This window comes from Natator depressus, chromosome 18 (genome assembly GCF_965152275.1).
Source record: "Natator depressus isolate rNatDep1 chromosome 18, rNatDep2.hap1, whole genome shotgun sequence".
Classification (NCBI taxonomy): Eukaryota; Metazoa; Chordata; order Testudines; family Cheloniidae; genus Natator; species Natator depressus.
Genome location: NC_134251.1, coordinates 11,550,408 through 11,691,703, shown reverse-complemented (window position 1 = coordinate 11,691,703; position 141,296 = coordinate 11,550,408). Strand labels below are relative to the sequence as shown.

Here is a 141,296-nt window from a genome sequence, read left to right as displayed (position 1 = left end):
GTCACCTGATACTAGCTGAGGACCTGCCTGAAAAACTCCAAGCAAGAGGTGCAGGGTAGTCTGCACCATAAGGGCTTATCAGATCCAGCTGGGAAGGGGCTATGCCATAATGGGCTGCGAGCACTTAGCTGGAAGGAGGTTGGTTCCTGTGACTGACCCTGGAGCTGAGTACAAGGCTGGTAGGTACCTGCAGCTGGTGTTGGGTAGGGGAATAGATTTGTTTTGTGTTACTCTGTGAGATTCTTTGTATGTGAGAATTAACAAATAGTGCCTCAAGGGAAGGGCCTGACATAGACTTGGGTGTGGTGTGTTAGTCCATCCTGGGCTTGGAGAAACTGGCCTACAGCCCCCAAACTATCTAAGGGCCCGGGGTGGGGATTTAGAGAAAAGTCCTGCAGGATTCAGTAGGGGTGAAACTGAAGGAGTTCTTGAGGCAAGGTAACAGTGTTTGAGAGCAATAACTATGAAACCCCACAGCATGGATCGGAGAACGACCTGCTTTCAAGTTTGGAACCACCTTATAGAATCCTTTAGCAGAGAGAGAATTGTCAGGTGTGCTCTACAGGTGGTCCAGAAGCATCCAGATAATCATTTTCTATGAAATTCTTAGGTTTTTTTCTGTGAGGTTCTGACTGGCTTGATCCTTTGGTCCCACTATCAGGGGTGGAGATGAGTTGGCTTCCCTTCCGGTCCTGCTGCTCCTGAGGGAGAAACTGGGCCCTGTTTGCTTTCTGTTTCTGTCCCAGTACAAAGTGGTTGGGATAGGGCTGGTGAAAGCTGGATTGTGCATTTCTGAGCCCTTGCAGAGTTCCTTATGGCACAGAGACCCAATAGTCTCATGGCTGGCTTGGGTTAAGGCTGACTGCGTGCCTATATTGTATTGTAGAGACCAGTCAGGCAATCTTTGCAAATAGAGTAGGAGTTACTACAAAAGAGGCCTGTCAGTTACACTGCATCCCCTGGGAATTCAGTTCAAACAGAAAAGGGCACTGAGGATCATCATAAATGTAGATGGTAAAGGCCTTTTTAGGTTACCAAGCCTATCTGCCGGCCAGGGCATGAGGTAGGGCTCTATCTTGGAACCCGTGTCCCGGTGAGTTGCTCCATTGACTGCAACTGGACTGTCTGTCTGAGTAAAGACTACTTGCCTGAGTCAGGTTTTGGAGAATTACATGTCTAGTGCTCCTGAGAGAACCTTCAGACTCTTCTCTCGTGCGCCCTAATGTGTGCGTGCCTGGTGTGTGGAAACATATATGTGCCTTGTGAATTGGTGTGTGCATACAGTTCTGTGAAATTGTGTGACTGAACGTGTGTGTGTGTGTGTGTGTGAAGGCATGGGTATGTGTGCATGGTGGCTTAAATAAATACAAGGCTGCTCCCACATATACATGTTAGTGTTATCAATTCCAGACACTAACTTGCTTGTTAAATGCTCACTGACAGCTATTTTGTATAGCTTTAACATTTTTATTCTTAATTCCCATTATTTCTCCTTTTATTTGAAGCTGAAAAACAACTCTTCTCCAATGTTGCCCTGCTGTCTTTTTGCCCCATATTATCCCCCCCATCCCGTGTTTCCTGTGAAGAGGAAATAAACAGGGCTCCTTTTCTTCACTTGTGCGGGTTCCAGCATAGCTGCTGCTGTCAGAAATGAACGCACAGATTTGTGGTGAGCTTGGTGCCGCCGAGCACCGAGCAGAGGGAGCTCCAACATTGGTTTCTGTGGGTCAGTGAAAAATGGTGGCCTCTATTTATTCCTTAGAAAGGATGGAATTAAAAAAATAAAAATAGAAACTGGAAAATATCTCAGCAGGGGCCAAATTCTGGTTTGAGTTAATCTTGCATAGGAACTCCACACTGGCGATCCAGACGTGGCCCTAGGCTTTCTTGCTCGTGAGAGCAGAAAATGTTTTTTGTGCCCCTCTACCAGAATGGGGTCTGGGAGGCTGGATAGGGAAGGAGGGGAATCAGCAGAGCAAAACTGGCCAGCCAATCAGCAAGCAAAAGGGAGGGGAGCTGAGCAGTCTGGTGCCCCTGGGAAGATGGTGACTGCCCTGCTCGCCCGCACTCAGAACTGGCCTGACTGGATCAGATCCCTAGGTCCAGCTAGCACGGGACCTTGTCCCCAACAGCAGCCTGCACCAGATGCTTCAGAAGAAGGTGTACGAGCCCCACTGTGATCAGATGTGGAATAGTCTGCCTTCCACATAGGTCTGATCCTGATCTTGAATAGAGATTGTGGTGGCAGGAGGTTTAATATCCCTTCTGGAATTGATGTCAATAACTAGGATAATGCTGGCTGTTCTTGTTGGCCTGATAAGTGTCCAATCCAGTTTTGAATCTCATGAATTTCTGGCCTTAATAACATCCTATGGCAAAAAGTTCCCCGTCTTATTCTGTAGGGTGTCAAAAGACATTTCCTTCGAGCCAGTTTGAATCTGCCCCTTTTAACTTCATTGAATGTCCCTTCGGTCTCGTGCCACCAGACAGGGAGACGAGAAGCTGAAGTAAAGCGTCAGCAGGGAGCCTTTTGAAGTGCACAGCTCCATGGCTTTCTGGAGCTGCAGACCCATGCATGGGGCTTCCAGCATCCTGCACGTCAGCCCTGCCCTGGCTCCTATTCAATTATTCCTCTTCAGTAAATATGTTGCTGCAGTAATCAATTGCCATGTAATTAGCACACAATAACTATCTTATTAAATCTAAATGAAATGCAAATACAATCCGTATTCATTTAGTTCCCCTGTCAGGAGCTCCTTCCCCTCCCCTCCAAGCAGGGCTATGGCTGTTGCTAAGCAGTAGCTGGCACCCTGCCCTCCGGGTCGGTGCTGCACTAGTGTCCCAGCTATGCGATGGGCTGAGGCAGATTGGCTCCCAGCAAGGGGCTACGGAGAGAGCTGGGTCAAGCCAGTGAGCATCCATTGGCCACGCAGCTTTGTGTGAGCCTTGCTTTTTTTTTAAAAAAAAAACCCTTTGGTCCTGATGCGTCCCTTTGGGGCGCTTCACACAGCCCAGAGAGCAGTGGCTTGCAACCTTTTCTTTTCTGCGCTGGCCCCTTGTAGCTCATTCTGCTGCTTCTCCCAACACCTGCCTCCTTTGCTCCCCTGTGTCTTGCTAACCAGCACTTGGTTGTCTCTGTGCACAGCCAGCATGCAGCTGCAGTTCCTCCCCTAGGCTGGAAGCCACAGCTATTAAATGTGTGCTAGCTCACCGGTGCTGTCCTGCCAGCCTCTTCAAGCTGGACTTTCCCCCAAGTGTGGGGGTTGGTTCATACAGCCCTGGCTGGGGCTGCTGTATTGCGGAGGTGTTAATCCAATTGTCCTGGCCAAACACAAATTCAAGTGCTTAGCAGACGTTCTGCTGACTTAAATTCCCATGTAGTGTGAACTGGAGAAAGCATCTTGGACAGGGAATTTACTTCCTGTCCTAAATTGTGACTTAGTGTTGCTGTGTGCTGTTAGCTACTTATTCTGTTCCACCCCAGAGGGGCTGTGTTTCATTGACAAGTGAGCCAATCCTTCTGTATAACGCAGTCTCTAGCTTGTATTGCACTTTAGGAGTCCTTCAAGATAAAAGGTGTTATCTAAAAAGATGATTAGATGCAAGTTAGATAGAAGCAAAGGACACAGCCTGTTACAAGTAAGTGACCCAGGAAAACAGTCCCTGAAGACTTTAAACATCATGGACAAATTTCTGTCTGCAAGTTAAGCCATAAATCTTCTCCTTAGCAAGCCTTTGTATTTCACCCACATTTATGTTGTGGGCGTTCAGAGGGCTAATGAAGAACTTTAATTTATTTAGGAATGTAGCTGAAGATGGGGCTGTGAGACTGGGTTGATAACTGAGCTCCAATTCTATAGAATAAGCAAGAAGACTTTGACAAGTGTAATTCCCTGTATCTTGTGTAGGGAGTTTGACTCTCTGTGTTCCCTTGGAAATAGACTAGTGATATGAGGGAAAGAGCAATGTTTCCCTTTGGGAAGGACCCAAGGGAATGCTCAAAGCCTTTACCACAAAATTAGTGTCAGGAATGGGGGATGGGTTGTACAACTTTTGGCTCTCGAGGAACATTCAAATAGCTTTGAATTCATTGCTGATTAAATTCCTGATGGGTCCCAGGTGCAAACTGAATGCAGTGGGGTTACAGGCAGAAGGGCCCAGATTGTCACAGGTATTTAGGCACCTAACTCCTTTTGCAGATCTGGGCCAAAGCTCCAGTCCAGCGCACACGTTAGAAGTTTACACTGATCCTCCCCCTAGAGGCATTTAATGGGGGCATTGCCAATTACTTCAATGGGAGCAGGATCAAACTCTTTGAAGAGCAAGAATCTAGTTACTGAGCAGACTTGGAGGAGGAGGAGGAGGAGGGATAGAACTGCACAGAGTAGCAGAGACTGGGGTAAGATTCAGTCAAAGAGCATCTGTTTGGAATAACAACGCTATTAGAGGGGATGGTGCTCAGGCTTATTATCTAATATTGGCATTGTGGTCGTGCCTTGAGCCCCCAGTCAGGAATTGTGCTCCATTGTGCTAGGTGCTGCATAGTGAAAAGACAACCCCTTCTCCAAGGAGTTTACAGTCTACCTTGTGCAATCTACACTATACCCTGCTGGCAGGCAGTGAATACCCTGAAACAAACAATTTCTACAGTCATAGACCCAACCACTGCACCTCACACAGAGGGCTATTACTGCTCTCAGCACTTCTCTACTATGGGCTAGATCCTCCTCACCTGCTGTAAGCTGGTATCACACCATTGCTCTTGATGGAGCTGTGCTGTGTATAACAGCGGAGAACTGGCCCTGTGCTGACAAGCACTATAAAAAATGTAGAGCAGATAGATACTGTGCTTTTATTTTTATAAGGCACTCCTTCATTGTGGAAAGGCTGGCGACAGCCAAATCTCAGCTGTGGCATCACCTACAGCTGAGAATATGTATGGAAAAAATGAGGGAGCGATTCTATACTCGGCCCCCCGTGGCTGTGATCTGGCCACGTTACTGAGCAAAATCAAAGGTCATGTTCACTAAGGATTTCATGTATACAAAGTATCTTGTATACTTTTTAATCCTGACACCTTAATACATGTAAGGCTGACATGGCAGATGAGACTGGGGGGAAAGCTGCAGGGTAAGTCAGTGGGAAAACAGCTGGTTCATTCATTTTGAAACACAAACATGCCAATTTTAAAATTAAAGGGCCGGATCCTGGGGTGTGGCTAAGCTTGTGAGCAGGGCTGTGGTTCAGAACACAAGGGTGGGCATTGTGGATGCCCTCTGCACTCCCCTGTTGAGGGGGCTGGTCTGTGCTGGGCTGTTAGGGTAAGTGAGGAAAAACCCTGGAGGCTTCTCTGACTTGTGCTGTTGCCAGTGAGGAGGTGCCCTGCCCATGCCCCTTTCCTCAGGCTATGCCAGTAGCAGGGATGAGGTTGGCACTGAGGTCTACACAGGCTCTGCCCCAGCAGAGGATTGCCCTTGCAGTAGGTGATCCTCCCTGGGGCCAGCAAGCCTGGTTTTAATTCCACTCTGCGCTGGTGTAAATGGTGACACAAGCTGCAGGGCAACCAAGAATCAGGCCCCCAGTATCTGCTGGGGAGAGTTTATCCCTGTGACCTTAAAGCCTCCTGCGCTTGTTGGTCCTGCCCCCCCGTCCTTCTGCAGCGAGGTGAATGTGTTAAACAGTGAAGCCACTGGCTGGGAATCGTCTGTTATAGAGCCATTAGATAGATGTCCCTGAAACAGCAGCAGATTAATCGATTCATAAGTAATTAAAGCATTCCCCTTCCCTAGGGCAGCTCAGGATCTATAGCTCAGGAAGGAGATAAAACGGCTCCTCTCTGCAACAAGGGGGGACTTCAGCACTCGCATTTCCCGAGGGGCTGAGGGAGGGTTGGGTGCCTGCATCGCTGGGGGTTACTCTCTTCTGTTACTTCTTTGGCTGGAGAGATCTTCTCCTCCCATGCCATGGGCCTTAGGCCCCGTCTCTGGCAGGGAGTGTGGTTGATCATCCCCTATCTTATTCGATGCTTTGTTTAATGGATCTTGCCCCCAGTGCCCTAGGCAGTCTGTGTTTATCCTGTTCAGCCCCACAGGCCAGGCCACACCTCTCCACTGAGCAGCGTGAAATGACCAGAGTTGCTCCTGATTCACACCAGCGTAACTGAGATCTGAATCGGGCCCTTAGCAATGATATGGTGCCTCTCACCCAAGGGCCCTGCTTTGACAAAGGGGGACAAGTTCTGTCATTCCCATTTAACAGAAGGGGAATCGGAGGTGCAGAGAGGCTGGGCCAAGTTCTCAGTTGGTGTAAATCAGCATAGCTGATCTGGTCCTACATTTACCCGGAGTCAGGAGCTGGAGCCAGGTCTGCAGATGCTCAGTCCCCTTCTATAACTACGAGGTGACGCTGTGTCTCTGTAAAGCATTGTGACCCAAGAAACCTGCCTCTCTTCCTCATGCCCCCAGCCAGGCTCTGTATGTCTGTCCCTGGACACAGCCTGTCCCTGAGTTGGCTGACTTCAGAGCAGAGAGGAATTGAGGCTTTTGCTGGACTCTTCCTCAAAAACAGTCACTTCCCAGGGGCGGGTCCCTTGGTGACACTCAGTGAGCTGGTGGAAAACGAGCAGAAACACAGCACGGGCTAGTTGAATGCCCCAGTTCCATGCAACTCCAGGGGAAGCTTGCTGTGCTTGAGAGGAAACCCCAGGGAGGGGTGAGTCGGATGAAGTGAGCTGTAGCTCACGAAAGCTTATGCTCAAATAAATGCGTTAGTCTCTAAGGTGCCACAAGTCCTCCTGTTCTTTTTGCGGATACAGACTAACACGGCTGCTACTCTGAAACCAGGCAACACCGCTTATTGAAAGGTGTAAGGTCAAGCTGGCCGCCTGCTTGTGGTACCTCAGGCCCTCTTAGCTGCTCTTCCTGCTGCAACTCGCCCTCCTGCCATCCACTGAATGCCCCTGAAGGCTCCATTCAACTTCACCACTCAACCCTGACCAGACCCACATACACCATGGGCTGCTGGCAGCGCTGAAGAGGGCCCAGAGGCACCCCGGCTTCTGCCAGGCTGCATGTGGCCCCTGGGGGGCGGTTCCTGGCAGAAGCCCCCAGCGGATCTCTCCCAGGGCTGGGATGCGCCAAGGTGTTTATTGGAATTGGTGTTTGATGTCAAGGCAAAGGTTGTTCAAAGCCTCCCAGGGGATCTAGACGCCCAGTTCCCATTAAAGTGGATGGGGAATGGGGCCTCCAATCCCTTCAATGGCTTTTGAAAATCTCTTCCTGAATTGCTCTGGGTTCCTGCCCTTCTCCACCACCCTGACGTGGGCCCTGCTAGAATACACAGATGGGAGGCGTGTCCTTGGGGGCAGGCTCCAGGTCGCTGTTCTGAAACTGACGGCTCCTTCTCGGCGCTTTGCAGTCACTGCTGGTGCCCAATTAGCATCCTCCCCAGGGAAGGCGCCGGCTGCGTGTATCGCTGGGCTAGAAATCTCTGGCATCAATTTTGTATTTAAGTTGATGTTTTAATTAAACTGGCCCCCAATTATCTTAACTAGCTTTTAAATAATAACTTTCTGCTGAACCATTCACATCAGCCACTAATTGGCTCCCTTCTGTTTACATAGATCCGACTGGCTCAGACAAACATGGTGACGGGAGAGGGGAGTGCGCACAAGCACCTCTGCTGTGTTTGCCTGTGTGGTAATGCATCAGATCCCCGGGCGAGGTGGAGACAGATGCCCCGGTGGGCGCTGCACCACTTAGGTCACCTGAGGTGGATATGCACACAAGTTATTTAGTCTTCGGGACATCAGGTTGCTGGCCCGAGGGCAAATTATTCCATAGCTGTGTTCTCTTAGCTCTGGGCTCTCATGCTGACTCTGGCCTATGCAGAGAAAGCATGTGCTATGGCCACTGAGAGTTCAGGGGTTCACTGCCTGGCTTGGTCTCCCACTGGGCTAGCAAGGCTGGAAGGAGAAGGAGCACAGGGCCTGACCTCTTGCTGCCCCTCGGGAACATGGAGTCCCGCCTTCAGTAAAGCCAGACCTGCTCTGGACAGATCCTCTCTCTGTCACTGCGGACAGTGTTTCTCATCCTGGGAGGAGATCGGTGGGGTGGGTGTGGGCAGTGGTCCTCCGCTCTCCAAGCTGTTTCTCAGTAGCTGGATAGTGGGCACAAGGAGAAGAACAATCCACCTGCTGAGTGCTCCTGTGTGGTGAGGGAGATCTGCTAGCCAGCCTCTGTCCGGGTCTGGAATGGTTCTAACCATCATAGAATCATAGAATATCAGGGTTGGAAGGGACCTCAGGAGGTCATCTAGTCCAACCCCCTGCTCAAAGCAGGACCAATCCCCAACTAAATCATCCCAGCCAGGGCTTTGTCAAGCCTGACCTTAAAAACCTCTAAGGAAGGAGATTCCACCACCTTCCTAGGTAACGCATTCCAGTGTTTCACCACCCTTCTAGTGAAAAAGTTTTTCCTAATATCCAACCTAAACCTCCCCCACTGCAACTTGAGACCATTACTCCTTGTTCTGTCATCAGCTACCACTGAGAACAGTCTAGATCCATCCTCTTTGGAACCCCCTTTCAGATAGTTGAAAGCAGCTATCAAATCCCATCTATCAAATCATCCCTGTATCATGTGCCTGGCTGATCCCTGCTCTTCCTGCTGGGCTGGGCAAGGATGGCCATAGGCTGGCCTGTCCCTCCTCTGTGTTTACCCTTTCCCTGCTCGGGAGACTGGGGCTGGCTGATCCATCAGGACAGAGGAGTTCATGGAGCCTGGGAACAGGGTTAGCGAGCCAGGCTGAGCTCTGGCAGAAGCTGCAAGGAGTTCTTGCAACCTGAGTAGTGTTTTGGGTTTTTTTTGTTTTTGTTAAATCCTTTCCTGAGATCAAAAATAACTTTTTCTAAGATGCAGGGGCACAGATAGAAGGAGGGATGATGGAAGCCTTCGTTGTATTCACCCCAGAGCCATTCCAGACTACTGAGACCCTAACATGAGATGAGGGCCTTGGGGAATGGGCTCTTTGCGTCGAACTTTCCAGCAGCTGTCCTTGTTGGTTTGGGAATCTTGGACGTTGTAGCTACCTCTGTGTTTGCAGCTGTAGCATGAACACTAAACTTTCGCCGAATCTTGATGAGCAGCAAGTGTTAGGGGGTGTGGTTTTGTGGTGCATATGTGTGCTTGTTTTTGTGTGTGAGCGCACATCTGGAAGCGGCTGTATATTTTTATGTGTAGAGGTCCATATTTGTGGCTGAGTATTGTGGTTTGTGGATGAGGGCATGTCTGTTACAGCATGCGTGTGACTGTGTACATGGGGTGTGTCCGCGTATTGCTGTGTTATTGCGGGTATATTTACGTGGGCATTTGTGCATATGTATGCATGCCTGTGTCACCAGTGTGTGTGTGCATAGCCGTGTGTATGCAGCAACGCTGGTCGGTGTGCGAGTGACTGCATGCTGTTTGTTAGCACGTGGGGGTCGGGTTCACTTTGCTACCTTGCCACTGTGCTTTATTTAAATGTTCTCTCCTGGATTGCGTTCCCGAGGGTCCAATCTACATATCATCTTGCATGCAGTTTGTCAGCCTGCTCTTTCGCTCCTTGTTTTTGTGCATTTGTTTAAAACCTCTACAATGTCAGACAAAACACTTGGTGAGAAAAGGGGTCCCAGAGGTAGCTGGAGGACGTGTGTAATCCTTCATTACTTGTGTCACAGACACAAACCCTTCCTCCATGCTATCTGCTCCCATTTAGAGTTCTGCGCTAATTAATAGACTTTTATTACAATGAGTATTTGAAAACAATTAGAATGATGGTGCCAGCATATGGCTAATTCAGGCGGGCGGTGCTGATGCAGCGAATCCAGGAGGTGGGGACTTAGTCTGATTGCTCTGTGTGTGAAGAAACTTAGGACAGGTGTCACTGCACCCCAAAGCTGTCAGAGAGAGACCTACACACAATAGATGGACACGTTGTCCTGTACTCTCCTATTTGAATCAGTTTACTATAAATACCCTGGGGCCAGCGGGAAGGGATATGCAGTGTGGGTGGCGTTCTCTGCAAGCCGGGGGCTGGATTCATGCTCTCAGAGGGGTGTAAATCCAGGTGTATCTCCACTGAAGCCAGCATAGTTCATTCTGTGCAAAGCCATTATGGGAGGAGAACCAGGCTCTGTGTTTGCAACCATGTGGCCACATTTCAGACAACTGTTCCGTTTGGCCCCGTGTGATCACAGACCAGGCTCAGCATGGGCAGGGGCAGTGCCAGCTTTTCCCCCGCACGCAGCCTCCTACCCAGCCTGCAGCAAGTGCCAGCCTCCAGAGCCCACTGAGCCTTTGATTTCTCTGCCAACACTTGCCAGCGGGGATGCAAGTTTTGTGATGGGGTCTGTAACAGGGTGGCTTTAAGGGCTAGAGGCCTGCAGCCAGCCAACCCGAGTTGCTAAGGAGGCACAGCTGAGCAGGAATCCGCTAACTTCATTATAAAAAGCAGTGGGAAGCTGCAGAGGAAGGATCCCCAGGGAGATTTAAGTGGGGATGGGGAGAACATGGAGGCTGCTAGGATCGAGTAGGCTCCAGCAGAGACACCTGGGATGTGGGGCGTGAGACTACAGGCAGGGAAGGCCTGGGAGTCACCTGATAAGGTGCTAAATGGATGGACTTGAGGAGTGACCTGAGAATGTTATTTTGACTGTTTCTTAATTTAATAAACCAGAACCTGTAAAGGAGGAAACTGAGGCAGGGGTCTCTTGCAGGGCTGTCCTGAGGCCATGAGGGGGCGTGGGAGGCAGCCTACCTCATGTCAGTGGAGCTTGGGAATAGAGGAACTAGACTGAGACTGCAAGCTCATGGCTCCTGAGATCAGTCAGCTGGCAATCACTTCTGGCCAGTGGTCACTACTACTCTGGTGTAAGAGTTGACTAGAAGAGAGAGGCTTTCCCCTGCTCCATCCAGTGAGCCTCCAGAGATCTTCGCTGCTTGAGGATGCTGAGTGTGGGGAGAATAGTCTTGGAGATCATCAGTGAATCTTCCCCCTTGAGGCACTGAGCATTCTTCCTGCCCCCTCCTGATTTCCCCTCGTTAACAGCCACGTCTCACAACAAAGCCACTGCGATCTGTGTTTCCAAACTGCGTAGCTTGGCAAACCTGCTAGCGGAACTCTCTCTTGCCCCCTCCTCCATTTGTTTTCACGCAGCCCATCAGGAAGCCAGGCTGGTTTTTTTCCTACTTTAACAACCAATATTTGCTTCTCAGCTGCTAATCCTGTTCTCTTTGTAAAAGCCAGCGCCGTTGCAGGTCACAATCCTGATAGGTTTAGCCTCTGCCCTAGCTCTTTCTTGCTCTAAATCCCTGTATTTGGTTCTCCTATCCCACGGCTGTGAGAAATTCCGGAGCTCTGGAAAGGGATGAAGGAAGTGAAAAGGGATATGGGTTTTTGCAGAAAAGGGCCAATGTTTTGTGCCTGGGTCCCCTCCTCTCCTTTGAATACATTGACAGGAGTCTCCTTTGGAAGCTTCTGTCTAGCTTCGCGGCTTCACATCTCTGCCTGTATTAATGCAGAGATAGGGTGGGTTTTAAGGACCTTGCATGCAAGCCAATGGCTGTAATTGTCAGTTAAAATTTGCTAATGGATTGAAATAAAGACCCCTGAAGGTATAAAAAGGTGAAGCTGGAGATAAGAAGCTGTTTTTTATTGACTTTCATTCCAGACATTAGAGGAGGAACATGGGTTTTTGTCATCTGAGCGAAAACCTGTATGCACAGACAGGGCTCGCAAGGCAGGAAGAGATAGAGATTGATGGATGAACAAGGAGGGTTCAGGGAGGAAGCGGAGAAAATAAAGCAGCAAAAGGAACAATTTCCTATGCTTTCATTTCCCCACTGACTGGCATTATGTTCCTGCTTCTCAAGGCACCTTCACAATTGCGGAGCAGCCAGGATTCGAGCGCTAGGGTGCTTGGGCTCCTCTCTGGCAGCCAAGGGGAACAGAGGAGACCTGTTTGACGACGTGCTCAGAGGAATGGCTCACTTGCCAAGGGAGAGTTACCTCTTTTTTGCAGGCAGGAAGAAAAATGAATGGGATGGGCCATGCCCAGAACTGCATCTGCCTCCAAGCTCCTTCACAGAGGCAGCTGCTTCCATGCTGGAGCCAAACGCAGCAGGGTCTTGCAAACCCTTACCCAGGTGGGCTCTCCTCCAGCACCTGAGTCGATCCATTGGCTGCTGCCAGAGTAAGGGCTGCGGGACTGAGTCACAGCCTTAGTTAAGTTTAAAAAAAATCAAAGGCTCCAAGTAAGAGACTCCATTTAAGTCAAGACCAGAGGGGAAATCCTGGTTCCACTGAAGTTAAAAGGAGTTTTGCCACTGACTTCATGGGAACCAGCATTTCACCCTGGACGCCTTTCTTGAAGGCACGGTCTATTCAAGCACAAGCAGTTGGGCTGAATGCAGCTGTTGCCAGATGCCGTGGCTTATGCTATCCAGGAAGTTAGACTAGATGATCACAGTGTTCCCCCTTAAAACCTATGACATCTGACCCTAACACCAAAGACCTCCAGTTCCTCCATTTACATCAGATCAGCCCCATTTGTTTCATGGCGTTTGCAGCAGTATAAGTGAAAGCAGAATCTGGCCTGCACTCTATTGCTGTTTACACAGAGGGGAAGAAATAGATGGATCTTGATCTCTCTCTGACTGTATCTATCTCTTTGTTTGTTTTGAATTTGGGTTTTTGATCCCCAACCCCACCCTCCCTCGGAACGCCAAGAAGTTCCAGAGAGGATCATTGTTTCTGGCTGAAAGGTGACATTCCTGCCACTGCCAGGCTTCTGCACCACTCAATGCCCACTTACGCCCTTGCTTAAAACAAGCTGTGCTCACTCCCGCTTTCGCCCAGGTCCCAGTCGTGCTGGCCAGCTTGAGTCACTAGTGCCACACAACATGACTACTGGCGGTTTGTGTGCAGATGGGGGTTGAGTTAACAGGAACAGTGGCCGTGATAGGCACTGCAGCCCTTGCAACCACAGGAGCCCCCAAGGCAGCAGGGGATCCCCTGAAAGCCAGATCCGGCCCGTGAGCTCCTTCCATTTGGCCCCCTGGATGTCAGCTGCTCCATCCTGCTCCTCACTAGAGGCTCTTTTGAGGACAGCCCCCTCCCCGACTCCAGCTCTGCCCTGCACTCCCAGTGGCAGCGTTCCCGTGCTTGCCCGCCTCTGGGCGCCTCCCCCACACTGGCTCACATTGAAAAAGGCATTAACTTTGCAGTGAAGACAAGCTCTTTGGGAGACCGTGCTGCTTCGCACAGGGATAATTCCGCCTGCCCCGAATGAAGCAGCTAGGGAGCGCTCGTGGGCTTGGCCGGAGAGAAGCTGATCTGTGGGTCAGTTGCCTCCTCCGTGGCTTTTAGTGTGTACCAGCACTTCAGCACTGTGTCCTCTCCATTTCGCTCTCCCCAAAATGTGGTTGCGATTCATCAGTACAAAGCAAGGGTGGAGGCAGGAGAAAAATTGGATGTCTGTGGTTTCCATCATTGGCTTTAAAAAACAACCCATTTTCCTGCTGACAGGATTTACATGGGTACTTAATCTGGAGCTACGCATAATCCCTAACGCACCACTTCCCATGGCCTGCCTGCTGGAATACTGACATTTACAGGGCTGGAGTGGGCGATCCAGGACCCACAGAGGCTTGTGCCAGCCCAGTGCCTCTAGCTGAGAGAGACAGCTAGCTTGCTTTTTTGTGAGCCTCCCCCAACCTTTCAGCATCCCTTGATTACTGTTTTCTTGAAATTAGCTCCTTAAAATTCTTACAGCCGAGCTCCCCGGCCTCCCAGCTGACACATCCATCTTGCGCGGCTGTTCTCCTCCTTCATAAGCATTCAAACAGAGCATGTGAAGCGCTTCACGTTTTGCTTGCTAATAAAGACCATGGAGGGATGTTAAACCAATGGAAACTATTCCACAAAGAGGGGGGTTGGGTGGGGAGGAAGAGACCTTTGCCCCTTTCTCAGCTTCACGAGCTCAACTCAGTCTGACTAGGGTTGTTCAGTCCAGTGTCATAGGACGTACAGGACTCGGAGGTGGAAAGAGGAGGCAGTGTTTCCTAGTAGCTAAGCACCAGCTTTACAGGCAGAAGACCTGGGTTCTATGGCCAGCTCTGCCATGGACTCTGCTGCATGACCCACAGTGAGTTGTGATGCCATTGTGTGGGTCCATTTCCCTGTCTGTAAAATGGGCGCAGCACAGAAAAGACCAGTCAGGTCACATCTGGTTCATCCTCCTCACCTGTTTCAGCATTAGCCTCTCCAGGAGCCTGCTAGTGCTTTGAGTCTGCTTTAAAATGCTAGCAGTGCTCAGATTTGTCTTTAAACTCAAACCACTGGTGCACTGTTGAAATGATTGGGAAATGGTCTGCCAGTTTGTTTACCTTTTCCTGAGGACCCCAGGGTGAAATGTCTCCAAACAACTCCCTCCCTTATACCCTTGTCTCCTTCCTTCCATTTTATTAATTAAAGGTTTATTTAAATAAATCTGTAGCCGCCTCTAACATCCGGAGGAATTGAGAGAAATGATTAATTCATCATTTTCCCTCAACCCCTGTCCTCCTTTTGTCTCTGAGCTGTTTCTTGGGGAATTCCTCTTTCTGGAAGTGCTGGGTTTTGTTGGCTGCTTTATTGTGTTGCGGCTCTAAAGAGTTTTATATTTACCCAATTAGCCAAAGGTGATTTGTTCAAACGGCACACCAAATAATCCATAAGCAGCCGGTGAGGTTTGTTTGTAGCAGGTTTTCTTTTAAAGTCAGTGATTTGCCAAAATCTGCTGCATGAGCATTTAGCAATTTTTTTTTGTCTGTGGCTGTTTAGAGGAGGAAAAGTTGACATTGATTGCAACTAAAACAGATGATGTATACAAATGCTCTGCATTCCTGTGCTGTGTTGCTCTCTGGGTTGACCCTGCATGCGATTTTCCTGCACATGATTAATGACTAAGTGGGCCAGATCCTCAACTGGGGTAGATCAGCATAGCTCAGCTGGTGCATTTTTACACTGCTAGTGATGATGGATTTCATCAAAGCTGCTGATGCTACTAGCAGGGCAGATTGTAATAAGACCAGGATGGGCCGAGGATCAATAGCATTTTGATTTCCTAGATCTGCAGTCCTGTAGTTAGCACATTGCCTATTTTTTTAATCCTTTCAGCACCATGGCCAGCAGCCAGACTGGTTCTAAGCGTTGCACTGAGCTCTCTCTAAGGCATTAAGTCATGTCCATTGGATGCTGATAATTGCATTCAGATCCCCAGTGTGACTGTGTAAATGTACTGCAGGCCTGAAAAATGGTGAAACAACTCCCCAAAGACATCTTCTCAATCCTGGAATGAAGGAGAGTAAGGAGCAACAAAACAAAACAGATGCTGCCTTGTTCTAACAAAGTTTCCCTTCCCCGTTTCCCCAGGGACCCGGTATTCTCATTATCCCTAAAGTGATGGCAGCAGTCACAGACATGAAGCGATTTAATGCATAGGCAGCCACTCATCTCATCTTACAGATGAGACAAATATGGGAAGAGCTGGTGGGGGCAGTTAGCAGAGAGGATGCAATATCGCCGTACTTGACTGCTGAGAGTTTAAGGCATATCCTTAGATGTCACCAAGGCAGAGAGAGGGTGGTAATGAAAGAAACAACATGGTGGCCAATTTATTGTAAGCACAGAGTTGAAGGAGTAGCATACCTGCATCAAGGGGTGGGTGGGTGTGAGGGAATTAATTGCCTCTTCTCATCAGCCCAATTGCACCATTGTAACTGTCTGTTGAATCCAGTCTCCTGCCCCACAAATGCTTAGCTAGAGCTAAACCTAGAGGGGGATGCTTGCACTGAGGAGCTGTTAAACTGATGGCCCTATGCAAGACAAAGATGATAAGGTAAAATTAGTTGCCATTTTTGTAACACGAGTGACCGCAGAATTCACAGGAAGCACAACCAACTGGGGAAGTGCATTGGAACAGCTGATTAGTGACAAGGGGAATGCAGGGCTGTTCATGTCTTCTGGGTTGCTTGGTCATCATGAGACCTGTACACTGTGAACTGTGTAGCAGTTATGGTTGTAATATCTTGACAACATCAAATATCCTCATTAGAGTGATCTAAGGGAACTTGTGAATGACCATGTAGTTACATGGTGTTTTGTAGAATAAATACCAATTAATGTTGTATCTATCTGTGCTCAGTAGATTATATTGGGTATCTCTGAGCCCCACACTATGTGAAGGAGCGTGGGGAAAAAGTAGTCAGAATAAAGTGCAACCGAGAATCGGCACTTCTGGGGTCTCTTCCCAGATTTGCCACTAACTTGCCCTATGACCTCGGGCATGTTTAGCCTCAGCTGCCCAGTGTGATGTGTTTCTTACCTGAATGTAGGCACCCTTCAGTCTCTCGAGACCATGGGTATGCAACCCTGAAGAGTGAATTGACTCCTTTGGTTTTATGGCAGCCGTGAACATGGCTGAAGAGACCCACTCAAGAGAGACAATCTCTGCTGCATCTGTCACATTTAAAGGGGATGTTTCGGCCCTTTTGGGCTCTGCCTTCCGCGAGCTCTTTTCTCCTCTGCTAAGCTGGACGGCTTCCTCTTGGAACTCCGGAGACCTTTGTTAAACTCTTGTTTCCAAAGGCTGCGTCTTGAGTGTGATCCTCCCATTTGTCCACATCCGCGTCCATTTCTTTGAGGTCTCACTTGCGCATATCCTTGAAACGCAATTTTGGGTGTCCTCTGGGTCTTTTTCCAGATGCCAATTTGCTGTAGAGGATGTCCTTTAGGATGCACCCGTCATTCATTCGGCACACATGCCCAGGCCGGTGGAGGCATCTCTGTTTGAGGAGTGTTTGCATGCTGGGTATGCTGGCCCGTTTGAGCACCTCAGTGTTGGTGACTCTGTCCCTCCAGGAGATTCCAAAGATTCAGCAAAGGCAATGCATATGAAACGTTTCTTACCTAATGCTGAGAGAATGATTTAATGTTTGCAAAGTGCTTTGGGTTCCCAGGACAGATCCTAGGCTGGTGTAAAGCGGGCTAGGTCCATTGACGCTGCAGCTGGGGATCTGGCCCACAAATGGAAAGTGCAATAATATGAGCTGAACAGCCAAGGAGGGCACTGTTTTTTCATCTGGTACACCAGGCAATAGGATGACACAAGCCTCCTATTCAGGAGAGCCCAAGTCAAAAGATCTATCTTTCAGCAAGATGTGTGTGAGACTCTCCAGTGTCTAGCTTACAGGCAGGTGAAAGGACCTTGGACCAGTACTACCTAGGGAAGTCTTGCTTTAGCTTAAGTGTCAGAGGACTGTGTTGTTGGAGCTACAAGACCAGTGTTCCAGGCCCTACTCCCACAATTCTATAGTAATTGTGTCTGTTTCAAGAGGACACTGGAAAGAGCTTCTATGCAAAGAGAGTTCAGGCCTCACTGAAGGGACTGAATTTCTGTCATGAGCTGCAGTGTTTTGAGTGCGCCTGGGATAATGTACCGCACTGCTGGTCTCTGAAGGGTTGATATCGCTTTCTAATGCACTGGCCAGGGAGTCGTTCCTTTCCTGTGTGACACAGGAAAAGGGAGTGAGCTCCGAGTTGACCAGGGCTTGTTTCACAAATGGGATCTGGAGAGTGAGTTTGTATTTCATTGTGGGCAGAAATTGCTGATGCTGGTTTTCTTCTTCTGTTGGCGGCAAATGAGGCCTGGGAGGGAGACAGACAGCAAGGTAAAAGAACAGCCCACAGCCTGTCAGTGCTCTGATCAATACATCTTTTCCCATTAGGAGCTAAGGAGACAGGATGTGTCTCGTGGTGGAGTGGTTGGGGCCAGATTCTGACATCACTCTGGCATGGAGTCAATTGAATGATTCCAGATTTACACTGGTGTCACAGAGCACAACCTGGCCCGTTTTGTCTAATATGTTCTCTGTGACAAATGCCTAAAATAACGCTGCGTTATGACCCAATGGCGAATGCTCTCCTCTTCCCCAGAGAAGAAAGCTGCCTTGCTTTTTGGGGTTACATTCAGGCCTGGTTTGTGGGGTGCAACGCCACTGGCTCTGTTGGTCCACAACTGTTTCTAACCTAAAGGCTTTTGTCTCTTGCCCGGAATCCCCAGCTACTGCTGGGAGTGAAGCAATTGCTTTTCGTAAGGAGAACTTGGAAGGGGCAGAGAATGGTAGAGCCACGCTGGGATGGTGAGGGGGTGGCAAGGCGGGTGGTGAGCAGAAGGGGAGGAGGGAATTGAAGAGACAGGACCAGGTCATCAGCTGATGTAGATCGGCATTGATTTCAATGGCGCTAGGCCGATTTATCATCCAATGAGGATGTGGCTTATTGTTACCTCCCCCTCCCCACTTTACTCTTACATTAAAAATTTGTCAGCCGAGCCCAGCCATCACACAGGTGAATACTGGCAGCACCAGGCATTGTCAGAGGTGACATGGAAAGGCCTAGATGAGGGAGTGACTTGAATATCAAATGCAGATCACAGCTGGCGAGAGACTTTAGATGTGGTGGCTGGGACATGAGCACAAGAAGGGACATGGAGAGAGCATCCCAGGAAACACTGTCTGCTGGAGAGGCAGCAGCTGTCAGTGCAGATGATTGTATGATGGATTGTCACTGCGTTGACAGAGATGAATTGCTCTTACTATGGAGTGGGGATTTTTTTTTTTTTTGGTAATGATGCATTACTTTTTTCTGCTCTCCTGAGTCAGCCAGATGTTGGGCCAGATTCTGATCTCAGTTGGAGATCAGAATCTAGGATAAGGCCAAGTCATGGTGTCATGGAAGTTTTGCCTTTCACATCAGTGGGACCCTGATTTGGCCCTAATGCCAGTGATGTCAGTGAAGTTGCTCTGGGTTTGCGACCGTGAAAGAGAAACAATGGCAAACTGTCCCCTTGATGATATCGGTGTAACCTCTGACATCAGTGGGCTTGCGTGATTAGGGAACTTGTCAGAGCTGGGTTGGAGTCCTTGCTTTGTTATAAACTCCCTAGGTGACCGTGGGCACCTCACTTAGCTTCTCTGTGCCTCCACTCCCCACCTGTGAAACAGAGATAACAGCACGGCCCTGCCTCACCGCGGTGTTGTGAGGATAAATACACTAAAGACTGTGAGGCTCTCAGATGTCGTGGTGATGGGGGTGAGTGGGCGGATAGCTTAGCTTGATAGTATACCTGAGGGCAGAATTACCCAGTGTCAGAATTGCCCGGGGATTTTTCGGAGTCTATGTATCTCTCCTCCTTCTCCTGCCTTGAGCCTGATCAAGGGTTGATTTCCAATTATAATCAGATTCATAAAGCATGCATATGTCACTGCTGCATCAAACCAGTCCTATTCTGTGCCACTATTAAAAAATATCCCTGCAACCCTTTGGCATGAGAGAGTCCCTTCTCCCCCTATGCCAACTGCAGAGTCTTCATTCCATGTGTTCAGCTGCCTAGCCACTTCCTTCCCCGCGCATGTGGGTTCCATGTGGTGTTCGGCCGTCAGGGAGTCTTTGGGAGTGGGTGGCTTTGCCAACGGATAGATCTCTAGCAGCCAGCTTGGGGAGTGAGGGCACGTTTACACTGCAATAAAGCACACATGGCTGGGCTGTGTCAGCTGGCTGGGGCTCGGGCTATGGGGCTGTTTAATTGCGGTGTCGCTATTTGGGCTTGGGCTGGAGCCTGGGCTCTGGGATCCTCCCACCTCACAGGGAACCTGTGCAGAACCTGGGCACCAGTGCCACTCCAAACATCTACCCTGCTGTTGTATAGCCTTTCAGCCTGAGCCCTGCGAGCCCTAGCCAGCTGACCCAGGCCAGCTGACAATGTTTTACTGCAGTGCAGACATACCCTGCTGCGTCTGGAGCAGGTCGCTGGGGCACCAGCATTTTGCTGCTGCTTTATTTGTCCCTGTCCCCATTGCCCCCTCTTGGAGCAGTGACATTGAGGAAGGATGTTTTAGTCTGTGGGGAAAGAGGCCATGTATTGTGCCTGGACAGCGTGTACCGTTGTGCAGCCAGACTGGGGGAGAGATTCAGGAGCACGGTGAGGAGAAGCTGTCTGGCAACGAGACCCGTCAATCGGGATAGTTTTCATGTCAGCTGGGAGAGTTGGAAACTTCAGAGACAGGGAAGTGCGGAGTGAGGGGAAAGGGAACTGTCAGAGGAGCCATGCAAAGGCAGAGAGGGACTGGCAGAGGAGAAAGCAAGAAAGAACTAGCATGAAAGCGAGAGAGAGAGACCGAAAGGCAAATGAGGGCCTCGTCCTGCCTGGTGCTGGGCCCCTCCTGGGAGGGGCTAGGTGATCTCTGTGGAAGGTGTCTTGTATGTATTATCAATCTATCTCTTAGCCCTTTGCCATAGTTACAAATGGGATGGGAGCTGAGCATGTCAGTGCCTGGCAGGATCAAACCCAAAATGACAGAGAAAAGCAAAAATCGGCTCAGGGAACAGGAAAGGGAGTTATTCTAGCGCGTGGAGTAGAGAAAACTATCCCTTTTAAGTTGGTAAGGGATTTCCTGGGCCTGATCCCAGGCTACGAGGCTCTGTAGGGAAGCCTGTGATCTGGGCCTCACAGCAGTCTGTCCAGAGAGCCAGCCTAGTGCACGGTGGGGTGAATTATGCCCCTCAGCTTCAGCAAGCAGCCTGCTTTGTGTCCCTCTGTTTTTGGGTCCTTGTATATGAGAATTTTGGCATCTAAAAACTATGTATATAGAGAGAGATAAGTGTGTGTGTTATGTTGCAACCTTCCAGCAAGAGTATTTTACGGTTTTTATCCAACTTCTGTGTGCTGCGAATGTGACAGCTCCTGTCCTCCCAAGGTCTCTGAGCTCATTCCAAACACAACTGAAGTCCTACAGCACCCTTCTTGGGCAGGCAAGTAGTATTAACCCCATTTTACAGCAGAGGAAACTGAGGGTCAAGAGAGGAAGGCTCCGATTTTCAGAAATGAGCTCTGATTTTGGGAGTCTTCATTTCAACCTTAGCAACCTAGCTGGTTTGACCAAGGTTGCGGATTTTGTTAGCAGCAGAGTCAGGGATGGAACCCAGGAGTCTAGGTTGCTAGTCCCTTGCTCGGATCATTTCCTCCAGGAGCATGATACAAAGATCCAAGAAACAGTCAAAAGGAAGAGCCCTACAACTACGTGAGGGAGGACTCGGTGATTGTGCAGCCAGTGGATAGTAACAGGGAAGAATATTCATCTACCCTTAATTATTTAGAACCAGAGTTAATTTTACAGTTCTGCTGGCAGATTTTCTCTTTGTTTTTGTAGTTAGAGAACTGGCTTTGACTCATTTCCAGCTCTCCAGCTATTGATCAAGTCTTGTGAAGGTTAATGTGTCACTGGAGCCAGCAATGTCTCAGGGCAGATCCTGAGCAAGGCAGAATTTATCTGCACGTTTACACTTCTCTCTCTTCCCTCACACCCCCTTTCCTAAAGAGAGGATAAAATAAATATACATAAACCCAGAAAGAAAGAAGAAAGGCTTTGCCCTGCTGAGGGTCTGTATTTTAGGGGTTTGGCTGGATTTCATTGTAAATGCTGCTGTCTTGAATAAATTCTTTTGATCATCTAAATCCTGGCTGGATTAATTCACCAAATCTCTTTAAACACCCTGGGATATAAAATGAGAGATCACTCCATGGCCCCAGCCGGGCCAGCCAGACCTTTCCCCAGAGCCCCCTGTCCCCAAGGCTGTGAGACAACGTTGGAGGAATCCTCCTTAATCACTCGGCTATTGTTCAAAGGGCTGAGGGGCTGTCTGATCCCACCCCAGAGACATGGAATAGAAGGATGACAAGCCAGGGATGCCCCAGGCTCTCTCAGAGGGGGAGCTCTCTGTGTGTGTCAAATGAACCCCAGGAGCCGTTGCGTGCAGCAGTCACGAAGGGTGGTGGAATGCAGGGAAGGGAGGGCAGATGACGCTAAGGCAGCATTGTGTGATATTTATTAGTCCTAGCATTGCAGATCTGTCACTTTAACTAGTCACCCCCTTCCCGCCCCCCCCCCCAGTTTTCAATCACCCCTATGTGTCTAGGACACTGGGAAGAGCTTATGTTATTCATAACAGTAACTAGTTCCCAGGCTAACCAAGCCAGAGCAAAGCCAAAGCTCCATTTCATGCCCTGTTTCCATTTCCCCTGGCTTGACTCTTCTGCTCTATTTGTCTGAAATGAACAGAGATGAAGTGAAATGAATTATTCTCTCTCTCAGGACCTAGAGCAGTGGGGAGGGAGAGCTAAGTGCCAGCGCAGCTGACTCACAGCCTGTGACTCCTTCACTGCCAGGTAGCTGCTTCCTAAGAAGTGTCTCCTCCTCTCCCATTTTAATCCTCTTGTCTGCACCCACTCCCCTCCTTCTCCCCTTCCTGTCCCTGCTTCCCCTCTCTCCTCTCCCCCCAGTCCCTTCTCCCCTCCTAAGGATGGTGTTTTAAGTCACACAGGACTTGATCCTGCCAGGTGCTGAGCAGGTTCTAGGAGTTCCCATTGAGGGCCTGATCCAGAGCTTGTTGAAGTCCAGGAAAAGAGGCCCATTGACATCGCTGGACTTCGGAGCAGGCCCTGAGGGTGCTCAGCACCTTGCATGGGTGAGCCCTAGGACTGTGTGATTCAGAGTCATCAGACCTCTGCTGGATGCGAGTATTTGCTCTTAGTCCCAGTGTCTGGCGCATGCTCATCCACCCTTAGTGTTTGGCTTGCGGGATGTGGCACTAGTCCCCTGAGCTGTCACAGCAGGCTCTTACTTCCTGCCCTTAGGTGGAGTGGGCTGTGGAGCGATGCCTCCATTTTAAGCCCAATTCAATAGACGGGCTAATCTATCCTGAGCCCTGGCTTCTAGCAAGGTCCCCTCCCTATCTCTCATCACAACTTTGGAACAACCAAAGGAAAGGTAACGCCCAAGAATCCTGCCCAGGTTTTACAGTGAGCCCAGTGGGGGCTGGGAGAGGACGTGTGTGTGTGTGTGTGGGGGGGGGGGGGAGTTAGGCCGTGCCTGCTGTGTGGATACCCAGGCAGCATAGACATGATCAGTAGAGCGGGTAGTTATGTCCCTCCACTGAATCCAAGGAGCAAACAGGAGTGACCTGGGGCACAACAGAATCTGCCCCCTCTCCCCGCTGCCAATTCCTACAGAAGAGCCAACAGGCTGTGAGTATAGGAATTGGACTAGACTCGGTCTTAAGCGTTTTCTTTGGGAATTAAGCACAAATAATGTTATGAGGGCAAGGTAGATAAACCACACCTAATATGACAATGCACGCTCAAAGGGACATTGATCGATATGACCCTACCCTAGGGGTTGAGCGTTCCGCCTTGAGTCAAACTGCAGCTGGAGGGCCCCTGAGTTTTCTGAGCAACACACAAGTTCGCACCAGGAACACCCACCCTATTTCCCCCTGAGCTCTATTCTGGTTGAGATGTTCCTCCAGTCCCCTGTTCTATACAGATGTCTCCAAGGGTGTGGGTTTGTTCCTCCTGCTTCGCTAAATGAGTTTTCAAACACCAGCCTGAAACTTAGCGGATGGTAATTATGCTTTGTCATTAATATTTAAACCACAAACAGAGTTAACACTCTAATATCATCCCTGAAGGCTATCGCTCATTTAAGTTTGATCCTTATGAGACTTAATTATTGTCAGCGATGACTCCTAAAAGGCAAGAAAGATTAAGAATGAAGATGGAACCTTCCCTTGATCATTGGAGCCGTGGGGTAAGGGCAGAACATATGAGGAGCTCCTGGGTGGGTGGTTACCATTCATGCTATCACTGACGCATGTATGAAGCCCCATTTTTAGGGCGTATTTAGAATACTTTGCTTAGCACTCTCCATACAAGGGTCTCAATGTTCTTTACAGACCTCAATTAATACAGCCTCACAAGAGCCCTGGGAAAAACTAAAATGGCATTGCTCCTATTTTACAGATGGGGAAACAGAGGCAGAAGGAATTTAAGTGTCTTACCCAAGCTTACCCAGTAAATCAGTAGGAGAGCTGGGAATAGACTCCAGGTCTCCTGGACCTCCCTCCTAACTATCCTTTAACCTATCCCTGCGGTACAGCCTCCTGGCAGGCTGTATATAAGAATTCAGCCCAAGATCATACATTTTATCAATCTGTACAACCACAGTTAAATTACAGGGACATCACAGAACCAGCATGTCATTTTACATGCTCTTTGGCATTCTGAACAACAGTGTTTTATTTGCAATTCAATGGTGTGTGCACGTGTATGTGTGTGTGTATAATAAACTGTCTGAATTATTGCTTTATTGTTTACAAATTGGCTTCTGCAAATGCCATATAAATTTACTTCTGATCTATTTTTGCTCCACACATCTCTATTAACGATATCATAGTCCCAGTGACTGATCAATAGAAAAAATATGAAGTGGTGCATCTCAGCCATTCTGGATGATTTACCTCTTTTTTTTTTTTTTTTTTTTAAATACCACTGTGTTCTACAATAATACCTGGTTCTTATGTAGCACACTTTATCCTTAGATCTCCAGGCCGTCTACAAAGAAGGTCACTCTACAGATAGGGAAAGTGAGACACAGTTTGGGGGCTGGTGGTGAAGTGTCTTGCCCAAGGTCACTTAGCAGACCAGCGGCAGAGACAGGAGCAAAACTCAGGTCTCCAGAGGTCCAGTCTAGCGCTGGATCTACTAGCCCACACTGCATCCCAATAGTGCCAAACATGGCAACTTACCGTAGCCTCTGGTGCTGCTACTGTGGGATGCTGCAGTAATTAACAGAGGACCCAATCTTCTGATCATTTTCTGGTGTTTAGAGTCACCAGTCCATGCCCACTGGAGTTTCACTTCACCATCAGGTGAAAATCCCAGGATCAGATCCTTTGGCCTAGTGAAGGTTTGATCAGCACAAGATGGGAGGAAGTGTGGGGCAAGATTGATTTGTAGATGCAACGGGGTGGGGTAGACCCCTGAGACTGGCACATGGGGGGAATCCTCAAAGGGCTGGTTAAGTTGGCTTTAGGACTGCTTTGCACAGATCAGGACTAAGGCTCTGGGCCCTAATGCTTGCTGATGGGGATTGTATTGACTCCTTGTCCTTCTCCAGATAGACATGCTGAGGGCATTCATGCAGGGCCAAAGGAATTGAGAGCCCAACCCTCCCTACTCTCACTTGTTGGGTGGGTTCTGGATTGGTGACTCTTAACGTTAGTACCTGGACTGCAAAAGTGAAATGTATCTTACTGAGAAATTCAACTGCTATTAAGACAGATCTCTATCTCCTTCTTCCCATGCAGCCTCTCTTCCCTTCAATAGCCAAACCAGACCCAGAGCCTCAGCAGGAAACCCTGGGAATCCTGCAAAACTTGTGTTACTCTGCAGTTTGACCAAATCTGCAAACACCATCAATTGTACTGAGAATTAATGCCAAAAATTCTATCCTGCCCCATTTAAACTGCTGAAATTTCATTAATAACCTCCTGGCCAAAATCCCGCTGAACTTGCCACATCCACTGCAAAAGTCAATGTGAATTTAAACCACCCTTTGAGTGGAAGAGTTTTATGGATAGTCTTTTGTGGGTGGAACTTCAGTCCTTTTGAATCTGAATGGACAGCTTCCTATAGAGGGTCCAGTTTAGAGGATAGCTCCTCTGTGCAGAGGAACCAATATAAGGAGTTTACACCACCTAAGTCCTAAAGATAAGTAGCTTTGCCAACCCTCCAGGATTGTCCTGGAATCTCCAGGAATTAAAAATTGTCATGTGATGAAACCTCCATGAATACGTCCAACCAAAATTGGCAGCCCTAATGATAAGTCTTAAGTGGGACTGAAGCGGTGGCTATATCTTGATTTGGCCTCTCAGAAGTGGATTTCTCCCAGAGTGAGTCATCTCCAACTTCACCAGGTAAAGAATATGAGCCAGTTTCAGTCCAGGTGTCACTCCATTGTCTTCAGTGAAGTTCACATCACAGATTAACTTGATCCAATCGATGGGGGCCCTGGCAGTGTAGAATCTGCCCCAATGCCTATTTTCCCAAGGCATTTACCTGGTCCTAGTTTCCATGTGGAAAATTTCCCATTGACCTGAAGATGATTCCTGAATGCAGATCTGGGCCCCCCATGAGCATGTCTGAGGTGAAGGAAGCCAGGTGGTGCTAGGGAGTCGGGGAAGGGGGGAGTCCCTTTAAGTTTGAAGTGAAGATACATTTAGTCATCAATAGCCTGCAATGCAAAAATTGCTGAAAAAGCCAGCATCCATTGTGGCCACTCTACTTAAGGGAAATACAGGCGAGTGAATTTTCCCAGCTGATCTGTTATAGAAACACCTGAAATAAATAAAGCCAAATTCTCTGCTGGCACCAATGGATTTATGTGGGTAGAGAATTTGGTCCAGTATCTTTGTGTTGATCCCTCAGTGCTCGGTTACTTTTCTGAACGTTTCATGCCCGTGAGCTCGTGGCTGCACCCTGGGTGGCAGCATCGCATTCTTTCCGGAGCAGCAAGGAAGACTTCCTAGCGTGCTCCTTCCTGTGCAGGCACCAGCTCCCAGATAATACGGTGACGGGAGGGTAGAAGGGCCTAATGTGATTACACAAGGCGCTGCTGGCTGGATTGGAATTGCGCACTGTTTTGGGCATAAGATGACTGGTCTCCAGCCCTATGGCATCAAAATCTGTCTTGACAGCCCTACTGGTGTAAAAAAGTTTCATGGGATGGAAATGCCTGATCCAATGCCCACTGGGGTTAATTCTTCTGGTCTTCAATGAACTTTGGTTCAGACATCAAATCAGAGCAGAATTGGGTCCACTTTATGATTTTACACTGGTATATTGGGGTCAGATTCTGGTCTCAATTTTGCTGGTATAAATCAGGATTCAGTGAAATTACACCAGTGTAAGACTGGAATGAGAGGAGAGTCTGGTTAAATTGTATATTGTCCAAGTGAATATGGATGGGTTAAAACCAGAGCTCTGCAGAGCTTGTTAGTTTCTATTCAGGGACCTCTTCTGTGGTTCTGGTTCGGGTGCAGTTAGGTTAGTGCCTCCTGAGTTTTGCTTTGTGTTCTGAGTGGAAATATTCCCAGTGAAGCCCACCTGAAAAGGGAAATTCCACCGTGTTTTGTACAGAGAAACCACCTGTTTCCTGTAGTTTGGAGGGGAACTCGTGAATTCTATGAAGTTTGATTAAAATTGGACTCAGTGTGAAGCTGGACTGAGGTTTGCATAGAAATGGGTCTCAGGTGATCTTGACGTTGGGCTCAGGCTTACTTGAAAGGTTCACAGGCTTTAGTAAACCTCTGTCTGAGCCTGGGCAGAGCTTCAGTCTTGTGGCCAAATTAGCAAGTGAGCTTTGCCTGGTTTGAGATTTCATCATCTCTGCTTTGCATGGGTCTAATTAAAATGAATGCGGGAAGCTGAGTTCTCTCTTCTTTCCCCCCCCCCCACCCCTTTGGAGCTGAAATGGTATCGTGTGTATGTGTGTGTGGTGTGAAATCTAAGCCCCATCGTAGGTGAGAAATCCTCAGACATGACTCTTCAGATCAACTACAGGCTTCTTGAATAGTTACAAAGCTCTTAATGGAGGGCAGCACCAACTCTACCACCTGCATCCAAGGGAAGGCAAGACTGATCCCATCTGCTCCATCAGCCTAGAACTAATGAGCGCATTAACTTCCAAAGACAGATTCATTAGCTTCTGTTACCGGAGGATTCTGAACTGGGGATGTTCAAAGAGTAGCCTGCAAAGATGACTTTGGCCAGCTGCACTCTATTATGTTTGGAGATACCCATCAGAAGGCTCCATGACTCACAGAAGAGCTCACGGTTTTCCCTGGGGTGAGAGCTGTGTGAGGGCAGATTAAGCAAATCGTTTCCATGGAGAGCACCTTCCAAGTGAGGAGCTCAAAGTGATTAGCTGGCATTTCTGAAGCCTTGTGTGAGTGTGGTAGAAGCATGGTCACCCACCTGGCAGAGGGCTTTTTTTTTAAAAATAGCACTAAGGGGCTTGGTTCTGTTATCCTTCACGTTGTGTGGCCACTTATACCAGTGACAAATGGGTGTAAAACATGACCACCTCAGAATGGTTAGTGGCTTACATTCCCCGTGCGCTGGTGTAAATGATTGGGCCTCATTCTTCATTGCCCTGCACCAAGAGTTTAAGTTACTCACCCAAGGGAATCAGTGACAGAGCCAGAAATAGAACCCAGGAGTCCAGTCCTTTCCCCCCGCCCCCACCACTTCAACCACTGTACAATGCTCCCTTCTATCATGCCCTAGCACTGCATGAATTTTCTCCATATCCCACTATTCAAAATAGATTTGTCCTCCCTTTGAGTGTCTAATTAGTTCCTATTTAACATGCGCTTGTGTTCTGTTTTCAACGAGAGAGCTTGATTTGTGGATTGAGGCTTGATCTGTATTTAAATTTATGGGCAAATAGCATGTGGGGAGAGACACAAAATGACAAAATTGGTGAGGTTCCCAGTGAGGTTGATGCCATGGGCTTGATTCACCAACATGTTTACTCCAGTAAATCAGTGGAATTACGCGGGCATAAAACTGGAGTGACACAGAAGTGAATCGGACTCTGTGACTTTAACCCATGCTGGTTTGCTGGGGAAGAGGTGGGGGGCATGGCAGTATGTTACATGCAAATGCCCTAGCTTCGTTGCATTGGGTCTGTGCTGAGCTTAGCAGAGGCGGTGGATGTGTGTTTCTCTGGAATTTGAACAGCAATCCTCTCCATTGGCCAAGTAGCTCATATGGGGCTTAGTCACGTGACTCCCATTCAAACAATGGCAGCCACATGGCTAACCTCGCTTGTAACTGTCTGTCAGAGCGTCATGGGATGTGACTAGTGGGAGCCATTCTGCATTCGCCAAGCTTGTGTGGGCGGTCACTGTCCATGCTGCGTTTCCTGACGAAACACGGTGCGGCAGAAAGCTGCTGGGGACCAGCTTCTTTGCAAGGGGAGAAAGGAAAGCTGCTGCTGCTGTCGACTTGGTTGAGTGGATGAGGGGAGATGCAGCTAAGTGGGTTGCCTGCAAAGTAGAGGCAAATCCAGAGAGGTGCTTGGTCTCTCAGGACTGGGGTTCTGCGCAGGCAGTTCCATGAAATTTTAAAAAATCCAAGGAACCGGTGGTGGGGTTTAGATGTAAACACTCCCCTGTCATGCTGTGCAAAGGAAGCCGTTTGCAGTGCACTGCAAGTTCTATTGTGAACGATATTGTCTCTTCCGGAGCGCCTTCTACGGGCACCTAATCTATCAATGTATATCCAGTGATTTCAATGGAATACAGCGGAGAGCCACTTATCTTGTACACCAAGGTGTTCGTTTGTTTGTTTCTTTCTGAAAACTGGTAACATTGCACGTGAGCTGAGAGATTCTGGGCCAAGTTGTGGCATGGAATTAAAATTTCTGTGCCAGGCCATGAGAAAGAGAAGCTGGGGGAGAAAAGGGTGTTAAGATGGAAGTGTTGAGATGACCTTAACGGTAGTATCATGCACTGCAATGCTTTAATTTATTCAATCAATTTCAGGGCCCCTAGGCTGGGAGAGGATAATGCTGGGATATTAAATCTGTCCCTCTCACCAATCTGTCACTGCTGTGTCAGAACACATTGATTCTTCTAGTCCTGCCTTTATTAACTGTCTCCTCAGTGTGGCCTCTCAGTCTATCAGACTCTAACCTGCAGCCACTTGCGGTGGCTTGAAAAGCCACTCGATTCCCTGTTCACCCCACCCCTTTGCACAGTTGGCACAGAGAGGAGTGCCATGCTGCTGAAGTGTTGACTGCACAGCCCCAGCGCCCCAGAGATTGTCACAAAAGAACAAACCTGTGGTCCATCTTGTCCTCTGTTTGTGAACAGTGACCACTGATGGGCACAGCAGAAGAAGGTGTAACGCACCCCATTGTGTAGTTCTATCCCAAGGGGAGACATTTCTTCCTGACCTCAGCTGGTGAGCAGATTATGCCCTGAAGCATGGGAACTGATAGCCCTTGGAATCTGCTTGCAGCTTCTCCAGTTTAATTGCACATGCTATTCTTATTCCCATACTAAGGCTGGTACTTGCAGCCTATGAAAGGGTTGGGCCCTGGGGCTGGCTCTGCCATGCAAGGGGTCGCCTAGGGCAGCAAAGGGTTTAATAGTTGCTTGCTATGCAAATGACTTGGAGCTGAAAGGCAGACATTTTCCAGTTGGATTAAACCACCAGAGCCCCTATAGCTGGCCTGACCAACTCCTGCAAGGTCCCTTCACTGACAGTATTAGAGAAATCAGAGATCGGTAAGAAGCGCTAATGGGCCAAACTAATCCCTGGTGTAACCTGATTGGCTTAAATTCAGGTCAGTTTGGCCATTGTTGGAAGACAGGATACGGGCGAGATGGACCATTGGTCTAACCCAGCATGGATGTTCTTGTGGTTCTTAAATGGCTTATTTGGCTAATTAAGTCGACCCGGGGCAGACTGTTTGGAAACACCGGTTGGCTAAAAGATTTGGAATAGACTAGTGATGTTTATGGATGCCAGTTAAAGCCCCAGTCCTGCAAACACTTATGCACAAGCTCAACTTTACGTAGGGTGACCAGACATCCCGATTTTTAGGTCTTTGTCCCATGTCCCAACTGATGCACAGTCGGGACGCCATTTTGTCCCAATATTGCGGCTTGCCGCTCTGGTGGGTTTTTTTTGTTTTTTTGCTTTGGCAACTTCTCCCATGTATCCCGATATTTTCTCCATTTCATCTGGTCACCTTAACTTTACTACCATGAGTGCTACTCACGAGGGCCTAGCTCAGCGCAGAGTGCTAAAGTCACACCCTTTTAAAGCCAGAAGAGACCACTGTGATAATCTAATCTTACCTCCTGCATAACATAGGCCAGATAACCTCACCCTGTAAACCCTGAATCCAGCCCATGACTCCAATGTGGGCTAGGACATGTCTTTTAGGAAGACATCCAGTCTAGACTTAAAGACTGCAGGGGATGGAGAACCCACCATGCCCCTAGGTAGGTGCATCACTGTTTGCAGGATCAGGGTTGAAGACACTTTGAAAAAGTGTGTTTGTTTTTTCAGAGGGTGACAATCTTTACCCCCAGCATTTCCTGAGAAAGGCCCCTTTAAGGTTTCTCAAGTGGGGCACCCCAAAAACAAAAGCATCCAGACACACTCCTGACTTTTGAAACCCTCAGCCTTTGTGCTGCAGGTTGTGGAATCAGGAAATGGCCAAAACACGAGGCCTCTGACTCCAGTGTTGTGAAGATTGCAGGTAGAACCTGCTAATGCTACATCGATGACTCTGGGGTTTAATACTTAAGGACTTGGAGACTAGCAGAGGAATCCTTTGAGTCCTATACTTTGGAAACTCTCTGTTTGAGACACCCCCCAGGGTATAACCTGGACTGTGGGACCGCTGCATCCCCTTTAACTCTCTGGATCAGGGTATCCTGTGCACCGCTCTGCTAATGACAAGCAGCCCCTTCAGGGTTTGTTCTCACTCAGCCATTAGCATGTGAAGGCCCACCCAAAGTTAAGTGCAGGCTTCCTCAGCCTCTCATGAACTATACACAGGGACACACCAGCAAATCCCCCCGACAGCCTAGCACCCCAGAAATGTACCATCTGACACTGCTCCAGACCTTCTCACGAACAAGGCAAGCTCATTAATTAGTTTGCCATTTCATCAAAGGAGAGTGGATGTTCACCAGCCTTTGTGATCTGAGCAGATTCCCCAAACACTTTAGACAAACTCACTGGTAAAGATAAAACATTAAAATAAGTTTAACAACTACAGAAAGAGATTTTAAATGATTATAAGTGTTATGCAAAGAGGTCAGAGTTGGTTGCATAAGAAATAAAAGGTAAAATAGCGGTCTAAATCCTAAACTTTATCAGACTAAGCAAGATTTGAATCAAGCAGTTTTTCTCACCCCACTAGGTGTTGTAAGCAGTTCAATTTTTAATACATAGGCTGAATTCCCAACTCAGCCTAGGACCAATATTCCCAATTCAAAGTCTTTTCTTCTAAATGCCTTCAAAGTAGGTAGGGGAGGAGAATAGGAGACTCATGATACCCCTGTCCCTTATTTTATTATCTCAGTTCACGTGCCTAGAAAAATACTGGCTCAAACATGGAGTCAAGCATCACATGTCCTGATACCTTGCTGAGTCACGGAGTTAGGCAACCCTCACTGTGTAGAGCTAGTGAATTGTAAATCTCTTGTTTACAGATCCCTTGCTGGTCAATGGCTGGTGACAGTCACTTACCACCCAGCTGAGTGTGGGTCACCCCCTTTGTTGCCAGAGGGGAGTTAGCTGTTGGCATCTCCCAGTCTCACCCTATTTCAATAACCATATAGCAGTATCTCATAACTCCACATACAAGGATGGCATATTTTGACAGAACAATGAGTTTCAGCAAATTATGACTTCATAGGACATTTTACAAGGCATTCTTGGTACAAAATATCATAGCCACATACAAGTGGTGAATGTGGGGGTTACAGGGTGCTACTTTGAGGGACAATATGTCACAGTGTTGCAAGGTGATTTTCCCTGGGTCTAAATAATTGTGGCGTCTTGCTTTCATGATTTATTTGCCCGTAAAATTCAAGGTATGTTTGGCTCCGTCGTCCATCCCCCACCCCGTAGCATAAGCGAATATTTATCAGCAAGTCCTGACCTTAATTTCATTAGAATGTCTGTTTAAACTGAAAACCTCTGAGCTAATGCCCAATTTATGTCTATAAAAATCTCAGATTTTTTTTAAAAAAATGAAGTTCTCATGTTGCTTTCAAAGGGCATTTCCTGTCTTGGTCCTGAACCACTGTTTTTCTTTTTCTTCTCCCCCACCCAAGGTCTTTCAAGATTTCCCCCTGTTTAAGGTTGAGAGCTATAGGTAATTGTGTTTCATCTCCATGCCCGATGCAGCCTGATCTGGTGACAGGTTCCCAGCCGTGCAAATAAATAATGAAATAAATGCCTCGATTGAGCTGAAAGCGGGTTTCTTTTTCTTCTTTGTGTGCATGCGTGCGCGCATAATTATTGACTGCTCGTCTCCAAAGATCACAGTATGACAGGGGAGGTACGAAAAGCCAAGATGCATTATCATGCAAATTCTGGAAGAATGTGTTTTCTGCTTGGGGCTGGATTCTTCGCTGGTGTAAATTTGGCCTAATCCCATTGGAGCCAACAATTCTCCCCAGCTGAGGTTCTGGCCATGGGCCTTTAGCAGGTGGGACCGAGGGAGGATTTGTTTCTAGGAAAACTCATGAGTGCCGCTTCTCAGGAAGGCAGATCGCCCTGCGGTGGCATTTGATCGACAGCCCTGATGTGCTTCCCCCCGGCCCCTTCCTCTGCTGCAGCTTTGGGACTAGGAGGAAATTAACAAAATAGAAGACTTCCTCCTTTAATTAAAAATTAAATATTAATGGTAATGGAGGATGGTGCTGACTGCCCAAATCCCCCCTATCTTATTGAAGGGGGGCACCCATCGCAGTCCTCATGCAGCGTGAGAATGGGCTGCCTGAACAATACCAGAGTAGCCTATTAGGCTGAGGGCCAGCTGGTGCAGGCTAAATTGGCTGACATTGCCCTGAGGGAAACAATCTCCGACTCCAGCTTTCCGGTGGAAAACTTCCACTCATTTGAGACTCATTATTCTGTAATTGGCAATTGAGGACTCTGGCTCGGTGAGGGGCACGTTTCCCCTTCCCTGCTCTGGGTGCAAGCTCGGTGCTCTGTGAGACTGACAAGACATGGATCCCAGAAGACGAGGTGGCTGCCTTGGTTGGGCTGGAGCCTGCAAACACTCGCTCCCCATTACTGGGTTTTTTGTGAGTGGCTCCATGGGTGTAAATGGGCTTCTCATTGGTGGTGAGCCCTATTGCTGCTCAGGGCCTGATCCAAAGCCCACTGCAATCAGTGGCAGTTTTACCATTGACTTGAACAAGCTTTGGATCAGGCTCTGTTAGCGTGGAGACTGCTCTCTGGGAAGGCTGGTCACAGCTGCTTTTAGACAAGGTTCCTGGGGTTAAATGTGAGCACTCTTATTTGCAGACATGCCACCTTGGGCTGTGATCGGGTTGGCTCCTATAAGCTAAGCAGGGCCAGGCCTTGGAAGGGAGCCCTCCAGGGTGCTGTAGGGAAATCACTGATCTATTTCAATAGATCACGCACTGATCTGCAGCTCCAGGCCTGCTAGGAAAAGGCACTGGTGGTTCAGCAGGACGGGCTTTCTCCCCAAAGTGAGCATGGGGCTCTGCTGAGCAATTCTACACAGAACACCAAGCGTCCTGCCTGCTAGCACACCTTGAAGAGCTCTTGGCATTGCTTTTGCTGGAGTCGGTTATTAAATACGGTGTACTGGCTTGATCCTGCTGGGAGTCAGTGCCTCCTGCCTGCCCGCCTCCCCCCTGCACTTTCAACAGGCTATGGCTTGACTCCCATCCCCTAAAGTCAGTGGAACAGAATCAGACCCTCACTCCCCTACCCCATTGTGTGTAGCATTGCCGTGCAAGGTTTAAACAGCTGTTGTGTCCATCCCAGATGTGGCTGCCTTGCAGGGGCAAGTGTAATGATTCCTATGTACAGCTAGGATGACCAGATGTCCCCATTTTATAGGGAGAGTCCCGATTTTTGGGTCTTTTTCTTATGTAGGCTCCTGTTACTCCCCCACCCCGTGTCTCGATTTTTCACATTTGCTGTCTGGTCACCCTATGTACAGCATATAGGGCAATCTTGTGCCTGTAGGGCCTGAGCCAAGGCCAATGGACGCTTCCACTCACTGCAGTGGGCTTTGTCTCAGGCCCCTAGCACACAGCCTGGTGTAGGGTGCATTGCCCCCGGGGGAGGGATTGCGTCAGCAGTTCCTGGAGCCCGAGGGAGCTCGCCTGCTGCACTGCCTTGAAAGGGCAGCAGTGTCAGCCGCAGTAGGACAGGGAGGCTACAATTACCTTGGCTCCACTCTGCCTCCTCGGAGAGGCTTGCAGCGCTCGCCTCCATGCAGTGATCTCCTCCATGCAGTCAAAGGCTGCTCTCAGGCTCCCCTTCCTCTGCCCAGGGGATGGAGACCATTCTCTTGCGCAGCCGACGAGGAGGCAGAGAGTTGCCTGTAGTCTGTCTGTCCCATGGCGTGGAATGGTGCTCTGTATTTGTGCAGAGTGCTCTCCCAGCCCCACAGCGTTGGGGGCAGTAGAGTGGCACTACAGGGTTAGCAGGGCAGGAAGTTAGTTGGTGGCTCTCCCAGCAAATCAATTTCTCACATGTAAAACACTGCCATAAACAAGGAGCAGGTTTCTCATCTAGCCACTTTTTTACTTCTGCAACCAAGAGGTGGCCCTGATGTCTCAGACAAATGAAATACACCACGTGCAGGGTGGCTCAATGTTCTCGCTGGTTGGGGGGAAGGATAGGGGAGAGCTGTATTCAAGATTAAAGGGGGAGACAGCTGCGACCAAATGCTTTCCAAATTGTGTTAGAAAATGGTGCACCGAGAGGTAGGGGCACAGGGGTGGGAGTTTGTGTGATGAGAGATCAGGGAGTTTGAGAAAGGAATGCATTTAGGTTTCACCTAGGAGGTTGTTTTCCTGTCACTAGTGATAAATGATGTGTGACTTGCAGTTCATATATGGCAGCCTTGTACAAGAGCGATAAGTATGGGTAGTAACATTTATTTTGTAATGTTATCATCACTGGTTAATTACATGATCGTTTACTTATAGAGAGGAAGGATGGGTCAGCAGCTAGGAGACCTGACTTTAAGTCCCTGCTCTGTGTGTGACCTCAGCCAAGTCACTTAGGCACCTAAGTCCTAGTTTTAGGCTTCATTGCGATTCACCGCTGAACCCTGTAGGCACCTAACTTCACTCGTTGCCTAAGGTTTTGCAATGAAAGTTTCCTAAGCATCTCTGTCTGTCTCGGAGCAAGTGCACGGCTGCCTCCCTCTCGTGCGTGGATGCCTGGCTCCTGCCTGAGCCCCAAGCGATTCGCAAACCAGGGGAAAACCTAAGTAGCGGGCCGGGCCCAATCTGGTAGGCGAGCTCAGAGGCCACCCATTGGATTGGGCCCCTCAGGCGATTTCATGCAAGACAGTTGGGCTGGACCTCCCTTGTGACTTTTAGCCCCGTGGGTTAGGGTACTCACCTGGCGTGCAGGAGATCCCCAGTTCAAGTCCCCCCTCCACCTGATGAGGAGAAGGGATTAAACAGGGATCTACCACCTCTCAGGGGAGTGCTCTAGCCATTGGGGATGCTGATGTGGGGCCCCCTCAATCTCTCCTGTTGAAGCTGTTTCACTCTGGTTAAATACTGAGTCATCTGAGCCAGAGAGAAGCAGAGCACCAGAAGGGAATGACTCTGTGGCCTGGTAGTTAGAGCACTCCCCTAGGCTGTGGAAGACCCACGATCCAGTCCCACTACTCCAGTGACTCTTTGATTATAGTGGAACAGCATTGACAGACGAGGCTGGAGGAGCCCTGTCATGGGGTGTCTGCCCTACACTGGCCCATAAGGGGTTAGTGCAACCCTTGGGAGGCTGCACAGGAGGCAGCCAATCAGGAGAAAGCTTATAGGAGTGCAGGAGGTAGCCAATCAGCACCAGGCTGTGCCATATAAGAAGGGCTGCTGGGTAGAGCAGCTGGAGTCGCTCCTGGGAGCTCAAGGAGGGAGGACTGGCGGCCTTGCAGAAGAAAGGAAGATAGATAGGACCTGGGACAGAGCAGTGCTGGGCAGGATCGGGGCGTGGGTGCTCGCTCCCGGCTACCTGCTGATAGACTGAGGCCCTGAGACAAGGGCGGAAAAGGTGCTAGGGCTGCGGGGAAGTGACCCAGGGAGGTAGACTGCGGGGTTGGAGGGGACACAGCACATGACTGCCAGCTATTGAATCCCCTCCACCTTTTGCCGCCACTGAGGAGGAAGTGGCTGGACAGTAGATTGCCGGTCCCCTGGAAGGGGGGAGAACCGAGTGGGGCACAGCCGGAGGGCTATGTCTGGAAGAGGACACTGCGGTCCTGGGAGCGACACGGGTCCTGGGACAGAAGTGACGGTAGCAAGACATTCCCAGATGAAGGCGCACTGGTGAACTAAGCTAATTCCCCGGACGGCCAGCAGGAGGTGCCACAGCAGTGAGGCCACACCGTCACATGCCCCCAACAGAATATTCTGTAGCCCTAGGCTAGGGGACTCACTGGAGCGGTCGCAGCTGCTCCCAGTGGGCCATTGTACTTGGGGTCTCCTGCATGCTAGGCAAGTACCCTAACCAGAGGGCTAAAAGTCATGGGGGGGCTCCCCCTCTATCTCCCCGCAGCTTGTTGCAAAAAAACAAAACAAAAAAAAAAACCCAAAAAACAAACACACCCTACATGCCTAACAGATGGCTCCTGTTCATGGATCGCCAGCAGAGCTAGGCCCCTCCCTGCAGCCTGGATTTAAGCACCGATGTCAGAGATGGACTGGGCTTAGCACACGTCCCTGACGTCGGCATCCCCTATTGGCTGGCTTGGGTGGCGCCCCGCCTAGTGTGCTGGCTTTCATGAGTCGCCGTCTCAGCCCCCTCATTCAGTGTAGAGGGAGCCTAGACGCCCAGCTCAGGCTTTGTGAATCACCATGTGTTCCTGTGATTTGCTGGGCGCCTAGGTGCCTTTGTGAAACGAGCCCTTAGCCGCTCTGCCTCAGTTTCCCATCTGTACGATGAGGATAATAGCCCTGCCCAACCTCACAGGGGCATTGTGATGATCAGTACAGCCACCGTTATGATGCCCTGGTGATGGGGGCCAGAGACAGATGTATGTGATGGTTCTGCCTCTCCTCGTGCCTTACAGGTTTCATCTGGCCTGAATTCCTGCGGGATTCAATGAGACCCAGGATTTAATGCATAGGGAGTACATTGGAAATCACTGTAGCCATCGGTTAATACCTTAAGCGGTATAAAGACGAGCAGGACATGCCTCTACCACTCAATTTCTAAGCAGCCTGACTGGATGGGGGTGACAGGGCACTTCATGGGGGAAAGCAGTATGCACAGCTGGTCAGAGTGCTTTAAACCAGTCTGGGATGGGGGGGCAGGAATGGGGGAGAGAAGTTATTTCACGGTTAATGACTGGTTTATATCCAGAGGGTAGACTATGTCCCTAATTGTCGCTCATCAGAACAGTTCCAGCCCCAAATTGAATTGCCGAGTTAGGTCATCCCTGGGTCTCCTAATCGTCTGTGACATCAAACGCTTATTCAATGAAACTCTCTTCCCCAGAGCTAATTATTACGCATGAAAAGCTGATATTGAGCGAGGCCATTGAGCCAAGACGATTCAATAACTGGTGGAACCGAGCAGAGATCATTTTAATAAAATAAGTCCTCCCGAGCCAAATGGAGTTCCCGGGGTGCGCTGGGAGAATGATACATGAGATTGTCCTCTGGCTTGCGTTGGCGACTCTAACCGCGCTATTAAAAAGCCATCCAAGAAACCAGCGTTAGGGCTTGTAAGAAGGGAGACCGTGAGAACCAGGGGGAAATTCAGGGGATTTCAGACAAAACGTAGGGCACATTTCCATGGCACTTTTTTACCTCTCGTTATTACCTGTATTAGCGTAGTGCCTAGAGACCTAGGCCAGAACCCCATTGCGCTAGGGCAACTGCCACCTTTCAGCTGTCACCAGCTTCCAGTGTCCCTGTTTTGTCTCAGCTGCTACTTCTGCAGGCGTGCTGGGGAAGAAGGATGGCCTTATGGAGAAGGCACTGGACTGCGACTTAGGACAGTTAGGGCCTGGTCTGAGGTACCATATTTTTCCAATGCCAGATTTGAGACAATTTAAGATTCAATTCCTAGATTGAGAACTAGAGTAACAAATGGCAGAGAAACCCCCTGACTCCAAGGGGCAGATGCAAACATCTCTGTATCTTCTGGTTTCTTCAGCCAGCCAGCCGAGCATTATTTCCACCTCCTATGGAGCAAATCTCAGCCGGCTTGCTCTAATCCCTGCCCCAGTGCTGAAAAGCAGTTCTCAGACTTCCCCCTGGAAGGCTGCTCAGCAAGAAAAGACCGCAGCTACCCCATCCACCCTGGCGTGGCTCACAGGTGAGTCAGCAACACCTCCTGCTCAACATCACATGTGCTGATATTTTTAGCACTGACTTTCATCCATCCCCAGGCAGGGGTCACTATGAGACAGCTTAGACTCTGGGGGCCAAGCTTTTCAAAAATGGCTGGTGATTTCAGTGGCCAACCTGAGACACCTTGAAAGGGTCTGATCCTCAGAAAGGCTGCACAAAATCAGCCTGCTCTGAGGTGTCTGAATTTGGGCACCTAAACGTTGAGCCAACCAAACCACCGGATTCTATTGGCCTCGCTTATGTTTCGACTCCGTGGCCCTGCTTCGATGCCATCTCTTAGGAGGGAGATGTGTGAACGGCTCCCTTCTATCCGCGTCTGTCTTTTCATTTACTTCCTCTTGCTTTTCATTCCACTGCTCACCATTGGCCACATTTTCCAAAAGTCCTCAGGCTGCTGCCCATGTGCACACCCACCTGTCAGACTGTACATGCGCCGACTGCGTTAGCCGGGGGTTTGCACGCACACAGAAGACTGGTGGGTCTATTTTGTGGCTCGCAAATGATAAATGTGCAAAAATTGCATGTGATGACATGCACAAAACGGTACGTGCACAAAACAGAAGCTGTGCTTTGAAAATGAGGCCCTCGCAGTCTCTCTTCAACCACTTTCTCCAGCTCCCTCTTTCTCTTGCCCTCTTTTCTGATCTCTTATGTTTGTCTCTCTTCCCTTTTCATTCTCTCTCTTTGCCTGCTTTGCCTCTATCTGATATTTCCTTTTCTCCCCATGTTTGCCTGATCCTTTGCATTCCCACCTCCTTTGAAAGTCAGTGGGCGTTGTGAGTGGTCAGGGCCTGTCTATCCACACCTCCTTTTCCCCATACTGTATGAAACCTTTGCCTTGCACCCTGGGACACTGCGAACAGCCTGGAGAGGGAAGGCAATGCCATCCTATCACAAGTCGGGTGGTATATGACATCCAATTATCCGAAGAGGATATAATGTAATTTCACCCATGGGCAGCGCTGAAAGGAATGAATTTCCTCTGCGTGTGATGTATGAAGCTGCTGCTGCTATCTCTGTTTGCCGAGCCTCCTGCTTCATTCTCGGCTCCTTGGCAAATCTCGAAAGCTCAGAAGATGCTGGCGCACACCATGTTTCACAGCTGAGGAACCAAGATAAACCCTCGACATAGCAGCTTGTTGTTAAAATCCCAGAGCAAACAGAGGGAAATTAATGGGTCTAGCTATACCCCTCCTTTTCGCTATTGTGTTTCTTTCCCTTTCTTGTTTCCTCCCCTCTTTCCTCCTTCCTTTGTTCTCTTCCTTCCTTTGTTTCTTGTTTATGATAAACATGATTCATGCCTCAGTGGCATTTAGCCCTGGGAGCTTTGCTTTACATCAGGGAAAGGGCTTGGACAAGACAGGACAGTCAGGGGATATTAGCAAAGAGAATGTAACTAAGGCTTTTCCAAGGGAAGAGGAGACTGGAGGAGCTGAGCTGTAGAGAGAGTGTGATGGGGTTAGGACTCACCACTGCTGGCGCCTCCCGCTGGTTGCTCTGGGAATTAGCTCTGTCCAGTCATGGAGCACCTTTGGCGTGTGGTGCCTTGCCCTTCATCTGCTCTGCTGCTTTGGGGACCCTCGTTGCTCCCCGCTCGGCAGCATCCTCTTCAGGACACAGCCCTCTGGCAGTGCCCACTGCTCCGCTCTCACCCCCTTCTGGGGGTTTAGTGTTATCAGCAGTCCACGATCTGCACCTGTTGTAGTGGCTGACTGCAGCCTCTAAGTCTAGCCCCTTATCACTGGGTCCAGCCACAGCCTGGATCAGGCCACACTCCTCTTCAGCCAGGTGTAGCACAAGGGGAAGGGGGGGACCCAGGCCCACCCGCTACTCTGGGTCCCGACCCAGGGACCCTCTAGCAGCAGCCTCTCTGCCCTCCTTCTCTCTTCTTGCCCTGCTATTGTCCCTGGGCCACTTCCCCTTCGGCCCTATGCACCTGCCTGGCCTAGGCCGGCAGCCTGGGGTTTTCCTTGGCCCGGGCTCCCCAGCTCCTTCTACCCTTCCCCAGCACTGCTCTGTCCAAGGTGCTACCTTCCAGCTCAGGAGTCAGTCCTCCTCCCTTGACCCCCAAGGAGAGGCCCCCTTCCTGGGCAGCCTTTATATATGGCTGAGTCTGGCTCTGATTGGCTGTCTCTAACTCAGCCTCTGATTGGCTCCCTAGCAGGTCTTCTCTGATTGGCCGCCCACATGCACCACTTCCCTGGCCTGCTGAAGCCCTGTCTAGTAAGGGAGTGGGGCAGCCACCCCACTACAGAGAGGCAGACGGTTGCTGGCTGGAGTGGCTGGCAGGAGGGGAGCTGGGTGCTTTCTAATATGTATTGTCCTGTCTATTTTGAAAATGCTGTGAAATAACAGACTGAGCAATAGCAAACAGGGAATCTACAGTCTTCCTGCATGGACAGTTTGGGCCAGCTTTTCAAAGGTGTGTGTAGGTGCCTACAGGTGCAGCTAGGTGACTAGTGGGAGCTACAAAGGCTGTGTCTACACTGCATTCGCTACAGCAGCACACCTCCGGCGGCGCAGCTGTGCTCCTGTAGCACCGTAGTGTGGACGCTTCCTACATCGACGGAAGAGGCGCTTCTGTCGGTGGAGTTAATTCGCTTCGAGAGACGGGAGCCAGGTTAACGGGAGAATTCTTCTGTTGACCTAGCAGTGTCCACACTGGAGGTTGGGCTGTCTTAAATAAGGCACGCAGGGTGCGAAATTGTTCACAGCCCTTGAATGACAAAGGTTGATTTAAATTTTAAGTGTACACCAGGCGAAGGGCCTAACTCCCCTGGGTGCCTGTCTGCATCTGTTGGTGCTTACATACCTCTGAGAATTTGGCCTTTTTGTTCTAGGCTCTGGTCCGTGAGTAGGACTCCTAGGTGCTATGATAATACAATGAATAAATAATACATGAGGCTGGTGGGACCTTCGCTAAGCGCCTTGCGCTCCCGCGGCCGAGTCTCAGACCCTGAGCTGGAATCTACTCGATATAGTGCCATCCCCTAAACCACAGTGCCTCAGACAGCTCTGAAAAGGCAGTAGAAAGACTTACAGGCTATTAACATGCTAGCCCAGTGTGCCTGACACTTGCCTTTTAGTGGAGAATTGTCCAGCAGCGAGAAGCAGATGACACAGTGATGAATGAAGCCCAGGTGTGGGGAGGAAGAAGGAGAATGACCCCCACCTACTGAGTGGGACAGTAAAGACCTGCCAGCACAGCCCTGGACCCAGCACTGCCCTCATGCCCCCTGAGGGCAGCTCCCAGTGACAGCAATGATCTCGGGGCAGAATTAGACCCAAGTGTGACTTAGCCTCAGCAATTGCTGAAGAAACGTCTTGTTGGAGTTGATTGACCCAGGGTCAGAACTTCGCCATGTTGCAGGCTGACCCTGAAGGGGGACCTGTTTTGATCATTTCTGGGGGGAGGGGGAGTTCTCCATGTGGGAATCTTAGGAGCGGACGGCGATGTCCAGTTCTCATTTACACCACTGTAAATTGGGAGTAACTCAATTGACGTCGGTGGAGTCGCTCTGAATTTACACAAGCGTAACTGAGATCAGGCTTGGGCCCCAAAATTCCCAACGGTCTGTCTAGTCCAGTATTCTAGCTCTGGCAGTCGCCAATTCTCAGTGCTTCAGAGGGCAGCATAAAACACGCTGCACGGTCTTCATCAGACAAATGCATTCTCCAGTAAGAATTCCTACAGTAATGATCTAAACGCCCACTTCAATAATGATTCTAGTCAGGTAGTGGGGCAAAGGCAGGCAGGGAGTAGCAGGAAGGCCAGGAGATGGTGGAGGGAGCTGAGCGGTGTGGAAGGACACGGGGTGAGGCAGTGGGGTAGGATCAGAGTCAGAAAGGGGTCTGGGAACTGGGGTGTTTTGCAGACATGGGGGAAGAGCTGGGCTGTCACTAGACAGGATGGTAGAGACTGAGGGTTGTTAAGCCAGGCCCTTGTCCTCTGTGGGGAGTGGGGGGGCACCTTGTCCTACAGCTGCTCGTTCCCACCCCCTCTCTGTCGAGGACACCTGTTTGGATAATGGGGCCGACAAAGTTGCTCTAATTGTGAGCTGAACTGTAAAAGTATGTGACAGTTCTGGTGTTACAATAATCTATAATAACAAACAGTAATAGGAAAAGGTACAAAAGGGAGACAGGCCGACTGAATTAGTCTAAACAAAATGGCCTATTGGTACGGTTCAAGGACTAGCCAAAATCATGCCTAGGGTAAACAGAAGACATGGAACCAGAGGTTAATGAACCAAAACTGGAGTGTCAGATGTTAGGCCTAATTGGTGGATGAAATAATAAGGGGATGGGCTACCATCCACCCCTTTGTGGGTCCTTAAAGAAAGACTTTGTGGGGGCAAGAAGAGATGGAGGCTACTGGGGAGAGCTGCTCTGTCATGGCTGCCACCCCCACTGTTTCCTGGAACCCGGGGCCTTTGTCAGTCTGATGCCCTGACCAGAGAGAGGGATCCAGGTGGCATCACCACCCTTGCTAGCTCCAGTTGAATCCCAACCATCACTTGAGGTAGAACGGGATCGGCTAATCCTCATCACGCCAGAGATGATGACATACCACAAAGGGGCCCGGGCCCACTGGTGACTGGTTTATGGGAAAATGACCAGACAAGCTTGGTGGTTTCCTGAGAGATCCTGGAGGTTGCATTCCAAATGTATCACCTACCTGAGCATCAGAGCTGGGGCCCTGCAGGGCCGCCGGGAGGAGCTGTCTGGAATATAATGAGGCAAAAGGACACAGGTGAAAAGAGTCAAAACCCACTGAGATACTAGGAGTTTGCTATCGGTCTCCAGCTGGCCCTGCAGTGTGCAGAGTGCATGGATCCTACACTGGCACATGTCCTGAACAGACAGTCGGCAGGGCGACTGACAGAAAGGGCCTACGTCCTTGTTACTTAGCAGTTGTGAAACAAGAAGACCCAGTACCTGGACTTGAACTTCAGGCTGATTGGGCAACAGATGCCTGGTGGAGCACAGGAAAATCAGAACCGGTCCACCTCCCACATCCTGTTCCCAGCAGCCTTGAAGGCAGACTGTTTCCACTCAGTATTTGGGGCTTGGCTGGGGGTGGACTGGAGCTCTCCAGTCAGTGGAAGAACACACAACATCACCCTTGCTGATACAGAGTCAGCTTGGAAACAAGTGGTCCAGGTCCCAAGGCCAAATTTCTTTGCTTCTGCAGCCCCGGAGTTGGGGGCTGAATGGTCCAACTGCCTTGTTGATGAGGGGTGTGGCAGAATGGAGATGCTCACTGGGGCCAAGCGTGGTGGTGAGGGGAAGACAAGTAGCCAAGAGAAGGTCTGGGAGGAGGCCAGCGACCAATTCGACCAGACAGGTGGACTCATTTGCATGTGGTGTGGGGAAGCCAGCTATGCTGAGTGGAGTTCTCAGGGCATAGGGCAGAGCTCTGAACAGAAAACAAGGTGGCCTAGCACCTGGCTGGGAATGGTCTGCGTTCATGGGGAAGTCCCCAAGCATCTCTGTCCTCTGCAACAGCGTGGGAATGGCTGCCCTGTGGGACACTGGCTTGCATGAGGCTAACATCCAGCAGGGAAGGTTCTTCACGCACTGCCAACAGGTCCAGTCAGTTCCTTCTTGAACCGCCTGAGGTCGTTTGCACTGGGCTGTCAGTGTATAATTGCTCTGGTTAGTTAACCATGTGTGTAACTGCTGTACCTTGCTCCTTTCATTGGCACTGGTTCTGAGACACGTGAGGGTGGCTGATAAAGTGTTGGAATACGTCCTTGTGTTATAATGATTCCTGGGTGAATTCCTGCCTCCCCAAGGGTTATAGGAGGGTTCTCCACTCCGCAGCCAGTGTGTGAGAATTTGGGACAGTGGAGCAAAGAGGACAGCTGCTGCTGCAGCACTGTACAGTCAGGAACCATGAAAGGGAAAGTTATATGAGGAGCTTTAACTCTTCCCCGCTGTGTGCGCGTGCTGTCACTCGGCCATGAGCGCGCACAGTCTCCTACATAATGCAATAGATTGGGTACTGTGCACTGTCAGTTCTAACTGTTCAGTTGCGGGCTAGGACTGCAGCGTTTTAGTGAAGAGAGCTGGCCCTGACGCCTGGTCAGCCTACCCATTGGTAAATGCCAGCAAATGTCCCCAGAGCCCATTGTGCAGACCCCCATTCTGTTGGGTGTTCCTCGTTCCTTGCCAAGGCCCCCATGCAGGGGAGCCATCTTCCCAGGCAGAGTAGCACTATTGCATTTGTCTTCCCTTCCTCCTCTGGACCTGTAGAGCAGGGTTCCCTCTTCCTCTTCCTCCTCCTCTGCCTCGCTGCCCCGTGTAAATGTGACCAGGGTGCTCCAGGCCTCTGAAGTGGCGGCACCCGGCAGATCTGCCCTTGGAAAGGGCCCAGGTACGGAGCCATTTGCAGCGTGTTCGCCTTTCATGTTTACTGGGCGTGGGTTTGTCAGGGGTAGAATTTAGGACTAATTAGTTCCCAGCTCTTGGAAAGAGCCTGAGCACCTGGCCCACTCTGTCTGAGGAAACTGACATTAGAAATGAGCCTGTTGGTCTTTCATCTCATTGTATAAATTAGAATAACTCAACCCAGGCCCTTTGGGATGCAGAGCTGGCTTAAAGCCGTTCTCTTCACTGGCTGGCGACACTGGCAGCCCCACCATAGAAGAGCTGATTGCGGAGAGTGTTTGAGGGCTTCTGCTCTCAGAGGCTTCCTGCATCGTCTCTGTGCCCCAGAGGGCTCCAGTCCTTTCCAAGGAGTCGGGCTGAGTCAGGCCTGAAAGTTAACATGACATGCCAGCTTGGGAATGAGGGGATGGAGTGCGGCCAGGGTGTGTGAGCATCACAGAGTCCGTGATGCTTCCCCTGGCCTTGCAGACAGGTGAATGATGCACAGCCACGCTTCACTGCTATGGTGGGGTCTGTGATCCCACCTGGCTGGCTCAGGCGAAGGGCTCACACTGGGGATCTGCAGGGATAATGGAGTCTTGTGACCACTCACTGTACCTGTGTACCGCTGAATGTATGACGCTTGAATCTATCAGGCCTGGGACTCTCTCGCCGGCTGTGTGTACAGGTGTAGGGCTCACGCTTCCAGGTTCTGTGACGGCTCTTCCGGTTGTAGAATGGCTTAGGGTCTGCGAGTACAATGTGCTGTGACTCCACTTCTCCAGTGGTTCTGCACTGTGAGTGACCTCTCTCTGGTCCCAACCAAGTGGTTGTGTGTGTGTCTGTGCTGGACCCATTTGTGTCCTGACAGCCCATGATCTCTGGGGATTAAATGCTAACATAGAGTTCTGCGTGAGAGTTTCTATGCCCCGCAACGATTTCAAAGTTACGTTGCCCTCCCAGGGCTGGTAACTCTGCCCCCTCATGCACAGTTGATTGCTGCCTTTTGCAATAAATTCCCAGGCTGTAATAATTGTGGCCAAGTTTCAGTTGCTGTGGGAACCAAAACTTTGAATTTCCTGATTTAAATGAAAAAAAAACGTATTTGTAGTGGGGTTTTTTTGCTTATGAATCAACATGTTAATACTGATGCAAGGGAAGAAGAAAGGGAAACAAACTTCTAAACAGAAAATGCAACATCAGATAATGGTCTGTTTATTTTCCCTTCTGTACAGTCCCCCTAATAGGCAGAAACCCAGTGATAAAAGGAAATATATTTATATATAAACCAGGAAGCGGAGGGAGAGGAGAAGACAGTTGGGGAAGTTAAATGAAATTGATGAGAGATCAAATGAGGCTGTTTACCGGCTGGGGATTGCAACATAATTGGAACTGCTGGAAAACCCCAACCTATAAGCTGATCACTGAGCTAAGCAGCCTCTGAGCCTGTATGGCAAGACGAGGCCGTTGACCACTCTGCTTGTGTTGGGCAGGAGAGTGCTGTGGTCAGGCACTGGTACCCAGGGCAGGCATTGAGGAGCACTAGGAGCCTGGTCCATTGGAGTGAATGGGAATCTTTCCACTGGCTTTGGATCAAATCACTATGGGAGTGAAGCCTAGAGCAGCCCCTGTTTCACTCTCTGACAGGATACAGCATGCACCAAAGGCCTTATACACCAGCCAGGGGAGCAGGGCAAGGCCAGGCCATGGCCTTACCCCCTTTGCAGAGCCTATCTGCACCGGAACAAATATAGCAAATGACTGTGTAACCACGTAGGACGGTGTGGAGCTAGCTTTCAGTGCAGGCATCCCCATCCTGGTATGCACTCCTGTTACCTTGCTGGCCAGGCACTGGCCAGGAGACTGTCTGGGGTTGTCTGCACTGAGCTTTTCCCTTAAAGTTTCCGAACTTTGCCCTGCCACCAGCACCGCTCCTCCACGGTAGCAGCGGTGGAATAATCAAGCTTCTGCTCCCCCAGGACCTAGAGAAAGCCGGGAGGTGTTTGTATAGGATTCTGGATAAAGGGCGGGACCTTCTGGGTAGAAAGTTATTCTCACTCTTGAAATGTGAAGCCTGATTCTGATCTCACTTCTACTGGTGTAAATCAGGACTGACTCCATTGAGGTTCACAGAGTCACATGGCGTAAATCAGGATTAACAGTGAATAATCCGGCCCCGGTTGTGTGCCTTTTTGTTCCTTGCTCCAACAACAGTGTAGCCCAGGTGCTGGCATTTTGGCCACCTTACTGGCTGAGCCTCAGCACACTGAAGACGGTAAAACACCTGTGCCCTGTTGATGCTAGACTTCTACCATCATCAATGGAGCCGCACTCATGGCAAATATTAAGGAAAAGCTCAGGGCAGAGGCTACGTATGGTGCTGGGGCCTGGAGAACTACCCGTATGTTAGTGCATTGGGGTGTTCACTCCTAGCCAAAGCTTTACAGCTCAATTATCTTCTTTTAATTGGTGTTTTATTTTTTTAAAACATTAAATACTTTCCCTTTCCCAGCCAAGAGTTGCTGTAATAGTATTTTATTATTACTGGATTATTTATTTGTACAGCGCCTGGCACAATGGGGCCCTGATCCTTAACTCACGCCGATAGGGGCTACCTCAGTACAAACACAGAGCAAAAGGACAGTGGGAAACATGCCAAGTGTGGACAAATTTGGAAGGACAAATACTTTGGCCATGATTCCCAAAAGTGATTTTGGGCGCCCGGTTTGAGATGCCTTAACGGAGCCTGGTTTCCAGAGGGAAGTACTCAGCCGTTCCTGAGAACCCACCTTTCTGGCATCCCCTGCCAAACCTGAGTCACCTACCCAATCACTAGCTGCCCTTGAACCACTGGGCCAGTGTGTTCCTGACCCAACTGATGGAATAGTTCAAACAATTTGAAAGACAAAATCAATCAGGCCCGTTCTGGAAGCTGTTGGGTGCAGAAGACAAAGGCAGACATTAGTGACGTGAAAAATTGATGGTTTCAAAAGCGTCGGCTGGGCCCTTGTATGACAAAAAGAGCTTTGTTTCCTAAACACAAACCGGGGATTTATTTACCCAGCAGCCAGCGCTGACTGAGCAGGAGTCACTCTGGTGTGCTCGATAAATAACGTGTTTGTAACATCATTGTGCACGCCACAGCCCAGAGAAATCCTAATGGTCAATGGGAGAATACATCTCTGGAGCAGATTATGGATTTAACATTGGACCTGAGAAAGGGAAAGAAGCAGGGAAGGAACAAGAGGAGTTCTAAGCAGGGAACCTACAGGATGTGATCATTGCATAGATCTGTGATCTCCTAAGTGTATCTTTGTTCTGATTTTTAACAAACGTATACAACGAGGAAACGCCTTTCCTTATTCTTGTCATATTGAAACAAACTGCCAGTCTCACCTCATCTCGGGATTCTTCATTGGTTCAGTTTCCTTTCAGGAGGGAAACAAAAGACAGCAGCTCAGCTCCTAGTTAAGAATGAAATGGAAAACCACACATTCTTGCAAATGTCAGAAAACATTAACAATGATCCTAATGGTAAAAATGACCCAATCCTACATTGAAAAGGATCAAAATATCCTGATAGGCATATTTTGTTCATCATGAAACATGATTCATGCACTATATTTTGGAACTGTCTCTCCACTTAGCTCAAATTAAGATTTTTTTTTTTTAAATAATTTGGACTGCAAGATCTTGGCATGGAATATGAAGAAAACCAGGCTTCTCAGACCTTTCAGAAGTGTGTATATAAACAATTAAGTGCGACAGGGAACTTTTCCATTTTCTTCTCATTATGCAGCAGATTTAGAACGAGTTGCCTCTGTTATTTAGCTTGTTTAGGAGTAGAATCCCATAACAATATCTTGCTTTTTTCATAGTTCCTTTCATTCTAAAATGCTTCACAGATTCCAGATGTGTTCAGGAAACACTTCACCCACCCTGGGATGCAGCTGCTTACTGGGTAGGACATAGCACCTTTGAAACCGCATACAGCAATGCTCCACAAGGGTTCAGAGCAAGACATAAAGCTGTCAGGCCTGATAGACTCCGTCGCCTTGCACCTCATGTCATTCACAGCTGTGCAAAGCGAGAGGGAAACTCTACCATTTTGCTTTGGGAGCATTTGATGGCCGCTGTGCATGGGTGTTTATGATGCCACAGGCCCAATTCATAGATACCTTCTGTCTGCTTACTGCCAGCTAGGTTGCCCCAAAGTAGCCACTTGGCAGGCTTCAGGTGGGGCTTAATCTTCCTGAAGGGTAACATGCTTTGGAATCAGGGCTCTAAATGGGAAACTCTTACAACTAAATCAACAGTAAACCACACCAAATCAAATGGACCCTGGCCGACCCTGTACTGGGTGGGCAGCCTGTTCAGAACGTCTTGATTTCTACCCCCTCACTTCACCTGTGTAAACACTAAACAGCAGCTGTGTGTCCCAGCTAACCAAGGCAGAGGTCAGATAGCCCTCGGGGTCTAGCGCCCGTTCTCTGACAAGGGCCGCAAACAATTGTATTTCCTAACCCCCTGGAATTAGGAGCAGCCCAGCTGAGCTGTGATAGGAGCTCGTTTGGGAGAGGAGGGCTGGATGGGGCCTCTGCAAAGGACAATATTAGGGAGCAGGCTGGCGGGAGGGGGGGTCATTGTGGCAAAGGGAGACATGCAAAGAGACTCCCCCCCCCCCCCCCCACACACACACAATGAAAGAGGAAGGCAAGCGTATTCCCATACAACTGTGCGTACAGCCTTTAGGGTAGAATCAGACATGTCTCAGCCAGGAATCTGAACCCCATGCAGGGGTGTGATGGGGTATACAAACCCCACACGGGGCAGCAAGGGGTTAACAAATTACTTTGCACCCAGACAGCCTCACCCTGCTACACCTGCAGCAAAAGCTCCATCTGGAGGAGGAATTAAAAGACAGGGAAACAGCTCCTTTGGGGGCAGACTCGGAAGAGAGAGGAAGGCTGAAATTGCTAAGATCGCTTCCCTAAAGGCCCCTCCCTGAGGGAAGGGAGGACCCACCCCAGAAACTGTCAGAGAGGGAAGCATTCCCCTCTCCCCCATGTATGGACCCTGGACATTGGGAATCCCTTTTAATTCTCTTGGTTTGGACTACCCCAGCAGAGGGAAGTCTTGGACTGAGCGGGACAGGGCAGAGTGAGCACCCCAGGGAGAGCAGAGTGAGCAGCATCAGTTGCTGATAGCCGCAAAGGGCCCTGGGCTGGGAGGGCTCGGGTTCCCCTACCAACAACCCCTGTGCTGGTCACGGGTCGTAGCTCTGACCACTAGGCTATGCCTCCCAACCAAGCCCCAAGTGAGGATCATTTCAGGGAGAGAGCAAGGGGGAGGATGAGACAGAGATCAATGGGAGGCTTGTGTTGCAAAGGCAGCAGTCAAAGCACAGAGTATTCTCCAGCTCTGGGATTAGCTGGCTCCAGGGTCCGATTTCTCCCATTGTTCTCACTAAAACTAGCTCTGCGTGCCTACTGCCTCCACCTTGCACGTCTGCCAGATGCGTCCATGGGCGCATCAGCAAGACAGCCCAAACAAACCGTGCCTGGCAGCCGCGTTTCATACAGAGCATTGTCCCAGAGATGGCTCTGAGGACTCTGGGAATGCCATGGGGCTGAGAAGATTCTCCTGGAGTTGGGTGCTCTGGCCTGCTGCTGGCCTCCTGCCACATGGCTCCCGGGAGTGCCTCGCGTTTGATTTCCTCAATAATTTATCAGTGTCTTCAGGGCTCATTAAAGTGAGGGACTAATAAAGCTAGCATCAGCATTGACTAATAGCAGCAAGCCCTGTGGGCCTGTGCTCGGGGAGCTTCCCATCCATCTCTAGAACAGAGATGGTTAATTACTGGCTAGGGTGTAGGGCTCAGAGGTGGCACCGTAACCCCCTTCCCTAGAGGGCCCTCTGCGCTAGGCAGCTCTGAGTGTGAGCCTTGGACTGAGCAGCATGCCCACGGCCTCTGGAGCAGTGTTCCACATGCAGCCTGGGGATTGCCCTCAGCTACTCTCTTCCCCATTGAGGGTTGTAACCACCTGCCCTAGGGATACAGCACTGTCACCACATACCTGCCAGCACCCGAGCCTCATCCCCTGCAGGGTGCTCTTCTGCACACTCAATCGCATATTTAGAGGCCATTTGGAGTTGGCTGGTTGCGCCTGATCAATCCTTAATGCCTCCCTCTTGGGAAGGTGCTAACACTACAGTAATTACGGGCCAGGGCTCTGCTGGTGGAAACTGGCGTCACTCCATGTGATTCATTGGAGCTGCGGTGACTTACACCCATGGAGGATCAAACCCTGGTGTTGCTAGTTAGGTGACTGGAAGGCCTGGTCCCCTTGTGGTTGAATCCATGGCATGCTGCAAGCCGCAGCAGGGTCTCCTGCTCCTTGAGATCTGTAGAGAGAGGCAAGGCTGCCTGAGAATCCACCACTTGGTTGCCTGCTGCTTCTCTGAGCTGGGCAGCTGAGCCTGGGGACTGCAGAGAGGAGTCCAGCAAAAGGCCTTGCAAAACTCACTCAGGCACCCAGTTTCGGGGATCCACAGAGCATTCCAATCCCGCTCTCTCAGATGTGCGCAGCCCTTTAATTATGGCCACATCAAATATTTGATTTCAGTCTAATGTGAAAGGAAAGGAAACTTCCCATCCTTCCCGGGACGGGGGGAGGGATGGGGGAGCAGTGCTCTTGGATTAAACAACATGAATATGTACGAGGCTCTAATTGGCTCCCACACGTAACCAAGGTGCCTGAAGGCCCAGGCATCCTGGCTAATTGTTGTAGACAATTAATAACTTGGATTTTGTTAATTCCATATCATGCTGTGTAGTTCATTCGAGGAGCAGGCGGCGGGAACCTCTGTGAGCTGCCTGGAGTCGAGGAGGTTTTGTTTCCAGGCTCGGTGGAATGGCAGGTCATAGCGAGGCAGGCCCTGTTCCCAGACTGCAGGGCATGCAGGGGTAGAAGCAAGTCATTGCTAAGGCAGCCCAGACTCCCCTGCCCTCTCGCCGTCCCTGCACCTGTCTCTTAGTCGCTGTCTGGGCTGTGCAGCTGCACCTCGCCCTGGCCCACGGGCCCCTGCAGGCAGGAGCCTGGGAATGGGTCCATGGGCTCAGAGCGGTGCCACCGTCAAAGCTGGGCAAGGAACGGATTCTGTGGTGCGGTGGCAATTTTGAAAAGTAAACCGAAAAAGCACTTCGCGTCGGACTGAAATCAACAAATGTTGAACTTTTTGGGGAGCTGAAGCAGCAACAGCAACGTTGTTTCGACGCTGATCGTTTCTCAGCTTTTTTTGAATTTGTAAATGAAATGACAGGAAGTGTTGGACCAAGCATTTTGTTTTGAAAAATGTCCAGATGAAACGTTTTGATTTTCCCCTGAATGTTTTCTGGGGGCTGGGGGCTCTCGGTGCAATTTGCGCTGACGCAGATTCACAGAACGTTTCATTGCTGCCGAATCTGTGGGGTTTTTTCAGTGGAAAAAAAGAGTTCTGGAATTTCACCCAGCTCGACCGCCCGCCCCCAGCCAAACTGAGCATGTGCACAGGGTGTCTGTATGGGGTCAGGCTGCCGACTCCTCTCCCACTCCAGCTGCAGAGGAAGGAAGCAGGGTCCAGTGATTAAGGGAAAGGACTTGGGTTTTAGTCCTGGCTCTGCCACTGGCTTAGTATCCCAGAATGTCTGTGTGCCTCAGTTTCCCTGCCTGCAAAATGGGGATAATGTGATTTCCCTACCTGACAGGAGATTGCGAGGCTGTATGGAGACAGTCCATCACCTCTCAGTAGCAGCAAGGCTCTGATCCTCTTTGCAGGCCGGTAGAATGTGCCGAAATCACAAAGAAGTGAGAGGGATCCAATTCTACCCGCACTCAGGCTAACCCGCACGTTCCAAGTCCATTTGGGACTGACCAGGAAAGGCAGAAGCCTCCCACCACAAAGCTGTCAGGGTGGCCCCATCTTGTGTTGCTTTGAGTCCCTCGTGCTAGAAAGGCTACAATTCTGTCATGCTCCATCCAGGCTGGGCAGGGCCCTCTGTGGTCAGATGGGCTCTGGCTGTTTCCTGGTGCTATTCTTTACTTCCCAATGGCTGGGGCCCTCCCTCCAAAGAGGCTGGTGTGGAAAACAGCCGGGCTGCAACCAGACAGTATATCTGGATGTTTTGTGACTCCATACTTCAGCCCTTCATGCTCCGCACCCTTTGTTCTCCCGTATCCACACCCTGCCCTCCACTCCCCATTGTAGGCCCAGAGCTAAGAGACCAGACAGAAGGAAGAAGGGTGAGGCATATTCTAAACTCTCCCTCTAGAACCAGCTGAAGCTCCCAATCCCCTGGCAGGCCTGGGAGTGGGTGCGAGTGCCTTGTCGTGGTGGTGGGGACTCCTGCCGGTGCTGGCAGTGCTTCTGTAGAAGCACGAGCCTGACGGTTTTATCTGTGAAGTGGTTTGAACAGCAACAGGCCCTGCTTTGCAGACTCTAATAAAGTCCCCTTTCCCCGGGCTTAATTCTGTGTCACAGCAGCGTTCCTCAAATGTAAACAGCACTGGGGAGAGCATGGCTCAGTCAGCCTGGAGAGCCTGGGACATGGATGGCGCTTGGAGGCTGAAGCACGAGGCCTGGCAGCTACTGATTTTTCATGGCATTTGAACAAGCAGCCATCGGTTCCCCCCCTCCTTCAACCCATCAGCAGCATCAGCCCTGGATTCTCATGGCAGCCTGAGCATCCAGCAGCCTGAGCATCCAGCAGCCTGAGCTTGCTGGGCTTTTAACAGCATGGCCCCAGCTAGTCTTTGTACCTTCTCATTCCCTTTATTTGCTTTTCCTTTTTCCCACAAAGGAAAGTTTCCCTAGGTATTCATTCTGAACATGAGCCAAGCACCCCTGTCTATATGTCTTCCCGTGTGTCTTTTGTATACCCTTCAGCATAGTATCTAGATACCGGATTCATACTGGGCTTTCCTTTATTGTCTTTCTCTGACCCTCCTCTTTTTCTCCCACACTGTTTCTTTCCCTCTGTTTCCCCTAGTCTCTCCTCTTCACTCCCCTCCTTTCCACGCCCCCCCCCACCCCGTCTCTGTTTGGAAAGCTGGTGGGTGATCTGTCAGCCAGCTGCTGGCATCTAGATCCCAGATGTTCAATCAGGAGATGACATCTTGCTCCTAACCTGCCTGTCAGCCTCCCAAAGCTCCACTATAGGAAACGTGACTGAATGGAAAAGTCCCTTTCCCCTTCCTTGCAGCAAGAGGCAGTCATGGGGCTGCAGTTCTTCTGTATGATCTTCTGGCTATAAAGCTGACCTTTCACCGTGGGATGGCAGAACCTCTGCAGTGGGGCTCTGCTGGCATTCTGTAACTTTTTTTTTTAAAGTTTTGGGGTTTGCCAAACTTTTCTGGAGTTTTCTGAAGCAGTTTCCCCTTTAATTTAAACCATTGCTCTTCCAAAGGGGGCACTGAATGTAGGAAATTGCCCCCCTGAATTGTCTCTGAAACAAGTCATTCTAGTGCCTGCTTCCAGGCTGGCCAGGGGAATAAAATTAACCAACAAATCCAAAGCCAGGCAGCAGCCCAGAGCTCCTGTACTCATAGAATATCAGGGTTGGAAGGGACCTCAGGAGATCATCTAGTCCAACCCCCTGCTCAAAGCAGGACCAATCTCCAATTTTTGCCCCAGATCCCTAAATGGCCCCCCTCAAGGATTGAATTTACAACCCTGGGTTTAGTTTAGCAGGCCAATGCTCAAACCACTGAGCTATCCCTGTGAGAAACTAACACACGTTTGAACCTCACAAGTGTCTAATTTAGTTCTAACTCTATGTGGCCATGTTTCATCGATCAGTGTATCTAATCTGTTTCTTATCTATAGATTCTCTCTCTCATCTCTGTCTAACTTGATGACTTGTCTTATCTATGTATCTACACATGATCTCTATTTATATCTTGTCTCTTTATCTAGTTAGCTAGCTACATTGAGTTGATCTCTTGTCTAATCCATCTCTTTCCTATATCTAACTTGTTTATCTGTCTCTTATCTATCAATCTAGTTCATCTCTCATCCATGGTATTTATATACTACCAATCTCCATAGTGTCTAGGGAACCAGTGAGCGCTCCTTGGTTTCCTCCCCTGTAGCACAGAGAGGTCCCTTCCCCAACACTGTGCTTCAAGCAAGGGCTGAAGCCTCCCTTTGAGCTGCAATGTTTGCATTAAATGAAACAAGGCTTTGGCTGTGCATAAGCAGAAGTATTTCCTGCTTGCGCTGGGTAAGAAAACAGTATGGGCGTTTATTCCATTTCACCTTCTAAGGCAGGCTGTTTTTCTTGGCTCGGTTGAAGGACCTGGAGATGAAAGGAGCACTTAGCTGCTTAGCGTCCCAATGTATAAATAGCTGTGGCTGAGATAACTCTGTCTCAGCTATTGCAGACTGGGGACAAAAGGTTTATTAGCCACACAGTTACCATGCAAAATGCCTCCCGTCCCATATTTCTGTAGGCGAGCCACAGCTTCAGCTTCAGCTTCAGCTGGTGTAAATTGGCCTAGCTTTGCTGAAGTCAATGGAGCCAGGTTGCTTTACACCAGCTGTGAACTTGGCCCATGGTCTTTTTCATTTGAAATTCTCCCACGAGAATGAAATAGACGCACAACACAAACGAGTGGCGTTTGAAGAGGGATGATGAGCAATGCAAAACCCTCTTCTCCTGGGGCATTAAGGCGGAGCTTGCACAGCCTCGCTGGGGGGACACCGCCATTCAGGAATACTGAGGGCACTACTAACTTATGGCTGGGTTAGTGAGCCTAGTTTGCATATGTTCTGCACACCCGCAGGTCCCACTGACTTCCACGGGGGATGTGGCGCTCAGCAGCTCTGAAAATCAGGATCATTGTTGTTATGATGTAGGAGTTATAGAGCTGTAGCATGCAGAATGGGATAGGTGCTGTAAAGACAGATAGGAAGACGTGGGGTCTGATTTTCCAAAGAGCTCAGGGCCAGGTTTTTGAGCACTTAGCCCCCAACGTGCACCCAGCATGCCAAGCTGGTTTGCAAACCTGGCCCAGACTGTGAGCACTGATCTCTTGATATTTCATTGCCCTGCATTGTGTGTAGTAGTTTATACCAGTGCAAAGTGTATGTGAAATGCAGCCATTGTGATTTGGTAGCTTTCTGCACCCGCTCACTCACTTTGCACTGGTATAAATGACTACACGACAGCAAGGCGAAGAGCAATGGAGACCTGGGCATAGAGTCCCTACTCTGAAGGGCGTAGGTGTATCATCACCTAATGAGCTAACTCCTACCCTGTTACATAAAGGCAACAGAGTTGCACAGGTGTAACTAACACAGGGGTGGGCAAACCATGGCCCGGGAGCCACATCCAGCCCTTCAGATGTTTTAATCCGGCCCTCAAGCTCCAGCTGGGGAGCGGGGTCTGGGGCTTGCCCCGCTCCATGCGTGCCATGGCTTCGCACAGCTCCCGGAAACAGCGGCATGTCCCCTCTCCAGCTCCTACATGTAGGGGCAGCCAGGGGGTTCTGCACTCTGCCCTTGAATCTGGCTGGCTTCTACTTGATTCATCTGCTCAACCTGCACCCACTTCTTCTTATCCTGTTTCCTGCTTCCTCTTCCATTTCACAGTGTGGCCTCCTGTTCTCCATTGCCTGCCTGTCTCTCCCCCATCTGCTCCTGCTTCCCTCTACCCACCCACTTCTGTCTTGCTGCACCTTCTCCCCCAGTACTTCCTCTGCCCACTACTCCTCCCTCTGTTCTCTGAGTCTGCCATTTGAGCCTCCTGCACCCAGTGCTCCCGTCCTCCTCCAAGGCACCCCCTCCAGCAACACCCTCTCAGGAGGAGTTAAAGATGCTTCAGTTAAGGAGATCCAAGTTAAGGATGGTTGGATTAAGGGAATCTCATTTAAGGATGTTTCCTTTAAAGATGCCTAAATCAGGTGTGATTGTATTAAAGTTTTCTTTTCTTTTCTTTCACAAAACCCCTAAGGAAATACAAAACCTATTGTTACAGGAGCATTAAGGTTTAGAAACACAGCAGTCAGAACGTTCCAAAAAGTTAGGTTTCTAGCCCTATCTGCTGACCCCCGCCAAAAAAAAAGTGTCTTCTTTTTGTGGAAAATTTTGATTAGTTTTTGTCCCCAAAAAATGTGAACACTCAAAATATTTCAGCCTCGAACTGACATATTTAGATTTTCAACCACAATTTTTGAGGAGTCAAATGGAAATAAAACACTTTCCAGCCAGTTCAAGCTCCCACTTTCGAATTTAGGTACCTACATATAAATGGCCTGATTTTCAGATGGGGGCTGAACCCCCACAAATAATGTTGAAATCAATGGGAGCTGCAGGCCACTTATATTTTGGTGTTTAAATATGGATTTGGGAACCTAACTTTAAACACCTTGGTCTGAAAATGTCCCCTAAATTCTGGACTGTCCTGACTTCTGAGGGTTTGATTTCTTTCTCTAACACTGGATTACTCTTACGGGATTTTTGCCTTTAATATATGTATCTAGGTCAGGCAGCTGCTCGGACGTTACTGTCAGCGAAAATGCAGTTGAGGAGCTCAGTTAACAGCTCACCCTCTGGCGTGACTGGGTGGCTTGAGGGATTGGTCATGGAATAAAGAGCTCTGGGTCTCAAGTTCACATCCATCTCTGGTGGGTAATGACTGAAAGCTATTATCAGCTGAGAGCTTGTTCAGCAGCCTCTGTGGAATGAACTTGGTGGTGAACTCTCAGCAGGGGTGCCAGAACGGGGGGGGGGGGGCCCTGGCTCCATCACCTTTAAAAGTAGGAGGGCGATGGGCAAGTAATGGGGGGAGGGGGCAGAGAGGAGCAAGCACAGGGGCAGAGCCACGGTTCAGATGCCGATGGCTCCTCCCGCCACTTTTAGGGAACTTCCGCTGCTCCTGACTCTCAGCCTAGTTCTTAAAGGCCAGAGCTCAGTGGGATTGAAATACCATGCCCAGGAAGGGTGGCAGAATACAGCCCTGAAGTGACAGCTGTGAAGGTCTGAACCCTTGTATTCACCCCTTGCACACGACTGTGGTAACCTTTCTGCAAAGTCTGCCTCGTGAGGTATAGTTTGAAAACTCATAATTTGCTGATCAATATTGTCCTGATAAAATACGTATGGCAACTTTGTATGGAAAGTTATAAGATTCCACTCTATGGTATTAATAACACCTGTTCCAAGCCACAGCCCTCCCCAGACAGGAGTTGGCAGACAGGTCTGTCTCAAACAAAAGTGTGCTCTGCTTAATTTGCATTTTAAGCAGTAAGCAGAGTCTCAAGGACAAAGGAAGTTCCAGCAGGAGATTTCCTCCCCTGGAGACTTTTTGTCTCCTCAACCCGAGGGCAGGTCTACATTTAAAACTCTGCATTGGCACAGCTGCATCAATGCAGCTGCGCCACTGTAATGCTTTAATGAAGATGCTCCACACAGCTGGGAGAGAGCGTCTCCTGCCGGCTGAGTTAATCCACCTCCAGGAGAGGTGGTAGCTATGGCAGCAGGAGAAGCTCTCCCACTGACATAGCGCTGTCACCTACATTCAGAGGTGCCGACTTTACACGACCCCTGGCTCTGCCCCAGGTCCCGCCCCCACTCACTCCTTCCCCCAAGGCGCCACCCCCACCTGCCTCTTCCTGCCCCGCCTCTTCCCACCCCCTTCCACCCTTCCCTCAAGCACCCTGCTTCCTTGCTCCTTCCCCACCCCTCGAGCCTCCTGCGCACCGCAAAACAGCTGTTCGCAGCGGGCGGGAGGTGCTGGGGGAGGGGGAGTCTCTGATAGAGGGGCTGCCGGTGAGTGCTCAGCCATGGAGTCAGTGCCTATGACTACACTGTCACTTAGATTGGTATAAATGTGTTGCTCAGGGGTGTGGATTATTCACACGCCTGGGTGATGTAGTTATACCAAAGTAATTTTGTAATGTAGACCAAGGCTCAGCTGGAAATGTTTTGTAAGAGGGGGACTGACACTATAAAAGTGAGGGACAAACACCCCACGGCACCTTCTCTTCTCCTCTCTCATGCTTTGTCCATTGATGGACTGCTCCAGAAGGAATGAAGGAAGCAGTCGTTATACGGAAGTAGGGATCCTGACCCAGAAGTTTTGCCAGTAAGACTATTGAGAGCACTTGGTGAGAGAAACTTGATTTGAATTTAACATAGGCGTTAGTTGCGGTTTTATCTTCATTTCTCATGAAATCATTTCCGACTTTTATGTCTCGCTACTTGTATCCACTTACAATCTATCTCTTTGTAGCTGATAAATTTGTTGTATTGTTTTATCCACACCAGCGTGTTTCCCAAACACTTCATTCAAACTCCATTTGGGTTAACAGGATTTGTGCATATCATTTCTATTAATAAAATGATGGACTTTAGATGAGCTTGTATTGTCCAGGAGAAGCCTGGACAGCACGTTTCTGGGGAAGAGTCTGGGAGTGGGAGTGTGCTGGTATCATTCAGGCTGGTAAAAGCCTGCGGGTGACTGGCAGGTTGCAAGTGCCCAAAGACGTAGCTGGGAATGATTTACTGTTTGTGAGCAGTCCAGGAGTGGAGGCTACAACAGCAAAGCAGTGTAAAGGACACCCCAGGTGAGAGGCGGGATGACATAGGTACTCACTAGTCTCGATTGGATCCTGGGTATGGCACACAGGTGTGGGGGTCACAAGTGAGCTCTTGTGGGCAGAGAGGCCGCTGAGTCTGTGCTCCCCTCCAAGCAGCTACAGGGGTGGGGTACAGAGAAAGCCTCAGATGAGGAAACAGAAGACAACTGTGCCACAATAAAAAGCACCCAGGCCTCTCTCACCAGCTCGGGATCTGCCCCACACTTGGGCAGCGTGCTGCATTGTTGTGCTGGGCGCTATACAGACACATAGTACGAGACAGACCTGCCCCAAAGAGCTCACTATCTAAATAGACAAGACAGGCAAAGGATGGGAGGGAGAGCAGAGGCACCGCGTGGGGAAGTAGCCCAAAGTCTCACAACAGCTGGGGGGATGATCTGGGAGGAGATCCCAGGTTTCCTGACTTCCCGTTCAATGCCCTGCCCACTGGATTGTGCCGCCTGCCTAAAATCTGTGATTATTATTGATTTTATTTTATAAGCAGAGGAATAATTAAAAAAAAATTTGACTTGAAAGCTGTATTTGGGACATCTACCTTCGTGCCCCTTCTGGGATCAATTCCCTTTGCCATTAGTATGATGGAGCTTCTCATGCCCAGCCCAGCAGCTGCATCAAAGAGATTATTTGTTATGAATTATGTGCTGAGCTCTGATTATTATCCTCATCTGACAGATGGGGAAACTGAGTCCCGGAGAGGGGCTGTGACTTGCCCAAGAGGATAAGCGAGTCAGTGGTAGAGGAGGCCCACGCTCCCATGCTCCTTCCAGCAGACCCCAGTGCCTCTCAATAGTTAGAGGTAGGTTTTTAACTAAAGGGCAAATAAGGTGGTTGGTACTTCCAAGTGGGGGCGTAGGAGAAGGGTTTGCCTGTTGGAGATGGTCCTTAGTGTAGGTTTCACTGCTCGGTGAAAATTTTCCCTGGTGGGCGAGTGTATATTATTAGCAGTCATGTTAATTACAGTCGTGACTTGGAAGCAACCAAGATCAGAGCCCCATTGTGAGAGGTGCTTTACAGACACAAAACAGCAGACAGGCCCCGCCTCAAAGGGCTTACCATCTAAATAGACAAGACAGCCCAGGGGAGGGGAAGGGTCCAACTCACAAGCAGAGGGATCAATGTGATGGTGACTTAATATCAAGATTTGATTTGCGGAGTGGGGTTTGGGGAGGGGATCAGCTAAACGGAAACACACAAGGGGAGGGAAAAGGGCAATGGGGACAGAACAGGTGAGGAGAAGAAGGAGGGCAGGAGACTATAAAGAGGAGGAGCATGTTGGGGCTGAGGTGAAGAGACTTGAAGGTGGACAAGAGGGGGGGTTGGAGCCAACAGCCCATCACCCCAGGGGTTGGCAGAGAAAGACCAGTCAAACCTGTAGAAAATATTATCATTGTCTGTCAGTCCTGGTTAAGCTCTTCCACTGGCTCCAATGTCATCATAACCTGTAACAGGTAACCTCAATAACATGCAGCATTACCCCCCCCCCACGCACACACACCCCCTTTTTGTACTGCTGGGGAAACTGAGGCACAGAGCGGGGCAGGGGCTCGCCCCCGGTTGCCAAGGAGCCAGTGGAAGTGGGATCTCCTGACTCCCCAGCGTGCGTTCTACGGACTGGAACGTGCCGAGCTTGGTGGTTGTTACGAGGTGATAAAGCTTTGCTGCATCTGCCTTTTTTTTTTACAGCGTCTTTCAAAACCCAGAGTCTGATTTGCATTTAAAAAAACACCAGGTCCCTCGCAGGAAAATGCTATTCAGCTGTTCCCAGAGCTCAGGAATAAAAATTCCCTCTCTTGCTCTCGGTTCTTCTGTCTCAAATATATTTGGGGCCAAATTGCACAATACTTATTGCTAATATCTGGGCCATGAATATTCATTGCAGCCCGGGGCCTCGAGACTCCGGTGGAAAAGCAAGTGCAGGCGGTGTGGCAGCTCTGCACGCCGCCGCTGTGCTCTGCTCTTCGGGGAGGGTAAACACATCGGGGAGGGGGAACTTGTTTGCATAGGATGGGAGCTGTGGGATACTAATGGCATCTTGGAGTCTTTGGGGAGTGCTGGTGAAACTCCATTAAGCAGCGCAGTGAAGGCCTTTTGAACAAACAACTCACAGAAAACCATTAAACTGACTTAATTGCAAGGAAAAAGCCCTGCACTCAGCTGGGGTTCTGAACATACTTTGTCTCGCTCTCTGTCTTGTTTTCTTTCTTTCTCTGATGCTCTCTTTGGGGGGTATCCCTGTCCCAGACTCCCCAGGCCACAGTCCCATTGACCAAACTTATAGGGTCAGACTAGTCCCCACTGGGAAGGCTTTACTGGATTGTCAAACAACCATCTGGGCCATCTACCCTACACAAGTCCTGCACAGTTAACCCTGTGACAGGCTGCACCTGGAGGAGTGTCAGGGCTGACTGGGCCTAATTAGGGTCACCAGCTCGTAAGTGTGAAAAATCAGGATGGGAGTGGGGGGTAATAGGTGCCTATATAAGCCAAAGCCCCAAATAGTAAGACTGTCCCTATAAAATCAGGACATCTGGTCACCCTAGGCCAAAGGGCTGATGAAGCCCAGCTGGTGGAAGAGCTGGGACAGGCATAAAAAGAGGATGTTGATAGTAAGAGAGAGGGCTGCAGGAAGGAGCTCTCTAGTCACTTCCCAGAGAGAGTTGGGTCTAGTCTAGTCTAGTCTAAGGGGCGTAAGCCCTGGGATCCTGCCTGCGAATATAGACTCTGGCAAGAACCTGAGAGAGGGTGGAGTATCCACAGGGAGCAGAGGTGCCTCCAGGGGTGGGCCAGAAGACAGAGAAAGGAAGGTAGGAGAGAGTCAGAGGAAACGACAACAGGGTCTGAGGCTGGGTAGACTGTAATTGCTGGGCACAGGGTCCCTAGAACCCTGAGTAGTGGATGGACCCAGGTTCCCTCCCCAGCCAGTGGGGTAGTGGCGCAGTCTGGACAGTGGAAGGGAAGACTGCCTGAGGCCGATCATCCAGTGGGACTTTGATACCCCAGAGGGAGAGAACAACAGTGTCCTGGCTGGAGCCACAAAGAAGGAGCCCCCTGAGCCCTGAAGATGCAGTAATAGAGTTCAGAGAGAGATGGAGGGAGCAGCTGAAGGTGGGATTGTCAGACTGGTTGAGAGCTAATCCCTAGATGTGGCCCCAAGGAGTGGTGAGTAGTAAATCCCACTCCCTAGCTGCAGATGTTACTCAAATAAGGGCAACCCTCTCTGCTGCCTGGGGCTTTTTTCAGACCTGCTCAGTGGTCACTGTCCCACCTTAGAGGGCAAGCTAAGGTCTATATTCCACCTGTGAGCTGAAACTGGTGCTGTGTGCACATGCAGGTCTGGATCACGTGTTGTGGAGAGGATGCAGGCTTGCTGCCCTTCAGGTGGTGCCATCTGGCTCTTATGAAATAGAGGAAGCATATTATTCTATTAAGGATGGGAACTAGCCAGCTCAAGGCTTTCACCTTTGTGCTCTCTGGGGAAGGGGCCGTGTCTATGTTTTGGGAGCCCTCAGCACACACTGGGTGCTCCTGGTTTCTAAATAATAGGCTGGCAGTTTGAATCCCTATCTGAGTCTGTAGTAGGAGTGGTTCCCACTTGATGGTTGTTTGGTGAGAAATCGGTTCCTGGACTGAGTGCAGTTCCCAGTGCATGGATGTCCACAGCACAACCATCACCAGTGGCCATGTTGAGACACTCAGCAGGGTCCACAGATTGAGTAAGCCATGGAGACTGAGCGCCCTGGTCCTGCTGGATGTGGGTCCCAGCAGTCAGGGCGGAGGCTCACAGACAGCATGCAGGGAAGCCTGCACTGCAGCTCTGTGTTTTGTGCATAGAGAGAATTTCACCCTCCATATTAAGAAAAGGAGTACTTGTGGCACCTTAGAGACTAACAAATTTATTTGAGCATAAGCTTTCGTGATGCATCCGATGAAGTGACCTGTAGCTCTCGAAAGCTTATGCTCAAATAAATCTGTTAGTCTCTAAGGTGCCACAAGTACTCTTTTTGCAAATACAGACTAACACGGCTGCTACTCTGAAACCCTCCATATTGGTCCACCTAAAAGGAAATTTTCTCTTAGAAAGATGAGTGGCCAGGGGAGGAATGCTCTGGCAGGGGAGATGCTAGGAGGCAAAGAAAACCCCCATCATATCATGCCTGAGTTTGCACTGGGGACTGAAATGTGCACCAGAAGCAGGTTTCTGACCAGAGATTCTGCCCCTTCTCAAGGTGTCCCAGTTTCAACAGACTTTGTTGTCTGCTAAACATGTGCTTGGTTTGGGATTGTTTTGTGTGTGCCTTTTTGCAGCAGCCCCCAACCTCTGCTAGAGACACCTGCATAGGATCCATGGACCCTTTGCCAGCTGCTTGTGACCCTTTGTTTGTGGACAGGGCCCTTTCTCCTTGTCCTGTGAGTGGTGCACTGGATGTTTTGGTTTTTCTCCAGGACCTCATCCTTGGCTTAAGCTCACTGTTTTACTCAAACAAACAGCCTCATTCCCCCTCACTTCCCCTTGCTTTCAGCCCTAGCTGCAGTTATAAGGAACTTCAAGCATTACCTATTTGATTGGCAGATGGCTAAAGCTATTCAAATAGCGGCACTGTAGACTCCCAGGATCTGACTCTACCCTCAGTTCCTGTGGCGTAAACCCAGAGCGACTCTCCTGACTTCACTGGAGTGACTCCGGATTGGTGCTAACCTAGCTGAGCCCAGAATCTGGTCCGCAAACACGGCCTGCTCCTTTTCACGCTCCCACGCACACAATCTCGCACTCGGTCATGCGGACCATCACCTTCCTCTCTGGATGTCTCCTTGCAATCGGCAAGCACTGCACACATCACCATGCAAACCCTTGTAGGCCCATGTACACTTCAGCAGCACACAGGCGGGCTCCATGTGCACACGCACCCATCAATGTCTGGCTCCCATGCCACCGAGGCTGTTGAATAATGTTCGGTTCTTGGATGTTACCCAGCTTTCTGTATGGCTGGCTGGCTGGGTACAAGCCTTTCAGGCAATCAGGCAGTAATAGAGCTAGGGGAAGCAGAATGTCCCCAAGATAAAATTTACAAGGCCTGAGTGAGCCTGCCTGGCGGTGTCAAGTGCTTTGGTAATGAGCACCTGAGCAGACGAGATTGCTTGGGTAGTTTCATTCTGCATAGCTGAGCAGACAGAATTTCAAAAAGAAGTCATAAATATAAGCGTGCCCAATACCCAGCAGTGTTTCATTTCAGCATGGATGCTGGCCCTGATGGGGGTGGGGAGGGTCAGAAAACCTGGAGGAAGGAAAGGTTTCCAGCTGAGAAACGCTTCCAGTTAGAAGCCTTAAGCTCCCTCCTCCCTAACCCTAAAGACATTCTTTAGCAAAGTTTCAATGGGTTTTTAATCCATTGACAATTCTCTTTTCTTGTTTCTCTGTGTGCGTTGTGTGTTCTCAATAAAGATTGCAATACAGTGCTAATAGCTCTCCCAGTTTATATGTATTGTGAATGTCGATAGGATAGTGTGTGCGAATGTTGGTTGGGATACCGTTCTAACGTGTGGGTACAGTATGTCTAATGGCACTATGTTTAAAATACAGTTCTATTACCTAGGTGTGTGGGTGTGCAGTTCTAATATTACTAGGTTTACAATGCATTTCTAATAGCAGTGGGTAGCTAAATATGGAGCAGATTACATGTGACACCATTTGTGTATCTGTCGTGCAGTTTATGGCTCGAGTTTGAATGTCTGGACATGTATGTGTTAACATGTGCACTAAGGTGTAGCTGAGGTCACTGGGAACTGTGGTACAGTACCCGTGTCTGGTAGGGTAAGGTGTTTCTCCTGTGTGTACATCTCGTGTGTGATCAATTCTAATACCAGTGTGCTGGGAGGGAGGCGTTTGCATATATTGTACACATTTGCCTTGTGGAAACTAGAACACAAATCTAATGTCTGAGCGTACAAAATTTGTGTGTTGTGAAGTGCTTGAAGTGATGTGGAGGATGGTGATACAACTTGTGCATGTGAGTGTGAGCTGCCCTATGAGGATGGGTTTACATCTGTTGGCTGGTGTGTGTGTGCTCAGCTAGGTGGCAAAAGGAACGTCTGTGTGAGGATGGGTTTGCAGGTATGTGCCTACTTGTGCTGGCAGAGATGGTGCTGAGGAAGACTGTGCTTGGCTGAACGCCTGTGTGCAGCACTGAATGATAGCTCACGGCTGTTTCTTGGGCTCTGCTGTGTGACTGAATACTGTCCCTCGCATCAGCGTGGGCTCAGCTCGCATTACTGACAGTTAGAAAAAATGATTTTTCTTCTCATTTACTGCACACTCTTCACTTTCAACAGGAGCGCTACCCCTGACTGCCGCCCTCTCTGCAGAAACTTCCATCACTGGCAGACAGGCTCAAAGCTGGTGGGGTGTAAATTTTTTTTTCTTTATTCAGGAGCCTCATTAAATTCCCATTCACTGGAGCCTCCACAAGCCAAGGGTTGGTCTGGTTTTGCCTGCACAACTTCTTAATCCCTGTGGGTAACACACTGGAAAAAGGTCAATACCTCCCGTATGGACCACCTGCTTGGAGATGGTGACTCAGGTCTGTTCCCCGTTTTCTCTGCTGCTCTCTGGATTTTACTGATTGACTCCTCTGTGTGATCGGTTAGGGGTGGGGTGTCTTTGTGTGGAAAGCGTCTGAGGCCCTGGTAGGCTCAGGGAGTCTCTGACTGGACATAAGATGGAGCTTTACACTTCAGTCTGGCGTAGGCTGGAACTGATTAAACGTTGTTACCATCCAATGGCCGTGTGATAGCCTGTGTGAAGCAATCTCCGCTCTGCAGGTGTCCACATCACTATAACTGGGACCATTATTGGCAATCCCAGCAGACAGGCCAGGAACTGAATGGGGAGAGAAGGTTGAATGGCCATCTCCCATTGGTGTAGGTAATCCACCTCCCGAACAAGCGATAGCTAGGTTGATGGGAGAAAGCCCCGTTGCCCCAGCACTATCTACACCGGGGGTTAGGTCAGTTTAACTGCACTGCTCTGGGGAGTGGATTTTTCACACCCCTGAGCTACATAGTTATATGAATTTCGTAGTGTAGACCAGGTCTAAGTGATACTGGCACATGCCATTGCTCCTGGTTGTGCTGTAGATAAATGCATGACTCCAGTTTCTGGTGCTCTCCCTACAGCACCACCTGTCAACTACCTCCCCTCCAACATTGAAAAATGTCTGTATTATAAACGTGACTCATTAGATTCCAGAAACCCAAGGTGAGTGACTGTTGCTCGAGTTATAGGAGAAGCTCTGCAGGCTGGTTAGCTGTGCTAGTGAGGGACAAGAGCATAAGGAGGACTCTCCATCACTTGAGCTAATAACCACAGTCTCCCACCTCTCTTCGCTAAATGTTTTGTTTGGCCTTTGTCAATGGGCAATCCTCACATGACAGTCTTATAGAAAAAAGTGTTCTAGATAACTCCTATATGGAGCATTTTCAGAGGCAGGGGTCCTTGGCTTGTGGCTTAAAAAAACAATTCTAATAATTCTAGAGTGATGGCTCCCAATGCTATTGTACTGCAGTGCTAGGGCATGACTGCAGAATTCTGTCATAGGTTTGTTCTAAGGTTGTTTTATTAAATCCCAAGTTGGATAAGGATAGGTCAGCATGATGCTGGAGAGATTCACTTGCACCAACAATAACTAGATTTCCATGCCCACTAACTGCTCACTGCTCTAGAAATCTCTGTCCTTAAAGTTCTGTTCTCTCTGCCATCCTCTGAGATAGAGGGAATCTGACTGGCAGCAGTGAGGTACAGGGAAAGGGCACTCATCATACCAGAGCTGCAGAGTGCAACTGGGGCTCCTATTCCAGCAGCGGGTGCTCCCAATTGCTTCTCCTGCCATCCACACCCTTTGGGAGAGAAGAGGTTGCAACAGAATTAGAGGCTGTGTAAATAAGAACTGCCCTATAGGACAGGTGGGTGGTCCCTCCACTCTGTCAGTGGCTTGCCTGCCACCAGTGGCCAATAATAGAAACACTTAACCCTTTCTGTGCAACATTAACAAGCAAATCCTCACAATATTCAGCAGAAGGGTCTTGTGGCTAAAGCCCAGCAGATCTGGGTTCCAGCCTGTGTCAGAGCTAGGAATTTTGGTGTGAGCTTGGGCCAGTCACGTAGCCTCTCTGTGCCTCAGTCTCCACATCTATAAAATAGGGGTAATATTATTGCCTTCCCTGGGGATGTGGTGTGGAGGCTCTTGTGTTCCAATGATAGCTGTCAGGAGTTTTAACTCATCATAGGTCCTCTCAGGCTGAACAGGGCAAAGGGTGGGGACCAGATGAAAAGCAGTCCTTTGGCCCTCCAGGTTGGGGTTGAGCAATAAGCCAATAACCTACCCTCCTTTTAAAAAAAGAAAAAGAAAAAAAAAGTGAAGTTCTGGAAACCATGCTGGCCCTTCTTTGTGCCTCAAAGCCACGTCTGATGGGTCAGGAAAGATTCACAATATTATTGAGCTGCCTTGTGGGCAGGGACGGTGTCCCTAGCCTCTGATTGCCAGAGGCTGGGAATGGGTGACAGGGGATGGATCACTGGATGATGACCTGTTCTGTTCATTCCCTTTGGGGCACCTGGCATTGGCCACTGTTGGAAGACAGGACACTGGGCTAGATGGACCTTTGGTCTGACCCAGAATGGCCCTGTTTTTATGTGGTGTTTGTGAAGCTTCCTTCATCAGTGTGGAAATGGTGAGTCTCAAAGGAAAGGCAGAAGTAGAAAGCTCCCCCTCACTTACAGGGGAGGTAGCCGAGCCAGAGGCTAAGCAGTGCTTCGTTTGTAATGAAAGAGGTGCCAGGGCTCAAGCAATTTTTTTTTTTTTGCATTCATAACTGATGGAGCAAGCCCAGAGGGGCCAGGGCTATGAACGGCCATGGAGCAAGCGTAGAGGTACCAGGGCTCAGTCCTGGCACAAATTAAGCACTAAGTGACTGGTGCAAAGTGCAAGTGGGGGAGCCAGGAGCAGAACTGAGGGTCTGGTAACGTACAGCACCTCTTCAGGCGGCCACAGCCAGCTGCTTCATGAGGAAGGCCTGAAACGCTCTGCAGGGCAGCTACTGGTGCGATGCTGTGACTGCCAGTGCTGGAGCAGAGGAAGGCTTCCCCCCTCTCAGCCTGATGCATGCAGGCAGACAACTCGAGTAGTGTAGCCCAGCTGCCCTGCACAGGAGGGTGGGCCAGGCAGGCCGGGTAAGGAGCAGACCCAGGAAGCGCAGGCTAGGTTCGGGAACGCACCAGGCAAAGCACCCTCCCCTCGAAGCCTCAACTCGCGACTGCCCAGCGCCAGCCTCTGCCGGCGGAATATATAGCTCGGCCGAACCAACGCTGCCGTCCCTGCAGGGGGAGAGGAAAGCCAAGCCGGAGCACAGGACGCCGCGGGCGCGGCGCAGCGCTGGCTGAGCCCCGGCACGGCTGTCACCCCGCGGGCACAGCGGGGCTGCCAGCGGATGGGGCGCGGGGCGGCCTGACTGCAGCCTCCCCCCCCCCACCCCCCGACGGCGCGGCGAGCGATGGTAGGAGCCGAGACCAAAACAAAGCGGGGCGGCAATAAAAGGCAGCGGCGGCTGCTCGCTGGGCTGGGTGCGGGGGAGACGCTCCTCGCTGGTGGGGCTGCGGGGTCCGTGCGGCGGGCGGGCCGGTGCGCTCCGGGGGCTGCGGGGTCCGTGCGGCGGCCGGGGAGCCGGTGCGCTGCCGGTGCCTTGGGTCAGAGCCAGAGGAGCCGGTGCGCTCCGGGTGGCCCCAGTCCGTCCCGGGAGCGAAGGGGGCCGGGCTGTGCCAGGCGGGAGCGGTGCCCTGCGAGGCGGTGGGGAGCAAGCGCGCTCCGGTCCTGCGGCAGGAAGGGGCGCCCCGGTCCTTGGGCACCGTAGCGCTCCCCGGGGGGATCCAGCAGCCCGCTGGCCGGGCGCCCGCTGGGAAGAGCGCCTCGCCCCCTGCCCACCGCTGTGTTCCTGCCATCGGCCCCCCGCACGGCTGCTCCCACCGGCTGGGCTGAGGTAAGCGTTGTCTCCACGCCGCGCAGGGGGGGATGCCAGTCCGGGGGTGCCGGGGAGAAGGCTGCGGCTGCGGGGAGGGAGGGGGGAGAGGCTGCGGTAGCAGCAGGGGGTGTCCCGGCTGACGGGGCGAACCCAGGAGCTCGGCACCCAGCTGCTTACGATCGGGGACAGGATCCCTCCTGTCCCAGCTCCAAGCCCCAGCCGGCCCTTTAGACCCCTCTGGGACAGGTCACTTGCCTCCCAGCCCTTCGCTTCCTCCCAGCTGGTTCTGCCTGTGCCCCGTGGGGCAGGGCAGCGGGCAGGCAGGGGCTTGCGATGGCTACAGCGGATCAATCCCTGGGGGGTGCGTGCGGCGCGCTCTCCAGGCGGGCTTTGGAGAGGTCCCGAACGGGCACCAAGGAGAGTTCCCCCGGGCGCTGACTCTCTGTCATGCACCGATTGCGCTAGCGGCTGCGGCGGGATCCTTCTGTTCGCCCCAGGCGGAGCGTCAGGACAGAGCCGCGCTGTGCCCCAGGCTGTGCGGGAGGCTTGGCGCAGGTCCTGAGTCCCAGCGGGGTGGAGAGGGTCCGGGGAGCGCACAGAGTGTGTGCTGTGTGTGTGTGAAGACGGAGGTCTGATCCAGATTGGCAATTCCTAAGGTGCAGCTAGGACAGCGTCCTGTCTTGGACAGTGGCCCTCACCAATGTGTCGGAGGATGGCGTAAGAACCACACAGCAGCAGTTGTGGGTCAATCTGCTCCCCTCATTAGGTCTTACCCTAACAGAGATCAGGACATGGGTACGCTGCAATGTAAGTCCAGGGTTTGAACTCTGGCTAAATCCTCCCCCCACCATCTTCTCTCAACACACACATCCTGCTAACCTAGGCTTGAACCCAAGACCCCATGAAAGTGGAGGGTCGGAGCCTGAGGCAAGCTGGGACCCAGGGTTCAAGGCCTATTGCTTTGCAATGAAGAGGCAACCTCAGTGGACTCGTACTTTGGGCAGACTCCCAGCGTGGCCAGGGGCTGACTTCCTTTGTCCTCTGGACAGTCCGGTTTGGTGGACAGTGAAGTTTTCCCACAGGGCACCATGAATAAAGGGCTAGAGCGGCCACATTGTGGGAAGTCTGGGATATGGGTGGTTGGACTCCGGCCTGCATAACGCAGTGCAGATGCCGGAGCCGCAGGCTGGGGCCCAGGGTTCGACAGCTCCAAGCAGAGTTACAAATGAGGGTAGACCCCCAAACCCTAGGTTAACAAACCCAGGGTCTGTTACCTTGAGTTCTACTAACCCTGGGCTTACATTGCAGTGACTTCATCAGGATAGTAATGTGTGCCCCAAACTAGACCAATTTCTGAGGATCATTGTGTATTGTTGGCTGTTTTGTTTGTATTGCTGTAGCTCCTGGGAGCCTCAGTAGTGGACCAGAACCCCACATGCTAGTTGCTGCACAAACACAGAACAGAGAAAAAAGAAAAGGAGGACTTGTAGCACCTTAGAGACGAAAAAATGTATTTGAGCATAAGCTTTTGTGAGCTACAGCTCACTTCATCGGATGCATTCAGCAGAGAGAGCTCCTGCCCCCAAGGGTTTTACTGTTTGTGCTGGTTTATTATTAAAGTGCAAGGGGCTGGGCTGTAGGGATCAGACTTTCCAAAGTGCTGAGCATCCACCAAAAACAAAGGGAGCTACTCTGAGCTGGGCTCTTTTGAAAATCTGCCTCTAGGGTGGCTAGGAAAAAGGCTTTTGGTGAAGGGGGGCACATGGGAATAAGAGAAAATCAGCCCTCTGTTAGGACAGGTGCAGGATGCTACACATGTCCTGCATGGAGCCCAGGCTCGGTCCTGTTCCATTTGTTTCCCACACAAAGCGACCCTTGTACTCTCCGGGCAGTAGCATGCCAATTATGTTGCTTCTACGTCTGCAATTACTGGGGTAGCATTTTGACAGCTGAACGAAGTCCGTTAGGCTTTAATGTAATAGATCGGCAAATCAGAGCCTTTTAAAACCAGGCTGGTGCATGCCCGGTTTTGCCTCTGGAGGATGCAGGATCAATGCAATAGGGTGAGTAGGTGTGTGTTAGGGGGATGAGTCTGTCAATTTGCTGCTGTTGTGCTTGAATCCGAATACGCTGCAGATGACGGAATAAACACACAGACATGTAATTCACCACCCTACCAAACTCAATTAAAGAAAAAGAAAAAAAAAGTCTAGCCAAAATTGGGAATAGATCTTGGACCTGGATTCTGTTCTTTCTTATGAGACCAAACTTTATTCAGGGCCCCTCCATCCCACCCACCCCGTCAAGTAAAGATATCCACAGGAGCAGCGCCTCTCTCTCTCTCTGATTGCTCTTTTAGGCTGTGTCTGGATGGAAATCGAGCAACACAGTAGCTGTATTGTGGGGAAATGTTTCAATAGCTGGATTTCTTTTATCGTACTCAGAATATCTTCAGAGGTTAGAATCATCAAGCCAGCCTCTCTAGCACCTTGCAGAGGCTTGTAAGTTGATAGGCTCAGAGCCTGGAATAATAGAGACGTGGGCTGGTGAGAGAGACAACAGATGGAATAAGTCTCTTCAATATGGTAAAAGATCTGCTCCCCATCACTCTCCCTGCAAAGACTGCTGTTCCTATGTGGGGAACACTTCACTGGGGAGGGGCAATTCATAGGAAAATCGTTCAAGGGGAAACCAGCCATCAGTATTTTTGACTGTTTCCCCTAGATACACACTGGGAAAAGCTAAGGGACCAATGGTCCAAAGCAATGTATAAGGGCGCAATATGCGCGATCCTGACTGGGGCCTGGAAAATAGTATCCGTATTGTTCCAGTCATTCACTGCGATTGAAAAAAGTGTTCTGTTTCTGCAGTATATGGGGCCAAATTCACCCCCGGTGTAACAAACCTGAAGTCACTCATTACACGATGGCTAGATTTAGCTCTCTGGGCTGGATTCTGCCATTCTTACCTACAGTGAGAGATACCTTACCCTGCGAATAGTCCCTTTGATCTGAGTGCCCGAAGGCACTACTTACGGTGAGTAAGGGCAGGGGAACCTGGGCATCTATATTTAGTTTTTAGGAGTATTGCAGAATTAAATGACAGATTTAACGTGGACAAAGCCTCGACTTGGTTTGTCTAGAGCTGGTCACAGGTTTTGTTACCTGTTCTTAAAAATAATACTTCACCCTTCAGCATCCATGGTTGATTCCATTCAAAGTTTTCATGCTTTATGAACGTTAAGCCCCACAAACACCCCTGTGAGGCAGGTGAGAAGAGATGATCGGTTAGGGGAGAACTTTTGAACAGTTGGGTGTTTCTCATTCATCGGCTGCAGATCAGGAGGGTGAGCATTTCGTTTAATACTTTGTATGGTATGAGTATGTAGGGGTAGGCTGTGTGTGTGTGTGTCTGGTATTGTGAGAGATTATGTTGGGCTGTTAATTTGTTGGTGTGGTTTGGAGACTGTGGGTGTGTGTCAGTCAGTTCACCTCCTTCTCCCACCCCCTACTCCAAAATCCTCTTATGATGCCAATGATCCAAGATAAAAAGCCCACTGCTTATACAAAAACTTGCCTGTTATGTACAAGTGCTCAGCGAATAACCTTCCCTGAAAGCGAAGCGGGATGGGAGTTCTTGCCCTGGCTGCATAGGGAATATCTGGATAAGCCATGATTTTTATTTCTGAAGTTACAGCTGGTCATATCGTGAGTCCCCACATCTCGGAGTGATATTGCTGTGATCTCCGTGCGTGCCAACACACAATAAGCCCTGGAATGGCTCTCTTAACAGGGAGCATTTAGCATAAAGTTGGTTTAATCCTCTAATCTTATCAAGCGAGGACATAAATTAGAACTCAACAGTTTAATTCATTTAAAAAAAATCAAACCCTGTTATGTTTGCCTGTAGAGCATATGATTTCTCCTTTCATTTGCTTTATAGGCTTATTTTATTATCCATTGTTTGTTTAAAAGCCTCTAACTATAGATACAGGATTGGTGATGAAAGGTACCCAGTAATTAACTCCCCTCTTCTATAGGCTCATCTAGTATTCATGGAAGTTGTTTTCAGAGCTAAGGCCAGCAAAGTTCGAATGAGAGAGATCTGCCTGGCATCCCCCCATCTGTCGAGAATCTGGCACTGTTGCTGGTTTGGCAGATGAAGGAGACAGTGGGAGTTTAGGGTCTTGGGGTCAGGCCCCTCAGTGAGGAGAAGTCCCATTTACTTCTTGTCTCCTTTATTTCTATCAAGAGGAGCAGGCAGTGCCCTCATTTTTCCCGTGCTGAGAGAGACCGTAGTCATCACCAGGAGTACGCCTGTCTATATGTGTGGGCAGAGGGCAAGGAAATTGTGTGTCCAGACCCTGTAATGAGGCTGAGCAATGAAACTTTAGCTGCTGTGGTTCCCTTCCATCCCTGACACGATATCCTAATACTCTCTCTTTAAAGGTTTGATTTTGTGTATAGATGCACAAGTTCATTCATCTCTGTGGAGTTGCACACCAGGGTGAATTCTGGTCACAGTTCTCATGACCATCTTTTCCGAGGGCTGAATTCTGCCTCCCTTACTCACGTTGGGCAGCACCGTACTCCTGAATTCAGGGCGGGGGCTACTCCAGGAGTAAGGAACTACACTGTGGATGTGACTCAGCATTCATTGAAGTGCCATTGCTTTCAAAGGGCTGTGAATCAATCCCAGTGCAAGTCAGAGTGGCGGAATCTGGCCCTAAATTAATGACTGAAGAACATGATGATGACTGTAGGCACTAAAAGCCCAATCCGGCTCCCAGTGACTTCCGGGGGAGCTGGGCTGGGGTCTGCAGTGCTGATTCTGAATATACAGAAGCATGTGCTTAACTATAAGCATGGAGTCATTTTATTGAAGGCAATGTGTTAAAGATCTAGATGTGGCTAGATACCTTTCTGACCTGGGAGCTGGTGGTTACTGTAAGATCATTGGTGATGATGCGGTACATGGGGCTGTCATGAATACACCTCTGCAGCACCATGAGGTAAGGTGTTGTTTGTTTGTTTTTTTTTTTTTTTTTTTTTTTGAGCTCTCTGCTTCACACTGAGTCATGCAGAATAAGATATAAAGACCGATGAGTAACCAGAGTGCTATACCAGAAACGGGGAGGGGGAGAATCTGTCAAAACAAGCCACAAATATGTAATTTTGGCCGCTTAAGATCTGTGGGGCCTTTTCTATGGGGGGAAAATAAATAAATAAAAATGCTAAACCAGCGACAAAAATAGAAGCAGTCTAGTCCTTTGGAGCATCCCTTCAGAGGAGTTAAAAACTCGCATTGAGGGGGAAAAGCAGATCAGATTGTTGCTCCAGCCATTGGATAAAGGCTGAAAAAAGAATGCGTCTGAGTGGGTGAAATATTAGGTTGTCTCAAGAAAACATGATTGCTTTTTTGTAGCTGCATACTTTTTCAGTGCTGGATTATGCCTGTTTTTGTCGCTGGAAGTGAAGCCCCTGGTCCTCTGCACTCCATTCCAGTTCAGCAGAGCATGTAAGTGCATTCTTAACTTTAGGCACATGCTTGGGGCTTGAAGTTAAGCATGTGCATTAATGAATAAGAATGGATTCAAGCATGTGCTTAGAGGCTTTGTTGCATTGGGGCCTAAAATATGTACATTCTGCCCCTTTAAAGTAGTGCCAGGTAAGGGACCCTTCTGAAGGCAATTGGATTGTGAACTTGTTGGTCCAGGGACTGTCTCTTATTGTGTGTGAGTGTTTGTGTGTGCAGGGCCTGGCACACTGGGATCCTAACTTTGGTTGGGGTGTGTCAGTGCTGCAATAATACCAATCATAATCCAAGGCAGTGGAATGACTCTTAGGGAGCCCAACGGGGTTTGGAAAAGGATCCAAAAGAATAGACTGTTTTTAAACTACTGTTTTCCATTCTTTAAACCAGAGCCCCCTGGATGTAGAAACCTAGAATTCTTAGTTCCTACCTGACAATCTTATTTGATCTGGGAGAAGACATAGACCTGGTTTGGGCTGGATACGTTTTCTGTGTCTCCTCTTGAATAGAGCAGCCAACCCTTTCGAAAGGGCTCACCTGTGGACCTGGTTTGCTTCCCAATATTCCTTTACTTGTTTAACAAATCTCTACTGGATTGTCGCTCAGTATATTGTATAATCCAAGCTGTCCAGTCCCTTAGCTAGTTTTGTGCTTGCAGGCTCCAGGAGCTCCTGTGGGCTTGTTGGAGGAAATGTGCTCTCAGATGAGCAGTATAGAGACTTCCAGGGTCCTTAATCCCCCTGCATTTGGAATTGCTTCAGAAAGAGAGAAAATAGAGTAACAATGCAGCCATTCATCTGTGCATGGATCAAAACGAACAATTTGGGGCCTGAGTCTGCCATCCTTGCTCAGGCAAAATTTCCAGTGATTCCAATAGTTAGGCCTGAGTGAAGACAGCAGGATCTGGTCCCTGAGTGGGAGCGTTAGCTATTGAGAACTGTGACTCTCAGGTGGTTTGACAGTTTAGTCGCACTGCCTTGAACAGATGTTCCATCCAGCTGGAAGGCGGTGGGGTTGTCTGTGGAGGAAGTCCATTCACAATGCAAGGCTGGCTTCTCTTGGCCTTTTTGCTAAGATGCCTGATACGTCCTGTCTGTGAGCCTCTTCCTGCTCTCATTGAAGCTGGTTTGGCCATTGATCCCAGTGGGAGTGGGATTGGGTGGTCTGGGGATAGTGTCCGATGGGCTCTTCTATCTCTGAACGCTATGGTCTGACCTATTCAGGCTTCCGTCCTGGAGGTCCACGAGACACAGGCCTTGAACTCTGTGGCTTGTCCAGCAGGCTTGGAGTCCATAGTCCCAGTCCCTTCCTGGGCCCCATTTCTGGCCAGGTGCCAGCTCTCTGCAGATAGCTAATTGAGTTGGTGGTGGCAGGGGGTGGCTTTGTTCAAAAGCAATGCAACAGTTTCATTAATTGGAAACCTGTTGTGGCTGGAGTGGGATCTGCTAATGAAGGTAGCTAGATACCTGCTCGTCTGAGTACATCCAGGGTCTTGCTTCTCCTGTGAGTAATGGCCCGTTTTGCCCTATGGCTCATTGTCTCCGTGGCAGCAACGTTGGTGACACACACATTTCAGGCCCCATAGGGGAGCTATGATGATTTTGATTCACTGTCAGGCTGAACTGTGGGATTTTTTTCCCCTGCAGACTTTGATGGGGTCAGGGTTTGTCCCACTGTTTCAAGGTGATGAGGGTGGAATGGAAAGGGCTGGAGACTGAAACCCCAATGGGCAGCAAAACTGCCTGGATGTCTGCCTAGAAGGCTCGTGACAGAGATCCAGCATGTCCATTTCACTTGTGAGAACAGCATTCCAGAGCTGGGGGGAGGGAGGCGGGAGGAGGAATGAGGAAGTAGTTGCTTTTTAGCTCAGAAGTGGGGAGAAAAAGCACCTGGTGGTAGCACACAGGTTTATTTTTTTGGGAGGGATGGTAGGGTATAGATGTGGCTCTGGATAACACTGGTGCTGTCCCTTTCGGGGGTTCATGATGGCCCCATAGATCAGATGCAAGAGGCTGTCAAGTTTCCTTCTCCACTCTGAACTCTAGGGTACAAATGTGGGGACCTGCATGAAAGACCCCCTAAGCTTATTCTTACCAGCTTAGGTTAAAAACTTCCCCAATGTACAAAATTTGCCTTGTCCTTGAACAGTATGCTGCCACCACCAAGCGTTTTAACCAAAGAACAGGGAAAGAGACCACTTGGAGACATCTTCCCCCAAAATATCCCCCCAAGCCCTACACCCCCTTTCCTGGGGAAGGCTTGATAATAATCCTCACCAATTGGTTCAGGTGAACACAGACCCAAACCTTTGGATCTTAAGAACAATGAAAAATCAATCAGGTTCTTAAAAGAAGAATTTTAATTAAAGAAAAGGTAAAACAATCACCTCTGTAAAATCAGGATGGTCAATACCTTACAGGGTAATCAAATTCAAAACATAGAGAATCCCTCTAGGCAAAACCTTAAATTATGAAAAGACACAAAAACAGGAATATACATTCCCTCCAGCACAGCTTATTTCACCAGCCATTCAACAAAAGAAAATCTAACGCATTTTCTAGCTAGATTACTTACTAACTTAACAGGAGTTGGGAGGCTTGCATTTCTGATCTGTTCCTGGCAAAAGCATCACACAGACAGACAGAACCCTTTGTTCCCCCCGCCCTCCAGCTTTGAAAGTATCTTGTCCCCTCATTGGTCATTTTGGGTCAGGTGCCAGTGAGGTTACCTTAGCTTCTTAACCCTTTACAGGTGAAAGGGTTTTGCCTCTGGCCAGGAGAGATTTTATGGCACTGTATACAGAAAGGTAGTTACCCTTCCCTTTATATGTATGACAGAGGCTCATCGCTTGATGGGGCTGTCAATGGTTTTGGGGAAAAGGAGCATGGTGTGTAGGTGTGATTCTGGCTTTATGGCTTTGCAGCTGGCGTGTGATGGTGCTATTCTGGGAACTGGCAGAGCAAACAGGTACCACATCTCCTCCTGCCCATCCCTATTTGGGAAGAGACTCTGGCTTCCGTGCACCACAGACAGCTGTAGCTTTGTGATTTACTGTTCATCAGAGATGAAAGAGTCGAACCTTGCTTCATTTCTGGCCTGGTTATGTAGAAACATCCAGCTTTTCCATTGTGATATTAATTTGGTCCTTGGGTGAGTGAGAGAGGGGCCAGCTGAGTAGAATTACATGGGATGGGAAGATGACAATCAGCAGGCTACGGTTATTACTGAGTATGAGCTATTTATATTGCATTCACCAGCCTGCGCTTCTGTCTATTAAGGCGTGTGGATTAGCTTTATTTTCCGTAGGTCTCTGGAGTAAATGGTTCTACCCAGACACCAGCTGGGACAAGCAGCAGAGTTAGGATTTAAGAGCCGTTGATTGGAGTTTATACCTTCCTGACCTTGGAGCTCTGCGTCCTTAAGCTGTAACGGTAGGTGGCACTGCTCTGTGCATCTCTAATCTCGGAGGCAGCTTCACCCACGCCTCCCTAGCCACCTTCGGCTGTCAGCAGAGAATACCTCCCCTTGACAGTGCTGTACAGTCGGGAAGGGGGTCTGAGCTTGGATCCCACAGCGTGTGTCCTCGTCCTGCTGGGATTATCGGGAGCTGGACAAAGAAGAAGGCAGGAGCTTGGGTGCTGCCTGATTTGTCTTCCTTCCCCAAATGCAGGACTCGGTCCCCCTGGTCACTGGCATCACCCCACTGCCTTCGGTGGGAGCCTTGCATCCTTGCCGTCTGTCCTGAGAGGAGTAGGGCCTCGCCCTCCTGAGCTGAGGGTGAATAAGGCACCCAGCAAAGGCCTCTAAGCGGTCCCGTGCCCTTGCAATCAGCCCAAAGGCCTGGCAGGAGTCGAGAGAGGCCGGGTTTTATGGGCCCCGGGGCGCAGAGCAGAGGGTGCATGGCGCAGACCAGGGGCCCCCGCGTATGTTTGATGTTGGATACGGACATTAGGATTCCACAGAGGGCTGTAACCTTGGACACCTGCCCCCTTTATTCTTGCCTAGAGTTCTCTGTTTGCTGGGAGAGGAGGTGGGGGAAGCGGGGCTGGAATACTTTCCCCACCATCTGCCTTAAGGCATCAGACTCGTGAGTTGGCACTGTTCATTTCTGATCTCTGCCAAACCTTGTTAATAGAGAACATTCCTGCTGAACTGAAGGCAGTTCACGTTCCATAGACGCTGGGGAGGCGGCTGTTTGTGCAGGGGACGAAAAGAGAGGCTCCGACAGTTGTCTGTTTTTTTTAAGCTGCTGGTCACTTCGAATAGCCGCTTCTTCGTGCAGGGGAGTCAGAGGTGAGAATCGTTTATTTGCACACTCTGAACTCGAGGGCTTGGACGTTACTGCACCTGGGGCCAGATGCTGATCTCACTCGCTCCAGTGTAGATCTGGTGACATCAGTGGAGTCACTCTGGATTTACGTGGGATATGCGAGCTCAGGATCCAGCCGGTGGATCACTGTGTAGCAGAGTCCTGAGTTGTGGGTGTCAGTGACGTCTGCTTGCGGTTGCCCACTCTCTTCCTTCCCAGCATGCCTTTGCCTGGCACTTGTGTAGCTAGTAGAAGAGCCCTCTGTACTCTTAATTAGCCATAGGTCTAGAGTTCAAATCCCAGCTCTGCTGACTGACCTTGGGCAAGCCACCTACCAACCCTGACTGAGACGCCTGCCCTGCCTGCAAAGGTGGGTAATGATACTTTTTGCTGACGGGAGTTAATCAGAGAAATGGTTTGTACAGTGCTCAGTGCTGTTAAAGGAAGAGGGTGGTCATGATCCGCATCACACCACCTTTCATACATGGGAGTGAGGGGACAGCACATGGGCTGTCTGTCCTATCAAAATCAGGACCATCCTCTGCCTTTGCTTCCTCCTTGCTGCGTCAGCAGGGTGTTTCTAGTGGAGGAAGAGGAGACATATCAGGAGAGCACTGACTGGCCATACTGCTGCTGTGTTGAAGGATTAACATGAGGGACCAGGCCCTTGTGTCTCTCACAGCCTGCCACCTGTGGGCGAAGGAATTCTGGTTGGACTTATCCCAGGCTGCCCATGGAGGTTCTGTGCAGCTGCTGAGAGGTGGGATGCTGGGTGTTCCTTTTGAGCGACTGTCTCTCCCAGCCAGGATGCTCATCAGGATTACCGGCCCTAACGATACCTGTAGAATGATCTGATCAGCTGCTGACTGTCATGTGACTGCGTCGTGTCCTTTGCATGGGCTCTTCTCTTCCCATTCTGTTTTCTCCCTCCCTTTGAATGGAAGTCTCTATTGATGCTATGGCCCAGCTTGGATATAGGCACAAGTGGGCACAGTTCCATTGATTTTAATGGAGTTTCACCTGCTTATGCCAGCTGCGAATTTAATAAATAATAACACATTGCATTTTCATGGCACTTTCAATCTGAGGATCATTTGGCCCAATATGTTTTTTCTTTCACAGTCTAGCTACAGAAATACATAGCTGGAGTTGTGCCAGCTCCCCTCAAACTGTACCGAAAAGAGCCTTAAGTTTGCAGAATGACAGCAAAGAAGGAAATCTGGGTCTAGGCATCACAAGGTTTTGCTTAATTGCTGCTTTACTCTCTGTTGTGCTTGGGCTTTGGAGGGGAGTCAGGATCCCTGGCTGCTGTTTAGGGTCTGCCACCAACTTGTGTGACCTTGAGCCGATCACATAGGTCAATATATCAAAAATGGCTTCCGATTTTTGGTGGAGTACCCAATTTGTGCCTCCCTTCACTGGAGCGATGGATGCCATTGCTTTTGAAAATCAGGCCCGAGGTCCTGAATTGGGTACCCTAAAACTGAGGCAGGTGGGATCTGGGGCTACTTGATAATTTGAGCCATAGGCTGCTGGGCCTCATCTTGCTCTCACTAAAGTCAACGGAAGCTTTGGCTGAATTCAGGGAGAGCAGGAGCAAGTCCCTCGTGCGTTCATTTATTAATGTGTAAGGTCGGGTGTAATCCTCACAACCTCCCCAGGGGGCTGCGAAATGTAATAGGTGTTAGTGAAAGGTTTGCACAGCCTCTGGTAAAAGAGGATGTGATCTCGAAATGTGAAGTGTTGGCTGCTCTGAGAGAGAGCTGCAATGTGCTGGCTGGTCCTCGTCTGTCGTAACCTGGCGTTGTGAGTGACCTGCTTTGGAGTGCTGGGTTAGAATCTATGGAGAGAGTTGGACAAATCCTGATTCTCCCCCTTACTCAGGGGACAGCCACACGTGCAGCCCCCACCTCCCTGAGTCAAAGGAAGGGCTTTTTGTTCTCTTTATTTAAACAAGTCAAACAACCTCCCTGGGAAGAGGGAGCTGCAGACTTGCCATTGAACCCTAGCCTGTGGGAAGGGTTAAAAGGCGTGAAGTGAAGTGAAGCGCAAGCCTCCCTCCTGCTCGTAAATCAAAACCAACCCAAACAGTTTTTCTTGAGACTTTCTTCTTCTCCTCCTCCTCCTCCTCCCTCCCCCTCCCCCAGTCTTTCTCCCACTAACAACTCATGCCAGAGTTTAATCTCCAAGCCAATTTTTCTGGGTGAGTTGAAATGGAAAGGCGGAGACAGGCCCACAAGAGCATGAAAGGGGCTCACTAAAACAGTGGACTCCATTTCAACTGGAGTCTGAGAATCTGGACAACCCAGGCCGAAGCTTGTTTCGAAAGCCAAATCCATTTTTCTGTAGAGCTTGTGCAATTGCTTAAAACAGACAGAACGCTGCTCTTTCTGGTGCTTGCTGCCAACTGCTGCAGGCTCAGAACGCCCTGGTACTGGGCCTGTGGAAGAGAGAGATGCTTGGGTCTCCGGACCCACTGGGCTTTTTTGCAGTGGCTTGTACTCTAGCTAGTTTCAGACTTGTATGGGGATCCATGCATGCGTTTAAATAGATATTTCTGGGAGTTCTACTCCCTCCACTGAGGTGTCTTTGGCGTCTGCAATGCGGGTTGACATCCATCATTTTTACACAGTCGAATTCAAAGTTCTGAGATCAGCCACCCCCGACCCCTAATTACCAGTCCACATCTCAGCTCTAATGGGTCATGCGTGTTTCTTGGAGAGAGGCTGTGGTCTTTGGTGTTGCTCTTTCTTTTTGGTCACTAGTGTCTATACACCCGGGCACAGAGTGCGATAAAAATTCTGCAGCATCATACACAGCAATAAAACACTGTTCAGGAGCACGATACATCAGCAGGTAAACGTTTTATTCCCGATGGAACTGCTTAATCTGTAGATAAGAAGCTACCGTCTTGTAAATCTGATGCTACTACACAGAGTGAATTCCTCTGTGAAAGTCACTGTGTAGTTACTCTTGAGTTCACAGAGCAGTTCGCCATGTAACTGGCGCAGCGAAGAGTTGGACCTAGTTTAGATCCCGGTACCTGAGAACTAGGCTTGGAATAGCACTGATAGTAAACCCGGGATGACCTTTCCATTGGAAAAGCCTCTTTGTTTTGTCTCCTGTGGTTCATAACTTGCTGGGTTAAGACATCCCTACTGACCTAAAATCTTTGGCACAAATTCACCCCGACAACTCCAGTGAAGTCAATAGAGTTCCAGCAGGATGAGTTTGGCCCCATATATCCCATCAACTTCAATGTGCTCTGGGTCAGGCCCATGCCCACCAGTGCTGCCTCTGTCCATTCCACTCCTCTGTCCCAGCTGCGGGCTGGCTCCAGTGAGTCTGCTGAGGCAAACCGAGGGCCTGACTTCCCGAGGGACCTGACATCCATGGCTCACATTGGCTCCAGTAGGAATTGGAGGAGCTCAGGTTGTCCATGTCTGAACTTTGCACAGCCAGCTGGTTTCCTTGCTGCCTTGGGCCAACACCAGCTGGGAGCTGGCCCTGAACAGATAGAATTTAAAGAGCCACAAGTATGTCAGGCTTGACAGATGGCGGAAGTTGCAGCACATTCACTTAAATGACTTGTCCAAGGCCTTGTGAGAGAACCTGTGGCAGAGTCAGGAAGAGAACACAGATCTGCCTGGACTCTCACTCCTCTGCCTTAGCCACGAGGCCATCCCCTCTGGCCTTAAATAAGAAGGGGAAGCAGCATCTCAGCCTATGAAGGGCTCTGTGAGGGTGTGTGTGGGATGCATCCTATGGGCAGAGCCCCTCGGGGACCATGTGGTATATTCTGTTTATTTCCCTTGGGCTGGGTCATTGCACTGCATAGGGGCTAGGGGAAAACTCCATGAGGCTGGACTTAGGAGACTTCCCTCGAATCCAGTGTGTGTGTGTGGTAGGGGAGAAAGGGAGGCTGGGAGGTTATCTGTCCCCTGCAGAACTGGCCTGACAGGGAGATCCGGGCTGACCTCAGATCGGCCGAGGCCCATCCCATCCGGGTAGGGGCATTTTTCCACCACAGTCTGGCCTGTGGTCAACACAGTTCTTGCAGAATCTGGGCTCCCTGCGGGATGATTTCCCCTTCCACACAGCACCCCTAACAGGATGGAGGGGGGAAAGCATGTGACGCAATGCTAATGGGAATCGACACAAACTTATCAGCAACAGTTACTGGGTGTAAATCAGGGGCGGGGGGTATAGGAGGGGGAGCATAATCCTGTTTCTCCATCTGCCTGCCCAGCCCTCCTTGCCGGCAGCTCCCGCACCCTATGGAGCACCCTCCACAGTGCTGCAGCCCAGGACCCGCCCCACCCGGCCGCACGTCTCCCTCTCTCGGCTGCTAGCCAGGCCAAGGCTGGGGAATACCTCTCTGCAATGGCCCCTGTTTGCATTGGAAGGATCCTGGGCTCTAAATGAGATTAAGGCCCCACTAACGCGTGTTTGCTCATTCTACCGGTCTATCCCCTCCGTTGGCCCCGTGCGAACGGTCTGAAGGGATGTGGCCGTTGAGCTGTGGGAGCTCTTGATGTGAGTTTCTGCATGGCTGGCACAGTTGGCTGGAACTCTAAGCCCTTGTCCTGGCAGGGCAGCTGCAGCTGTGCTGTTTAAGCACCAAACCACCCTCTTCCCCCTGCACCCCGCCCCCTCCCTGGGGAAGTTTTCGGTGAGTCATGATGCTGCTTCCCTCCCGCGCTTGGCCAGAGTTGTGGTGGCGGAGACGCTCCAGTCTCTGGGCTTTACGCCTCTGCTTCCAGATTTCTCACTGATCCTGGGAAAATGAGAAATTAGTGCTAATTAATCTAATTCTGGAAGTGTCAGGTTTCCATGCGAGAGTAGCAGCTGGCTGAATACATTTCTAAGGGGGAGGGCAGCCCGGCAGGGGATACGTGTGCCTATTTAGATCCTGCCCTGCAGGCTGCCAGGACCTAAATGATGTGAACCCTCCTGGGCCCAAAGGGCTGCTGTGAACCCTCCTGGGTCCAAAGGGAGCATTCCCATTGATTTCAGTGAGAGCAGGCTTTGTCCCAGTGATCCCCAAACCAGCTGTAGTGATTTGTCATGATAAGGGGTCACTGGGGAATGAATCCAGGAATGCATTCAGCACTAAAAGCATGAGTCTTCTTCACTTGACTTCAAGGGATAACTCCACCACCTGTAGATGTAGGAAACTCTTATCCTCTGTGGACCAGCCAGTAGAAGGTGGTACCACAGACACGCACTGAATAGTGGGTTACACAGGGACACAAGAGAATTATTGGGGCAGTTGAGAGGAAGGATGGGCCAGGGATTAGGGCTCTAGTCTTGGACTTGGGAGAACTGCATTCAATTCCTGTTCTGCCACAGACTTCCTGTGTGACCTTGGGCAAGCAGCTCAGCCACTTGGTGCCTCAGTATCCCCTCTGTAAAAAGCGGGTAGTAGCATTTCTCTACTTCTCAGGAGTACAGTGAGGATAACTACATTGAAGACTGTGGGGTGCTCAGATGCTACAGTGGGGGGGGGGGCAGATAACTACCACAGACAGATTTGCCTTATGAGACTCAAAAAACTCACTGCCCCCTCTTTGTGCCTCCATTTTGTCATCCGTAAAATGGCTATGACAACATGTACACCCTTTTGCAAAGCACTTTGGGATCTAGGGGTGGAAAATACCATGGAAGAGCTGAGTGCTGTTAAAGTGCCATTGGGATCAATTTTCTAGCACAGGTAACGTTCCCTCTAATCTCAATGTCTGAGTCTGGCATTTCTGGTATCAGTAAATTATAGCGATAAAAGTGAGACCTTCTAGTCCATGTGGAATGGAGGTTAAATTGTGTCTGGAATGAGGGATGGCTGATGTGTGTGGCTCGTACGCACCTCCCTCCACAAGTTACTGTTTTCTCATGCCTTCCACGCCTGGGAAGCAAAGGGGGCACGTGGAACTGGTAGAGGCTAGCTGTCTCAAACGGAAAGAAGAAACCCTTGATGTGTGTGAGGCTGGGTTGCTGCTCCACTGAGGCAACGGCTGAAGTCGAAGGGCAGGCCTGTACTGGGGGTGGTTGTACCAGTGTAGCTACATGGGTGTGTAAATGTGTCGTGCCAGGCTAAGTGGTTCGATTGCAAGCCTTGAATTACACCTGTGCCGTGAGTCTACACCCCTGTGTGCCATAGTTAAACTGACCCCAGCCTTGGTGCAGATGTGGCTATGCTTACAAAAGAAGTCTTCCGTTGACCTAGCTGCTGCTGCTCTGGGATGTGGATTACCTACGGCAGCAGAAAACCCTCTCACATTGAGGTAGGAAGGGCCTGCACCATGCTGCTTTGCAGTACCGCTGCGGTCAGGCCCATAGCGTAGACAAGGCCTACGGTAGGGATTTGCACCGCGGTGTGGCTATGCCGGTACAAATAGCCCCCGTGTAGGCTGGCCCCCAGTGGCACGAGTTTACTGAAGACTTTGGTGAGCTAAATCCTGGGCTTCCTCCCACTGGTACAGAGAGCTGATCAGGAGGTGGGCTCAATGCTCAAAATGGGCTCAATGTTCTCCTTTGCATTCAAATAGCAGGAGTGGGGCCCCCCAAATCGTGTGATTTTAAAAATCATGATTTTTCAGCCAGTTACAAATTTTAGGGTCACTCTCTTCTTGCCCTTTGGTTTCTGAGCTTTTTAGCAGTCACGTTTTCCCAGCTTTTTGTCTGCATCCATGAAATGTAAAAGAAAGCTGAGAGTCGCACATGAATCCAGGAGCTGGCGCTTTAAGAAAAGCCCCGACTACAGCAAACCTCGCCATGAAACCAGGAGTGTCAGCGACACTGTCGCTGTTACTCCAGCACTGTGTTACAGCGTGAAAAGGAAAACAACAGGGTGAAAACACAGGTTTGGTGGAGCGGTATCGTGGCCATGCCCCCCCCCCTTCTCCAGGAACACCCATGTTCTCCTGCTATGCCTCCATTTGCCTGGAGTAGAGTGGTCGAGTGGTGAAAGGGCCCCTAGTTTGCATCTCAGTCCCTGACACTGGGGTGATTCTTCCTGGTGGGTTGAGCTAGGTGTAGGGGCTGATTATTCTGGTGATACAGTGGAAAGCAATGGTCTACGCCCAAGGATCAGGCCCATAGATTTTCCTCTTTACCCTCTGTGTTGGTAGGCAAGTGGTTGGTATATTGGTGGCGGGGGGGAAGGGAGGCTGCTCTCCCTACTGTCAGGTTATGGGGAGACTCTCAAAAGGGGAACTTGGGGGTTAATCAGTACACACTTGTCAGCATCACCATGCACTAAAGAGCATGTTATTGCAGGGGAGCTCCAGACATAGGCCAATGCCCAGCCACCTTCCCCCTTGTCAGTACTCCCTTGCCAGCCCTGTGCGAAGCAGGTGCCAGGGAGCTAGGTCAGAGCTTAGAAGCATGCCCGAGGAGGCAGCTGAGCAAAGAACGGCATTGCTGCCCACGGTGACGTAAACTGGGGAGCCGGCGAGCATGGATTGGAATAATAAATGGACCAGAGGGGCTGACAACAGCACACCGCCTTGTCAAGGGTGGGGTGGAGGGGGAGCTGTGGGGAACTGGGGATCAAATGAGGGTCTTGGTGTGTGAGATTCCTTCCTGGAGTGACACACCTCGCTATAATCATGCACAGCTTTCATGTAGCAGATGTTCCTTTAATGGTGTACCAAGGTGCAGCTCTAAACGCAGGAATATGAGGGGTAGAAACCGGAGCACTGAAATCCACCCACCCTTAACAAGCTTGTTCTTGCGGGTCCCCCGCACACATGGCTGAGCATTTTGCTCAGCCCCAGTGAGGGGTTCTGGCTCAGACACACATCCCAGCAACTTTTTAACCAAGCTTGTTACTTCTGAAGCACCTCGGCGGCTCCGTTTGCTTGGTGCTGCCGGGTGGAAGCCTGTAAGGCTGTCGATGCTATCGCCGGGAGCAAGCCTCTCAGCCTGGGTAGACAGCCTTGGGCTAGTGGGGCTTGTGTCAGCATGCTAAAAATAGCTCTGCCCCAGCATAACCCCCAGATCGGAACTTGTGCGGCTAGTCAGAGCCTCCGCCAATGCCACAGGGTCCACGCAGCTGTTGTCCATGCACTAGCCCAAGCCCCCCTAACGCACGGCTGTCTCCCCAAGCTGGGAGGCTCGCAGGGTAGACGTACGCCATGTGCCACAAGCCTGAGTCACAGTGGGGCTTTAGCATTAAACGATACATAAATAACTCCAGTGGCAAACACGGCAGAAGGGGTTTTGTATGATTAAAACCAAGGTGCTATGTTTCAGCACCCCCAATAATTAGGTGCAATAACCCAGAGAGACACATGATTAATTTTCTTCACCAACCTCCGTCTGATTTCCAAAGATCAAGTGTCATTTAAGGTGTAAAATGCTCTCTGGGGGTGGGATTCTAGTCTGCCCTTTATTTTATTCTTTGTGTTGTGGTAGTGCCCAGAGGCTCCAATGGAGATCAGGGCCCCCCAGTGCTAGGAGCTGTACAGACACAGAAATAGACAAGACAGGCAAGGAGAGGTGAAATGACTTGCCCAAGGGTCACGCAGCAGATCAGTGCCTGAGCTGGGAACAGAAGCCAAATCTCCTGACTCGTAGTCCAGTGAATGATCTGCTGGAGCAGGATATTCTAGGTGGGGCTGATAGCACTGCCTGTTAAGGTTGTCTGATGCTTCCCATGATAAGACCCTGTTTTCATTTTTTTATAACTGCGAGATTTTAATAATTTGGGCTGAAATTTTCCATGCCGAGTGTCTGCCTCAGGCGGATCATTATTTATTGTTTCGTTTTTAATTTCTATCCAAATGGTTCAGCTGTTCTTGAGAATGAGGGGGAAAAATGCATCTTTTTTAAAAAAACGCTGGTGACTCTTTCTCTGGAGAGCTCTCACACCGTCACGCTTTGGAGCAGCGACTCGACACTTGGTAGGCGGGTGCTTTGTGTCATGCATGTGTCTTTTGCTGTCCCTGTGAAAATCCACCCACATTTGGCTGTTATAAAATCTGTGGGGAGGGGAAAAATCCCAGTTCTCACATGCTCAGTACAGATTCCTTAGATTTGCCCTGAAGATTCCATCTGCACTGGGCATGTTCCAGCCCGGGGCGAGAGGACTTTCCCTGTAATCGCAGCTCTGGGCTGCCATAGGCCATGCTTGGTTGAGGTTCATTGGCACAGACATACCCCCAAAATGTCACGCTAAGTACTCTGAAAAAATCAGGTTCAAAGTGTCCCAATTTAGCCACCCCAAAATTAGTGGATACTTTTGACCTTAATCGGTGTGGGTCTTGGTTCCCCAGCAGTAAAATGAGGATAATACCACCCCTCACCTCAGAGGGGCGCTGTGAAAATGAATCCATTCATGTTTGCAAAGCATTCAGATGTTACAGTGATGAGCTCCAAGGAAAGTCTGGGAAGACACTAACAATTCTGTCTCCAGAGCAGCGTTTGAATAGCGTGCAGGAAATAAGGCCTGGGACCGCACAGTGGAAAAACAAAATATTGAATTGCTGCTCATTCCGTGAGCACCATCCATCCAATACCCTGACTGAGGGAGAGAACCCGTAGAAAAAATAGTACGTGATCATGGCATTAAAGACTGTATCAAAGCGTACACACAAGGGGGATGAATTAAGGTTACACAAGCAACCTTAATTCTGGCATTTCCTAACTTCTGAGGCTTTGACTTGGCAACCCTATTGTTCTTTCAGTGTAGGATTTTTGTGTGTAATTTCAAATAGGTCCAATCACCACTTGTAAGACAACTGGGATGGCAGTTGCATGTGTATCACAGGTGTTGCAAACTACAAATGCTCTAGCCGGCCTTTCTACCTGGTGGAGACAAGACCTTAGATCTAACTGGCCTCGTCTGTCTCTAACTGTGCTGATTTTAACCAGGATGAAAACTTTCCATGCAGCGTGCCAGGCATGCTGGAAATGAAAGTGAGGGCAAAGGTGAGACAGAGATGGTCATTGGTTTGAAAGAGAAGGCCTTAATTAGGAGTGTGAGTATGCTTCATTCTTTGCAGAAGGGCTGGGAGTTTAGTCAGCTTTCCCTCTTGCATATGGCCCATTGTGAAGTCTTGCCCCCCTCCCCTCCCGGGGTCTTCAGATGGCAGAGGATGGCCCCTTTAAAAGAAAAAGAAGAAGAAAAATCCAGGGGAATTAATTTCCTCTGACTTCTCTCCCAGCAAACCCGTGTTCGCATCCTCGCACGGCAGTTCCGACACCAGCGTGCTGCTGGGGTGTCTTGATGTCGTTCTGATCTGTAAAGTGTCTGGGGGGCCTGTGTGCATCTTTCCAAAGTATCTGGAGCGAACGGAAAGGGAAAGGCAAAGAGCCAGAAAGACCATTGATAAATGCCGTGTCACTGATCTGCGTGATTCAGTACCAGAGGCGCCGACTCCAGGGGTGCTCAGGGGCTGAAGCACCCATGGGGAAAAAAAATGGCTGGGGCTGCTGCTCTGGTGGCCCAGGGGCTGGCTGCCAATCAGCTGGTCAGCGGCTGGCCCTGCGCCCCCATCAGCCGCTGAGTGGGGCTGCCCTGCCACTCGCTCCTCTCTGCTCCTCCCCCCCTCACTGCCATGAAGGCAGGAGGGGGCAGAAAGGAGTGAGCAGTGGGCAGGAGGCACTCGGGGGGAGGGGGCGGAGCTGGTGTGGGGCACCCACTAGCAAAACCAAAAGTTAGCACCTATGTATGGTACAAGGAGCGAATCTGCCTGGCTTGCAACGTCAGGGGGAAGGATGGATGGGTGGCACCAGCACAGGGCTTCAAGACAGGAGGCCTGGGCCCTGATTCAGCAAGTTACTTAAGCACATGCCTGACTTTAAGCTTGCGAGTATCCCCATTAACGACAAAAGGGGATGTCCCAGCTAGCACCCATGCCGAGCCCCACAATGCCAGGGGGGTCTCCGCATTTCCAAAAATCCGATGCTTGGTGTCTCCTGTTAGGGACGCTCACAAAATGTGGCCTTCCCCTCTGTGTGTCGCGTTTCCCCCATGGATGAAATAGGGGTGACACCACCCTACTTCACAGGGCATTGTGAGGCTTAATGAATTAACCAAGCCATGGTCGTGTTGGCGTGGGGAAGTGGAGACCAGAGATGACCCTGGACCTCATCAACGCAGGGTTTTGCTGGCTGTTCCGCATGGCAATGGGGCTGCTCCTCTGAGCTGGAACCTGATCAACTGATTTTGCAAGCTGTGTGAGAAGGCACAAAGCCCCCCCATAGAGACTTTATTTAGATGACGAAGAGGCCGAAAGCTGACTCCTGTAGCAACTCTGTGAAGTTTCAGGAATACAAATTCAGCCGCAGAATGGTTAGCTGGGCTCTGGAAGCTTTGCCCAGGGGGAGCCGGGAATGTGAAGTTTAATTATTTTTTGTCAATCGGGAGCTTGAATTTCACAGAAATTGTCTTTCCCTCCCATTTCTAGCCTTTTTCTCTGTCTCCGTTTCTTTTTGTCTCGCTGGTACACACGGTTCCCTTTTTCCTGTAAAAGGAACAACTGAGTAATTGAAATGGAACATTAGCAAGGGTTTTTTTAATCTGAAAGTTGGCATTAATTAGTCAGGTCAGGTATAATTAGCTTCCTTGTCTGTCACTGCCTCTCCCTGACTTGGTGATGGCTTGCTTTGTGTCCCAGAGTTTGCCAAATGGAAATCATCCTTTGTCATGGAGGTTTTGCTGGGCCTGGGTGAGAATTAATGAAAGTGCTTGCAGATGTTTGGGGGCATGAGCTGTAGGGTCAGATTCTGCCCATTCCAGTGACTGTTAAAACTCTTCTGATTCCAGTTTGGCCCAACCTCTTCTTGTATGCTGGAAGTTGGATATGATTTCAAGAGCTATAGGAAAAATGACCCAGGGCTTGGTGCTTCCCTGCTCCGCAGCCCCTTAAATGACTAATTAAACCATTAGTCAGCCTGGTAAATGGTAACAAGATGCCAGGTTGACTTGCTCCCAGGTAGAACGGTAAGGTTTGGGTTTTACAATCCGAGTGGATTCGGGTCCCAAGGGTCCTGTGGGCCTGGTTCTACCTGGCCTTGCCCCTTGTGCCATCACATACGCCCATGCTGCGGGGGCGTGAGACCCCCCGGTAGCATTTGACGTGGCACACTCTGCTCAGGTGCAGGTGATGGGCCCTGGGGGCGAGGCAGGGGAGAATGAGGCGCAGCGCAATGGTGCGGGCTTGGCTTCTCCTGTTGTGGTGCCCATTTGTCGGCAAAACTGGAGATCAAGTCCAAGCAGTAACCATGACTTCTCTCCCGCCCCCCCTTCAAATTGACATGAGCATTACTGTGGTGCCTAGGATCCCCAGTCATGAACCGGCACCCTCCTGTGCAGTGCCTAGCACAAACCCAGGCCACACACGTCCCCTGAGCTTGTTGTGCTGGTGCGTGAGGTGCAGGCCCAGATCCTCAGCCGGTGCCCGTTTGCATGATTGACTCCACCATCTTCAGGAGCGCTGGGTCCTTTTACACCAGCTCAGGCTCTTGATCCTTTCGGGACCATGCGCCTGTCCTAGCCCCTCCTAGGGGGCAGGCTGAGCTCCCTGATGTTGGCAGCCTTGGCAGGCATCCCAGGAGGATGAATGGAACTGAATCATGGCTGGCTCTGGTCCATAGGGCTGGATGCTGAGGAACCACAAAGGCTTTTTATTTGCTTGATTAGGGACTCGTCCCCGCCCCACCCGCTCCCTGGGGCAGATCGTTTTCTGCACCGTCGCTCCGAGCTCAGCTGTGCTGCTGAACCTGCGTCTTTCTCCCTCTCTCGCCATCCTCAAGTGGCCCTTAGCTGGCAGAAGGAGGAAGGCACCGCAGATGAGCACATGTCTGGGTGAGATTGGGGTGGGTGAGGTTGGCTGCACGTTAGACGCACAGTCCCCGCTCAGCAGAAGCAAAGCGAGATCTCCACCCAGTGATTTCCCGGGGAGCTGGTGCAATGCGCGGGGAAGCAGCCGCTGTTCAGACCAGTGTGTTAGGCACACGGCTCGACTCTCCACTGTGTGGCACTCTGCCCGGGCTGCTTCGCTGGGTCCAAGTGGGCGCTAGACCCCTCTACTAGTGACTTGCACCGACTTGGCACTTGTGAGGGGGTTCTGCCATGATGCTGTCCCGCAGGGTGGATCTGGGAGCGGAGGGTTAGCAGAAATTGACACTGTGCATGCTCTCCAGCTGGGGGTCTGGATAAAGTCAGTTCAAGTGGCAGGGGCTGACTAGAATGGCCATCACGTTGCTCAGATCACAAGTGCAAAGAGACCCCACTCAGCAGCAGCAAATAACGCTACGCTCTGTGTCGGCCCCTCTGCCTGTGTCCCCTTGCTGGACATGTCCCTTTCCACGCTGCCTTTTCCGGTTCCCAATTACTGCCCAGAATGGGCATCAGCGGCGGGAGTGGCGATCTGAAAGCCAGGGCATGGCCTGCGCAGTGTGCCTTTGCGTGGGAGTGCAGTGAGCGGCAGCCGCAGAGGAGGACTGTGCCGGGCGGGCTGTGGGAGGGAGGGATGGAAGAGCGAGTTGTGGCAGAACAGCTCAGCAGATTAGCAGCTGCTTGAAAACCAGACTTTTTTCACCCAGGGGTCATCTGGTGTGGGGCAGGGCGTGCTCTCGGGCAGATCCGGGCCTGCAAATGAGGTCGCTGTGCCAGGGGAACAAAAGCATTTTCCTCCTCCGCAGATTGAATTAGCGTTTGCTTTGCGACGGCTTGTGTCTGTTTTTACAGGCAGCAGCTGTGATCCCTCGTGTCTTGGTGCCAAGCGGCAGTGGCAGGACCGTTTAGTTTTCAGGGATTCCCCTGCCCGCTGTAGAAAAGGGGATGGGTGCTTCGCTACGAGGCCCCCAACTCTGATTCCTCCTGAGCTTCTCTCTGCACTCGGACATTCCTGGTGTGAAACCCACTGGAGAATCAGGATGGTGTAACCTGGGGAAGGGCACCAGAGCTCTCCACTCCCACATGCAGCCTGGAAACAAGGGTCTGGGCTGTGCCATTGCAGAGGGGACTGGTCCCTGTCTGGAAAAGCTTGCAGTCTGTTAAGGCCGAGCAAGCTGCGCAGAGAAGCCGTGGCTACGTGGTCAAGAGTGGAGCATGCAGCTTGGGGAGCACGGCAGATGTTTGGCGTCTGTGCATTTCTTTCATGCTTTTGGATTCGACTTATTTTTCCACGTGTCTCCTCGTTTCCCCTCCTCATCCTACAGGACAAGCTGGAGCTGAGCCTGCAGGCGGGTCCTCAAATCTTGGCCACCTCTCCTCGTTTCAGGGGGTTCAGCCACCCTTTGGGATCCAGGATTGTTCCAAAGCTGGAAGGGGGAGTGACAGCCCAGGAGAGCCCCCTGCCATTGAAGCCTAACCTAACCCTAGCCCTGGTTTGGCCTCTAATCCAAGCCCAAATATGATCAAGGTCCCAACGGCACCCATTTGTTCCATCTCTAGTGCAGCCCTCCCAAGAAGATCCCTGCTGGTGCCAGCCGTGGCAGAGAGAGTCCCCTTGAGATTCCCATTTTCAATTCCGCGAGGGGTGGGCTGTGTCAGTGCCTCATCTCCTCCAAAGACATGGACCTAGTCTGGGTATGTTTGGCTGGTGCCTCTTCATCCTTCCTTCCAACACGTGGGAAGCTGCCGGCCAGCCTCACTTGGCTGTTCCCAGTGCTGCCTAGGTCCCAGAGCTGCCGTCCCACTCGTGCCGCCCCGGGGTGCTGTCTGCTCTTTAGGAGACACGTGTGCGTCTCAGCAGCTGCGTAACTGCAGCCAGCAAGTGGCTCTTTAGATGGCGAGTGACAGCGCGTGATCTATGGCTGGCGAGGGAGTGCCGGGCAAGGCTGGGGGAGAAAGCCAGCCCTTTCTCTGCACAGCGTCGGCAGCCAGAGCTGGCCTTGTCCTCTGATCCCGGAATCCTGATGCAGGCAAAGTCCCCGGAGGAGACAGCTTTGACTAGGGCTGCGAGATCAGGGCCTGCTGGCTTGACGCTGATGCTAAAGGAAAGGTAACACGGCCGTATGTGAGCACTGGGAGTCCCTAGACAACACAGCAGCCAGCAGAGGGAAGGCAAGCTTGCCCCTGCATGGTAATGAGCAGAGGAAATGCTGTTCTCTCAGAACTCTCTGCTCGTGGCTTGTCCCAGGGTTTGTCCGCTCTTGGAGCCACGCTCCCTGTCTTCTTTGGAGCAGTGCCGGGGGTTAGAGCAGCTTTCGACCCAGGCGTGACCCGATGAGGTGCTGTGTGAGAGCCGAGTCCCAGGGGTGGGGCTGGGCTGCGTCTGGCTCTGCAGCTGCACCCGTGGTGAAGTCTCCTTGGAAGGGAGTTCAGAGCAGGGAGGAGGTGCAGAGCTGAGTGAGGGGGAAACGCTCCCGATGGCTGGCCCCTCCACCTGCAGAGAGGAGCAGGAATTGTCAGACTGAACAACCCTGTTCTGTTGTCAACCAGGCCCTCCTCCAGGTCCTTCCTTTTCCCTGAGAGCAGAGGCTAGGCCCCGAAGATCCTGCCCCCGCCCCGCCTATTTCCTCCTGCCCTTTCCCCTCCCCTCCAATCCACCTCCCGGAGGCAACTCCCTTCAGATCCCACCCACGGGCCAGACTCCGATGTCATTTACACTGGGGTGTGCCATCCTGGAGCCGAAACTCCATTGGCTTTAGTGGAGTGACTCTGGATTTACATTAATAAAGGCCCCAAACCTCTGGTAAGAGGAGGTGTCCCGAGACAGGGATACAACATAGCTCCCCGGTTATAAGCAGCTTCCCAGCCCCACTTGGGCTAGAAGCAACAGGTAGGGTAGGGATCTTGACTTCTGATATCCTGCCTCAGGCCCGATCTGCACTACGAAGGTAGGTCGACCTAAATCGACTTGTCTCAGCTCGTGGTGCATGTGTTTCCACCTAAACTGGTTTCCTGCTGACATAAGCCCCCTGTTACAGTGAGGCAATAACACCGCCTGTCCGAATGACACTGGGGCATGGTCAGCCTCCTTCCGTCGACACGGTGCAAGAGTAGATGCTGCAGTACTGGTGTCCGCCCTAACAGTCTTCCAGCAGCTGTCTCACAATGCCCTGCATCATGGGATGGAAGAAGTGGCATTGTGCATACTTGACCCCCAGTTCCTAGCAAATCTCTGGGCGAATTGCTGGCGTCTCACAAAGCCCTGTGGAAGTGTCCCACGAGGCTAGTGCCAGCCAGCGGCATGGGGCACGCTGGAAAACCTACCCATGGTACTCAGCTTTTTACATGGACACAACTGCTTGTGAGTACCCACAGCATTGATGCAAGCAGCCAAGCCTTCATGCACCCAAGCAATAGACACTCAGTGGCTGCACACTGGTGCAACGTGAGTTGACCGAACATTGTAGTGTAGACGTGGCCTCCTATTGCAGCTTACTGGGCTTTGGTCAGAAAAGAAGAAGGTGTGATTATTTTTCCTCCTGCATTGTTACCATCTCAGTTTCTCTCTGTATCCCCTCTTCCTTTCTTGTCACGCACAGGCACTCCTGTTTAGGATTACTGGCTTTCCCCGCCTCTCCTCAGAAGCTCAAATAAATGCGGAATGATTATAGCTCTTTACCTCCCTTTCTCACAAAGATTATTTTGAAAAAATTACGTACCTGCCCTTGGCTGGGTCCTGCGGAACTTCCATCCCTTGGGAGGGAAATGGGGGCCCAAGTGGGTGTCTGGGCCGTGGGAAGGGAGGTCAGAGGAATGGAGTGGTAGGTAATTGCAAGTCTTTAGCATCGTCTCCACATGGGTCATCAGCAGGATTTGGACCCAAGATCTCCAGCCCCTGTACACAAATACTGGCTGGGTGGGGCCTGGCTTGAAATTGATCATGCTGAGCAACACTAGCCTCTCTGCTCCACGTTAATCTGCTTTTGGCTTTGCCCCAGGGCCTCGATCCCGCGCAGCCCCGCCTGGATGTGCAGTGAAACCCAAAGGGTGCCTGTTTTTGGAATGTGCACACTGGACATTGAATAACCCCTTAGCTGATCCTGAACCCAGACCCACTCCCTCGGTCCCGTCCAAGATCTTCCTGAATGTTCTAACGAGACACCCCTTTGCTGCCTTCCCCTGGGGATAGTACTAGCACTGCTGATTTTTAGGGTGAGGAAATGGAGCAGAGTGTGGTCAGGCAGACTCCAGTCCCCCTTTTTGGCCCGAGTCCCCCTGCACCCTCAGATATGCACTAAGAGTCTGGGGAAAGGGACACTCTGTGGCTGTCCGACATCAGCCATGTCCCCTGCTCCTGCACCCTTGGAGAGCAGAGCAGAGTGAGGGGCAAGGGTGGGAGCTGGGCCCTGCAGGCTGGTGGAGGCAGGCAGGCCGGCAGCGTACTCGTGTGAGTTGCTGCTGAGCAGACTCTTCCCTCTGCAGACGCGGCAGGTGGGCGGAACAATCCCAGCGTCTGGGGCTGACGAGATGGGATTTAATGTGTTGTGACAATTCCCAGTGTCGCTGGTGGCTTCTTTGGCTGGGCTGGAGTGGGCCGGGGGGAGAGGTTGGGGGAGACAGGAGCTCCTCACGGAGGATTTGAGCGAGCCCGGAGTGGAGTTGGGGCAGTGACTCAGGGTAGCTTCTCCCACAGTGATGTGGGCGTGGACTAGTATACAGGGCTACTGGCCAACTGGGTAGGATCGTGTGCCACAGGGGAATGGCCAGGCAGTCGCGACCTGTGTGTCCGGGGAGGTGCTGAGCATTATGGGAAGGTCCCTGTAAAACTGGACTCTGGGCCAAATTCTCCTGTAGGTTACACTGCCGTAAATCTGGGGCAACTCCTCTGAGGAGGCTTCTTTGGCTGGACGCTTGTGTGGCTGAAAGCAGCACGTGTCCCTCTGTATCTCCCGGGTGGGATGGGGGAGGGGATGCATGGCCCCAGCTCTAGAGCTTTCTCCTCCTGGAAGCAAAGACCCCCGCCCCTGCTGATCCCTGTGCCCTGCAGCTCTCCAGCTCCTTCCCCAGGACATGCCCCACAGCTTGCAGACGCAGCAGCAGGGAACGGGATGCAGGCTGCACAGGGGATGAGGGGCCTGTTCTGGGCGCCCGGGGCCTTGTCGGTACCTGCTGCCCCAACTGAACGGATGTGCAGAGCCCCCATTGCAGCCGCTGCTGGGTGGGAGCTGCGGGACTCAGAGCGACGCTCTGCGCCATCCTCTACTCTCCTCCTTTCTCCTCCTCTTGACTTTGTGCCTCTCCTCCCCTTGCACTGGGCCGTAGCAGCAGCTGGGGGCCCTCTTAGCCCTGTCATCCAAACCATGGGGCGTGCACTGAGCCCTCCCCTGCCATGCCACGCAGCTGCTGTGGCTGGAATCCCTTTGCACAGACTGCCCCGGTGAGCAGAACTAGGGAAACCCTTGGCATTGCCCAGTGGAGAGCTGCTGTCGTGTATGGCCTGGGTGCAGGCTCAGTCCCGCACAGCAAGATCTTCACAGCCCCGGGGACTGACCGTTCTCGAAAGTGGCTGCTGACTGAGTGCCGTGTTTGGTGGGTGCTCCAGAGGGGCCAAGCACCCGCCGCTGCCATAAGCTTCGGCTGGAGATGCAGGCGCTGAGTAGGTTTGCGAGTTTGGGGCCTTAATTTGTACTTTAAAAATGGGAGCTTAAATCCTGTAGGAGCTGGCGAGGCCAACCCAGGAGCCCCACTATGCCCCCGCCACCTGCAGCCCGGATCCCCGCTGCACTCCCGCAGCCTGCGAGCCCCGCTGCGCCCCCAGCGCTCCTATCTGCTCTGACCACAGCTAGCTCTCCTCTGGCCTCCCAGCTGCTACACTTGTATGTTTCTGGGCATGGCTCCAGCAGTACGAGGGTGTGACGAAGTGGGACTGTTCTTAATGGTTCCTCCGAATATTGTGGGGGTGCCTCAATTTCCCTTATGCAGTTCTTAAGTATCTAGGTGGTGGGGTAAGGGTGTATGATCACTGCAGAGCCCTAGAGGGCAGGTGTGTGCAGGGGTCTGGACACAGAGAATGGCCGACACCCTGTTTCCTGGCAACTGATGGCCTGGACCCTTCCCCCCTGCAAGGTGAGAGCTAAAGGGTTGGAGAACAAAGGAATCAGGTGACCTCCTGGCCTGGGAAAGGAACAAAGCCCAGAGGAGGGGGGGCTGGAGGGAGTTTCAGTTTGGGGCTGGCTGGGACATGGAGTGAAGTGCAGACGTGGTTGTCTGGCTCACTGCCCTCCAAAATGGACCCAGCTGAGGGGTCCTGTTCTCTGCACCTGCAAGCTCTGTTTTAGACCATGTTCCTGTCGTCTAATAAACCTCTGTTTTACTGGCTGGCTGAGAGTCCCGTCTGACTGCGAAGTTGGGGTGCAGGACCCTCTGGCTTCCCCAGGAGCCCCGCCTGAGCGGTCTCGCTGTGGGAAGCACATGGAGGGGCAGAGGATGCTGAATGCTCCGAGGTCAGACCCAGGAAGGTGGAAGCCGTGTGAGCTGTTTGCCCTGCGGACAGGCTGCTCACCGGAAGGCGACTGCCCCAGAGTCCTGACTGGCTTCATGGGGAGCAGTTCCAGAGCATCGCCCGGGCACTCCGTGACAACTGGTGGCAGCGGTGGGATCTACTGCACCCCGTGGATGGCGCTTCCTGCAGTAAGTGACTGGGGAGCAGTAAAACAAAGGGGGATTGATGGGGACTAGGCGTGCTGAAGATTCAGAGAGAGACGGTTTCAGGGGGCGGTTAACCCCTAGGATTGTGTGACCAGAGAAAAGGACTTTTGCAGTAACAGGGTCACCCGGGGGACTGCAGCGAGCGGTCCCAGGGGCGGAGGAGTCTGCAGCTCGACCCTGGCAAAGAGGTGGTGACCTCGAGAAGGGCTGGCACACTAGGGGTTCTCCCTGGAAACCGTGGGGAGCTGCGAGCACACAGGCCTGTGAGTCCACAACAACTTGGGAAGAGTGGAGTGATGGTCTGTCACCGTCTTCTTAAGAAGGACATTGTAACCCTGTGCAAAAAGAGAGGGTTGAGCATTGGAAAGTTCACCAAAGCACAGTTAATCGTGCAGCTGGAGGAGGATGACCGCTCTAAGGGACAAATTCCTGACCCCAAATGGGGCTATAGCAGGATCTGGGAGCAGCTGGAGTAGTAGCCAGGCATCGCCAAGACTCCTGTCCCCGACCAGACGAGGGTCTTCACGATCAGGTTCCCCATCCGGGGATCGGAGATGGACGGGATTGGAGCTGAGTCCGAGAGAGCAAGAGGACTGTGAGAGACAGCGAGAGCCCGAGAAAGAGCTGCAGAAGCAGCAGCAGCATGAACTGGCGGTGGGGGAGCAGAGAGGCCTAGGGAACCTCCCCGGGGTGAGTGGGGATAGACCCCGGGGGGCCAGTTCCGCAGGGAACCTCGAGACTAAATTGCTGCCCCTGGTTAAGGAGGGGGGGGATGTGGATGCCCACCTCACTGCCTTTGAGCAGGCTGGAGATTTGAACCAGGGGGACCCTGCGGAAAAGCCCCGGTGTCTAGCTCCCTTGCTGGGTCCCAAGGCCATAGACTCTGTCGGCCAGATGGGTGGGGAGGTGGACAGGCTCCCACTCCTGACCCCAACCTATATGTCTGTGTGGAGTTTCCTGGGGCCAGGCCCCTCGGACCCCCAGTGGGAGCGGAAGGTGATGGTCAATGGGGAGACATTCCTGGGGTGGCGAGATCCTGGGACAGAGAGAACTGTTGTCAGGCCCTGGGTGGTGCAGCCTCAGAGGTTGAGGGGCTGTGTGAGCTGGGTGAGGGTCCCAGGGACGAAGCCCCTCGCCCTGCCTATGGCCCAGATCCCTGTGCAGACCCAGGAGGGGTGGGGCTGGCTGGTCTTTGGGGTGCTCCAGGACACCAGCTGCGAGACCCTGTTGTGGGGCAACTGTGTCTCTTTGGGACAGGATCCAGGCCCTGCTCCTGTAACGGCCAAGGGTTTGAATTTGAATCCAGGGAACCAATCGGTGGAGACGGAAACGGTCAGTGAAAATGCAGATGACCTGGCTGGCAGCAGGGAGGAGCCGCTAGGCTCAGGCTACCTGCCTGCCTGTAAGCAGACCCCTGGGGCTGGGTGGGACAGAGAGATGCTCCCTGCGCCCTTGCACTCCGGAGAGGGGGGCTCAGGGGGCTCAGGCTGGCTCTGATGCAGTGAGGAAAGCAGCGAGCTCGCTGCCTACCCCCACTGGCACAGCAAGGGCAGCGCTGAGCACAGGGGGAGCTGAGACCCCAGCTGAGTGGGGGGAGACACAGGCAGGGGAGGGGATCTGTGGGGAGTGGCAAGGTGCTTGGTAAGGAAAGTTTGGATGAGCCTAGGCAGCCTTGTGATCTGATGGCTTTGTCCAGTCAGCAGGGTGGGAAGGCGAGGAGAGTGGAAGATGAGTGTCCCTGGACCTTACCTGTTAGCTGGGTGGAGAATTGGGACAGTGAAGGAAACGTGCCTGTGCCTGTCAGAGGTATTGACTTGCCTGTGGAGGGAGCTACCCTGATCTCCAAGCAGGTGTCTGTGATCAGCCTTGTGTGCTGGGACAAGGGGAATGAGATCCCAAGCTGTGTGTCTGGTAAAGGAGAAAGTGTGTCCGGCTCTTCTTGGTCTGTGGAGCAGACAGAAGGGGCCTTGCAGCCTGTGATGGTTGAGCGTTGTGCAGTTGTCTCAGAGCTGGTTCTGGATTCAGCTAAAGCCCAGGAAGGGAATGGTCCTAAGTTTGTGTCTGCTCAGGAGAATGGCCCTGTAACTAGGTCGCATCCAGTTAGTGTCTATGTAAAATCCCAGAGACCAGACAATTCTGGTGCTTGTATTTTGCCTGTTGCTCGTGTGTGGTTGGGAAAGGGTGTCGCAACTCTGTCTAATCAGGGTGAGATCCTAGCCAGGGCACAAGGAGAGCGTGAAGGTGATGTGATTGTGTTACCTATGGAGGGTGTGGAAACCTGTAGCAAGAAGGAAAAGATTCCTGAACTTGTGTGTGGCAAAGGGAAGGAGAAGGCTTCTGACCATTTATCTAGGAAGTCTGTCAGTTTGCCTGAAAGGGGATTGTGTAGGAATCCACCGGACGGGCCATAGGTAATTCTGGATGTAAGGGAGACCCAGAAAGAGTCTGTTGTTGCTCAGGAACATGTTCCTCTAGAGCAAGCCCTCGGTGAAGAGGGTAAGAGCAGAATTTCTGTGAAGGGTGAATTGTTGCATAGAAAAGCCCTAGGGAAAGGAATCCTCATGGAGTCTTTGCAAGCAGTTTACTGCAACTGAAGGGTGTGAAAGTGATTTAATCAAGAAAGTTTCAGTTCCTAACAGCCAGAAATTTTCTGTTGTGAATGGATCCACTGACTGTCCTGTTGAAAGACCCAGTGTGGATAGCTTTGAGAAGGTCTCAGATGGAGTGAAAGCTGTTAAGAAAGTTAAACAGTCCTATAACCAAGTGGCTGTGTTTGGCCAGCTTGTTGGGGAGAAGACCCAATCCAAGTTTGACCCCCTGGGGTTTTGGGGTGGCCAAAGGGCGGGCCGCAGAAACCTTCCCACATGCAGCCTGCGAGTGCTATCGACCACCCCCGACCTAAGGGAGGGCGTGAAACTGGAAGGGCCTGGTGTAACTCCTACCAAGGAATGGCAGAGACGCTGGGGCATCCATGGGAACGTTGGTGGCTTCGAACTTCCCCAGGTCACCGCCTAAAGTGACCCCGCTCAGTTCGATCTCGAAGGGGGGAGAGATGTGACGAAGTGGGACTGTTCTTAATGGTTCCTCCGAATATTGTGGGGGTGCCTCAATTTCCCTTATGCAGTTCTTAAGTATCTAGGTGGTGGGGTAAGGGTGTATGATCACTGCAGAGCCCTAGAGGGCAGGTGTGTGCAGGGGTCTGGACACAGAGAATGGCCGACACCCTGTTTCCTGGCAACTGATGGCCTGGACCCTTCCCCCCTGCAAGGTGAGAGCTAAAGGGTTGGAGAACAAAGGAATCAGGTGACCTCCTGGCCTGGGAAAGGAACAAAGCCCAGAGGAGGGGGGGCTGGAGGGAGTTTCAGTTTGGGGCTGGCTGGGACATGGAGTGAAGTGCAGACGTGGTTGTCTGGCTCACTGCCCTCCAAAATGGACCCAGCTGAGGGGTCCTGTTCTCTGCACCTGCAAGCTCTGTTTTAGACCATGTTCCTGTCGTCTAATAAACCTCTGTTTTACTGGCTGGCTGAGAGTCCCGTCTGACTGCGAAGTTGGGGTGCAGGACCCTCTGGCTTCCCCAGGAGCCCCGCCTGAGCGGTCTCGCTGTGGGAAGCACATGGAGGGGCAGAGGATGCTGAATGCTCCGAGGTCAGACCCAGGAAGGTGGAAGCCGTGTGAGCTGTTTGCCCTGCGGACAGGCTGCTCACCGGAAGGCGACTGCCCCAGAGTCCTGACTGGCTTCATGGGGAGCAGTTCCAGAGCATCGCCCGGGCACTCCGTGACAGGATCCCCGCTGCACTCCCGCAGCCTGCGAGCCCCGCTGCGCCCCCAGCGCTCCTATCTGCTCTGACCACAGCTAGCTCTCCTCTGGCCTCCCAGCTGCTACACTTGTATGTTTCTGGGCATGGCTCCAGCAGTACGAGGGCACCACGGAGGGGGAGCTGGGGGGGCTTCTGTTAGTCCCCCGGGTGTTTGGAGCCCCATTAAAGCAGAAGCCTGATGCTGTTTCTCCCCTGGGGGTAGATTGCTTGTGGCTCTGGACCAGGACTTTGCAGGGAGGGGGAGGAGTCCAGCCTTTGCTGCCGAAAGGAAGGGCGAGGAAATAGCTAGACTTCAGGGTCTCAAGTTGGGCTTCTCTACCAGGTGTCCAGAATTCCCTGGCTGGCTGGAAAGGGGAGGTCCCAACACACTTCTCTTTAACCCGGGATCCAGGATGGGCGAGGCCAAGGACCACCATGCTAATAGCTTCCTTATGGAAAGAAGCCCCCCTGCTCGAGCTTTGCCCTGAGGTGTCCGTCCATCTTCAGGGTGTGTTCTCCTTGTCTGCCCCACCCTCCCCAGAGAGCCCTAGCCGTGGGGATTGCTTGTAGCTTCCAGTTGTTCCATAGCAAGGGATGCAAATTCATGCAGTAAACCCTGGCGACGGACTCCCATGGCTAGGAGTTGGGGGGCCCTGAAGCTGGGCAGTTCTAGGCTGAAGTGTTGATGTAACTGCTGGTAAACAAACCCAATGCTTTTGTCCTCGGAGACCATGGTGTTGCAATTGTCTCCTGGAAATTAGAAGCAATTTTTTGTGTGTTGCCCAGGAGATTCCTGCCTGGCTGCCTGTTCCCCGCGCCGGCAAGGTCTGGGGACTGATACCAAGGACCAGGATGAATTGTGCATGTGTGCGCTGTCAGGAAAGATACATAACCTGGCTATAAATATCTGGGTTCTCAGCCTTAGTGCGAGGAGTCCTTGGGAGTGTTCATCTGACGGCATAAACTATTCCTGGGCACGAAGTGGAGCTGGCTAACTGAAATGGCCCAGCTGCTGCAGTGCAGGTGAGGGCTGCATGCCCAGAGGATTCCCCCTGGTCTGCGTCCGAGGCCGTTGGAGTCAGGCAGGGCCTCTCTGACAAAGCCCCAGAAGTTGGGACAGTGATGCAGGCCGCTTTCGATCCGTGTCTGAAGTGCCTGGTGTGGATGGAGCTGGGCAGGGTCCCAGCGTTTGGTTGCTATGGGAGCTTAGCAAGAAGGCAGGGTTGGCACGGCGGTAGCCACGGAGCAGCAAGGTCTAGGCTGGGGCATCAAAATAGAGAGGCTCTCTGCTGCCTGACTGAGCTGGGAGCATGGGACTCCATCCCTCCCCCACCGCGGCATGCCTAGGTCATTGCTGTGACGCTAACTCTGTGCTGTCTGGGACAATTCCTCTGCCACCCCCAACCCCTCTGCGGTGCCGTAGGCCCAGCCGCAGCTCCCTGCCGCTCTCTCTCCACCCTGCGGGTGCCCCACTCACTCCTATTTCTCTCCCCCTTCGCTGCAGGCGCTGGACATGGACACTGAGGATGACCCCTTGTTGCAAGATGCTTGGCTCGAGGAGGAGGAGGAGGAGGAGGTTGCCTTTGGCCCCCGGAAGAGGAGCGAGGGTCCCCAGCTGTGTGGCAAATGCCAGTGGAATCCGAGGCCACTGCCGACAATGCTGCCGGCATCCGGCTTTTGGAGCATGCTTGGCTGGGTCTTCACCAACCCATGCTGCGCCAGTATTATCCTCTTCCTGGGCTGTGCCATCCCCGCTGCGCTGGCTGTCGTCATGTTCCTCCACTACCCTACCCTGGATATCGACATCTCCTACAACGCCTTCGAGATCAGGAACCACGAGTCCTCGCAGCGCTTCGATGCGCTCACCCTGGCCCTCAAGTCCCAGTTCGGCTCGTGGGGCCGGAACCGCCGGGACCTGGCTGATTTCACCTCGGAGACCCTGCAGAGGCTGATCTTCGAGCAGCTGCAGCAGCTCCACCCCAACGCCTCTCGGCTGGGCGGTGGGGCCAGGCCAAAGCGCAGCGTGGTGCTTCCTGTGGGCGGAGGGAGGACCAGCCCTGCTGGGCCCGAGGCCTGGCGGAGCCCGGTGAACCAAACCTCCCGCCTCGCCCGGGGTGCTCCGCACTGGGACTACTCCAGCGCCTACGTCAGTGCCAACACCCAGACGCACGCCCACTGGCGCATCGAACTCATTTTCCTGGCCCGAGGGGATGCCGAGAACAACATCTTCACCTCCGAGCGCCTGCTCACCATCCACGAGATAGAGCGGAAGATCATGGACCACCCCCGCTTCCGGGAGTTCTGCTGGAAGCCCCACGAGGTCCTGAAGGATCTTCCTCTGGGCTCCTATTCATACTGCTCCCCTCCCAGCTCCCTCATGACATACTTCTTCCCCACTGAACGGGGAGGCAAGATCTACTACGACGGCATGGGGCAAGACCTGGCCGACATCCAAGGTGAGCCCAGGGAGTTGGGTGGACTTGAACTGAGGCATGTCCCGGGTCTGGGACTCCTTGTATGGTTGGTCAGCACCTATGTTGTGGGCCTGGCTAGATTAGATAGAGTAGTGCTGATCTCCATCCGCCCTGGGGGAGGCTTGGCCTGACTGTGGAATGGGGAGCTCAGGATTTTAGGGCATGGGGCTCACCTTTTGCTTTTCCAGCCAGTCTCTGTGGTTATGCCCCTGGAATTTTCCCACCCTGGCCTCGTGGGTTTGTCAGTGCATCAGTGAATCCGACTCTGAATTTGGCCTCTCGTCCCTGTTTCAAGACTTAGTACCAGTCGTCATGCCACTGAGATGGGGACCTGGCAGAAGCCCTGCACTGCTGGGCAAGGACCCTGGGTCTGAGTCCTTTCAGCCTGCCCCTCTGCCGCCCTGCCCCTCGTATTGTCACGAACGCCAGTGCAAAGTGGGTGCCCTTCTGCTTTAATTGAACTGGTGTCAATGACAGTGCGAGGTGCAGAGCGATGGGGAATCAGGCCCTTTCTCCCCTCCATCATCTGCCCGATCCCCAAGTCAGACAGTGAGCCCTGGACCCGCTGCTGGTGATTATCGTAGCACCTAGGAATCCCAGTCAGAGGTCAGGTCCCTCAGTGCTCGGCCCTGTACAATCTTTTTGCCTTGGAGAGCCTCCTGTCTATGACTACGTCTACACTTGGAGCTGGGGGCGGGGGTGATTCCGAGCTCATGTAGATGTGCTCGCACTGGCTCTCATCAAGCTAGCCTGTTACAAATACTAGTGTAGCTGCAAGAGCCCGGGGAGCAAGGGCTATCTGCCCCGAGTACCAACCCGCCTGGACCCCCTAGGTATGTACTTGGGCCAGCTAGCCCATGCCTGCTACCTGTGTGACCACAGCCCCACTGCCTACCCCAGCTGGGATCGCCCCCCTAGCTCCGAGTGTAGATCTCGCCCATCTGGGACGATACAGATCTGCTGCTGCTGTGGGGTGAAATGCTCCCGGTGAGTCGCCACCAGGAGGCGGGTGCTGGGGGCGAGGGAGACTAGCACTGACTCTGCTCAGCAGATCTGCAGTGCTAATGCCACCCCTCCTGCAGGGGCAGGTTTCAGGGGAGCTGGAGGTGAATCATGGATAGTCTGTGGGAGGGATGTGGTTGTGGGAAGCAGCTTCCATCTGTCTCCCAGGCATATGCTGCCGATTGAAAGCCAGCCAGAGCGGCGTACGGGCAGCAGGCAAGTGATTTACTCCATCTGCTCCAGTGCAAGCAGCAGCTCTGCTACCCGGTACCTGCTCCAAAATAGGCCCTGGGTCCTTGCTGCCGGAGCCCGCCTTGTGGACTCCTTGCAGCCTGGAATTCACAGATTTGTGAGGCAGAGCCACCCGGCTCGGTTCGTTGCAGTGCCCTGGAAGAAACGTGCACTGACGCTCCATTCTGTAGGACCGTGTATTCAGCATGCACGGGAATCCCAGCTCCTCACCTGAGTTGGGTGGAGCAGGAGCCTCATGCTTTACAGTATTGGCCACGGCAACCCTTCGATCAGCGCTGGCCTTTGGCCTGCGTGATATGATGCTGTGTAGGGTCCCACTCTTGCTAGTGCAGCCCACCCTATAGGATGCCACTCCCGGCTTCCCTATCCTGATCCCGTGGGGCTGCAGAGTATTGCTGTGGGGCAGCAGCAAAAGCAGGATTCCCTAATGCCCCGCCCCCCCATCTCCCATTGGGAATGTTTGGCTCCATCTTCTCCTTGTGGGCTTCTCAGATGGGGGTCGCTGCCCTCAGGAGCCTCTCCTATGATCATCTTTCTGGGTAACAGGGCCGGGGGTTTCTGAGCTCCAGGCCGCCTGTTCAGAGCAGCTGTGGTTGATAGCGGTGTGGCTGCCCTGTAGCGCCGAGCACAGGTGACATGGGGAGCAAAGCAACTGCGTGGAGACAGGACGGCTGTCACAGCCGTGAGCCTTCTTGTCAGCCTATCCCCTTCTCAGGCCGGGTGAGCAGAGGCTGGAGATGGATGGGATGGGAGAGATCCCCCCGAGCCGGCTGCTCTCTCATGAGAGAGAGGGCAAGAGCATGCGGGGCTCTGCAGCGTCAGGCTGGCCCCATGTGCCATGCCCAGCTGGCAGAGCTTGACCTAAAGGGTTCTGTGCTGGTCTCTCCCGCAGGGTCCCTGGAGTTGGCCATGACCCACCCGGAGTTCTACTGGTACGTGGATGAGGGGCTTTCGGCAGAGAACATGAAGAGCTCCCTCCTCCGCAGCGAGATCCTTTTCGGGGCTCCCCTGCCCAATTATTACTCGGTGGAGGATAGGTGGGACGAGCAGCGCAGCAAGTTCCAGAGCTTCGTGGTCACCTACGTGGCCATGCTGGCCAAGCAGTCCACCAGGTGAGGCGGGAGGACCGTGTACGGACTGGGTGACTTAGTATCCAGCCGGCAGGGAAGGGAGGGGACTGGAGAGGAGGTGGGAGATTGTCTGTCATTACATTAGAGGAGCCGCTGGCGTGTCAGGTGCACGAGGGGTTAATCCAGCTACTTTCAGCTGTTACTCTTTGCGCTGATGCTGGGGGGCGAGGCTCTGAGGTTAATGCAGGAGGTGCCAGGCAGCCACGCTCCCACGAACCCTGCCGGGGTAAGTCCGATTAGGAGGCTCTTCTCAGCGTTGGAATGAGGAGTTCAGGATTTGGCAGAGTGGATCGGACCACTGGCCAGCCTGGGTAGTCTCCTCCCTTGGGCAGTGGCCAGCACAAGGAAGGAAAGAAAGCAGGCCTCCAGAACACCCTTGCCACGGGTGCTGGAGCACGTGGCAATGAATGGTTCACACAGTTCCTGTTTGCTTTAATATTGCATGGCCCCAGCAACGTGCATGAGACAGTGCAAGGACCTAATGCCTCAGGCCAGTGCTAGTTGGCATGGGGTTCGGCTTGTGAGCCCAGGGCAGCCGTTCCTGTGAAGAGCCATGCAGAATTACTCCCCCACACAAAGGGTGTCCCAGTCCAGAGGGCCAGATTCTGCTCTCATCTGCCAGGGGCTCAATCAGGAGTAGCTGCAATGGATGGCGTGGTATACCAGTATAAAGGTGCCTCACATCAGTACACCTTAGTCCCCGTCCCATACTGGAGTTGCTCTAACAGGATAAGCATCTTTATACGGCTATAACTGCATCCACACTAGGGCGCTTGTACGGTTTTAACTATACCAGTACAGTTACCATGGGACAACTTGTGGGGGTGGGAGGGCAAGGCCTGAGTCTGGGGGGTTCCTGGGGGTATGCACAGATGCGGCTGTCGGCAGAACCTGGCGCTAGGTGAGGCTGTCCTTGCAGGGCCCAGGTCAGTTAGGTGGAGGTGTATACAGATACATCGGGCTAATCTTGGTGTCACTTGCATCCATCCTGCACCAGTCTAATTCCTCTGGCTTCAGCAGAGTTGCCTCTGTTCACACCGGGTCTGAATTTGGCCCTTGATGATGTACTGGCCTGTAAAAGGGGCGGATGAGTCTAATTAAAGGGCCTGACTCTCCTCTTGCTCCTCGTGTCAGGCTGGAGGAACACCACTAAGCCTAACAGAGCCAGTGAGTGTTACCCGGAGCAGGATTTGCCCCTGTAAACATGAGCTTGTCTCCCTGGGGTTCTGTGCTGCTGGGAACCAGCTGGTCAGATTTGGGCTTTGTTCTGTGCCTGCTCCAGCACTTGCAGGGGGAACCTCACTACAGCTTGAGGAGGGGATGCATCTGGTCAGTACAGGGGAGTGGTCGCGGGGACCCAGATGGTCAGGCAGCGGCTTGGAAGAGTGCTTTCAGCCATCTCCGGCCATCTGCTGCTCTGGATCTCAGTACCCCTGACCTGCAGGGACTCTGATCTTCATCAGCCAAGTGAAATACAGCCAGTATGGGTCAACTCTGAAATTACAGCCGTGGGAAAGTCCTCTCAGTACAGGCCTGGGGAAGGATTGCAATTATCGGGAGCAGGGAGGGGAATAGGGAAGGGGGGGGGCGTATAAGCCCCCAAAAAGACTGGATTACAGGCATGCTCCTGTGATGCAGGGCTATTGTATTCCTGGTTTTAATTATCTCGGATTACCTCTGCTCAGAACCAGCTTCCAGCAGCAGAGGCTGGTAAATCATGCAGCGGTTCACAGGCCCGGGCTCTGCCTGCACCCAGCTAGTTATTACATCTGCGCTTAATATAATAAGCAATGATTTAAGATGCCAGATGGGATTGGCTTTGGAAGCTTCCAGAGCTGTTTGTTGACAGCGAGAACTCTATTAACACCTCTGACCGCAATGCACTGGAGGAATTTTAAAAATCTGAGACCTGCTCTTTGTCATCGCCTGCTCTCCTGATGCAAACCTCGGCCACCGCTCCTTGCAATCTGACCTGATCCGCGCACGTGACCTCCCTCTGGTTTTGGAGGAGATGCATGTGGTTCGATCCTCCAGCCCCACTCACTGTATATTCTCCTCTGTGCCTTCTCTCCCTCCTCTCTCGCCACCCCAGCAAAGTGCAGGTGCTGTATGGTGGGACGGATTTGTTTGACTATGAAGTGAGGAGGACCTTCAGTAACGACATGCTGCTGGCCTTCATCAGCAGTAGCTGCATCGCAGTCTTGGTCTATATCCTCACCTCTTGCTCGGGTAGGTTGCATTCAAACTCTCCATCCCTGCTCTAAAGCAGAGCAAGGGCTGCAGTGAGCAGCCTGATGGGAGTCCCTGCCTCAGGCCCCAGGAGAGTCCCTGGGCAGGTCATTCTCCAGCCTGCTCAGGAATGCACTGCCCCGAGCTTTGCTGTTAGGCAGAGTAGCAGGGCCTCCCATGGCTGCAGAGACACAACCCGAATTGTCCAAGGCAGAGATTGGGGGGCGGGGGCAGTCGAAGGGCTCCCTTGAGGGGATTTGGCCAACTGAGAAGCAGCTTCTCCTCTCGCTAACTTTGGTGTAAATCTGGAATAACTCCACTCACTTCAACTGAGCCCGTATAGATTTACCCCAACGTAACGGAGATCCAGATCGGGGCCTGTTTCCCTATTGACCTGGACGAGAGTTGAACTGGTGGGAAGTGGAAGGCTCCATGTCCCATTGTGGGGTCCTAGACCCTCCCCACCGCTTAGGGGCCACTTAGGTCAACCCGGTCAAGAACAGCCTCTGACTTTGGGTGCCCAAATTGAGACTCCATGCATCTAATTTCCAGAGGTGCTGAATGCTTACAGCACCCATTGATGTCCGCAGGAGAGTTGGGTGCTCAGCACCTCTGGATATCAGGCCCATGATGCCTCAAAACCACCACCCGCCTTTGGAAACATCACCATGCCTTGCCCCAGCTGGAATCCCTCCCTCCTGACAAAGATACCCCGTCAGGTCAAAGCTCTTCCCGGGGCAGGAGCAGGCCAGGTGCCCACACCCCACGGGCAGGACGGGGATTGCAGCCCATGCAGTTCCGGAACCGAGATTCCTAACGTAGCTCTCCTCCCGCAGTGTTCCTGTCTTTCTTTGGCCTGGCCAGCATCGGGCTGAGCTGCCTGGTGGCACTGTTCCTGTACCACGTGGTGTTCGGGGTCCAGTACCTGGGCATCCTCAATGGTGTGGCCGCCTTTGTCATTGTGGGGATCGGTAAGTGTTTCCTAGCCTCCTTCCTTTGCTCTGCCCCAGCTGCTCCCCACCCAAAGGCCCTGCCATACCCACACCAGCCTGCAGAATGGTCTGCCCTTGCCTTGCTGGGTGGCGGGAGGCGCAGGCTTGACAGTGAGCTTAGGCTTTGGTGGGCCAGGTCCCCAGCCGGTGTGAGTTTGTCTAGCCCCACTGACTTCAACAGAGCTGTGACACCTTGCGCCCACTGAGGATCTGGCCCCATGCATCTCTCCCCAGTGCGAGCGGCATTTCTGCCCCACCTTTCCTCCTCCCCAGGTGTCGATGACGTCTTTGTCTTCATAAACACCTACCGCCAAGCCACCCACCTGAAGGACCTGCAGCTGCGCATGATCCACACCATCCAGACGGCAGGGAAGGCCACCTTCTTTACCTCCTTGACCACAGCTGCGGCGTATGCCGCCAACATCTTCTCGCAGGTGCGCCAGGGCTTTGCAGCGGCCCCCCTGAGGACACAGCCGCCTGCTAGAAAACATCACCCCCGGCCTTTCAGCAGTTCCCTGGCCCACAAAACGACAACCGTGGGCCTGCTCTGGAGGGGGACTTTCCCTGAGCTCTCAGGCTCATGTAGGTTTCAGAGTAGCAGCTATGTTAGTCTGTATCCGCAAAAAGAACAGGAGGACTTGTGGCACCTTAGAGACTAACCAATTTATTTGAGCATAAGCTTTCGTGAGCTACAGCTCACTTCATCGGATGCATCATGTAGATACTCCTTGTGTGCTCTTCCCGCTTGAGATTGACTCCCTCCAGGCCAGCTCTGTTGCCCTGGGCCTGTGGCAAAGCCAGCTCTCCTGGGGCTTTGAGACATACAGCTTTGCAGGGAGCTGGAGCTCAAGTGATGTCCTTGGGACTCCTGTTCCCAAGGCCTGTGGCAGGTGCAATGTGCTGGACCTGGCAGGCAAATGGGGCACGTTGCTAACGTTGTCATCTATGCCTGGCTCTCCTGGTCTGGCTCCCCCAGCCCGAGCTGGGAAGAGAGGCTCAATGGGAAGCAGAGCTGGCATGTCTAAGGATCACAGCGTCCCTCCACAAACAGATCGGGAACTTTTCCCTTCCAGACTCCAGTCCCATCAGCCAAACAGGGGAGCTCTGGGGCCTGAACTGTAGAGGGAGGAATCCCAGCATATTCCACCCCAGGTTTTCCCTCTGCTTTGGGCACGCTGGTGCTGCTGTCCCTGGGAGCACTGTGCTCATCAAGCACAAGGAGGGAATCTGATTGGGCCTTCCCTTGAGCCACTGGCGAGAGCTCTGCCCCTCTCCCCTGCATGTGCCCAGGGCCAGATACACGAGAGAGCTCCCCTGGCCTGGTAGCAATGCAGTAGGCACCCACCCTGCGAGCACCTCAACCGCTGGGCAGCGTCTGCCATGCCAAATGATCAAGTGCCACTCATCGGCTGAGCCCTAGGCTGCCAGCTTTCACCAGGGGCAGCTGGCTCCATGGCTTTTGGGCAGCACGGACTGGCCAGTGTTCCTACCCCCAGGCTCCTCTTAGTTCGCTTCCCTGTGTTTCCTTAGCGGGGTCTCTTGCTGAAAGGTCTCTGGGATCCACCTCCTCTGTCCTAGCTGAGCGTTCTCTCTGCAGATCCCTGCCGTGCATGACTTTGGTCTCTTCATGTCGCTCATTGTGTCCTGCTGCTGGGTGGCCGTGCTGTTCACCATGCCGGCTGCTCTTGGAATATGGACCCTCTACATGTCCCCCCTGGAGAGCTCCTGTCAGGCCAGGTGAGAGTCCTCGCGGGACTGTTTGATCACTCTTCCTGTCTCCCCCACAGGAGCCTGCCCATGCCAGGCAAGGAAACCACAGCCTGGGCATTGACTCCAGGGAGCAGCTGGTCGCTTGGGTTGTCCTAGCCATGGGTTAGTGCGTCCACATGGCAGAGCTGTAGTGGTTCATCCAGACACAGTGCGCCTTGCGGCTGTGGTCGTGCCCCTGTATCCTGGGAATTCGGAACTGCCCATCCCGCAGTGCTCAGCAGTGCTCAGCAGTGCACTGCGGGATCCAGTTCAGAACCGGCTGCCTCAAAGCAGCTGCAACCTCGTCAGGTGTCCTTTCCAGACCTGAGCTGCAGGTGTTGCAACCAGTGCATGAGAAGTGCCATTGCGTGTGGGCAGCAGGCCCTGTCCAGCACTGCAAGCACCACGCATCTCAGCCGGTCGTGTGCCTAGTGTGAACACACCCCTCTCCCCTAGCAACACCCTTCGCCCCCCACGCCTCCAGCCCCCCGGGCAGTGGAGGGGCACACTCTGGCCTCAGAACCCTGTTGCCGGCAGGATTCCACCCTTACGGGAGGGGAGGTTTATTCTCCACCTTCGGGGTCAGGCCGGGAGTCAAGGCCGGATTTGGATCTCGTTTCTGCTGGTGTAGACCCAGGGTGGCTGCCGCAGAGTGACTCCAGATGTATAAACAGAGGAGCCAGGTTCCCTGCTGGCATCAGTGGGTGCAGCCCCATTGACTTCCAGGGAGCTTCCCCCACTTACACCTGCAGAGAACTTGTCCCAGGATCTAATCTGCAAACTGGAGGCATGCAAGCCCTGCAGACGGACAGCCCAGCCCCTGAGGGCACGGGGATGCAGATTTGTATCTGGGTAAATCAGTGCGCCTTCCCCTTCCTCCCTCTCAGGTGTGGCACAGCAGCCGGCTCGGTTTAATTCCTTAGCTGGGTGATGAAGAGCAGAAGCACCTGGGAATACCCCGCCTCCCCTCCCACCCCCACACACATCTAGCCCAGTCTCTGATGATTTGCTAGCAGCAGCCGAGCTCCTGATATGCCCCGGCGCATTAGCAGCGGAAATGGCTGGCTTGGTTTTGGCAGTTGAGTGCGTAGCAGGTCACTGGAACAGTCACTCTCCTCTCAGAAGGAGACGAGGCAGCAGCTGTTTACACAGTACGTAGCCCAGAGCTGCTGACTTTGGCTCCCCCCTCCCCATCCAGCTGCAGTCAGAAGTGCGGGAAGACGAGCACTTTGCCCATTGCCGATGACCTGTTACTCGCCTCGGAGGATGCAGCCGGTCCAGGCCAGGGGTCACTCCCGTACCTCGATGATGACATCCCACTGCTCAGCGTGGAGGAGGAGCCGGGTAGGTGTTCAGAATCCCGTCAGCCCATCCTGGGGACAAGGAGTGTCCCCTGAGAGAGTGGCAGTCCTGGGTTCTCCTCCCGGCTCTGCCACTGGCCTGCCAGGTGACCACTGGGCTGCTCTGTGCCTCGGTTTCCCCATGTGTGAACTGGAGCTAATGATCCTTTGCTACCTCCTGGGATGCCGTGAATCTGCATTCGCTGTGTGTGCATCCCTTGGCTGGATGTTACTTGAGGCATGACATTATTATTCCTCAGGAGTCCAATTAGGATCCAGTTTTGGCCAGAATACCTAGCTACCCTATGAAGGGACCCAGGAAACATCTGGCCTAGAGCACCTGGGCAGTACAATCCTCCCGAGGTGGAAGGCAATACTCAATTAAAATCCCAGTCCCCTCTGTAGTCTTTAGTGTAACATTGGGTGAGCACATGTGAGCAAAGGCACTTCGTCCTTCTACAGTGCCCGGCGCCTGAGGCCTCGGAGCACTTCACACACATAGGGAGTTGGGCCTCACAGCTTCCCATGAGGCAGGTCATTACAATTATCCCTACTTTCTAGGTGGGGAAACTGTGGCACAGTGCGGGGCAGTGACTTGCGTGAGCTCAGAACTGGGAAGAGAACTTACGAGTCCTGGTGGCATTGCTATGCCTTAATCACCAGACCGTCCGATTAGCCCCGGCTGGAGTGAAGGGTATTTCGCTGGGAAGGGCCTCTCATCCTTGGATTTTAAAGCTGGCTGTTAGTGCTGCCTGGTTGAAACTGCAGCCCCGAGCTCTGGAGAGTCCCTGTTAGACACAAACCCTCGGGGATAGCAGCAGGCTTGGCCTGGTGACCGGGGAGGTACGATGCAGCTGTCTCCTTAGGGCAGGTTTAACCCTCCTCCACCTGCGAATACCTCCCCCCAGCCCTGTGCTAGTGAATTCACCAGTCCCAGAACAAGCAGAGGTCAGGCTGCTCTTAACATGCTGCTGGGCTCCTGCTGCAAGTGCTGAGCCTCCTCAATATGCCAGAGCCGCACAGGATGGTAATTTATGGAAATAGCTCATCCTCCACGTCCCTGGACCGTACTAAACAGAAGGACAGTTTCCGGTAGGGCCCCTGGGCAACTTGTGAATGAGGCAAGGACGTGGCTCTGTGTGGAGGCCCCGTGTGGCGTGCTGGGGCTGCCGGAAGGCACCTGGTGCCCTCGCCAACCCCACCGGAGAAAGCGCCATCTTGCCAATTGCAAATGAGAGGTTGATTCTTGGTGACACAAAGGTGGCACGTGGCCGTCGGATGGAAATTGGATGCAGCCATTCTCCTGCCACGTTAAAGAGACTGGAGTGCCCGCTGCCCCAGCAAAGCCCTGGGGGTTGCAGCCTGGGGGGTGAGGGTATAGGGGGGACCCGGTTGTATTGGGGGAAGAGGGGTGGAGGGATCCTGTTTCCTTGTAAAGGTGCTAGGGATTGTGATGGGGTTCCTACTGATCCCCAACATCCTGCATCGCAGATTGCTTTGCTTTCTAGAGGGCTGGATGCTGCCACGCGCTGAGCGACCCCACACCCTCGCACAGGCAATGGGAACAGAGGGTGTCAGGATGTTTGCAGGATGGGGACTCATTTCCTACTTGGTCATTTGCGGCCATGGGTTTCCGTGGGGGTGATTCCATAACAGGCAGACACATAGGTTGGTAAGTTCCCTGCTACGCATGGACACACCAGGTCAGGCAAAGGGTCAGATTCTGCCTGGATCCACATGTGTGCTGTATTGATGGCAGAGTTCAGACCAAAGTGGGGGAAAGAACGAACTTGTGCCTAAAGCATAGTATGGGGACTCAGGGCAGCTGGGGTCTGTTCCCAGTTTGCCTCTGGTTTAAATGTGTGATCTTGGGTAAGTTGCCGCCCCTCTTTGTGCCTCAGTTTCCCCATCTGAAAAAAGAGGATAAAGGTGCTTCCCTATCTTGCGAGGGTGCTGCGAGACTCAATTGCAATGCTGTTAAAGGGCTTGGAGATCCTAGAGACCTGCTGAGTTATTTATTGGCATTTAAGAACGCCCCCAAACCTTCACCCAGGGCCTACACTGATGCCAAATATATTAGGAGTTTGAAAAAAAATGAAATGTAACATTTTCCCCCCATTTCTTGCTTCCGACTGGTAGTAACTGTGGAAATGCTAAACCCCAAGAGAGACAGGGTGTTATCAGGGCATCCCAAGCCGGAACAGAAATCCTCCAGCCCTGCTCTGCAGTCTCCAGAGGTTTGGATACTTCAGATCAGCAGCCCAGCTGTTGTTGGGTTTTTCTCCAAACCAAGCCTCTTGGAGGGCTGCTGGCTGCTCTTCCTAGCAGTGTGGTATGTGCCCGAGTGAATAGGGCACTAGACAAGGACTTGGAAAAGGGCTTCGTTTCCTGTCCTTGACCTGCTCTATGCCTTTGGGCAGCCCCTTCATCTCCCTGCACCTCTGTGCCCCTCCCACCCTCCGTCAGCTTAGCTTGTAAGAGTTTGTGGAGCACGTAGCATGCCGGCGCCGATAGCAGCTACCACAGTATAGATGGGAGCAGCAGGTAGAGAGGCTTGCTGGGCACATATGTCTAGTCGTAAGAGGAGCTTTAAGTTGCTGCCTTGCTCAGCTCTGGCTCCTGCTCCAGCCTGGCCAGTGGGTTTGATGCACTGAAGGGCACAGGGCTGAGGAAGTTCTAAGAGTGTCCTCTAGTCTGTCCATCTGCCCGGCTACTCTGGGCTGCAGGAGAACTTGCCTTTCTGATTGTCTTTGGCTCCTTGCTCTGTGCCCCTGCGAGGGGCTTGGGGGCCGAGCCAAGCTCTGAGCCAGCCTTTGGTCTCTTTCTCCCCTAGCGGCTCTGGAAATGGGGGATGTGCCCTTGGTGTCTGCGCTGCCGGAGAACTTGCAGCTCCCGGCCGAGAAGGTCAGGAAAGGTCACTTGATCGCCCATCTGCAGGAGCTCCTCCAGCACTGGGTGCTGTGGTCTGCGGGGAAGAGCAGATGGGTGATTGTGGGTAAGGATGGCCAGAGGGATGCCCTCCCCTATGGTGCATCCCACAGACTCTAATTGGGCAGTGCTCCCAGAATTCCTCAGCCTTAACGGTGAGGGGAGGCCGAGGTTGGACACAGCGTCGCTGCCCTGCCCCTCCGACAGGCACATGGGACATAGATCTCCCCTCCTCCTGCTCTCCCAGGGGAATGACAGTGTCCTGAGACCCTGCTCTGTCTCTGCTACTTGCATAGCTCTGTATATGGCAGATAACTCTGCCCTTTCCCCACTGGCACAGTGCTCCCCTCTGGGCTTTGCCGGCCACTTTACATTTAGGGAAGACATGGTGCTGCAGTGTTCTGGATGGCATTAGGCTCTCTCTCTGCGCCTGGGCATCCAGCACCTGTCGCTTCCCTGCTAGCCTGGGGAATCCCCCGGCACCCTGCTCCCCTGGGTGCTGCTGTATGGCCAGCCCCTGGGGGCACCGTGCAGATGAGAGCTCTGTGTGTGCAGAGTCCCACATGCTGGCCGCACCTCTCATTGCAGGGCTCTTTGTCATGGTCCTGATCCTGTCCATATTCTTCGCTAGCCGCCTCCGCCCAGCTAGCCGCGCTCCTCTCCTGTTCCGGCCCGACACCAACATCCAGGTGCTCCTGGACCTCAAGTACAACCTGAGTGCCGAGGGCATCTCCTGCGTCACCTGTTCAGGTGAGAGTTCCTAAGGGTCGGATGGGGGCAGCCCTTCGCCGCTCCTACACGGCACGGATGGCGTGAATACCCACAGGGCATCAGCGCTCCCCTTGCAAACCCTGCCTCCCATCAATGCTAATGTCTCTTGCCTTCTTCTGAGCCCTCCTTGGCTGCCCTCCCTTTCCCCTCTGTACTGCTGGCCTCCCTGGCCCGCTAGACATGCCCAAGAGAATTCAGGCGGGAGAGTGATTCCTGCTGCGTTGGACGCCTTTTCCCCACACTCTCTGGTGTTCTCAGCTCAGAGGCATTGGAAGGAAAAACCCAGGGATTAGGGAGCAAATGTTCCCTTCCCGCCATGGCGATCAGTGTTAGCCCCGTGCTTGTGAGCAAGACCTGCCCCTTTCTGGACAGCTGGGGTTGCCCAGGGAATTGCCTGTTGCCCAGGAAGGTGGGTTTTGTCACTGTGAAATCCATGTATATTGGCTGGCAGTGGGCAAAGGCTGGTGCTCTGAACTTTTGTCTCTAAGGCAGCCGTGTAGGGCAGGGGTGGCAGCCTGCAAGCCCCGGGGGCGGGGGGAGGGAAAGCACAAATGCAAGTGCTCAGGACAGGGGCAACTCCGTGGGAACTCCCCTTCCACTGACGCCAGGGCAGCCCCACTGCAGCTGGAGCTGACGGAGACGTTAGCCCTGTGCAGAGCCCCGCGGGGATTGATCTGGAGGTTGAGCTCAACCCTCTCATGTCCACCTATGTTGCTGTGACAGCTGGCCGCCTCCTCCTCCTCCCGCGCGCCCCTCTAAGGGAACATTGTCCGGCCGGCTGAGGGGCAGTGCCCCGTTCTACCTGTGCTGGGCTGGGGCTGAGCTGACAGGGTCTGGTGTGTTACTGGCCCAAGAGCGCTAGGTGTGGGGCCGAGCTGATGGAAATCCTGGTGTGACCAGCCCAGGAGCAGGAACTCTGGGTGTGGGGCTGAGCTGATGGAGGTCCCGGTGTGTTACCGGCCCAGGAGGGGGAGCGCTGGGTGTGGGGCCGAGCTGATGGAAATCCTGGTGTGACCAGCCCAGGAGCAGGAACTCTGGGTGTGGGGCCGAGCTGATGGAGGTCCCGGTGTGTTACCGGCCCAGGAGGGGGAGCGCTGGGTGTGGGGCCGAGCTGATGGAGGTCCCGGTGTGTTCCTGGCACACCGAGCTCTGACAATGCCATTCTCCTTTTCCTCCCTGACTAACCTTGTGGGACAGGTTTGTTTCAGGAAAAGCCCCACAACCTGCAGAGCAACATCCGAACCTCCTTGGAGAAGAGGAAACGGGGCTCGGGGCCCCCTTGGGGGAGCAGAGGGGGCGCGGCTGATGCTGTGCAGCAGGGTGAGTGCACAAGGGGACTGGTCGTCGGTCACTCTGTCCTGTCGCTGATTTCCGGCTGGGCCCGAGATCCTGTCTGGGAAGGAAGATAGCAAAGGTGGGCTCTGAACAGACAGAGAAAAGGGACATGGCGGCAGACGCCTCCCTACCAAGCCCTGATTTGATGCTGGGCATTGTATGGTTCAGGGAGTGACGAGCCGCTGAGAACATTTTCCTTCCCTTTGCCCCCAAATTATCATTGCTCGTTGCTCCCGGCACTTCAACTCATCAGAGCTGCACAGCAGACAGGAACTTGGGAAGAGCAGCTTAACAGAGTGGCGGTGTGGTCTAGTGGTCGGAGCATGGGACTGGGAGCCAGGAACAGCTGCCTCCTAGTCCCCCCCTCTGCCACTGACTTGCTCCCGGGCTTTGGGAAGTCATTAAACCTGCTAGTTTCCTCAACCTGCACCCCAAGGGATTGGAGGATGGGTCAGATCCCAAGCTTCATAGCCCCAAGGGGGTCAGTAGGGCTTGCACCAGCTCAGGATCTCGCCCTGTGTTCATAGAGCACGTTGGAAATGGCACCATCCTGTGGAGAGGCAGAGGGTTGTGTTCGGCTAGTGCTGGGGAGAGGATAGACCAGACGCCCTCTGCGTTCGCTCCCCTGGTTTGTAGCGTTAGCCGACCGATCAATGTCTTTCACCACCGCCCGGCTGACTGTGGTGTGTTTTCTAGATCCCCAGGGGACTGTGTATGTCTCCAAGTCCAAAGGCCAGGGCAGGCCACCCATCTACAGGTTCTCCCTCAATGCCAGTGTTCCTGCCTCGTGGCAGATGGTGTCCCCAGGAGATGGGGAAGTGCCCTCATTCCAGGTGAGTTAAGTGTGTGCATTAGACTCTTCTATGGCATGCTTGCACTGCAGAGCCTCCTGCTCTGCAGGCAGACAGCAGGAGCTCAGAGATGGGATCAACAGGGCACTGCTGTGAGGAAGCTCACACTGCTGGCTTCCCAGCTGGCATGGACAGGAACACTGCTTGTGTCCTACCCGGTGCTGCTGGGATGCCAGGTGTCGATACTGGGCTGCTGTTGTGTCACTGTTCATCCCAGAGCCACGGCTGGAGAGCAGACGGGAGGTGGCGAGGGATAAAAACTGGCCTGGGTTCCTCAGCTGAGCTGACCCACAGGAGGTTTCTGAGCTGTTCTGGGGTCCCGCGGGCTGAATTCTTGCTTTGTCCGTCTGTCCATGCACAGGCAGGGCAGCCAAACGGATCAATCCCAGCCTAAGGGGCTGAGCCAGGCCTGCACAGGGCGCCTGATGGCTGTCCAGCAGAGATCCCCCAGCACTCGATCTGCAGCAGGACTGAACAACCACAGCTCCAGCTGCAGTCTGGGGGGGCTCAGCTCCCCCGACAGCCAGGCTCTAGTTGTATCCAGCTCCCCATACTCGGGAAGGAGGCAGAAGCGTGTGAGGTCCAGGTCTGGGTGGCAATGGATTAGCTCCTCCCTGCAGAACCTTTTCTCTCTGGCCCTGTGAGGACTCAGGGTAAAGCGGGGGCGGGGGGTGTCTGATGCTAACGTCTCTTTGACCTTTGCCTGCTCTGCAGCACTGTGCAGTTAAGTGTCTGTTTTCGTTAATCCATTGCTTAGGTGTATAGAGTTCCTTTCGGTAACTTCACCAAGAAGCTGACAGCTTGTGTGTCCACAGTAGGGCTTCTTCAGCAGACGAGCCCCCGGAAATGGATGATGACCACTTTATCCTGCGACGCCAAGAGAGGCTGGAAGTTCGACTTCAGTTTCTACGTCGCGGCCAAGGAACAGCAGCGAACACGGTAACCGTCCTAAGCGGGTTCAGATCCCTAAACGCTCAGCAGCCAGGGAGTGCCGCTGTCTTGTGGTCAGTGCAAGGAGTGGGGAAGTCAGGATGCCCAGGTCTCTCCTCAGCTCTGCCACAGACTCGCTGTGTGACCTTGGGCAAGAGGCTTCGTTTTGCTGCGCCTCAGTTTCCTCATCTGCAAAATGGGTCTAATTCTGCTATGTATTGTGCACTGCTGCCCTCTTCTGGGTAGAATTTGAATTACTCAGCTATGCACCATAGCCCCTTATGGCTAATGGAGAGTCTAGCTCAAGTGGCAGAGGCCTGTGTGTTTAGAACAGGAGGTTCTGAGTTCGGTATGCGGCCGCGGCGCCCTGCCTAGGAAGCTCGGTGAAGTCATGAGCTTGTTGTGATACTCTCCCACCTTTGCAGAGGCCACCGGGGTCCCAGGGTGGGAGGTGCTGTCCAGGGGTGTGGGATTATCGATGCTGTTAGTGTAATGAATAGAGGGTTGTTAGTGGATTCTTTATGTGATAGAGAGAAATCCCACTCTTGGCTATGTGTGGCCGTGGGCAGCGCAGATACACCGCTCCCATGGGCACAAACTCATGACACCTCTGAGTCGCTTTCTCCCCTAATTCTTTTCACTGCTTCTCCAGAGCTTCCTTCCCTCACCTGCCCCCTCTTTCCCTCTCCTCCCCCGGTGCAGTTTCTGTTGCCAAGCCCCTAAGCCTGCTTCCTAAGGGCCCGGCAGCATGGAGCTGCTTTGTGCTGACATCTCGCGCCCGCCTTGCTGCTGGGCTGGACGCTCCATCATGCCCTCTGTTTGCCCTGCAGGAAGCTGTATTTCGCCCAGTCGCACAAGCCCCCTTACCACGGCCGAGTGTGCATAGCGCCCCCTGGCTGTCTTCTCAGCTCTAGCCCGGACGGACCCAACAAAGGCTTCCTCTATGTGCCCAGCGAGAAGGGTAAGCTGGGGAGAGCGGCAGAGGGCACGTGGCCATGGCTGCACTGGAAGGACTCGCCAGGTGGAGTGTTGGCTCAGTTCCTCACTTTCTCGGCTTGTAACCCTCCCCTCTTTGCTTGACAGGGTCCCCCAAGATGAAGCTCTCGGCCACCTCAGGCTTTAACCCGTGTGGGAACACCGGCTGTGGGAAGCCAGCAGTGCGGCCGCTGGTGGACACGGGGGCCATGGTGTTTGTGGTGTTTGGCATCCGTGGGGTGAATCACACCCGACGCCCGGATAACCACGTCATCGGAGACATGGTACACGTGCTTTCCTGCATGCAGGCCTGGCAAGCCCTGGGGTGGCTGATGCAGGAGGACTGTTCCCGAGTTAGATTGCGCTAATGCCTGCCTCCCCGAATTCTCGTGCGCACCCCTGACTCTCCAGCAATCCCTCCCCACCTCTGACCAGCTAAAACAGCAGAGGCAGCAGTGCTGCGATGAGGCACTTAATAGAGCACGTTCGTTGTTTGCAAGCTTACTACAGATGTAAATCAGGATCCCCTGGTTCGAATTATTTCCAACTTTCCAGAAAACCCCACCTGAGCCCAGGATCTAACCACTTACGTTTGAGACCCTCTGGGACTTGTTGTGGATTTTAGAAGGGGGCCCAAATCAGCCTTAGAGTGGAACTTGGCTGAAAAGCTTGACTATGGAGCACCAGCCATTGCTGCATAATTATTGTCTGGCCTGCGGCGAGGTATTAGATTAAATAAAGACGATTCAGTTACTCTGGGAAAGTCTGAGTGTCCATGTGCAGCTTAGTTCCCAAATCCGCTAGCCGGACACAGGGGTGCTGCTTTCCCAACAAACTCCCGCTTACTTTTGTTTCCAGGTAACTGCAGTTACTTCCCATAGTGCAGTACCAGAGCAGCATGGGAATAATTAACCTTTGCCACTTGGGAACGCAGCCAGGGGATAGAGCTGCAGGTCAGACAAGGAGCTGTCTGGGCTGCTCCTACAGGAGTGGCAGGGGGTCCGTTTGCTTATTCAGCATCCGATCAGCCATGCTGTGAATGCCCTTGCTGTCACTTGCCCACACTCCCCTCATCTAGCCTGGGGGTTTGATTGGCTAGGGCCCGCTCTGCCCCGGGTTTGTACCAATCTAATGATGTTGGGTAGTTTTAAATCAGTCCAACCCCTAGTCTGGACGCAGTTATATCGGTATAACGGTGCCTCTTCCTTGCAGGAAAAAATGATCCAGCTGTAAGCGCCGTTATACCAGCAGGGGGTGTGCCATTCTAAATCTACTGGGCTAGTTAAAGGGGTGCTCTTTTTGGGTGTAGACAGGGCTTGTATCTTGCATGTAGAAAAGCCCTTGGGGCATAGCTGTAACACCTCTGGAGCTCTGGTTGGCTCGCCAGACTTGTCTGGGTGCTGTTGCGAGCTGGGCAGGGTTATGGGTACAGGGGCACCCCAGGCTAACCTGCTGAGCAACCCACGTTGCCTCTTCGTGCCACTGCTCCTGGGGTCCAAGGCAGGACTCCGGCTCCGGGAGCTAGGATTGTTGGTGCCAGTTGTTCTCTGTGCCCAAAGCTGGGGCTGTGGACCGCATGCCCAGCTGGGGGAGGTGGAGAATGGGCAGTTGGCGTTGTGTGGTCAGTCATACGCCCGGGTCCTGCCCCACCCCGCCAGGTGCTGGGCGTGTGCCTCACGTGTTCGGCTCTCGCTGTTGTGTCTCCTTGTGAAAGGGCAGCGTTATCTATGATGACAGCTTTGACCTCTTCAAAGAGATTGGCAACCTGTGCCTCATCTGCAAGGCCATTGCTGGCAATGCTGAACTGGTGAAGCCGGGAGGGGCCCAGTGCCTGCCCTCAGGTATGTAGGACAAAGGCCAGCCGGCCTGATCCCGGGGACAGGTGCCCGACAATGACAGGTCCCCATGTAGAGGCTGAGCCCGCGCTGCGGGTGGGGTTGGTAAGAGCCATAGAAATTGCACCATCCTGTCCTGCTCTCCATCTTGCTGCAAATCTTAGCTGAAATCATAACGCCCGAGTCCCAGGGGCTGTGACCCTTGGCTCCGTCGCTCTGTCTCATGCTTTGGGGAGTAGTTAAACAACAGACACTGGGCCCAGTGGAGCTGCTACCCTAACCGTGCTGCTAACCTTTTGCTGTGCTCGGAACTGGGTTTGATCAAGACGTGGCCCTAGCCAGGCAAGCTGCAGAAGGGATTGCGGCCTCAAGGTATCTTTCAGCTTCCTCCATCTCCAGGGCCATGTGTATCTTTGTGGGCTTGCTCCTAGAAGCTCCATCACGGAGCTTAGAGATGGAACAGATCATCCAGTTCATTCCCGTCATGGTGGCTCCATGATGTGAGTGGAGTTCCTCCACTTTTCCCCAGTGCAAGGGAGAGCAGGATCTGGCCCACAGTCCCCACAGAGCAGAGACTTCAGCTAGTGAACCGGTAACCCCTCCTGGGTACGTGGCACTGCTTCATAGTCACTTACCCAGCATGTCACACCCAAAGGAGGTGTCCCCTGGGCAAGGAGGGCAAACTTCTGTGTTGGGTTTGGAGGGAGCTGCAAGTTAACCCGTATCGGGAGGAGCCCGGGGCCCGTTTTAGACATGGGTAGGGAAGGGCACCGCAGTCACCGACAGCAAGGTCAGCAGCGTTCCTGGAGCCGGCCACCCCTGCCGGCAAACACCTGTCACCTGCCAGCAAAACTCTTCTGTTGATTTGGGGTGTCTGTGTTGTCTCCTGACCTTGCAGCTTTGCAAACCGATGCGACGTCTTTCTGCCCCAATGTAAATGCCACCGAGAGTTCAGGAGCTGCCTCTCGGGGGAGGAGGGATCCCCAAGGGCCAGCCCCACCCTCTCACAGCTGGGGAAGAGAGGTGAAAAGCTAGCAAGGCAGATCCTGAGCTGGTATAACGCGGTGCCACTGCATTGACTCCGGCGAGCTGTGTCAATCCACATCAGCTGAGGGCCTGGCGCAGAGAACACAGGGGGTCACTGGCCTACCACCCCATCCTGCTGGGAGACTAGGGTGTCCTGGGAGGTACCAAATGCCCTCTGCTCCCTTCGAAGCCAGCAGGAGCTGAGGGCTCTCAACCCCTGGTAGGGACAGGCCCTGGGGTGCCAAGAATCCAAATCTGTAGCCAGGGCAGAGCAGGTGACAGGAGAAGCAGCTGTTCATGAACAAGAACTGCAACTCTGTCTTCTCTGTCCCTTCGCTCCTGTGTGTCCCTCCCCCATCTTCCCCTCTCTCTCTCTCCAGGCTACAGCATCTCCTCCTTTCTGCAGATGCTGCACCCTGAGTGTAAGAACCTCCCAGAGCCGAACCTGCTCCCCGGGCAGCTCTCCCACGGGGCGGTGGGGGTGAAGGATGGCAAGGTGCAGTGGATCTCCATGGCTTTTGAATCGGTGAGGGCACTTCCATGTTCCCCGGGTCAAGTCTCCTGCTACCAGCTCCCCCGGCACGCGGGGCGGGGCGGGGGCAGGAGGAAAGCAAGCAGTCGCATTTAAGGGGCTGTCCAGATGGCGTCATTGGCTTCCGCACCGATTCTCCCAGATGTCCATGTGTTAACCCTGCTCTCTCCAGGGCTCGGCTTTGCAGCACCAGCTCGGCTTTATCTGCAGGAGTCATTTTGCACTTGCCAATATCTGTGCTCCCGCTGCAGGTGGGTGTCGACCTGCTTGGGGCTGCAAGTGGCGGAGACATCCTATTGCTTCCATTGCGCCCACAAAATGGCCTGGACAAAGGGGCCAGGCTGAGAGCAGGCTGCAGGTCCCCAAGGTTTTTCTCAGCTGCCAGTGCTGTGGACTCCACCTGGGAGCTGCAAACCCAGCTGCCTCTTCCCCAGCCCTAAAGAGCCTGCCCTGGCGGTTGTGATCCCTGGTTTTGGCCCATCAGACGAGCTGCCTGGTACTGGCTTTGCGGCAGCCGGGGCACCACGCCCGTGGTTTGGCTGTCGGGCGTGCGTGGAGCAGGCATGCTGCGTCCGAAGGTGCCATTTGGTACGGTCACTTTTCTCGCCCCCACCTCCTGTTGGGGTCTGCAGACCAATACACCTGCTACTCTTGCCGGGCTCCAGAGCAGCGCAGCTACCTGCTGCCAGCTCTTCCACCCCGGATGAGTGGGGAGAGCCAGGGTGTGTAGGTGTGAATGGGAGATGTTGGGCTTGTGTTGGCGACTCTAAGGACCCTCCCATGTGCTTCCTTGCAGACGACCTACCAGGGCAAGTCTTCCTTCCAGACCTACTCCGACTATCTGAAGTGGGAGACTTTCTTGCAGCAGCAGCTCCAGCTCTTCCCTGACAACTCCGCTCTCCGGCACGGATTCCAGACCTGCGAGCACTGGAAGCAAATCTTCATGGAGATCATAGGCAGGGGGCTTCAGCACCTATCCCTCTCCCTCCCCAGCACCCTGCCCTCCCATCACCTGGCTCGGTCGCAGATCTTCACCCCAACTTCCTTCTTATTCTCGTGTGGTGCAGGAGCACCCCCAGACCTCAGCCAAGATCTGGTGGCAATCGTGTTGGGTGCTGTATGAACACCTGTCCAGATGCTCACTGCCCCAAGGAGCTCACAGGTTAAAGAGACCAGACAGAGTCAGGCTGGGAGGGGAAACCGAGGCCTGGAGGGAGAAGCGATTTGCCCACGGTCACCCAGCCCGTCAGTGGCAGAGCAGGGGTAGAACTTGGCTCCCCTGACTCCCACTCCATTGCTCCATCCCCTTCACGTTTGCCCCAGCTCGAGTTAGTTCCCAGCTGGGCGATCTGCCCCACAGCAAGGCCCTGCTCAGCTCAGCTGGGAGCGCAGCTACGGCTGCAGTCTGGGGCTGGAACCAGGCTGCTTGCTCTCTTCCAGGTGTGCAGAGTGCCCTGTACGGTCTCATCCTCTCGCTGGTTATCTGCGTGGCTGCAGTTGCTGTGTTCACCACGCACCTTCTCCTCCTGCTGCCGGTGCTGCTCAGCATTCTAGGTAAGACACCCCCTGATGTCTTCCACTTCAGACTGCCAGCAGGAATCGTTGTACCGGGCTTGATTCTCCTCTCGTTTACATTGCTGTGCTCCTATTCACGGCACTGGAGTCACTGCTCATTTACAGCAGAGTGACTCCAGTGGGCCTGATTCTGATCTGGCTTTCGCCAGTGTAACTGCACCGGCCTCACTCCTGATTGCACTGGGAGTGAGTGGGAAGGGACTCAGGATCCGTGTTTGCAAAGGATCCCCATCTTGAAAGTAGATTTTTCCTGTCTAGTTTCTGGAGCGTTTTCTCTACACAATCTCCTCTATTGGTTTCAATAAGGGTTTTAGCTACCCAAACTCCAGCCCTGCCTCTGGTGTATAATAATGTGATTAAGGCCCATGTGCTCTGAATAACAGTCACTCTTCTTTCCAAAGATCCTCAGTGGGGGATTATAAACATGGAATATTTTAGTGGGTTTGTTAGTGTTTTAAACACATTTGTAAATAGCCTGGTTGGTGATTTGACCATATTATGGACCGAGCATGTTGCTAAACTTCCCTTTTTAAAAAGCAAATCTATCATTTGAAAGTGACTTAGTCTCCCACTCATGACTCACAAATAAACATCACTTTCTTCTAGAAACCAAACACGTGCATAACTCAGACAAGCAAATCAAGGGGGTTTTGTAACATGAGTGCTCCACCCCTTCCCGTTTGGGCTGTGCCTCATTGCCAAAGGTTACTGTAGTGAGCTGTAGCTCACGAAAGCTTATGCTCAAATAAATTTGTTAGTCTCTAAGGTGCCACAAGTCCTCCTTTTCTTTTTGTAGATCAGTGGTTCTCAACCAGGGGTACACGTACCCCTGGGGGTACTCCGAGGTCTTCCGGGGGTACATCAACTCATCTAGATATTTGCCTAGTTTTACAACGGGCTACATAAACAGCGCTAGTGAAGTCAGTACAAACTAAAATTCCATACAGACAATGACTGGTTTATACTGTTCTCTATATTATGTGCTGAAATGTAAGTACAATATTTATATTCCAATTGATTTATTTGATAATTCTATGGTAAAAATGAGAATGTGAGCAATTGTTCAGTAACAGTGTGCTCGGACACTTTTCTATTTTTATGTCTGATTTTGTAAGCAAGTGGTTTTGAAGTGAGGGGAAACTTGGGGGTATGAAAGACAAAGCAGCCTCCTGGAAGGTTGAGAACCACTATCAGTGGTCGGTCAGTCTGTATATCCCCATACAGAGTCAGTCGGTCTGTCTCTCTCATACGATCCCCCATCACTCTAGTATCTGAGCACCTCACAGTCTGAGAGTGTAATTTGGATTCTCAGATGAGCTGCTTGGGAATTTTTCAGCAAATTGTTTTTCACCGAACAAATAGAGATTCTTAGAAACAGAAATTGTTTGTGGAACCAGGTCCATGTTGGAGACTCTCCCGACTTGAAAAAAGTCGTAAAAAATGAGACATTTCCAGTTTTCTGGTTCGAAAGGATTTTTTGTTTTGCAATTTAAACTAATTAGACTAAAACAAAAAAAAATTTTTTTTTAAAGGTCAAAATCAAAATAAAACCTGTCAATCAGCTGAAATGGGAAAGGTCTGGGCCTTTTTGAGACATGAATGTTTTCGAGCTGTTGACTTTCCATCCCAACGGTAAGAATGTTCAGATGCTCGGAAAACATCAGTGCTACGGGAGGAGGGCAGCGTGCCCAGTTCTAGTTGGGGGTCTCTCTCTGTCTGATGCCGGGAGGAAGGGGTTGGCTGGTCGGAATGAGACTGGCTGGGATGCTCTGTGCTAGACAGTGGTGCACTTCATTGCCTTCAGTGAAACAGCTTGGATTGATGCCCCTTGCCCAGGGAGCCCAGGCTTGATCTAGCCCGAAGCCCAACTTCGCTTGCTGTTCCCCCCTCTTTGTGCAGGGGTTGTCTGCCTGGTGGTGACCATCATGTACTGGTCTGGCTGGGAAATGGGGGCTGTGGAGGCGATTTCTCTCTCCATCCTCGTCGGCTCCTCCGTCGATTACTGCGTGCACCTGGTGGAGGGCTACCTGCTGGCGGGAGAGAACTTGCCCCTTCATCAGGCAGAGGTGAGTTCCGCCCCAGCCTCTTCCTCATGCTGATGTGAGGGCATGTGGAGCCGGGCCACGGCAGGGCCTCTCTCGCATGGAGCTGGGGCGGAGGGGGCAAGCTGCAAGGAGGCTACCTTCTCCCTGGGGGGATTCCTTCCCCCCCATCAGCCCCAGAGGAGCTCCCTGGTGCCCAGGCTGTGCCCCCGGGCTTTGACACAGGACTCAGCTGCGCTGCGACTGGCAGAGTGGTGGTTCTGAGCTGGGGCCTGTGACCCCGGGACTGGCCCCTCCCTAGTACTTTGCCCTTATGAAGACAGTTATGAAGACAGTTCCCGTGCTGGGGCAGTCACTGGAGTCCAGGGGCACCCTTCTCTTCCCCTCCTGCTACGGGTACGTCTACAGTGCAACCAAAACACTGCAGCACCAAGGCTCAGAGGCCAAGACGACTGGCTCAGGTGGGTCTAGAAACAGCAGCCTAGCTGTTTGGGCTCGCCTTGCAAGGAGGGGGGGTCTCAGCCTGGGCTCTACGCTGCTGGTTTTAGCCCTGCGAGCCCGAGGCAGTTGGCCAGGGCTCTGAGGCTCGCTGCTGTGGGTCTTGTATTGCAGTGTAGACACACCCTGAATGCTGTGCCTCTAATGCATCTTTGGCCCTGTGCACACTTTTCCCGCTCCAGGGGGATGACTGGGGCTAGGCTTCGGGGAATCTACAATGCAAGGGTCAGAGTTACATCCCTCAAACTGGAGTAACTCCGCTGGCTTCACGGGAGTCCCTCCACATTGACACTGGGGTAGTGGGCACCAGACGCTGCTTTACAGGTCTTGCCTCTGCTGGGATTGTAACCCTGGGTGCAGGCTGGCAGCATCTGACTCGCACCAGTCCCGTGCGATCAGTACTGGTGCCACTTATCCTGGGCTGAGAGCACCTCCGCACGAGCGGCTTCTACTGCTTGCAGCTGTGCCAGGGGCTAAAAACCCCATACAGACGAGGCCCCGGCCCTCCTGTGCCTTCTGGGTGCCTTCTAATGCTGCCGTCTGCCCCGCCAGGACCCCACTTCCTGCCGCCAGTGGAGGACGATCGAAGCCGTCCGGCATGTGGGCGTGGCCATCGTCTCCAGCGCAGTCACCACGGTGATCGCCACCGTCCCGCTCTTCTTCTGCATCATCGCCCCCTTTGCCAAATTCGGGAAGATCGTGGCCCTCAACACGGCCGTCTCCATCCTGTACACCCTGACTGTGAGCACGGCCCTGCTGGGCGTCCTGGGGCCCAGCACCTTCACCCGCAGCAGGACTTCCTTCCTCAAGGCTCTGGTGGGGGTTCTCCTGGCGGGCGTCTTGGGGCTGTGCGTTTGCCTGGCCCTGCTGCAGAGTGGCGTGAAGATCCCCCTCCCCAACGGGACGTCCCTGTAGTCCCCACACCGGGCTGCCTCCGTCTCTCTTTCTCCCTGTTTTTTTTAAAGGATATTTTTTCTAAAAATGAAAAAAAAAATCCCTTTTTCTGGACGTTTTTTCAACTCCAGAGGCACTTTATTTTCTACTGGGTTTTGCTCTAAACTCGTATTTATTTTGGCGGTGATGGATGGACGGACTGACAGTGCACCAGGGCCACAGTAACTCTCAGCCGCCGCCTCCTCCTTCTTTTTCTTGTTTGTTAATGAATGGAGGGTTCGGAGACCCTGGCACCCCACCCCCTGTATGACACCCCCCTGATGTATGCGCCACCACAGATGTTCCACTTAGGCCTTCAAAACAGGACTTAAGTGAGAGATAGGCCTTGTGAGTTTCATCCCCTGGGCTCAATCCTTGACTCGGGTAATCTACTTCTGCTGATTTACACCTGCAGAGAGTCCGGCCTTCTGAGATGAGGAGGTTTTGGGGGTGTTGGGGAAAGTCCATTGGGGTTGTCCAAGGGTCAGTGATTCCCAAGGAAGCTCCTGCTGCCACTGGCCCGTGCCCCAGCCTACGGGGATCTAGTGTGTGCACCAGCCGGGTTGGCTATCGTGGGAGTTCTTGTTGGCTGAGCTCACGTGTCGCTTTGGGGTTATCTGTCTGTTTGGTTTGACTGGATGCAGCTGCTGGTGTGTCCTTTTCAGGTGGAGTCCCAGAGCCAAGAGCGCAGCGGGGTTTAGGGGTCCCTTTTCCTGAGCGTGTGTTGTGTGCTGGGGATGAGTTTGCCGGATACTTTATGGGCACATACCCCTGTCCTGGTGCTAAGGTGAAGCCCACAGGGTCATCTGCTTGTCGACCTGCCCCCACCCCCTCTCTTTGCCTCTCCACTTAGCCTGTGATGGCCACTCTGACCCATTCCCACCTCTGTGCCCCAGGTTCATTTTGTCAGGTGAGCCGCTTCATGGGGCACTGGCTTGGGGTCATCAACAGGTAGATTGTCTGCAGGTAGCATCTTCTCCTCTTCACCGGGGGCACTGCAGAGCTCGCCCCCGCTGTTCTAAACGCCAGCTCTAACGGATGGGCCGGGGATCCTATCTCCCTCCCGGGGCAGGGACCCTCCATAGCATTTTGCAGTTAGCTCATGGGCGTAGTTACAGTCAGCAATGCAGGGAGCAGGAATGCAGTTCCCTACTCTGTCTCTCTCCAGGCCCAGCCGTCGGGCTAAGACAGTGACAACAGCCAGCACCAACGTTTCCTCCCACTCATCCCCTGCGCCGCTCGGCGTGGGTAACGTCGCCCCCTGCCACCGCCACTGGGGAGAGAATCGGGGGCCTTCAACCCCACCACACAGGCCTCTGCCACTGGTAGCAATGATGCACGTAGCCCCCGTCCCATTGATAAAGGGCGGGGCTCATCCTATGTGGCCGTTTTCGTGCAGCCCCCGGCAGCTGCCTGCTTGGAACAGATGGTTTATATTAAAGTAGAATGAAATTGCAAAGTGGCGCCATTAACAAGTACATTTTTAGGCATCACTGATTCCATCATATTCTTAAAGTGGAAATAACTAAGTGTGTGCATTGATATGCGGCACATCTGTTCCCCGGCAGAAGGGGCGCGGGTCAGGCCCAATGGGAGCTGCATTAAACATTATTTACCAGGAGACGCGGCAGCAGGAGTGGGGCTGGGCTTATCATTTGTTTGCAGATACTGAATCCCTGGTGGAGTCGTATTTGCTCTCTGGATTGAATGGCCCCTTTTAAAAAATGTAAGCGCCCAGTGGGATTAGATCTCTCCGTCCCCCATTCGTTGCCTGGGCCGGTGACCACGCTGCTGAGCTCAGCAGCTACTTCTGCTCGGGTTTGTGTCCCTGGCAGAGTCCATGATAAATTCATTTCATGCATTTATTGATGCCTTTTGAGGTGCAGGATTTTCCCCAGGAAACTGGATTTAGGACCAGACCTTACGAGGGTGCTCAGCTTCCGTTGGCTTGAACAGGAGCTGGGGGAGGGCTCAGCACTCCTCTCCTTGCAGGACTGGGCCCTTCATCCCTTTCACCCCCTGTAAATTCAGCTACCAGATTGTCTCCTGTGTGGCTCAGAAGGGACCTGCATGCTCAGAATTAGCCCAGCTCTGGACGCAGCCTGTCGGTGGTCCTGAGGCCGGGGGAAATTAGGAGCAACTCTACTTCTGGCAGAGAAGTCACGCTGGTGTGAGAGCAGAATCAGGCCCAGGGTTTTCATTACCGTGTTGCAGCTGAGTTCCTGCCACAGCTGCTTTGGCATTCAATGAATCCTGGGCCCATTAGTCATTCCCCATTAGCTCAGACTCCAGCAGGGGCAGGTTTCTGTGTCTCTGACCTGTGCTTCTCCATGGGCCTGCAGAGCCCTATGTCCCCTGATTTCCAGGGCTGCTTTCCAGGCACCAGCTTGCTCTGACGTTCCAACCTCAAGATCAATTAGCTAGCGCCCCGGAGTGGCACTTGGTTGCACGGAGCACCAGTGGCAGCGTGGCTGGGGTACAGGGTGTGTGCATGTGACACAGGGAGAGGGTGAGTGCAAGGAGATGGACCTGAACAGCATCACCAAAGCGATGGTGGGTCTGACAGCAGGACTTGAACTGAGCAAATGCTTCAGCCTCCTGAGACTGATTAAAGCCACTGATTGTTTGTTTCCAGGTCAACAGACAGACAAGAGGAAAAGGGGCCTGTGTGTGTGTGTGAGAGAGAGAGAGAGAGAGAGAGAGAGAGAGAAACAGAGACAGAGACAGCCCTTGGAGAAAGTCACTCCCGCTGTGTGTGAAGGGAGGGATTGGAGTGTCTGGGTAAGGACACAGATCTGTGTCTAGCCCTGCAAACTGCTCATTAGAGCAAATGCGAGCCCAGGAAGTGTGGGGGGGGTTGTTTTGTTTTTTCCCCCCCTCCTGCATATACAAAGACTTCTGATGTAAGTCTTTCCCCCTCCGGATGGGGCTGGGAACTGCATGCTGGGATCGCCAGCTCATCCACTCCTGGGAGGTGTAACAAAGCAGCTGGAAACCTTTTATATCTCCTGGGTCCAATCTGGTGAGGTGCTGCGTTTCCCTGGGGGGGGGTTGCCACTGTAGTTTGGGAGTTGGAGGGCACTCAGGACCTAGCAGGATTAGGGGCTGTCCACAAATTATGCAATGCATTAGGGGTGGGTGGGTGGGTAGGCGCTTAACCTTATGAGTTTGTTTCAGCGTCACAAGGGGTGGGCAGGTCTTGAAAATCACCAACAAAATGTGTGTAATTAATTTATGGACAGCCCCTTGGGGCTCTCACCCTGAGTGCTGGGGCCTGACTGCAGAGAGGTTCCCATTGTTTCTCTCTCTGCCCATCCCAGCTTTAGTAGGAGAGTGGGGTTTGGCTAGTGTCAGGCGCAGGATGTGATGTTCTCCTTGTAGCTTGGAAGGTGTTAGACGGGGAGGGGGAAGTGAGAGCAAATAGTAGAATAAGTTAGAAAGTGGGGAGACTGAGGCCTCATTGTGCCAGGTGCTGTATAAATGCACAGTGAGAGGCAAAACCTACCACAGAGAGATCTATCTATGGGGCAAGACCAAGCGTGGGCCGGGCCGGGGCGGGGCGGGGCGGGGTGGGGTGGGGCGGGGTGGGGTGGGGCGGGGCAGGGGGGGGGAACTGAGGCACAAAGAGGTGAAAGCGACTTGCCCAAGATCACCCAACAGGCCAGCGGCAGAGCCAGGAATAGAATGCAGGTCTCCTGACTCCCAGGCCAGTCCTCTATCCACTAGAGCACACAGCTCGTATCCTCTAATCCCGCCCCCAACTCCCTGAAACTTGGTGATATGAACATTTAACTTCACATATCAACCTGGTTTTAACAGCTCTTGCCTTAGGGGCCCAGCTGAAACATCCCGGCCCCGTCTCGCTTTTATCCAGCAACCCCGCTGACCATCAATGTACCTGAAAGGAGAGCACAGCGGGTTCAGTTCAGCCGGTGAGAGGACGTGAGTTTCAAAGCTTGCTGTCTCCTAGCAGCACCCCGGCCGTGTCTCCCCCCAGGGCTACCTGTAAATAGCTGTCGGTGGCTCTCACCTGCTGATGACCCTGCCTGCTGGCTGCCTTTAGGATGCATAGGTCACTGGGCTTATGCCTCCTTTAGCAAATACCACCCTAAATGTATAATGGAATGGGACCAAACCGCCCTAAAGGTGCTTCAGACTCTCCACTTCTCCCCAAGAGTCTGAGGAGAGGGCCCCGCACTGGCAAATGTGTATGCTTGGCCCCAGGGGGCCAGGGTTTGCTTTGGCCTTATTTCCTGGAACAACCTCACAGTCTCCAGATTAGAAAATGGCCCATTTGCTTGAGCAAATACAAAGGTGAGTCTGATGCTGCCATAGTGGGAATTGGAGCCCTGAAACAGCTGCTCATAGCACTGGGAATCAAGAACCGGCTGGCATGGTGCCAGCCCTTCAGCAGATGCTGTGTCTAAATCAGCCCCTCCAAACCTTCACCTGTCTCCCTCCCCTAATGGCTCCTCTGCAGCCTGCATCTGAGAAGAGGCTCCGTTGGGTTCCTGTCCCTGTAATCTCCTGGCTGGGAAAGGAGTATGGGTTCATCTCTCTCTCTCCCCTAGAGAACGCATACTGCTAGACTAGTCATGGACTGCCACCCGAATGAGGAGTCCCGTTGAAGTCTATAGAGCTGGGCGGGAAATGGTTTTCCCGTCCTGCAAAACTTTGAGATCTGCCACATCCCAGGTGAGTGCCAAAGCCACTGGGCTACAGGGTCAGTCTCTCTCGGGGGGCCCCAGGGATACTGAATTATTTACAAAGTGGAACAGCTCCAACATGAGCGCTTGAGAAAACTTGGGGACTTGAACAAGAGTCTCCCAAGAGAATGCCCTGACCACCAGCTGATTAGCTATTCTGGGTGCCGGGAGGGTCTTGCTCACTCCATCTCTCACCAGAAATTCCCTCCTGGACCTGAGAAATCTTTCCTGGTGAAACTGGCTTGTTCCTACAAAAACTTTAGGTTTTACCAAATGGGCATTTTTTCTGACGCAAAGCCGTTTTGTCCAAAAAATTCCTGCCCGGCTCTAAAAGCGATAGGCAAGCTCTTGGCGTAGGTCACTACACAATGCAAGCAAGGCTGGTGGTGACAAACCCTGCGAGTCTCCATGGAGTAGCTGGGCAAAGGAGGGGACCTGTATTTAACAGCACTGTGATGTCAAAAGACTGGAAGGGCTAAGATCAAGTGTAGTTCCTGTTGATATTGCCCGACGTAGTCAGGCTACGGGCTGCATGTGCTAGGCACTGTACTAACACACAGGAAAACCCAAATCCCTGCTCGGAAGGGTTCCAACAGGTCAGTCTGACTCAAGGGATCACACACAACATCTACACCCACACACAACGTTTGAACCCAAACCACTACTGAACAGTCGCACTGCATAGAAAAATGAAAACTGGTGCAGGACACACACAACATCGGTGTGCAGGCAAAGCCTGGCTTTCTGGGGGGTAAGCTGATGCTGCAGGCTCATTAATTCTGTCATGGCTTTTAAACCACTTGATTCCTGCACTACGCCCTCGGAAGCCTGAGACTGAAAGATTTGTCATGCAGCATTACCTGCGTTGCATGGACTTGTGAGTTCTGGTCCAGTTGCTGGGGAGCTGGGGATTAGCTGGTTCAGGGGATCGGTGGTAGAACTGGTTGGAAATTTGCTGGTGGAACGATTTTCACTGGAAAATGCTGATTTGCCCAAGGAGAAATGTTTCCCAGAAAGATGGTTGTGGGGTTTGTTTTTGACAAAATTGTGTTTTTTAAAAAAAAAAATCTCAAGGGAGCATTCTGCCCCAGCGCACATGCTCTATTTCAACCGTTGCAGCCCAGGCCATTTTGATTTTTCCGTTTCAAAACAATTTTTAAAAATTTTATATGATGTAATACAAAAGAACCTTAAAAAGTCATAATTGGAACAAAATGTTTAGACTTTCCCAAAGTGAAATGTGTCAATCGACCCAAAATGAAATTTTTTTCAGAATTTTATTTTGCGGGAAAATTTCAAAATTGGGTGTTTTCACTACGTTTCGGCCTAGAAAACACTTCCAAAAGCATGGAAAACACGGTTCCTCCCCAGCTGTAAGCAGTAGCCTCCCACCATTTGGCCGTAGGTGGGGATCGAAGGGTGTTGCTATTTATTGTTATTTGTGTTACAGCGGCACGGCTATCCTGTGTACAGTACAAATGTAACTGTTGTTTGTGCTACCAAGAGGCCCCGAGTCAGGTCAGGACCCCATTGTGCTAGGCACTTTACGGACACACAGTAGGAGGCAGTCCCTGCCTCAAAGAGCTTACAGTCTATGTTGAATGGGGTTGGGGTTGGGAAAATCGAGAGCAAGTGACTTACTCCAGGTCCTACACTAGGTGAGTGGCAAAGCTGGGAATTGGACCCTGAGCTCACTCCTCGGCCTGCACTGCCTCCCTTGAGTTACATGGTGATCTCTGCAATGAGCTGATAGTCTCAGCCCAGATCTAGGTGAGAAGTACCCATATTAAAGTTGGCCTCCTTTTGTGGCAGGTGCAGCCTGTCAGAGCTGCCTGGGGCATGGAGCCCGAACTCTCTCTTCAAGAGGGGTCCCCTGGCTGGTCAGTAAGGCCTGCCCCATGGTGCTGGCCCTGTCCTGTGGGGCATAGGGCACATCAGATGCCATGAAGCCAGCTTGAAAATTAACTGTGGGGAAAAAGGAATGGAAAAAACCCAGCAGCATTTGCTGGGTGGGGGAGAGGGGGACAGGCCAACAGCCAAGAGGGGGGAGGTCGAGACGGTCACTTTTGGGGGCCCTGACCTTGGCTCTACTGGAGCCAGATTGGAATAGTTGGTTTCCCGGTCTTCAAAGAGACTTTTCTGGCCCTTAATTTTCTTGCTGGAGAATCCTGCTCTCCTGGAAGGCTATAAAAGGCCTGTTATTTATCACAGCAACTGACATAAATCGTCCCGCCCTCCCTGCAGCTTAGCCTTGCCGATTGATTTACAGCCAAGCAGGGCAAACTCAAAGCCTATTCCTTTTAAAATCACTCCTCCCAGTGGGTACATTTACAGCTCAGCTCACACGTTTTAATCAGTGTGGAGCATGGAGCCTGAACGCCACAGAGCTAGGGCCCTTGCTAATGCAGTTGTGGGGGGAGGGGATACCTCAGCTAACTCCCCATCTGCCCTGGGTTAGGTTCAGAGCTGCCTCTGCCTGGGGGCAAGTGTCCGTCAAGGTCCGGTCTCCTCTCTCTATTGTGAGCAGTCAGCTGACCTGCATAGGGTCCCGATCTCCCCCGCCGCTGCACCTGGGCAGTGTGGCAATTCCATCCTGGTAGGAGGGCTGCTGGGAGGGCAAAGAGATGGGAGCGGGAGGCCATGCGAGCTGGGCCGGTGGAAAAGGGAGGGGGCACGGAGGTGGGAGGGTGAGGGCCAGGCAGGGAGTTCAGACATCTTGGAGGTGGGTGGGCAGAGACTGAGGGAAGGAATGGCTCTGGGAAACAGAAGAGTGAGGAGCAAGCTAGTGGGAGGGGGTGGGCTGAGAGCAGAGGGTAGCGAGGGCAGAGGGCTGGGCCGCGGTCCGTTTCACCTTGTGTGCAGATGTGAGCGCGCTGGCTCTCCGAGGGACGTAGCACAATCCCTGATGTCATGTACCCACGTTACTTTTGTAAGTCCTCTCCTGCCCACACTACTTTTGGTGTTCCTTGACTTTTGGAGACTGTTGTAAATAAAAGATTTTGACATTCACACTGGTGCCTCCGTTGGTCTGTCTCAGGGCTTGCACCACCGTTTGGAGATCGCTTGGGACCTTTTAAAAGCTCTCCGAAAACTTCAAAAGACTCTGGACCAGATTCTCCAGTGCCCTGCCCGTTGTGTCACCATTTACACCAGTGTGACGTGCATGCCAGAGTGCCCTCTGATTTACTAGTGTTTCACACCTACGCGGTGCTGCCGTTGTACTGGTGTGAGTGGTTCCACGAGTGTCAGCACAAGATCTAGATCTGAGGCCTTCAGCGTCTCAGCCCGAGGTTCTGAGCCCATTACAGGAGTGGGTGGGTGAGGTTCTGTACCCTGTGGTGTGCAGGTCGTCAGATTAGCTGATCATGATGGTCCCTTCTGGCCTTAAAGTCTATGGATCGGGGCCTGATATTGGTTGCCACGCTCCATAGCTGGCTATAATTCCCTATGGATTGTGCTGGCTGGGTGGAGAGTATTTAACCGCAGTTGAGGATCTTGGTAAGAAAAGACAGGCCTCCTCGATCCTTAATGGTGGCTGATGACCATCTTATACAGTGAGGGGATCTTCTCATAGGATGATAGCAGTGAGCTTGTCTGCTGCTGTCCACCATGTTTTATTACCCAGTTACCTGGTGAAGAACTGCTGGTCACAAGCACATGGTGCAACCTTCGCCTCTTTTCTCCTTAATATTCACGTCCATCCCCAAATTGTCCATCTCCTCAAAAGGAAGTAAAAGATTGTCACTCCTTTTTGTCCTGAGCAGCTCGTCAAAGTGCAGGGCCCTGGGGATGTTCCGGTGGGAAGGAGAAATTGATGGCGTCTGGTATTTTCTTTGATGCAATCTTGTTTAGTTTCAAGGACTGTACAAAAGTCCCGTGTCTCTGCATGGAGAAGACACCAACATCAAGAAGAGCAGAGTCTTCGCGTACAGCCCCCAAGCCTCTCCAGTCAACACCAGGCTCCAAAGCACTCGCCCTTGTTTTTTCCCGGGTCACAGCTCCTGCCTCTGCCTCTCGTCTTCTCATTTCTAGTTTCTGTGAGTTCTCTCATACACCCACCCACCTGTGGTCCCAATACCCGCTCGAACCCTTTGCCCACATGGTGCTAGTTTCTGGGCAGACTCCGTGGGTATGTCTACACAGCAAAGAAAACCCATGTCTGGCCCTTGCCAGCCAACTTGGGCTTGCAGGGCTGGGGCTGCAGGGCGGTTTCATTGCTGTGTAGACTTCTGGGCTCGGGCTGGAGCCTGGGCGCCGGGACCCTCCCACCTCGCAGGGTCCTAGAGCCCCGGGGTCAAGCCGACGTTTGGAAGTCTGCACAGCAATGAAGCAACCCCGGAGCCTGAGCCCCGCGAGTCCAAGTTGGCTGGCGCAGGCCAGCTGCAGGGGTCCAATTGCTTTGTAGACATACCCTGCTAGGCTTCATTTTAGGTGTGGCCCCTTAACTGTCTCTCGCAACTCTCTTAAGTGGAGGACCCTCAGCTTGGATGAGGTTTTAACAGCCCGTTACAAGGTTTCACCCAGCTCATAACAATATAACACGGAGCTCAACAACGGCCGCTAGATTCATCCAACCATCTCCAAGCACTGTCTGAACCTCAGTACAGCTTCACAGCCCCCTCTGGGAAGTAGATGTTCTTCCCCTTTCAAAGGGGGAAACTGAGGCACACAACGAGCTCAAGTGACTTGTCTGACGTGCCAGAGCTTGGCCCACAGCCCAGATCTGCTGACTTTCAGTGTGGTACTGAAACCCCCAGGCTCTGTATCCAGTGAACTCAGCAATGCCCCTTATCCTGGCAGGATGAGAATAGGACATGGCTGCACTGCCGAGTTACCCTGAGCTCTTACCGGGGTTTATGAGCATAAGAGAACTCCCCGCACTGTTGACACACAGAAACCTTGTACCTTGGTTTGGAGGTGCTTTATGCCCAGAGTATTTTACCCAGCTTTGGGGTGGGGGGTTAGAGCCTAGGCTCTGCTTTAACTCTGTCTGGTGCTTTCCCCTCCCCCAATTTTGCAGTGAGGACACAGGCTAACTAACTCCAGTGCTAATAGTCCTCCAAAGCACCCCCATAGTCCCCAGATGGAAAAATAACATCTCTCACGATTACAGAGAAAGAATCCTAGCGTGTCTCAGCACAAAGCACTGTGGGAAATGCCCCCAGGCAGGCACAGGTGAGCAGAGAACCTGAGAGGACCCAGAGATGGGGGTAGAGCTTTGCAGTGGGGCTGTTCCCACACCTGGCCTAGGCTGCAATCACCTGAGTTCGCTGTGCAGCATAGCCGTAGTCCTGGGGGTGGGCGTTGGGCAGGGGAGCGTAGCACAGAAGAGGACCAGATAGTTCACTCAGCTGTCTGCCCCTGATGCCTTCCTGACTATGAGAAGCAAGCCCTTCAGGGCAGGAAATGCCAGCAGACCAGGACAGCCGGCTCCCCTGGGTATACTCTGACCAGGAGGAGGGCTGCATTGGGATGGGAGTCTTGGAGGGCAGGTCACTCCTTCACCTAGTGACCGGCTGTCCCAGGCATAATGAGCCCTAGTGCTGGTGTGGGTGATTCAGTTATTGTCCGGCCAGGAAGACTAACTAGCTTTAATGAGGCACAGTGCCAAAGACTAGGGTGAACCCAGCCCCCTTCCGCTACAGCCTTTCTCTTCCAACACACTGTCCTGCAGCAGGGAAGTGCTTGTAACAGAGCCGGAGGCCCACGGACACGGCGGTGTCGTCATGAGGAGCCCACGGTGCCAAAAGCCCCATGCAGGAGAAATGTCTCAATTCTGTACACAGGACGGTGCCCTGAAGTCATTGGCTCCTGTGGGGGAAACCTGCCTGCTCCCTCCCACTGAGGCCCTGGAGGAAAGTCCCAGTGAGTTAAATGGGAGGTGGATTT

At 52.1% G+C, this 141,296-nt stretch overlaps 1 protein-coding gene across 5 annotated transcripts; it reads left to right on the top strand.

Moving 5' to 3' along the window:
* The first annotated feature begins 69,844 nt into the window (after positions 1–69,844).
* DISP3 (dispatched RND transporter family member 3) lies at positions 69,845–133,799 on the top strand. 5 transcript variants are annotated; one of them, XM_074975315.1, is made up of 22 exons: positions 69,845–70,130; positions 104,807–105,758; positions 107,923–108,142; positions 110,253–110,389; positions 111,226–111,360; positions 111,655–111,815; positions 112,979–113,118; positions 114,329–114,474; positions 117,304–117,465; positions 117,987–118,148; positions 119,367–119,489; positions 120,201–120,337; positions 121,113–121,294; positions 122,116–122,246; positions 122,369–122,544; positions 123,975–124,101; positions 125,502–125,647; positions 126,450–126,609; positions 127,094–127,207; positions 128,761–128,860; positions 129,128–129,294; positions 130,321–133,799. In XM_074975315.1, the coding sequence occupies exons 2-22, from the start codon at positions 104,816–104,818 to the stop codon at positions 130,824–130,826; spliced, it is 4,275 nt and encodes a 1,424-aa protein (XP_074831416.1). In that variant the 5' UTR covers positions 69,845–70,130; positions 104,807–104,815; the 3' UTR covers positions 130,827–133,799. The 5 variants fall into 5 exon arrangements, with proteins under 5 accessions (XP_074831416.1, XP_074831419.1, XP_074831420.1 ...); XM_074975317.1 differs by lacking the exon at positions 69,845–70,130 and adding an exon at positions 92,676–92,764; XM_074975316.1 differs by lacking the exon at positions 69,845–70,130 and adding an exon at positions 104,121–104,325.
* The last annotated feature ends 7,497 nt before the right edge of the window (positions 133,800–141,296 follow it).

Bases quoted from the DNA above. Each gene is read 5' to 3' on its own strand.
- DISP3 (XM_074975315.1), top strand. From the start codon at position 104,816: ATGGACACTGAGGATGACCCCTTGTTGCAAGATGCTTGGCTCGAGGAG. The intron at 111,816-112,978 runs GTGCGCCAGGGC...TTCTCTCTGCAG, and splicing joins CCGCCAACATCTTCTCGCAG to ATCCCTGCCGTGCATGACTT. The intron at 118,149-119,366 runs GTGAGAGTTCCT...CTTGTGGGACAG, and splicing joins CTCCTGCGTCACCTGTTCAG to GTTTGTTTCAGGAAAAGCCC.